The sequence below is a fragment of the Schistocerca cancellata genome, chromosome 6 (assembly GCF_023864275.1).
Source record: "Schistocerca cancellata isolate TAMUIC-IGC-003103 chromosome 6, iqSchCanc2.1, whole genome shotgun sequence".
NCBI classification, from domain to species: Eukaryota; Metazoa; Arthropoda; class Insecta; order Orthoptera; family Acrididae; genus Schistocerca; species Schistocerca cancellata.
In genome coordinates, this window is record NC_064631.1 from 302752400 (window position 1) to 302896578 (window position 144179).

The window sequence follows — 144179 nt, forward strand, 5'->3', positions numbered from 1 at the left end:
ATACACTGCTAGCCCCAGTACCTCGCATAAAATGTCGTGTAAGACATTCATTACGCGGTAGATTGCAATGTGTGCAGCAAATGATGGGAACCTCTTTGAACATTTATTGTCATGAAATATCAGGACACACTCTTTTCAATTCTGTAACTGAAAACAAAAACCAAATTTGTAAGTTTAACTACTTTCTCATGTTAATGAACATTTTCTTCTAACAGATCAGTGCCGTACAGTATTCTTCAGAGAAAAAGAGTAATAAAAATGTTAGCATGTGGACGTAAAGTGCTGTTCATGTCTCTTGTGTACCTACGTTACATCACTGTTCTTTTTTTTTCTTTGGGTCATCAGTCTTCTGACTGGTTTTATGCGGCCCACCATGAATTCCTCTCCGGTGCCAACCTCTTCATCTCAGAGTAGCACTTGCAACCTACATCCTCTATTATTTGCCGAATGAATTCCAATCTCTATCTTCCTCTTCCCTTAATCGGGCAGGTAGGTTAGAAAATTTAAAAAGGGAAATGGATAGGTTAAAGTTAGATATAGTGGGAATTAGTGAAGTTCGGTGGCAGGAGGAACAAGACTTTTGGTCAGGTGATTACAGGGTTATAAATACAAAATCAAATAGGGGTAATGCAGGAGTAGGTTTAATAATGAATAAAAAAATAGGAGTGCGGGTTAGCTACTACAAACAGCATAGTGAACGCATTATTGTGGCCAAGATAGACACAAAGCCCATGCCTACTACAGTAGTACAAGTTTATATGCCAACTACCTCTGCAGATGATGAAGAAATAGATGAAATGTATGACGAGATAAAAGAAATTATTCAGGTAGTGAAAGGAGACGAAAATTTAATAGTCATGGGTGACTGGAATTCGTCAGTAGGAAAAGGGAGAGAAGGAAACATAGTAGGTGAATATGGATTGGGGGGAAGGAATGAAAGAGGAAGCCGCCTTGTAGAATTTTGCACAGAGCATAACTTAATCATAGCCAACACTTGGTTCAAGAATCATAAAAGAAGGTTGTATACCTGGAAGAATCCTGGAGATACTAGTAGGTATCAGATAGATTATATAATGGTAAGACAGAGATTTAGGAACCAGGTTTTAAATTGTAAGACATTTCCTGGGGCAGATGTGGATTCTGACCACAATCTATTGGTTATGAACTGCAGATTGAAACTGAAGAAACTGCAAAAAGGTGGGAATTTAAGGAGATGGGACCTGGATAAATTGAAAGAACCAGAGGTTGTAGAGAGTTTCAGGGAGAGCATAAGGGAACAATTGACAGGAATGGGGGAAATAAATACAGTAGAAGAAGAATGGGTAGCTCTGAGGGATGAAGTAGTGAAGGCAGCAGAGGATCAAGTAGGTAAAAAGACGAGGGCTAATAGAAATCCTTGGGTAACAGAAGAAATATTGAATTTAATTGATGAAAGGAGAAAATACAAAAATGCAGTAAATGAAGCAGGCAAAAAGGAATACAGACGTCTCAAAAATGATATCGACAGGAAGTGCAAAATGGCTAAGCAGGGATGGCTAGAGGACAAATGTAAGGATGTAGAGGCTTATCTCACTAGGGGTAAGATAGATACTGCCTACAGGAAAATTAAAGAGACCTTTGGAGAGAAGAGAACCACTAGTATGAATATCAAGAGCTCAGATGGCAACCCAGTTCTAAGCAAAGAAGGGAAGGCAGAAAGGTGGAAGGAGTATATAGAGGGTTTATACAAGGGCGATGTACTGGAGGACAATATTATGGAAATGGAAGAGGATGTAGATGAAGACGAAATGGGAGATAAGATACTGCGTGAAGAGTTTGACAGAGCACTGAAAGACCTGAGTCGAAACAAGGCCCCGGGAGTAGACAACATTCCATTTGAACTACTGATGGCCTCGGGAGAGCCAGTCATGACAAAACTCTACCATCTGGTGAGCACGATGTATGAGACAGGCGAAATACCCTCAGACTTCAAGAAGAATATAATAATTCCAATCCCAAAGAAAGCAGGTGTTGACAGATGTGAAAATTACCGAACTATCATTTTAATAAGCCACAGCTGCAAAATACTAACGCGAATTCTTTACAGACGAATGGAGAAACTGGTAGAAGCCGACCTCGGGGAAGATCAGTTTGGATTCCGTAGAAATGTTGGAACACGTGAGGCAATACTGACCTTACGACTTATCTTAGAAGAAAGAATAACAAAAGGCAAACCTACATTTCTAGCATTTGTAGACTTAGAGAAAGCTTTTGACAATGTTAACTGGAATACTCTCTTTCAAATTCTGAAGGTGGCAGGGGTAAAATACAGGGAGCGAAAGGCTATTTACAATTTGTACAGAAACCAGATGGCAGTTATAAGAGTCGAGGGGCATGAAAGGGAAGCAGTGGTTGGGAAAGGAGTAAGACAGGGTTGTAGCCTCTCCCCGATGTTATTCAATCTGTATATTGAGCAAGCAGTAAAGGAAACAAAAGAAAAATTAGGAGTAGGTATTAAAATTCATGGAGAAGAAGTAAAAACTTTGAGGTTCGCCGATGACATTGTAATTCTGTCAGAGACAGCAAAGGACTTGGAAGAGCAGTTGAACGGAATGGACAGTGTCTTGAAGGGAGGATATAAGATGAACATCAACAAAAGCAAAACGAGGATAATGGAATGTAGTCAAATTAAGTCGGGTGATGCTGAGGGAATTAGATTAGGAAATGAGACACTTAAAGTAGTAAAGGAGTTTTGCTATTTAGGGAGTAAAATAACCGATGATGGTCGAAGTAGAGAGGATATAAAATGTAGACTGGCAATGGCAAGGAAAGCGTTTCTCAAGAAGAGGAATTTGTTAACATCGAGTATAGATTTAAGTGTCAGGAAGTCGTTTCTGAAAGTATTTGTATGGAGTGTAGCCATGTATGGAAGTGAAACATGGACGATAACTAGTTTGGACAAGAAGAGAATAGAAGCTTTCGAAATGTGGTGCTACAGAAGAATGCTGAAGATAAGGTGGGTAGATCACGTAACTAATGAGGAGGTACTGAATAGGATTGGGGAGAAGAGAAGTTTGTGGCACAACTTGACTAGAAGAAGGGATCGGTTGGTAGGACATGTTTTGAGGCATCAAGGGATCACAAATTTAGCATTGGAGGGCAGTGTGGAGGGTAAAAATCGTAGAGGGAGACCAAGAGATGAATACACTAAGCAGATTCAGAAGGATGTAGGTTGCAGTAGATACTGGGAGATGAAGAAGCTTGCACAGGATAGAGTAGCATGGAGAGCTGCATCAAACCAGTCTCAGGACTGAAGACCACAACAACAACAACAACAACATCTTCCTCTACAGTTTTTGTCCCTACACTTCCCTCTAGTACCATGGAGGTCATTCACTCACGTCGTATCAGATGTCCTATCATCCTGTCCCTTCTCCTTAACAGTGTTTTCCATGTATTCCTTTCCTCTCCGATTCTGCACAGAGCCTTCTCATTCCTTACCTTATCAGTCCACCAACTTTCAGCATTCATCCGCAGCACCACATCTGAAATGCTTCGATTCTCTTCTGTTTCGGTTTTGCCACAGTCCATGTATCACTACCATACAATGCTGTACTCCAGATGTACGTTCTCACAAATTTCTTCCTCAAATTGAGGCCTTTGTTTGATTCTAGTAGACTTCTCTTGGACAGGAATGCCCTTTTTGCCATTGCTAGTCTGCTTTTGATGCCCACCTTGCTTCGTCCATTGGTTATTTTACTGCCTAGGAAACTGAATTCCTTAGCTTCATTTAGTTCGTGACCATCAATCCTGATGTTAAGTTTCTCGCTGTTCTCATTATGCTACTTCTCATTACTTGTCTTTCTTCGATTTACTCTCAATCCATATTCTGTACTCATTAGATTGTTCATTCTGTTGAACATATAATGTAATTCTTCTTTACTTTCACTCCCTGATTAGTTCGGTTGTCTCTGGTTCACAAGATTGAACTGCTGAGGAGTCACTCGAGTGTCAACTTTACGTTACAAATTACTCTGGATATACTTAAAATTTTGCAATGTAACAAACGGCATTGATTAAGTATTTGTTTCTATTTTCTGTTGTGCTAAAAATAATAACAGATTTCCATTTTGAAAGAAAAAAAACAACATAAGTATGTACTGAAAATCATACTTCCGTGCATTTCTCAGTGGTTTATATTAACCAGTTACACCAGCCCCTCTCCTCACTTTCGGTCTGCGGAATTAGCTATTCAGCGTTTGTTGTGGTTTGGGAGGTGTTTCCAGTGGTAATGTTAGGTGACTCGCTCTGTATTTTTTATAATTTTAACAAAACCTTTTGGTACTCTCTTGTTCATTAAGTTTTGAATTATAATCTTTTTTCGAATCGCGTAAAAGGCTTTGACAAGTAAACGAAACGCTGATACGATGCGGTATTAAACTCTATGGATATCTTCACAACCTGTCTTAAAACGAAAGTAGCGTCTATTGCGCTCCTGTTATTCGAGAATCCTTGCTGTTTTGCTATCGCTATGTAATTCTGCATTCTGTCTCTAGCTACGGATTTTACCGGTTTTAATGTGGTATCAAGCAAGGTAATTCCCGGTAATTATCGAATACTTGCTTATCTTGGGAATCTTCTCGGGTTTGCTGCCGGGTACTAAAATCAACTTGATTCAATATTTCGACGATCCAACTGTCCGCCATCTTCAGGAGAACGCTGCTTCTTTTGCTGAGTCTCACTGAGAACTGATACCAAGGCAGCCAATCGACGTCCTAAATAGGCATAATGGCGAACGCGCCGCCCATCACAGTTGCTGCCCTCCAAGACTGGGCAGGTGTCGCCGCCCATAGCAGAACACCGGCGGCAACGGCGTATCGCACTCAGAGACGATTTTCGGACACTTGGACCGACCGTACCGTAGAACGCTCTGTTTTGATGCGGGATAGTAAAGGGTTCCACGTCCTGTTAAGAGGAGACCCGTTGTCTCTGTTAATTAAATTCTCTGCCAACCTAATTTCAATTGCCTTCTTTTCTGTATAATGGAATTGTAATAATTTCTTTCCAATAGCGATAGCCATCGTCGCTATTGAATACCGCGTGAGGTAACACCGTGCTGCTCTCGCCGGAAATAAAGGGATAAGAAGTGTCAGGTGCATACATGTTGCGTTATGACGGTGGCGGTGTGCGGACATTTACCACGCCGGCCATTTGCCACGATTTGACCTGCTCCGAAGGGTTGGGTCCCTCATCTCCCCCCCCCCCCCCACTCCCTCCTCCTCCTCATCCTCCTCATCCGCCGCCTGACCCCTGGAATTTCCGTGGACTGTGTCCAGTCACCGAACTTATACATTAGAGACTTTTTGAAAAGATATTTGATCATTTCCTCTGTCACTGACAGTTCAGGCACCTCTGCAACATGAGTCATTTGATAGTGTAATTTGAGTTGCTTTGCAACACCAGGGGTATATACTTCTATATTATGTTTGCAGCTGTTCTCATTTCCAATTCTGGAATATTTACTTCGTCCTCTTTGGTGAAGGAATTTCGGAAAACTGCATTTAGTAACTCCACCTTATGGCACTGTCACCAGTAACATTTCCGTCCCGCTGGTTTACTTAACATAGGACCAGAATCTCTTTGGATTTTCCGCCACATTTCCAGAGAGAGTTTCGTTGTGGAAACTATTAAATACATCTCGCATTAAAATCCGCACCAAATTTCGAGCCTCAGTAAACCTTCGCCAGTCTTGGAGATTTTGCGTTCGTCTAAATTATTCGTGCCTTTTTCGGTGCTCCCGCAGCAGCTTTCTGTCGTGTTTTGTGTACCATAGGGGATCAGTTCCGTCTCTTATTAATATGTTTGGTATGAATCTCTCGAGTGCTGTTGATACTATTTCTTTGAACTTAAGCCACATATGATCTTCACTTACACAGTTTGGAAGGATTGGAGACTGTCTCTTAGAAAGCTGTCAACCGAATGTTTAGCTGCTGTTATAAACAGATATATTTCGCATTTAGTTTTGGTGAATTTCTTTGTTACGGAATTGAGCCCCGTTACGACTGTGTGTTCACTAATCCCTGTATACGTCGTGATGTTCAGGATTATTTGTGGTTAAGAGGTCAAGTGTGTTTTCGTAACCATTTACAATTTGAATGACCTCATGAACTAATCGTTCAAAATAATTTTTAAAAAATCATTTAGAACAATTACGGTAATTGTTTTCTATCTTCAATAGGGTCTGAAAATGTTTTTTTGTCAACATACGGAAGGTATGTCATTGCCAACTATAATTGTAAGAGTAGGGTACCTATTTGTGATGAGACTCAAGTTTTCTTTGAACTGTTCGGCAACTGTTTCATCTGAGACCGGGGGTCGGTAAAAGGAGCCAGTGATTAATTTATTCCTGTTGTCGAATATAAGCTCTGCCCATACTAAGTCACAGGAACTATCTGCTTCAATGTCGCTTGTGAGATGGAACACACATTACATTATTTTCTGTTGTAGTGCAGACCGTTAAAATTACGGCTTTTCCCGCCAAAACCTAGGACGCTTTCTCTGTGACACTGTAAATAGCACAGCTAAACAATGTAGAACAACAACATACGTTAAAATGGTTCAAATGGCTCTGAGCACTATGGGACTCAACTGCTGTGGTCATCAGTCTCCTAGAACTTAGAACTACTTAAACCTAACTAACCTAAGGACATCACATACACCCATGCCCGAGGCAGGATTCGAACCTGCGACCGTAGCAACAGCGCGGCTCCGGACTGGAGCGCCTAGAACCGCATGGCCAACGAGGCCGGCAACAACATACGTTACAAGCGTAGCATTCTGTATTACTTCATTTCTTTATTTCTAACATTTTAAAATTGTAGTCGACTTTAGATGACATGTCAATAATAAACTAATGTTTCGCTGCAAGGGATATCGGATTTTAGAGAGTACATTAATATGGAGTATGTCGTTCATCTTTTCAAACATTCACAAACGCATTTCTTCTTTCCTTATTGTCTTTTGGGCATGCAGTTGTAGTAATTAAAAAAGGCACAAATGCCATGATCAAAAAGAAGTGGTTAGCGTACATTCGCATTCTCTTTACATCGTTCCTTTCTTGTTGCTCCCATGACGATGGACTGTTTCTATCGCAATCAGTAAGCGTGAAAGGTTGGTTGGTTGGTTGTTTTGGGGAAGGAGACCAGACAGCGAAGTCATCGGTCTCATCGGATTAGGGAAGGACGGGGAAGGAATTCGGCCGTGCCCTTTGAAAGGAACCATCCCGGCATTTGCCTGGAGCAATTTAGGGAAAGCGTGAAAGGAAGCTACCGCACAGACAGAGGGATCTATATTTATACTTGGCGGAACTAATTACATACTGACATAATCGTCGGTATTGCTTTCGTTTCCCAAAAGTTATGAATATTTCGATTTCGGTAAAGAAGCTCTGTATTTCGCAAAGATGTCGAAGAAGAAGATCCCTTACGTACTGGTTGTATCGAGTAAGATGTGGAGACGGCGGTTTGAGAGCGGACAGAAGAAGTACGAGGAAGGGCGTCCCTTACCTGAGGGATCGTACTCAAGCTACACTACTGGCCATTAAAATTGCTACACCAAGAAGAAATGCAAATGATAAACGGGTATCCACTGGAAAATATATTACACTAGAACAGACATGTGATTACATTTGCACGCAATTTGGGTGCATAGATCCTGACAAATCAGTACGCAGAACAACCACCGCTGGCCGTAATAACGGCCTTGATACGCCTGGGCATTGAGTCAATTGGAGCTTGCATGGCATGTACAGGTACAGCTGCACATGCAACTTTAACACGATACCACAGTTCATCAAGAGTAGTGACTGGCGTATTGTGACAAGGCAGTTGCTCGGACACCAGTGGCCACACGTTTTCAATTGGTGAGAGATCTGGAGAATGAGCTGACCAGGGTAGCAGTCGAACATTTTCTGTATCCAGAGAAGTCTGTACAGGACCTGCAACATGCGGTCGTACATTATCCTGCTGAAATGAAGGGTTTCGCAGGGATCGAATGAAGGGTAGAGCCACGGGTCGTAACACATCTGTAATGTAACTTCCACTGTTCAAAGTGTCGTCAGTGCGAACAAGAGGTGACCGAGACGTGTAACCAATGACACCCCATACCATCACGCTTGGTGATACGCCAGTATGGCGATGACGAATACACGCTTCCAATGTGCGTTCACCGCGATGTCGTCAAACGCGGATGCGACCATCATGATGCTGTAAACAGAACCTGGATTCATCCGAAAAAACGACGTTTTGCCATTCGTGCACCCAGGTTCGTCGTTGAGTACACCATCGCAGGCGCTCCTGTCTGTGATGCAGCGCAAGGGTAACCGCAGCCATGGTCTCCGAGCTGATAGTCCATGCTGCTGCAAACGTCGTCGATCTGTTCGTGCAGATGGTTGTCTTGCAGACGTCCCCATCTGTTAACTCAGGGATCGAGACGTGGCTGCACGATCCGTTACAGCCATGCGGATAAGATGCCTGTCATCTCGACTGCTAGTGAGACGAGGCCGTTGGGATCCAGCACGGCGTTCCGTATTGCCCTCCTGAACCCACCGATCCCATATTCTGCTAAACCAACCAACGCGAGCAGCAATGTCGCGATACGATAAACCGCAATCGCGATAGGCTACAATCCGACCTTTATCAAAGTCGCAAACGTGATGGTACGCATTTCTCCTCCTTACACGAGGCATCACAACAACGTTTCACCAGACAACGCCGGTCAACTGCTTTTTGTGTATGAGAAATCGGTTGTAAACTTTCTACATGTCAGCACGTTGTAGGTGTCGCCACCGGCGCCAACTTTGTGTGCATGCTCTGAAAAGCTAATCATTTGCATATCACAGTATCTTCTTCCTGTCGGTTAAATTTCGCGTCTGTAGCACGTCATCTTCGCGGTGTAGCAATTTTAATGGCTAGTAGTGTACCTGACGAAGGGGCAAGTGTGGCAAATGTCCGGCGGGGCAAATATCCGGCATTCGACGGTCGCAGGAACATAGAATAATTCAAAAATTGCCTGAGAAGCCTTTTTTTTGCGGGAGAGGTGTCATGACCTGGAGCTGACGTCGGCCGCTCGTGCGCGGACTGCAGCACGTGCGAGACACCTGTCACGACGAGTGTGAGCGGGCAGCCAGTCGGCCCAAGGCAGAGTCGCAGCGCGTGGACGGGAGCGGTTTTTGCAGGTGTAGTGTCGCGACGGGCCACCTGCCCCTGTGGCGCTGCTCGCGCCCTGGCTGATTACATCTGGCCCAGGGGCCGTGGGCGGCGCCGCCCTTAATTACAGCTGCTGCTGTTGATCCGGCGAGCCGAGCCGTCCCGTCGCGTGCCGGAGCGGGTGCCGTCGCCCCCGGCTGCCTGGCCATCGACTGCCGCTGCCTACCACACGCGCGCGCCGGCACGTCTGCCGACCAACGGTACCCACCACATGTCTGCCTCTACTTAAGACTCTCACTGCTTTATTTTCTCCTCAGAGCGGGAGCAGTAATCCGTCAGGCAAGTTAGAGCAGTCCACGCAGCATCCGATTAACTGGCGTAATCACGTTTGATGTCATGACTGACCGATAAACTGTACAATTACAGGAGCCAACAGCACAGATCAGGCAGGCAGTTCGCCTGCGTGGCAATCCTTCCCGACGGTGATCGCGCGCTTCACATAGTCTTGTCGTCGCCACTCAGATGAATCTCAACTGTTACCGTAATGTGAGAATGCTGCGTTCCACGACGGAAACGGTGAATAAAGTACTCCCAGGCTTCCAGCCCCGTCTTGTGGTTAAAATGCCTCGAGCTTTCGATCACGTACTCCCTACGATTATCAGTGAATGACAATGCACGGGTTTCTGGGACACCCTTATGCAGTCCAGCTGCCGGCTCTGACGTCTCTGGTGCCCCTGTATTTTTTTTCTCCGCCTGGAAAGAGATAGAAACATGCGCATTGTTTTAAAATGAGGCCACGTTCATTGTCAATACGTCCCAGAGATGGCAGCACCGTACGGAAGATGGAATTTTACCGCCAGCGGCGAGAATGAGAACTGTTTTAAATACTTAAAATGGCGACGTTTTCCTAACTTAAACAGCGTGCAATCATCCGTTTTCTGAATTTGCGTGGTTTGAAACCAATTGAAATTCATCGACAGTTGAAGGAGACATGTGGTGATGGAGTTATGGATGTGTTGAAAGTGCGTTCGTGGGTGTGACAGTTTAATGAAGGCAGAACATCGCGTGACAACAAACCGAAACAACCTCGGGCTCGCACCAACTGGTCTGACGACATGATCGAGAAAGTGGAGAGAATTGTTTTCGGGGATCGCCGAATGACTGTTGAACAGATCGCCTCCAGAGTTGGCATTTCTGTGGGTTCTGTGCACGCAATCCTGCATGACGACCTGAAAATATGAAAAGTGTCATCCAGGTGGGTGCGACGAATGCTGACGGACGACCACATGGCTGCCCGTGTGGCTCCCTACTCATGTTGACGCGCAACGACAGCATGAATGGGACTTTCTCTTCGTCGGTTGTGACAATGGATGAGACGTGGATGCCATTTTTCAATCCAGAAACAAAGCGCCAGTCAGCTCAATGGAAACACACAGATTCACCGCCACCAAAAAAAATTCGGGTAACCGCCAGCCCTGAAAAAATGATGGTGTCTATGTTCTGGGACAGCGAGGGCGTAATCCTTACCCATTGCGTTCCAAAGGGCACTACGGTAACAGGTGCATCCTACTAAAATGTTTTGAAGAACAAATTCCTTCCTGCAATGCAACAAAAACGTCCGGGAAGGGCTGCACGTGTGCTGTTTCACCAAGACAACTCACCCGCACATCGAGCTAACGTTACACAACAGTTTCTTCGTGGTAACAACTTTGAAGTGATTCCTCATGCTCCCTACTCACCTGACCTGGTTCCTAGTGACTTTTGGCTTTTTCCAACAATGAAAGACACTCTCCGTGGCCGCACATTCATCAGCCGTGCTGCTATTGCCTCAGCGATTTTCCAGTGGTCAAAACAGACTCATAAGAAGCCTTCGCCGCTGCCATGGAATCATGGCGTCAGCGTTGTGAAAAATGTGTACGTCTGCAGGGCGATTACGTCGAGAAGTAACGCCAGTTTCATCGATTTCGGGTGAGTAGTTAATTAGAAAAAAAATTGGAGGCCTTAGAACTTGAATGCACCTCGTAGTGCAGGGATTGATACCCCATTCTATACCGACAGCGGTGGTACCACAGACGCCAGTGGCGTCACATCCGGCACAAAAATGGTTCAAATGTCTCTGAGCACTATGGGACTTAACTGCTGTGTTCATCAGTCCCCTAGAACTTAGAACTACTTAAACCTAACTAACCTAAGGACACCACACACATTCATGCCCGAGGCAGGATTCGAACCTGCGACCGTAGCAGTTGCGCGGTTCCAGACTGTAGTGCCTAGAACCACTCGGCCACTCTGTCTGGCGCCACGTAGATGTAGATGTAAACACCTTAAACAGAGACAGTGGCCTGCAGGTCAGCACGGCCTTGGATCCAGCAATCGCGCGGTTGCAGAGGGCGTATCGAACGCCCAGTCAGCAAACACATGCCTGTAGATGGCGATGTCGCAGGCATCAGTGACGTCACAGACGGCAGCAAGTGTATATAAGGGGCTTACCAGCAGCGCACTGGCAGTGACAATGGCCAAGGAGTACTTGCCCGATATCTCGTGTAATTTTAATTATTGACGTGGTTGCATACCCGAGAACTTTTTATTCGTCTGCTTCTAGTCTCTGACCAATGGTGCGTGGTGACACAAAAAGTTGCAGGCAATCTATTACTTATTCTGTGGTGGGAAGCGCAGATGTGGAGAGGCTATGGTGTGTGTGGTGCACGGTACGGTTAGGCTTCCCTGTAGTTGTCGTTGACTGGAACCTTAGAGGTCATCACATTACCACACAGTCCAACACCAGGTCAGTGTCACATCCGAATGCCCCAGAAATCTGGATATTGGATGATTCAACCAGCCAGCCATTCTGAGACCCTACGAGGTTCCTTTCAAATTCTGTCAAATCTGATAACACTGTCTTATGTGGCATCTCCGTGTTCTTCACAGTAATCATTCAACATCTGACGTTGTTCCCGCCCCTTATATATCCTACAGCTCTCGTGTCAGCACTAAACACGAACAACACAAATACATTCTGGTGGCCGATCTATCACAGAAAATTGCGATTCTATATCATTTACATATCTACCGACGGTGTGTACGTGTACAGTGCCACACAGACATCCGACCATTTCTTCTCAGTGCTTCACTTTTTTTTGTCATATGAGTCTTCCAGCGGATAACTTCAAAAGAAATGGATAGGCTAAACACGGTTGGCAGTGGCGTGTTTGTTGCTGTCAGAAGTAGTTTAACTTGTCGCGAAATTGAAGTAGATACTTCCTGTGAGTTAGTATGGGCAGAGGTCATTGTTGGCAACCGGAATAAAATAATAATTGGATCTTTTTACTGACCTCCCAATTCAGATGATACAGTTGCTGAAAGGTTCAAAGAAAACTTGAGTTTGATTTCATACACGTACCCGACTCACACGATAATAGTTGGTGGTGACTTTAATTTACCCTCGATATGTTGGCGTAAATACGTGTTTAAATCCGGAGGTACGCATAAAATATCATCCGAAATTGTGCTAAACGCATTCTCTGAAAATTATTTCGAGCAGTTAGTTCATGAGTCCACGCGAATGGTTGTGGAAACACACCTCACCTCTAAGGAACAAAGAATCCAGAGTTAATAACGAGCATCGAAACCGATTCAGGGATTAGTGAACACAAGGTTGTCGTAGCGAGATTGAATACTGTAATCCCCAAATCCTCTAAAAATAAGCGAAAAATATACCTGTTCAAAAAAGCACATAAAAATTCACTTAACGCCTTCCCGAGAGACAATCTCCACTCATTCCAAATTAATAATATAAGTGTAGACCAGATGTCGCTTAGATTCAAAGAAATCGGCAGCAATTGAGAGATTTATACCAAAAAAATTAACAAACGACGGTGCTGATCCTCCTTAGTACACAAAACGGGCTAGAACACTGTTACAGAAACAACGAAATTTAAACAGACGTAAAATCCCCAAGATTGGCGATCTTATACACAAGCTCGAAATTTAGCGCGGACTTCAATACGAGATGCTTACAACAGTTTCCACAACGAAACATTGTCTCGAAACCTGGCAGAAAATCCAAAGAGATTCTGGTCGTATGTGAAGTATGTCAGCGGCAAGAAACAATCAATGCCTTCTCTGCGCGATTGCAATGGAGATACTATCGAAGACAGTGCTGCCAAAGCACAGTTACTGAACACAGCCCTCCGAAATGCCTTCACAAAAGAAGACGAAGTAAATATTCCATAATTCGAATCGAGAACAGCTGCCAACATGAGTATACCAATTAGGTTCTTTCGGAGTATGCTGATGCATTAGCTCCATACTTAACAATCATATACAACCGTTCGCTTGACGAAAGATCCGTACCCAAAGACTGGAAAGTTGCACAGGTCACACCAATATTCAAGAAAGGTTGTAGGAGTAATCCACTAAATTAATGGACCATACCGTTAACGTCGATATGCAGCAGGACTTTGGGACACATATTGTGTTCGAACATTATGAATTAACTCGAAGAAAACGGTCTATTGACATACAGTCAACTTGGGTTTAGAAAACATCGTTCCTGTGAAACACAACTGGCTCTTTCAAAAAATGGGTCAAATGGCTCTGAGCACTATGGGACTTAACAGCTATGGTCATCAGTCCCCTAGAACTTAGAACTACTTAAACCTAACTAACCTAAGGACAGCACACAACACCCAGTCATCACGAGGCAGAGAAAATCCCTGACCCCGCCGGGAATCGAACCCGGAAACCCGGGCGTGGGAAGCGAGAACGCTACCGCACGACCACGAGCTGCGGACCAACTGGCTCTTTATTCACATGAAGTGTTGAGTGCTATTGACAAGGGATTTCAGATCGATTCTGTATTTCTGGATTTCCGGAAGGCTTTTGACACTATACCACACAAGCGGCTCGTAGTGAAATTGCGTGCTTATGGAATATCGTCTCAGTTATGTGACTGGATTTATGATTTCCTGTCAGAGAGGTCACAGTTCGTAGTAACTGACGGAAAGTCATCGAGTAAAACAGAAGTGATTTCTGGCGTTTCCCAAGGTAGTGATATAGGCCCTTTGCTGTTCCTTATCTATATAAACTATTTGGGAGACAATCTGAGCAGCCGTCTTCGGTTGTTTGCAGATGACGCTGTCGTTTATCGATTAATAAAGTCATCAGAAGAACAAAACAAACTGCAAAACGATTTAGAGAAGATATCTGTATGGTGCGAAAAGTAGCAGTTGACCCTAAATAATGAAGAGTGTAAGGTCATCCACACGAGTGCTAAAAGTAACTCGTTAAGCTTCGGTTACACGATAAATCAGTCTAATCTAAAAGCCGAAAATTAAACTAAATGCCTAGGTATTACAATCACGAAGAACTTAAATTGGAAGAAACACATAGTAAATGATGTGGGGAAGGCTAACCAAAGACTGCGTTTTATTGGCAGGACACTTTGGTAATGTAACAGACCTACTAAAGAGACTGCCTACGCTACGCTTGTCCGCCCTCTTTTAGAATACTGTTGCGCGGTGTGGGATCCTTACCAGATAGAACTGACGGAGTGCATCGCAAAGGTTCAAAGAAAGGCAGCTCCTTTTGTATTATCACGAAATATGGGGGAGAGTTTGACAGAAATGATACAGGATTTGGGCTGGACATCATTAAAAGAAAGGCGTTTTTCGTTGCGACGGAATCTTCTCACGAAATTCCAATCACCAACTTTCTCCTTCGAATGCGAAAATATTTTGTTGTCACCCACTTACATAGGGAGGAACGATCACCAAGATAAAATAAGGGAAATCAGAGCTCGTACGGAAAGATACAGGTGTTCATTCTTTCCGCGCACTATACGAGATTGGAATAATGGAGAATTGTGAAGGTGGTTCGAAAAAAAAATGGTTCAAATGGCTCTGAGCACTATGGGACTTAACATCTATGGTCATCAGTCCCCTAGAACTTAGAACTACTTAAACCTAACTATTCTAGGGACAACACACAACATCCAGTCATCACGAGGCAGAGAAAATCCCTGACCCCGCCGGGAATCGAACCCGGGAAACCGGGGGTGGGAAGCGAGAACGCTACCGCACGACCACGAGCTGCGGACGAAGGTGGTTTGATGAACCCTCTGCCAGGCACTTAATTGTGATTTGCAGAGTATCCATGTAGATGTAGATGTAGATGAAAAGCTCTGTGGAGATGTTCTCAAACTATGCTGTGTAACACTCCACCCATCACTTATCTGGTTTTGGTGTGTGTTCACCCCAGGTAATTGACTAACAGATCAACAGAGAGTGCAAAACTGCTGCAATATCGGATAACACAAAGAAAGTAATAAGGCCCTGTGACTCCTGATTGAACTGTGGTGGCAGTGTTGACATTAATTGATTCAGAATTGATCCCTTTTAATTAAAAAGGGGTGCACATTGATATTTTATTCAGCTATTGAACACCAGATGCAAATGTGGAACATAAAATTAATTAAGAAAGTGACTTGGGATTTAAACTAATTGATTGAAAAGAGATGCAGCCGATTAACACAGATTTATTTTAACTTACGACCTTCAATCATCACATTACATGTCTCTCCTAACAGGCAGTGGTAATAAATTGCGTTTGCGTGGAGTAAAGCGAGATAAATCAAAAGTACTTCCTATCGACTGACCCAGGCGTAAAGCAAAGTGCGAGAAGAATTCTACAATACACAGCCCATGAAACCCTCGTGGAAACTTTGCCGACGTGATCCAACAAATTCATCAATGGCTGGAACGGTCGCAATATCACCGAATTCAGTGTGGCGGGGCGGCGTCGTTATGCAGACGTCGGTCGACCTCGTGGTGCTGCAAGGCTGCGCTCGTCTATTCTCTTCTAGCTATCTTGCTCAGTACATAGCTGAACGAAAACTTTCTATCTCCAAGTTCAATCGTTCTGTTTGCTAAGTCCTAAATTGCAGAGATGCTCACTCTCTCTCGGGCAAGCTGAGTAAAGAACACCACCTCCGCACTCTATGCAAACTGGGAATGGAAGACCACTATGGAGACTTTTCCCAGTCCGCTCTTCGCCTCGGTTTCCCCTCCAGCAAAAACACTTACGCCAATTGCAGTACAAGTCGCGTAAATTATGCGTCGCTTCCCAGCGCCGATCAATGCCTGCTCTGGGAAGTGAACGAATTCCCACAAAATTTCCCATCCTCTCAACTGCTGCTATTTAGCTCCTCCCAGGCCGTCCATCAAGGTTAGCATCTGCACAAAACACCAATTTTTCCGGAATTCTGATTCCCAGGAGAGTACTTCAGATTCCTTGGTTCTACATTCCCATCAGAGGCCGGCATATTTCATTCTGTCGCTCTTCAGCTGATTTACTTCAGACTCTGTGGACCGTGAATTCAGCATGAAGTTACTATAGTCACGAACACGCATATTTTGGCCTCTGTTGACCGCTCCACCATAGCTTTGCATGGCTTTCTCGCATGTTTCACTGAAAACGGGATGACGCACATTTATAAACAGGCGTACAAGTTCTCCGTCTGCTTCCTGGTATACCAGCATGGGTTCAACCACTCACTCACTGTCACTCATCTTAAGGCAGCTGGAGGCCGCGCCCCATTACCGATTTCTCAGAGCTTGAGCCGCCCTAAGCTGCCTATTGTCGCTTCCCTTCGCCGCTCCCCAGCCGGCCACAGTCACTCGAAGACTTCCATGGGATAAACTAGCCTCCAGTGAATCGACGCGTTTCCACAAAGTTTTCATGTCATGTGAATTACTTTAAAACCATCACCCAACATTAATTATTCCAATATGTCCATACTATACCCTCTACAAGATGCATTGTGCCTTGTCAGTCATTTTTGTTCAGCCCTACTGTTCGCTCTATGTGAGTTAGGTGATCTTTAATGACTTCATGGAAGGGGCATAGTTCTTGCTATCTTACAGCTGTTGGCTAATGGAAGGTAGCAAAGCCAGAATACCTGCTGAGATCGAAGCTGTTGATCCTAAACATAAAGAAATGTAACGTTTTGTGAAGAAACCCATTACTATTCGATTAAACTACCGGCGACTTTTGTACATGCTTGTTTGCTTTCTGTGTACCAACGTGCACTGCCTTTATTATTACAAATTAAACAACAAGAAAACGTCACAAATCACAAAACTGAACGAGTTGGGTCGGCGTGAGCGAGTAAATTTGATGGTGGAAGAATGATAACCGAAAGGCCTTAAGTTCTTGCGAAGTTGTTATCAGCACAACAATAAGTAGTCCGTATACCAGTTTGTAGTACAATCCAGTAACAGCCAGCCAGGTTCCAGTAGCGGGTCACGTGGATGATGTGTACAGTTTTCACTGGACTAACGACATGACTGCGAACTTCCCGCCAGCTGCTTATAAATGAATTCTTTCCTCTAGGGGCTGGGGTATGCGCCGCTTGTACTGAGTTGCTGGGTCCTGCAACCTCTTTGACTCGATGAAGTCGATACTTTGGTGGTGGTATGGACGTCACGTGGCTGAGATGCTAGAGCGACAGGTCATTGGTAACGTAACTATCTTAAAACCCATAGACGTAACCATCAGGCGCGATCTGCGGTGGAATGACCACATAAAACTAAGTGTAGGAAAAGTAGATGTCAGCCCGAGATTCATTCGAAGAGTCATAAAAGAATGCTGTTCATCTATGGAAGAAGAGCTTTATAAAATACTTGTTCTGTCTATCCTTGAGTACTGCTTCTCAGTCTGGATCCGTTAGCAGGTTGGATTAGCAGAAGAGATAGAGAAGATAGAATGAAAGCGGGCGGTGCGTTTCTTCATGGCATCGTTTAATAGGTTCGAGAATGTTACGGCGTCACTTAACAATCTCCACTGGCAGAGGTTACAAGAGAAGCGTTATACATCATGGGGAGGTTTACTGTCAAAAATTCCAAGAAACATATTACTTCCTCCCACATACTTATTGCGAAACGACTGCGAAAAGAAAGTTGGAAATCATAAGGAGGCTTCTTCCCATGCATCATTCACGAACGGAAGGGAGCGAATGATACCGACGCCAAAATACCCTCTGCCACAAAAACATAAATTGGCTATCAGAACACAGATGAAATGATCATATGGCAATCAATATTGGCCGAGAAATCCTGTGTGGGGTCGTTCGTCCCCTGGTGCAAGCCTTTCCATTTGGCTCCACTTTAGTGATTTGTGCGTCGATGAAGATGAGACGAAATGATTAGGAAAATACAAACAACCAAGCCCCTGGGCGAAGAAAATCTCCGATGCGGCCGGGAATCGGACCCGGGACGCAGCGGTCCAGATCCAGCGGCACTAACCACCAGACCACGAACACCGGACATAATACAGATGCAGTTGGCCTACATGGAAGGTACCGAGGGAACGAACAAGTCGGTTCACAACTGTGACACCGACAACAGTATTTTGTAAGAGTATCGTTGATATGTTGCGCTCGGCAGGTACCACATGATTCGGTTGATTTCAGCCTCTTGGAGAAGGTACTCACATGGTTGGCGCGGTGCCCTCCTGCGTTGTTATCATGAAATACGTTTTCTTTTCGTCCAGATTGCTCAAAAATAGATTTACATCTCACACGTAAATGCTGATGTGGACATCGATTCAAGGAGAGAGGGATATGGATCCGTCTGGCTAATATTCGATACCGTGTTGTTCCACGCCCATGTATTATGAAATACTTGAATCCTTCTTGGCAGGCTGTCAGCAGGATGATAGAGACTTTTCTGCTGAACCATAGTCTGCATAATCGTGAGAGATTCAGCAACTGCATAGATATTAGAAATAATTCTCATTTATTGTATCGTTACAGTTACACATTTTTTAGGACCGATGACCATGCAGTTTGGTCCCTTCCCCCCTCCCCTTAAAGCAACCAACCAACACATTTTTTAATTAAATTGCATGTTTATATCACTCTGGATCATCTTCAGATCTAAGTAGTTGCGTCAACAACCCGTCTTGTCCATTCAGAACCACATATCAGAGAACTGTCTACTTCAGCGGTTCCCAACTTTTTTTGGGCTATTGTCCTGAGTGCAACCAGACGTTACCAGACATTAGTACCCTCACATCCCCTCCTGTTGTCTGTTGCCCTCCCCACTTTATCACCAGCTTTAGCACCTAACTAAACTATAGAATGAAAGACTTTTCTTTGAAAACTTTTATTTTTAAAATGATGAGAGATGAATGATATTTAGTTTGTGTGTGTGTGTGTGTGTGTGTGTGTGTGTGTGTGTGTGTGTGTGTTACAAAGAATGAGGAAGGCATTCGTGATGCATCGCAAGTGCTACCCACTACTCCCTCTCAGATAAGAAAGCTGACTATCCACTGTGAGGGTGGACATTAGTTACAAAGCATACTTCCCTGCGTTCTCCTGTCCATTGCGGTGCTTGCATGAGCTGCACACTAAACCCTGTTTAAACTCAACCAATCTAAAATGTGTGCACTATATTCACTGATCGTAGGTCACTTGAGTGTTCCACTCCTTACTTCTGAACTGGCAGTAATTGTAAGACTTCAGGCTGTCATGTCTACTGCTTCATGTCTGACCACAGGCATTAATAATAACAGTAATAATAATAACAACAATAATAATAATACTATGCACGGCTCTATAGTAGGCTATAGTTACTGATATGTCATACTGTCAATTAATTCATTTATCTGTTTTGTAGCGAGTAATGAAGTAATTTCTGAACTACTGGAGGTACTATCTACAACTTTGAGAAGACATTTTCCTGAAATATTTAGTATTTGTTACGTATATGTCTCACTGTTATCGTCAGCGACGTACTGAACAAAACACAACATATGTGTGTAGTAGGTGGACTATGTGACGAACCTGTAAACTGTGGCCGAGTGGTTCTAGGCGTTTCAGTCCGGAACCGCGCTGCTCCTACGGTCGCAGGTTCGAATCCTGCCTCGGGAATGGATGTGTGTGATGTCCTTAGGTTAGTTAGGTTTAAGTAGTTCTAAGTCTAGGGGACTGATGACCTCAGATGTTAAGTCCCATAGTGCTTAGAGTCATTTGAATTTGATCCTGTAACCTCCACCGCGTTAATGCCACCGAGAAAAAGTAATTATTGGTAGCTTATATAATCAGTATTAGAGTCTACAAAATTATGATAACAGTAATGTTATTTTCAAAATAATTTAATTTCGTGACTGAACCCTCTGGTTGGGAACCACTGGTCTATTTAGACTGTTTCTAAGGTAGCCTGGCTCTCACTTCGAAAGCGTTCGTCATGTGCTCATCCGGTATCTGACGAGGGTTCCTGCGGAGATGCACTCTATGTTTCAAATTGTCCCACGTATGCTCAGTCGGTTTATTAATTTTGGGATTTCCGGTCGACTTGCCGACTTCTTGTCTTCTGTTTACAGAATATATCGAGAAATTCTCTAGTTCGTCACGTTCGCTGTTTGAACTACACACAAACTGTGAATGGGTCACAAGTGCTGTTGACCTAGGACGCTGCACATTTAAGCACAGTGTATGGTCACAACGGACATCGTGTACGTTTTTTTTTCTTTTTCTTTTTTGTTTTCGGCCTTTAGTCCTCTTACTGGGCAGATGTGGCCAGACATGAATTCCTCTCCTATGCTAACCTCTTCATCTCAGAGTAACACTTCCACCCAGCTTCCTTAGTTAATGGTTGCATGTATTCCTCTGCAGCTTCCTCTACTACCTTGGAAATTATCCCCTGCTGTCTTAACACACGTCCTACGATCCTGTTCCTTCTTATTGTCAATGCTTTCCTCATGTTTCTCTCCTCACCGATTCGGTGGAGAATCTCCTTAGTTCTTATCAGTCCACCTAATTTTCAACATCTTTTTGTAGCGCAACGACTTAAACCACTGATTCTCTTTTTTCTGGTTTTCCAACACTCCACGATTCACTTACATGCAATGCAGTGCTCCAAACAAACTTTCTCAGAAATTTCTTCCTCAAACTGACACCTATTTTTGATATCAGCTACCTCATTTTGCTATGAAATGCCTCGTTATCTGTTCTAGTCTGCTACTTGTGTCCTTCTTTCTTCGTCCATGATGTATTATTTTACTTCCGAGGTAGCAGAATCCCTTCACCTCGATACTACACGGTGCTCAGTTGTGATGTTAAGTGTATCGCTAATTTCCTTTCTGCTACTCCTCTTTCTTTCATCGGTTTACTCTCAGTCCGTAGTGTGTGCTCATTAGAGTGTTCATTCCATTACAAACGTCTTGCAGTTCTTCCTCACTTTCGCTAAGAACACCGCCATCAGGAAATCTTATCAGTGATATCATTTCAAGCTGAATTTTTATCCCTCTTCTGGAACTTTCTTTTACTTCCATCATCGCTTCTTCGACGTACACGTTAACAGCAAATGCAAAAAAACTGCAACCGTGTCTTACGCCCCTTTTAGTCCGAGCTCTTTATACACTCCTGGAAATTGAAATAAGAACACCGTGAATTCATTGTCCCAGGAAGGGGAAACTTTATTGACACATTCCTGGGGTCAGATACATCACATGATCACACTGACAGAACCACAGGCACATAGACACAGGCAACAGAGCATGCACAATGTCGGCACTAGTACAGTGTATATCCACCTTTCGCAGCAATGCAGGCTGCTATTCTCCCATGGAGACGATCGTAGAGATGCTGGATGTAGTCCTGTGGAACGGCTTGCCATGCCATTTCCACCTGGCGCCTCAGTTGGACCAGCGTTCGTGCTGGACGTTCAGACCGCGTGAGACGACGCTTCATCCAGTCCCAAACATGCTCAATGGGGGACAGATCCGGAGATCTTGCTGGCCAGGGTAGTTGACTTACACCTTCTAGAGCACGTTGGGTGGCACGGGATACATGCGGACGTGCATTGTCCTGTTGGAACAGCAAGTTCCCTTGCCGGTCTAGGAATGGTAGAACGATGGGTTCGATGACGGTTTGGATGTACCGTGCACTATTCAGTGTCCCCTCGACGATCACCAGTGGTGTACGGCCAGTGTAGGAGATCGCTCCCCACACCATGATGCCGTGTGTTGGCCCTGTGTGCCTCGGTCGTATGCAGTCCTGATTGTGGCGCTCACCTGCACGGCGCCAAACACGCATACGACCATCATTGGCACCAAGGCATAAGCGACTCTCATCGTTGAAGACGACACGTCTCCATTCGTCCCTCCATTCACGCCTGTCGCGACACCACTGGAGGCGGGCTGCACGATGTTGGGACGTGAGCGGAAGACGGCCTAACGGTGTGCGGGACCGTAGCCCAGCTTCACGGAGACGGTTGCGAATGGTCCTCGCCGATACCCCAGGAGCAACAGTGTCCCTAATTTGCTGGGAAGTGGCGGTGCGGTCCCCTACGGCACTGCGTAGGATCCTACGGTCTTGGCGTGCATCCGTGCGTCGCTGCGGTCCGGTCCCAGGTCGACGGGCACGTGCACCTTCCGCCGACCACTGGCGACAACATCGATGTACTGTGGAGACCTCACGCCCCACGTGTTGAGCAATTCGGCGGTACGTCCACCCGGCCTCCCGCATGCCCACTATACGCCCTCGCTCAAAGTCCGTCAACTGCACATACGGTTCACGTCCACGCTGTCGCGGCATGCTACCAGTGTTAAAGACTGCGATGGAGCTCCGTATGCCACGGCAAACTGGCTGACACTGACGGCGGCGGTGCACAAATGCTGCGCAGCTAGCGCCATTCGACGGCCAACACCGCGGTTCCTGGTGTGTCCGCTGTGCCGTGCGTGTGATCATTGCTTGTACAGCCCTCTCGCAGTGTCCGGAGCAAGTATGGTGGGTCTGACACACCGGTGTCAATGTGTTCTTTTTTCCATTTCCAGGAGTGTACTTGGCCTTCCACTCTTATTTTATCATGTTGGTTCTTGTCGATATTGTACATTACCCTCTTTCTCTAAAAGCTTACACCTATTTTCCTGGGAAATTAGAACACCTTCCACCACTATACAATGTAAAACACGTTTTTCTAAATCGACAAATCGTATTGACGTGTCTTGCTTCTTCTTACGCCTCGTTTCCATTATCAAGCTAATGGAAGTAAACGAAGACAACTTAGTATGAAAAATTTTAACGTTTTTTACGTACTTATTTATGCTTTTATCCGTTAATGTCGCTATTCAAATGGTTCAAATGGCTCTGAGCAGTATGGGGAATAACATCTGAGGTCATCAGTCTCCTAGAACTTAGAACTACTTAAACCTAACTAACCTAAGGACATCACACACATCCATGCCCGAGGCAGGATTCGAACCTGCGACCGTAGCGGTCGCACGGTTCCAGACTGAAGCGCCTAGAACCGCTCGGCCACACCGGCCGGCCAATGTCGCTATTCTTGTGATGGTATATATATCTGCGGATGGACACTTTTGCTTCCGAAACGTCTCCGTTTAATGTGATCATTAATGATTAATTATTCTCTTAAATTTTCTTAAACTGCAGAAAGAAAATATGCCATGTCGGATAAGGAGGAAACAAAATGTTGCAGGATACTATACCTTAGTAGAAGGAGCAGAGATAGAGTCCAAACTTGCATTTATTGGATATGAAATCATAACTAGTTTGATGTTAAAATCAGAAAAACTCTTACCTAGTTGTCGGAATTCCACATGTGAAAAACCGTTGAATTCTTGTCTCTCGGATTAACATCATGCGAAGAAGCTAAATTTAGATTGATAATAGTTCAGCGGTGTATCAATGCTACATCTGTGAATATTATGCGTAATAACTATCCTGAAAACTAACCCTCTGTCATTTATAATGATTTCGGCGTGTAAATTCAAGAGTTAAGGTTATTACTGTACAGATTTCAGATAAACTCAATCTGATCTTTCAACTGTGACATAACGTAGACTCTTTTCCCGAGTGTCAGAGACTAGCAGAATCCTGTGCGCACTTGGCACTTGGGTTGAAAGACAGTCACATCGTCATCCATCAACCGGTATACCAGAGAATGTAGCGCATTGATATTGACATCTGTTGTTAAAGATAAGAGCAACTGTGAATTCCTGACTTTATCGTGGAATTGACTGCGGGACAGTGCTTACGTGGTTGAGTACTTTCACTGTCTTTTTTTATGTTTCTGCCATTTGAGGCCTGTATCATTTCCGCTAAAAGCCATAAATTACCTAGTTAAGTCGCAATTTTCGTTCAGTATTCTTTCCGTTGCTGATGTAGTTTCGCCGCACATACTTAGCGAGAATGGCTTATCATCTGCAAACCAAATGGAGCTGCTGCCTCGCCTGCAGGCTTCTTGTTGGGCATCGTAAAGTTCTCGGCTCGAGCCATGGCTTGCTTCTAAATGACGCTTAATGTGTCCAACACCTCGGGCAGAGCTTGCTTTGCCTACGAGAAAAACACCTGGCCCCTCTGCGGTTCCTACTGCGCGACTTGTGCGGCCTGGCTCCGACACAGAAACAATGCCCCGTTTATTATAAATATAACGGGCCATCAGAGGTCAAACCATTTATTGGACTCAGAAGGCATTGTGTCTTTGTATACGTGGCTGTGATGCGTTATAGAAAAAACATACAGTATTATTTTACTATTTTTATTGGCATTCGCTTTCATTGTCATACAGTCAACCAAATTATTATAGTAACATGTCAGTTCTGACTATTATCGACGTGCAACATTTAAATCCGTTTCTACTAAAGGAAGTATAACTTTTATAAAATTGGTATTTATACACTACGGTTATTTTCAGTGCCTGACAAAAAAAGTTAAGCACACAGAAGACATGGTCAGATGTCAATATATCTTCACACGTGTACACATCATTGGTGCGTGAGTAAACGATTAGAGTGGCAATACTCTGTGACAGGTAGAACAGCCACCAGAGTGCATTAGTGTTGTTCGTGTTTAGTGTTGTTAGCAACGTGCCAGGGTACATACGGACAGTAAACTGCGACAGATGCTGAGTGAGCTATGTGAAGGAAAAAGGGATGCCACGTACTCGTTTGAGACTGCGTTATTAGTAGGTGATAAAACTTGAAAGGTGCCCCACTTTGGGTCTCCATTTGGGCGAATGGCGAAACAAGCGCTGTATCATTTGAGAGGTACAGAGGCGAGCGGGTGTGTTGAAGACTTAACCCAGTTCATCATAATGCGTCTGTGCGTAGCATAAAAAGTATTGCGCCATAATCTAACAATGAAATTAAAAATTAAAGCAGCTTTTTCAAACTTTCTTAATAGATGCTTCAGTATATTAATGTTAAAACGGTTAAATCTCAGACTGACCGGATGAATATGTTTTACTAAATACATTGTTTTAAGAAAAAAATAAGTGGTGCTAAATAATAAAGCTAGAAAACCAAACATTGTTCTGAATGTGGAAATGTATGTCACAATAAACTGTTACAAGTCTCCTCTTAACCGGAGCAATATTTTGCTCAAAATCGGCATTTTTACGAAAAATTGAAGGCACTATATATTAGACTCAGAAAGATGAAAATTCGTATGCAGCTTCAGTCAAAAACAGTAACTATGTAACTCCATTAAGTTACCTCTAATAGTTTTGAAGTAATTTATAAAAAACTAAATTTGTAACAAAAATGTCCTTATTCGCAATAAATTATCATATGTTACCATAGGGGTCGCCACTGAATTGCTCATAGTGATTTTTATGATAGGGACATTACTATTATTATTATTATCATAATTATTATCAGGAACATTACTATGTGTGTGTGTGTGTGAGTGTGTGTGAACTTTTACTGAATTATAGAAAGTTCTAATTATGGCACTTGATTACAACCATTAAATCTACTACTAAACCAAGTTCCAAGACTTTAATGTAAATAACAACCGATACAAGGACTCTTAAACAAGTAGTTCAGAGGCAATGTTCTGCTATCGGTTCCGTTCTAGAAATTCTAGTTGGCAAAGTTTAAATGCAGTCAAGCTGAAACTTTTTCAGTAACTAAGCCCTACTTAACTCCATTCACATAAAAATTACGAAGATTGTACGTTCATACATAACAGAGTTATTAAATAAAATAGTCCAAGTAAGCGGCCACTTAGATGCTACTACATGGGCATTGAGCGGTTGGCAGTGGATGTTCCGTTCGACCGTCCGCTGCGCCCGTGTATAAATACGACCAGAGAAGCGGTTGAGGGACACGCTTCACACCGAGCTATCGATCTGTCCACGTCCGTCAAACGCTGGCATTCGCTGTGTCTCGGATGACGTCACTGCCAGGCTGCTACTAAATGTATGTTGTCGGGAAAAGTAGGAAGTGAACTAGCGAGCACTGTACACCGTCCTGGATCGATTAGATTTCATAGAAGTAACTGTTTTTGTGCCGCCTGTAATGTTGACAAAACCGCGTGCAAGTGGTGAGATTATTTTCCACTTTTGTGCCAAGCAACTAAGTTTGATAGTTAGAAGTCAGGGTGAAAGACCTTTTTAATGGGAACCTGCCGTAAATGTCGCCTCTGAACTGCTCATAGTGCTGTTTATGCTAGTGACATTATTATTATTATTATAATTATCATTATTATCAGGAACATTACTGTGTGTGTGTGTGTGTGTGTGTGTGTGTGTGTGTGTGTGAACTTTTACTGAATATATGAATCAGTCAAAACTCAAAACTTTTATTTATAGACATAGTTCATGTTCCCACTGAGTAAATAGGAAGTAGAAACATCTCTTTCAGTGAGCACAAGAAGGTGAACTTGCATACTGGAAATTATGGTCAGTATGTTCTCCAGCTCCGCGTGGGGCAGCCGCGCGCTCTAGGGCGTCTTGTCACGGTCCGCGTGGCTTCCCCTGTCGGAAGTTCGAGTCCTCCCTCGGACAAGGGTGTGTGTGTCGTCCTTAGCGTAAGATAGTTTAAATTAGATTAAGTAGTGTGTAAGCTTAGGGACTGATTACCTCAGCAGTTTGGTCCCGTAAGACCTTACCACAACCTTCCAACTATATTCTCTAGCACTTTCTGGGTGACCGTAACAATAGTTTCCAGGCTCTTGTAAAAGACGGCGACGAATATATATATATATATATATATATATATATATATATATATAGAGTCATATTATTATCCACCCACCGCCCCACGAATGTCCAGATTTTTGGGGCATTTGGATGTGACAACGAATCATGCTGGGCTGCATTGGAACGTGAGGGCAGACATACTTCCCGGGAAGATTTCAGTTGACTACATCTAACAGCCACAAGAGATGATCGCTGCATTGTACACCAAGTGCACTGTAACCCCTTCACACCTGAGCCTGCCATCTGAGATCAAGTAATGGACTCCCTGCAATGTTCTGTGTTATCTCGCAACATTGGTCGAAGACTAGCTGCTACCGGACTAAGGAATACCGTCCCATGTGTAGACTGCCGTTAACACGACAACACCGGGAATCATGGGCTGCAGGTGAATGGCGTCGAAATTGTGGTCAGAAATGACCTATGGTTCTTCATTTCTCGAGATGAACATCACAGGCGAGCATAGCGGCGACCTGGAGAAGCCTGGCCTCATGGTGTGGTAAACCATGGATTATGACTTCAGGTCATGGTTGGTAGTGATTGAAGAATTTGAGAGAGCTACAACAATACATCATCCTGACTTATTGTGTCACTTCTCCACGCAACAGTATCATGACGCAATTTTTAAACAGGACAATGCTCATTCATGTATGACATGTGGCATGCGTCACTCCGAACTGATTGGGTGATATTGAAATATTGCCATGGTCAGCTAGATTCCCCGATCTGTACCCGATAGAATATGTGTGGGACTAGCTTGGCCGTCAACTCCATCCCAACTCCACTGTCCTAGACATTAAGAACCATTTACAACAGCTGTGGGCCAGCTTCCCTCAGGAGATGGTACAATCGTAAATGATCTTCGTAGATCCATATTGAAATTGGATGATGGTGGGACCTCAGCTGGTACAATTTTTATTGAAAATGAAACTCCTCCAGCTGTACTTAAGATTTCATATTTATTTGGCTACTAGTTTCGACGTTCCGTCAACGCCATTTTCTGGCCCGTACACTTTGATGATATCACTAGTGTGTGGCTGAGTACTGGAAGTCCTCGGTGTGACCAATACGTGGTCCACATTGGCAGGTCTTCGGACACACTGTTGATCACATCTTACAGGCACCGTTTCTCTCTGTATTCTGTCCGCTAGGTTTGGATTTTTTGTTTTTTACGAGTTGTAAAATTTACTGTTGGGTGTGCGTGTTAATGTGAAACGTGTTTGCCGGTCAGTATGGCCGTGCGGTTCTAGGCGCGTCAGTCTGGAGCCGCGTGACCGCTACGGTCGCAGGTTTGAATCCTGCCTCGGGCATGGATGTGTGTGATGTCCTTAGGTTAGTTAGGTTTAAGTAGTTCTAAGTTCTAGGGGACTGATGACCACAGATGTTTAGTTCCATAGTGCTCAGAGCCATTTGAACCATTCCTAGTGTGCTAAGCCGATCGCACACCGTAGTGACACGACACAAAGATATTACAAAATTTAGGACTCGCTTGGAAACGAAGTTTTTAGATTTAAAAAAGTAAACATTACTTGATCTGGAAGGTTTTAGGAAACGAACTTTGTTTGCTCTTTTGTATTTTACAACATGGGAAGGCAGGAGGTTATGCAGTAACAAAGACAACTGTTAAAAAATAATTGGCGAGACAAATAATCCTAAATGGCCATTCAGACTTAAGGACACGCTCAGAGCGAAGTCTGTTACTCGAACAGACACAGTTTGCTGCTATGCTTCATGTGAGGAATAGCATCAAGTTGCACAAAAATCTGGCACTGTTGCTAGTGCCAGAGATTAAGTTCAGTCCGGGCCACAAATACATGACAATCATCATTCGAATACGCCTACCGACTTGCGTTGTTGCTCCACAGCAACATATCGTCTGTGCATTACCAGGTGATAGAATGCACCATGGTACGCTCGTTCATGTTCACTGCCAATGTTTTCTTCTTCTTAAAGCAAGAAATATCATCTATGAAAATGACCCTGAGGTAATTTGTAAAATAATGAGCCTATTAATGTTTTCTTTTTCATCTTAGCGTATGTTGAATAAATTTTAATTATTTATGAACGCTTCTTAAATCTAGCCATAACCGAAACAGATAAATTTTTTGGAAATGTAAGGGATTATAAATACTTTAATTACATACGCAAAACTTTTTCACCTACTCCTTTTGATACTGATTGTTATTTCTGTACGAAAATGCACATTTTCGTACTTAAAAATAAGAATGTGGCGGATGACTGTAATTTATCCAGTTTCATCCAATTTGCACGAAATATTCGCAAATTATGTACACAAACAATTTTCGTGAATCTGTTTGTCAGTGGAAATCGTATCTAAATCCCTATAGCAGAAAAATTAATAATAATATGTTACGATTAGCTACTCAAGCTGGAATACATTACCACATAAATTAACTTTCAGAGAAAGCCTACCAGAAGTAAAGCTACAAAAAACCGTTTCTCGACAGGGGCCTAATAACAAAATTTAATATTTCAAACTTTTAATGACTGATAGCTGATTACTTGTTGTATTTACGTCTCAGTCTTCTACTAGATAAGAGAAAGAATAAAGTCTATTCATAAATAAATTATTGGATTCGTAAATCTAAAGGGCAGTCGTATGAAAGCGAGACAGACGGAAAAAGTAAGTAAACGGCATATTATTTCCAAAGTAATCGCCAAACCGTTGACACATTTACCCCACTGTGAGACAAGTAGTTCAATGTCTTCATTGAAAAAAATGTTTACCTACGAATCCAAGACTGTACCCAGGCGTTACCTCTTCGGCCAAAGCAAATCCATTGCCACGAATGTGTTTCTTCAGAGCTCCCAAAATATGAAAATCGCGTGGGGAGAGATTGCGACCTATGGAGGACGTGTAAGGGCTTGCCAGCGAGACTTCTGCAGCATGGTTTAAACAACTTTGCCAAAAGGTGGGCGGGCCCACATTTTTCCATGGAGGTATTGACTGTCTTGTCTCACAGTGGGATAAATGTTTTAACAGAAATGACGTTTACTTTTGAAATAATAAACAGGTACATACTTTTTTCCATCTGTCTCGTTTTCATTTGACTGTCCCTTATAATGTGTCACTGATCCAGTTTCCCAAATTCTGGTGGTGAGACTGTTTCCTTCTACAGCTGTTCTTCATGGTTCAAAAATGGTTTAAATGGCTCTGAGCACTATGGGACTTAACATCTGAGGTCATCAGTCCCCTAGAACTCAGAACTACTTAAACCAAACTAACCTAAGGACATCACACACATCCATGCCCTAGGCAGGATTCGAACCTGCGAGCGTAGCGGTCGCGCGGTTCCAGACTGAAGCGCCTAGAACCGCTCGGCCACATCGGCCAGCTTGTTCTTCATGGCTCCTGTCCCAAAAGATACCACTTTCGGTGACCTCTTTCTTAACTACGTCGATCCATCTTCGACTTGGCCGTCCAACATGGCTTTTGTCATTTACAGTTATTTCAAGGAATTTCTCACCTGTCCTGGTTTCTTCCACCCGTTTCACATGATGATACCATATTAATCTAGAATGGCGGAGTTTTTCCAGTACTCTTTTCACTTGCAACCATTCTGTTCCTATAGTTCTTTATCTTATCCTTTTATTTCGCTTCAGCATAGTTTTTACAAAACTCATTCTGACAGCTAGGATTTGGTTGCTAGTCAGTAGGTCAAAATAAGAAGTCATGACTAACAATTTAATGTAAGTGACTTGCAGTCCATCAAACCGTGAAATAATTTCAAATCGTCCTAAAAGAGCCACGTAAACCACAGTGCATGCGTACTGCGCGATTTTTTCAGTATCCTCTCGGCTTCCTACGATACCAGCTTAGTCGACCACATCATTAACATTGTTGGTTTATCCTTTCCCGTGACAGTAACGAAAGAAGGACTTGTAAACCTTACAAATTACGTTACAACTCAATCTAGACTTAACCCTTATAACCATAGTTGTTTCAAAAATGGTTCAAATGAGTCTAAGCACTATGGGACTTAACATCTGAGGTCATCAAAATCATCAGTCCCCTAGACTTAAAACTACTTAAACCTAACTAACCTAAGGACATTACACACATCCATGCCCGAGGCAGGATTCGAACCTGCGACCGCAGCAGCTACGCGGTTTCGGACTGAAGCGCCTAGAACCGCTCGGCCACAGTTGTTTCTTAGTAACAAGACCTAATAACCAAACAATTCCAGTGTTAATTTTAGGCTGTTAAAATTTACAATATTTTAATGTAAAATTTAAAAAATGTCAATTTTACATTTAGCAAGTGCAAGAACAAGGGGTTTTTAATATTCAGTGACGATTGTAGCCAGCATCTCGCATGGTGCGAATTCGCTGTAATTTAAATGAGTTTTTTGGGTCAGTTTGAAGCTGTTTCACAGCTTGATAGACCACAAGAGTCCTATATCAATGCACGGTTTTACCTACACCACTGTGTACGTGTTTTCTCCTGTACTCCCCATCTTGTTTTCCGTCTCCATTCCTCTCGTTCGCCAGGTATCCTCTTCGTTTCAGCATAACCTCGGTATCCCTCATCAACCGGCGTTGATTTATGAACTCATTTACAGGCTTGTCCCTCGATTATTACCATTTTCGTTTATTGTTTTCAGCAACGTAGTTCGTAACGTGATGCTTTTTGGATTTTGTCCCGGGTCTCCGGCCGACGTTAGTTTAATAACTATTCTTACGTTTCGCCAGCGCAAGTGGCTGTCAAACGTTTCACCCTGCACTATCTGTGGTGGACTGGAGTCGAGCCCGTGGTCGGAAGTAATGTGTACCTGACGCGCCAACGTCTTAGGGCCTTTCCCTTGTCATTACCGCTGTCGATCTCCCCTCGTTCCTTCCAAAGGTCCTTCACTACAGCACAGGAATCCAGAATCTGTTTGGTACGCATTATTGGCGTAAGGCTGTCTGGCAGTGGAAGGATCGGGCAAAATAAGGACTGTGCATAATTTGTATCAAGATTTTTATTAACATTCCTCTGGAAAACTAACATTACGAATCAGATCCGTAGGATCTTGACATATTAAGATGAAATCAACCAATTAGATAACATAATTTAAGAACTGTTACTGATAATCGATAAAACAATTTCACAAGTTCTTTTTCTTTGTTAAAAGGATAAAAGATTACTTACAAAAGTCAAGCATGCGCCAGATAAGTGTCTTATAACAAGTGTAACATAACAGGGAAGCAGTCCTCGAAACAGACAAGCAATAAACATCTTTCGAATTTGACTAAAATACAAATAGTTCATTAAAAGGAAACCAAAACTATTAAAGCTGCTTGATATGAAACCACCACACATCAGGCAATGTGCTCCCTGAAATATTATTACTTAGGGCAGGTCCGATACAGTGCTCACCACACTCTTCTAAGGAACCAGTGTGAACACGCCTCAAGCTACAAGACACAATGCCGGCCGGAGTGACCGAGCTGTTCTAGGCGCTACAGTCTAGAACCGCGCGACCGCTGCTGTCGCAGGTTCGAATCCTGCCTCGGGCATGGATGTGTGTGATGTCCCTAGGTTAGTTAGGTTTAAGTAGTTCTAAATCCTAGGGGACTGATGACCTCAGAAGTTAAGTCCCATAGTGCTCAGAGCCCAACAAGACACAATGACGGCCTGATGAACGGAGAAGTAAGTTTTAAGCAAAACGAGTAAAAACTTAAGTCATCAGATTACACGGTGGCAGCGTAGACAAAACAGTTGTGATAACCACCTGGTAGTAAAGAAGTTCAGCGGCCAGCCGAGATTTAGCTTCAAATCATGCCATGAGGCGGAAACGATAAATACTTAACCGTCATGAGGGATGCGAAACATGTGTGGAAGGGAGACGCGAACTGTTGGCTGGGAAACTCACCTACATTGAGCACAAGCTTGACTTGGAAGTACATGCAAGAAGATTTGCGCCTGTAACCATCGCTGGCCACTACTTTCTCCCATCTTTCTGGCAGTGCACGAATCCTGCGTCGAAAAAATTGTTCATCTTTTGAAGCGATCCACGAACCGATCCAATTTGTGACTTCTTCATGAGATCGGAAGTGTTGGTCAGCCAGGCCATGCGCCATTGATCTAAACAGGTGAAAGTCAGAGGGAGGGATGTCTGGAGAATACGGCGGGTGGGGTAGGACTCCATATTTTAACGTTTCCAAGTACGTTTTGATCTGTTTTACAACGTGGGGTCGAGCGGTGTCGTGCTGCAAAATCACTTTATCGTGCCTCTCGCTGTATTGGGGCCGTTTGTCCTTTAATGCTCTGTTCAAACGCATTAATTGCGTTCGATAACGAGCACCTGTGAATCTTTCACTTGGTTTTAACACCTCATAGCACACGACGCCGAGCTGGTCCCACCAAATGCAAAGCATGATCTTGGAGCCGTGAATATTCGGTTTGGCCGTCGTCCTGGAATCATGGCCGGGATATCCCCATGATTTTTGGCGTTTAGGGTTATCGTAATTAACCCATTTTTCCTCCCCGGTCACAAAGAGATACAGAAATCTCCTCCGTTTATGCCTCCGAAGCAACTGTTCACAAACACACAAACGCCGTTCAACGTCTCTTGGTTTGAGCTCACACAGGACCCAAGTTCCTTCTTTCTGAATCATGCCCATAGCCTTGAGACGTTTTGAAATGGCTTGCTGTGTCAATTCGTGTCAATTCTTCTTGAGTTTGACGCGAGTCTTCACTCAGCAATGTCTCCAATTCTGCAAACAAACATTTTCTCTTACACCACTATGCCGGTCTACGACGTTAAAATCACCGTTTTTGAAGCGTTGAAACCACTCCCGACCCGTTATTTCACTAATAGCGTCTTTACCATCCGTACTTGAGAACATTCGATGAGACTCAGAGACTGTTCTCTTCATATTGAAACATAACAGTAACACCTCCCGCAAATTACAAGAATTAGGCTCGTAAACTGACATTTTCAATCAAGGACATCTTTATGCTGCAGACACAAATCGACTAATGTTTGAATGAGGTTATGTTGAACGAGGTCCAAGCTAACTGCCTGACGTCTGCGATCTGTTTCTTTCGACCGCTACTTGCCGTTGTCGCCACATATCAGCAAACGGCGGAAGCAAAGTTATATATATATATATAAGAATGTCGCGAATAATGATGCATTGAATATAAAAAAATTACATAATCCCAAACGCTCCAAAACCCCAAAAATTTAAAGCACACAGCTCTACGACAATTATAAAATTGAAGCTATTATGTTTTCATTCGAGAGACACGCTTCCCAAATTGCCTGGCCAGACACAGGAACAGGGAACAACAACGACAAGAGGCTGAACCGGGTGCGGTATAGAAGCAGCAAGACACAAACACGAGCAGGAACCGAACCAGTCAAAATTATCGTGCTCGCACCGGGAAGCAAGATCAATCGTCACGAATGCCGCGTGGTCTCGGCGCCTAAGCAACGGACTAAAAATAGCTCACCGAGCATCCAAAACCGCTGTGTCGTGACACAGTGGAAAAACTTGAAGTGGCCACAAGATGTGTGCATAGCGACGACCCACCGCTCACCTCCAAATCTGGTCGGCCAATGTAATAATGTGCCCACTCCTCTTTCCGGTGCACGTTCCTCGTGTCCGGAAGATGCTCAGCCAGACGAACTTGAAAGTCACACAAGTGGCGGAACACACAGCCAGCCCGTTGCAACGCAGACCTTCTCTGTCCGTGCTGCTTCGCTCATTTGTCTCTCCCTCATCGCTACTCGCGCCAAACGTGCCACGTCCCTTCACGCCAAAGATCGTGTTCCAGCAGACGTGGCGCGACGGTTCACTGTTTACCTCGAAGCTTTCTTCTTTCCTGTTAAAACCGTTTGTATGTTAATGAATTTGCATGGCTTCCCTGAAAAGACGGGCCTGTAGCACTCAGAACCTGTGTCTCAGCGTATTTTATTACATAAGTCATAAAGCAGATGAATGAGTATGTTGAGCAGTTGTGACTGACTGTAACTGAAGAGGATTGTGACGATAGCTGCAGACTGAATGTCGTACTCACGAACCACGTCGGTACCAAAACACCGTGAATGGAGTTGCATTATCAGGGAACTGCAAGGTGAAGTGGAATTCAAAATCACTCAAGAGTGATGCAAATACCCGTAGGAGGAAAACGTGAGCCGAAGGTATAAGACCTGGATTATGGAGCTATGGAAAAATGTCATTTCGTAAGACGAGTCTTGTTCCTACTATTTCCAACTTCTGTCCGAGTTTACATCACAATAGTGAAAAATCATGGTGGTTCTGTGATGATCTGAGCAGCCACATGGTGTATGAGGACAAGGAATGAGAGAGGAGTTAGACTAATTGAGTTCTATAATAAATTTCAGCTAGTAATAGCGGATACGCTGTTCAAGAATACGTGGAAAGGGCCGGGTGATATGGGACGATTTCCGTTAGATAACATCATGGCCAGACAGATACAGAAATCTGAAACTGGATTCTAAGGCGCACCCAGGAGCAGATATAGACTTAGTTTGCAATGTAGTAGTGATGAAGAGTAGGCTGAAGTTCAAGAGATTAGAATCACTACGCAAAGAAGTGGGATACCGCAATGCTAAGAAATGACGAGATACTCTTGAAATTTTCTAAGGCTATAGATACAACATTAAGGAATAGCTCAGTAGGCAGTACAGTTGAAGAGGAGAGGACATCTGTAAAAACGGCAATCACAGAAGTTGGAAAGAAAAATATAGGTACAAAGAAGGTAACTGCGAAGCAAGCATGAGTAACAGAAGAATTGCTTTAGTTGATCGATGAATGAGTGAAGTACAAAAATGATCAGGAGAATTCAGGAATACAGAAATAAAAGTCACTGAGGAATGACATAAACTGGAAGTGCAGGGAACGAAAGACGACATGAATGCATGAAAAAGTGAAGAAATGATTGCCGGAAGGACTGTCTCAACATGTAGGAAAGTCAAAATAACCCTCGGTGAAATTAAAATCAGGGTTGGCAACGTTAAGAGCGTAACGGGAATTCCACTGTTAAATGCAGGGGAGAGAGAGGATGGGTGGAAAGAGTGCATTGAAGGCCTCTACGACGGGGAAATTTGCCCGACGTTATAGAAGAAACAGGAGTCGATTTAGAAGAGATAGGGGAACCTGGTATTAGAATCAGAATTTAAGAGAGCTTCGGAGGACTTAAGATCAAATAAGGCAAACGGTATGGATAGCATTCCATCAGAATTTCTAAAATCATTGGAAGAAGTGGGAACAAAACGACTATTCAGGTGGGTATTTAGAATGTACGAGTCCGTGCGACATACCATCTGAATTTCGGAAAAAAAAAACCATCCACACAATTCAGAAGACTGCAAGACCTGACAAGCGCGAGAATTAATGTACAGTTAGCTTAACAGGTCATTAATTCATGTTGCTGACAATAATAATATACAGAAGAATGGAAAACAATTTGAGGATGTGTTAGATGGCGATCAGTTTGGCTTCTGGAAAGCTAAAGGCACCAGAGGCAATTCTGACGTTGGGGTTAATAATGGAAGCGAGACTAAGGATTTATCGACCTGGAAAAAGTGTTCGACAGTGTAAAATGGTGCAAGGTGTTCGAAATTCTGAGAAAAATAGACGGGTAATATATAATTTACAGGGTGGTCCAGTGATAGAGACCGGGCCAAATATCTCACGAAATAAGAATCAAACGAAAAACCTACAAAGAACGAAACTCGTCTAGCTTGAAGGGGGAAATCAGATGGCGATATGGTTGGCCCGCTAGATGGCGCTGCCATAGGTCAAACGGATATCAACTGCGTTTTTTTTTTTTTTAAAGGAACCCCCATTTTTATTACATATTCGTGCAGTACGTAAAGAAATATGAATGTTTTAGTTGGACCACTTTTTTCGCTTTGTGATAGGTGCCGCTGTAATAGTCACAAACGTATAAGTACTTGGTATCACGTAACATTCCGCCAGTGCGGACGGTATTTGCTTCGTCATACATTACCCGTGTTAAAATGGACCGTTTACCAATTGCGGAAAAGGTCGATATTGTGTTGACGTATGGCTATTGTGATCAAAATGCCCAACGAGCGTGTGCTACGTATGCTGCTCGGTATCCTGGACGACATCATCCAAGTATCCGGACCGTTCGCCGGATAATTACGTTATTTAAGGAAACAGGAAGTGTTCAGCCACATGTGAAACGTCAACCAAGACCTGCAACAAATGATGGTGCCCAGGTAGGTGTTTTAGCTGTTGTCGCGGCTTATCCGCACATCAGCAGCAGACAAATTGCGCGAGAATCGGGAATCTCAGAAACGTCGGTGTTGAGAATGCTACATCAACATCGATTGCACCCGTTCCACATTTCTATGCACCAGGAATTGCATGGCGACGACTTTGAACGTCGTATACAGTTCTGCCACTGGGCACAAGAGAAATTACGGGACGATGACAGATTTTTTGCATGCGTTCTATTCAGCCACGAAGCGTCATTCACCAACAGCGGTAACGTAAACCGGCATAATATGCACTATTGGGCAACGGAAAATCCACGATGGCTGCGACAAGTGGAACATCACCGACCTTGTCGGGTTAATGTATGGTACGGAATTATGGGAGGAAAGATAATTGGCCCCCATTTTATCGATGGAAATGTAAATGGTGCAATGTATGCTGATTTCCTACGTAATTGTCTACCGATGTTACTACAAAATGTTTCACTGCATGAGAGAATGGCGATGTACTTCCAACATGATGGATGTCCGGCACATAGCTCGCGTGCGGTTGAAGCGGTATTGAATAGCATATTTCATGACAGGTGGATTGGTCATTGAAGCACCGTACCATGGCCAGCACTTTCACCGGATCTGACGTCCCCGGATTTCTTTCTGTGGGGAAAGTTGAAGGATATTTGCTATCGTGATCCACAGACAACGCCTGACAACATGCGTCAGCTCATTGTCAATGCATTTGCGAACATTACGCAAGGTGAACTACTCGCTGTTGAGAGGAATGTCGTTACACGTATTGCCAAATACATTGAGGTTGACGGACATCATTTTGAGCATTTATTGCTTTAATGTGGTATTTACAGGTAATCACGCTGCAACAGCATGCGTTCTCCGAAATGATAAGTTCACAAAGGTACATGTATCACACTGGAACAACTGAAATAAAATGTTCAAACGTACCTACGTTTTGTATTTTAATTTTAAAAACCTAACTCTTATCAACTGTTCGCCTAAAATTGTGAGCCACATGTTTGTGACTATCACAGCGCCATCTATCACAAAGCGAAAAATGTGGTCCAACTTAAACATTCATGTTTCTTTGCGTACTACACGAATTTGTAATAAAAATGGGGGTTCCTATTTAAAAAAACGCATTTGATATCCATTTGACCTATGGCAGCGCCATGTAGTGGGCCAACCATAGCGCCATCTGGTTTCCCCCTTCAAGCTAGACAAGTTTCGTTCTTTGTAGTTTTTTCGTTTGACGCTTATTTCGTGAGATATTTGGCCCGGTCACGATCAGTGGGCCACCCTGTATACAAGAGCCAAGAGAGAATAATTGGAGCGGACGACCAAGAACGAAGAGCTCGGATGTAGTCTTTTGCCCCTACTGTCCAACCTGTACATCGGAGAAGCAGTGCTGGAGATAAAAGAAAGCTTCAGGAGTGGAATTAAAATTCAAGGTGAAAGGATATCAATGATACTATTCGCTGATGACAGTGATATCCTGAGTGAAAGTGAAGAAGAATTACATGAAGTGCTGAATGCAATGGACAATCTAATGAGTACAGAATACGGTTTGAGAAGGCGAAAGTAATGAGAAGTAGCAGAAATGAGAACAGCGAGTAACTTAACATCAGGGATGATGATCGCGATGTAGATGAATTTAAGGAATTCTGCTACCTAGGCAGCAAAACAACCAATGACGGTCGGAGCAAGGAGGACATCAAAAGCGGACCAACACAAGCAAAAATGGCATTCCTGGCGAAGAGAAGCCTACTAGTATCAAACATTGACCGTACTGTGAGGAAGAAATTTCTTGGAATATACGTTTGGAGCACAGCATTGTACGGAAGTGAAACATGGACTGTGGGAAAACAGGAAGCGGAGGGAATCGAAACATTTGAGAAGTGGAGCTACAGACAATTGTTGAATAATAAATGAAAAGCACCAGTTTGCTTTTGTTCTACAATATTATTTTTGTTGCTAACCGGCTTTCGGCTTACAAGGCCATCTTCAGGCATTTAATGCCTGAGGATGGCCTTGTAAGCCGAAATCCGGTTAGCAATAAAAATAATATTGTAGAACAAAAGCAAACTGGTGCTTTTCATTTATTATTATAATGTTGTTCTACCAAGAACCGACGGGAGATTCTGTTAATACAATTGTTGAATATTAGGTAGACTGATAATGCGAGGAATGAGGAGGTTCTGCAAAGAATCGGAGAGGAAAGGAATCTGGAAAACACTGACAAGGATAAGGGACAAGATGATAGAACATCTGTTAAGACATCAGGGGACGACTTCCATATTACAAGAGGATTCTGTAGAGAGCAAAAACTGTAGAGATTGGAATACATCCAGCAAATAATTGGGAAATGGGTTGCAGTGCTGCTCTGAGATGAAGAGGTTGGTGCAGGAGAGGAATTCGTGTCGGTCTGCATCTAACCAGTCAGAAGAATGATGACTCAAAAAAATGGCGGTATTCCATGGGCCCAAGGTTACACCGCGATGTGGCATTACTGCCAAGGCTTCTATGGACATTTCGGCTTATTAGGTACCTCTCGGTAGAATATTTATTCCCCAATAGCTATGCTATGTGCCAAGCCGAAAGATCCAGTATAAATAAATCTCGCATCGTCTGGGCCTGGTGAGCATGAAGATGCATTGTCGTATCTCCCCTGTCCGCCACAGTCATCAGAACTCAGTATTATCAAGCCTTTGTGGTCTACTTTGTGGAGAAAAGTACATGATATCCATGTACCCCCTTTATCGTTACCTGAACGTACCACTAGTTTGCAGGAAGAAACCGGTAAAGCACCTGTTTTTATACACTCCAACACGACTGGAAGCTGTTTCTACCAACATGTTTCGTACAGCGTATTAGTCGTGGTAATGTGTTGTGTTTTTGGTGTCACTTCGCCAGGTGCTATGTTTCGTGACACTTACTATGAAACTGGTGGAGAATCCGATGCTCACATTTTCATCTTTCGCCGCTTTACGAGCCTATTTATTGTGTCTTTTTTCTGCCCTGGGTGACGATTTGAAAGTTTGTGCAGCTACCATTTGTATGTCGGTTTCCTATACACACTGTGCCTCAACTTTTCACAGATCGGCGCAAAAAGCACATCTAGAAATGGTAGCCATTAATCGTTTTATACCTGCATGGTAACATTAGTGCTAGCAAGGAGACTGTTCAGATGTCTTAGGAAGTCACCATGATGTCCCTCATTATGGTTTCACGCGACAAAGTCCCGTTGGCATCGACTACATGTAATATTGTACCCTGCCCGCGACGTAATAACATACTACACTCCTGGAAATTGAAATAAGAACACCGTGAATTCATTGTCCCAGGAAGGGGAAACTTTATTGACACATTCCTGGGGTCAGATACATCACATGATCACACTGACAGAACCACAGGCACATAGACACAGGCAACAGAGCATGCACAATGTCGGCACTAGTACAGTGTATATCCACCTTTCGCAGCAATGCAGGCTGCTATTCTCCCATGGAGACGATCGTAGAGATGCTGGATGTAGTCCTGTGGAACGGCTTGCCATGCCATTTCCACCTGGCGCCTCAGTTGGACCAGCGTTCGTGCTGGACGTGCAGACCGCGTGAGACGACGCTTCATCCAGTCCCAAACATGCTCAATGGGGGACAGATCCGGAGATCTTGCTGGCCAGGGTAGTTGACTTACACCTTCTAGAGCACGTTGGGTGGCACGGGATACATGCGGACGTGCATTGTCCTGTTGGAACAGCAAGTTCCCTTGCCGGTCTAGGAATGGTAGAACGATGGGTTCGATGACGGTTTGGATGTACCGTGCACTATTCAGTGTCCCCTCGACGATCACCAGTGGTATACGGCCAGTGTAGGAGATCGCTCCCCACACCATGATGCCGGGTGTTGGCCCTGTGTGCCTCGGTCGTATGCAGTCCTGATTGTGGCGCTCACCTGCACGGCGCCAAACACGCATACGACCATCATTGGCACCAAGGCAGAAGCGACTCTCATCGCTGAAGACGACACGTCTCCATTCGTCCCTCCATTCACGCCTGTCGCGACACCACTGGAGGCGGGCTGCACGATGTTGGGGCGTGAGCGGAAGACGGCCTAACGGTGTGCGGGACCGTAGCCCAGCTTCATGGAGACGGTTGCGAATGGTCCTCGCCGATACCCCAGGAGCAACAGTGTCCCTAATTTGCTGGGAAGTGGCGGTGCGGTCCCCTACGGCACTGCGTAGGATCCTACGGTCTTGGCGTGCATCCGTGCGTCGCTGCGGTCCGGTCCCAGGTCGACGGGCACGTGCACCTTCCGCCGACCACTGGCGACAACATCGATGTACTGTGGAGACCTCACGCCCCACGTGTTGAGCAATTCGGCGGTACGTCCACCCGGCCTCCCGCATGCCCACTATACGCCCTCGCTCAAAGTCCGTCAACTGCACATACGGTTCACGTCCACGCTGTCGCGGCATGCTACCAGTGTTAAAGACTGCGATGGAGCTCCGTATGCCACGGCAAACTGGCTGACACTGACGGCGGCGGTGCACAAATGCTGCGCAGCTAGCGCCATTCGACGGCCAACACCGCGGTTCCTGGTGTGTCCGCTGTGCCGTGCGTGTGATCATTGCTTGTACTGCCCTCTCGCAGTGTCCGGAGCAAGTATGGTGGGTCTGACACACCGGTGTCAATGTGTTCTTTTTTCCATTTCCATGAGTGTATTTTCCTTTCCTATCGAAATATCAAGAGTTAAAGATATAATTTAACCACTGAGTCAATGAACTGCGCTGCATGTCAGAAAATATGTACGCCCAGAATGATGAGAGCGGTGTAGCATTATCACCTGTATTTTGTTCTATATAAGAACGCGCAATCGTTTTTTCTTTCTCTTCTTTAGTTGCGCGCCTTTCCGACAGTATATTGCGCTATCAGACTCTTATTTTCTTCCATTTTGTTCAAATTAGCTGAAATTGTACTCCTGTTAGGAATTTGTTTAATTGTGCCACTATTATCGCCAACTGCGATTACTGATATGACTTTAATGTGAATACTTTTTTCTTTCGCTCCAGAGTCGGGCTAAGTTTATTGTAATTTCTACGTATTTCGCCGGAATACGGCAATAATTCTTTGTTATGTTCAAAACTGTGAGATTAATGCAGAATATGTCAGATGCCTGTATAAAAAACTTCTTTCGTTAAATAATAATTGTTTAATTTTGCATTTCTGCTTTCATAGTAACGATCATCTATCCCCTATTTATAAATGTTACAGATTTTGCTTTACTACATTTTTTCTTCCGTTGCTAACGCGATACCCACGAAATTAAATTAAATTACTCTGAATTTTCTCGCGTGGCGAGAAGACAGTAATTTCCCTGAGATTATAGAAACCCAAATTAAACGTTTTTCAGCACGCCACGAGTATACCGACCTTCACTTCAAACAATAAAAGAGGTAAAAAGAAGAGTAGAATTAACTAAGAAGTGAAGTGATTTTTTTACGTAGTCGATAATATCATATGCATCTTCGGACAAAAAATAATATTCATTATAGAGTTTAAGAAAGTGGTGTGTGTGTGCGTGTGAAATATTTAGGGTTTTTCACTTTTCATTTAGTGGATTTTCTTTTAATTAATTATTTATTTAATTATTATCGATTATTATTATTATGTACAGTCCGCCACTGGCAATAGAGGGTGAGTCTTTGCCAATGCCAGCCACTCGTGCTTATTCCATTAGTCCATTTGATCTTTAACAGATTCTTATAAAGCGACATTTCAAAGATTTCTCACTGTTTTATTACGGCTTTCCACATCATCTACGTTAGGCTCCGATGCAGAACTGTTATCCGAACATAGATTTTCACGAAGCATGTTCTGTGTCTTACATTTTATATTTTTGGCTATTAGTAGCCGTTCGGCCAGCCGGAGTGGCCGAGTGGTTCTAGGCACTACAGTCTGGAGCCGTGCGACCGCTACGTTCGCAGGTTCGAAACCTGCCTCGGGCATGGATGTGTGTGATGTCCTTAGGTTAGTTAGATTTAAGTAGTTCTAAGTTCTTGGGGACTGATGACCTCAGAAGTTAAGTCCTCAGAGCCATTTGAACCATTAATAGCCGTTCCCTTTTGTAACAAGCCCTTTACGTTATTTAGTTCCTACTCCCGATTCTTTCTTGCGTCTTTTTAGTTATTACCGAGCGAGATGGCGCAGTGGTTAGCACACTGGAGTCGCATTCGGGAGGACGACGGTTCAACCACTCGTCCGGCCCTCCTTATTTAGGTTTTCCGTGATTTCCTTAAATCGCTTCAGGCAAATGCCGGGATGGTTCCTTCGAAAGGGCACGGCCGATATCCTTCCTTACTCCGAGCTTGTCCTCCGTCTCTAATGATCTCGTTGTCGATGGGACGTTAAACACCAATCTCTCCTCTCCTCCTCTATTTATTTTACTTTCGAGTAAGTGAAATTCGTCCACTTCCTCAAGAGACTACTTTACTGGTTTAACATTTTGCCATTCAACACGTCCACTTGCTACTGCGCACACCACCACCTTAGTTTCCTGTTTTTAATGGGCATTTTACTGCCATCATGTAGCACATTTTCCATTTCATTAAGCAATCAAAGTTGTTTCTACATACTTTCTGTTACTACTGCTACGTTATTAGCGAACAGTACCATGATGATCTTCTGCCCATGACAAACAACTTCCATATCGAGGTAGTCCTTTGCTTTTCTCATCGCCTCTTCACTACATAAACTACACCGGGTAACTTTCCTAAGAGTCGTCAGACGCATTTTCTCAGGTGTTTCGTCATATATTTTCAGTCTAATTTTTACGTTGTGTAGCTAGAGTCAGCCCAAACAATTACTGTTCATCACGTCCCTCGTGCGAGGCCCAGCGTCAACAGAAAGCATCGGTTTGTTTCCCATAATAAGCAAAATTATTTTTAAATCGTAATTTTACTTGTGAATTTGATAGAGCTCTCCCTAGTCAATCTGGTCCGATATTCGTTCTATCGATACGTATGTTAACAGGGACAATAAAACACAAAGAATAAACAGCAATCCGGCAGTAGCTCAGTAGGGCTGCGTGCAGTCAGCACAGGCCAGGGAGGCGCTGTGGCCGCTGGAGTACTGGTTATTCTTCGTGTTTTGCTGTCGCTGTTAACACATATCAGTAAAACGAATATCACATTAGACTAATCTGGTAGCACTGTATCGAGTGGCACGTAAAATTCCGCTTTAAAAATCATTTTGCTTGTAATGGTAAACAAACCAATGTTTTCCGTTGACACCGGCCATCGCATGAAAAACCGCTACAGTCGCAGGTTCGAATCCTGCCTCGGGTATGGATGTATGTGATGTCCTTAGGTTAGTTAGGTTTAAGTACTTCTTAAGTTCTAGGGGACTGATGGCCTCAGAAGTTAAATCTCATAGTGCTCAGAGCCATTTGAACCATTTGAACCAGCACTGTGTGTTCAGGTTGACCCCAGCTACACAACGCAAAAACGAGATTGCAGATATCTACCAAAACAGCAAAGAAAATGACTGACGACTCTTACAAGGGAAACTCCCCCCTCGCCCCCCACCCCCCGCCACCCTCAGTTCTAGTGGTAAGATGGCCCAGTTGACAGCTCGTCAAAAACTGAACACAGATTAAGCATGAAAGCAGGGAGAAGATGTACTGGACTCTGAGGAAACAAGCCAAATAGAGACACCGAACGGTCGACGTCAAGATGTGCAACATCGAGCGAACCGGAAGAACGGCGTCGTCGTGATTTTGTGGTCTCGGCGTTGGACTGCAAAACGGGCGGTCAGTGTTCAAAACATCCTCCGGCGCCATTACTTTTTTCACAAAATTATGAACTTTCCATCCGGTCATTGCCGTGTATGTTCTTCTTCTGCAGTCTTGGCAATGATACTATGTATTGGATATAGAAAATGAGTCCTTTGATAAGAATATGCCGCGCGGTAAGGACGCTCGGTTTGAGGCGTCATGTAACGGAGTGCGCGGCCCCTCCCACCGGAGGTTCGAGTCCTCCCTCGGGCATGGGGGTGTGTGTTGTTCTTAGAATAAGTTACTTTAAGTTAATTTAAGTAGTGTGTAAGTCCAGGGACCGATGACCTAAGCAGTTTGGTCCCTTAGGAATTCACACATATTTGAACATTTCTGATAAGAAGATATTACCGTCGCAAGACAATGTGATGAATAGTAAGAGTAGGCGAGATGCCGCGTAGGCCTCTCACAGAAACGAAACCAATAAATTAAAGGGGTGTGAACTAAGTTACGACAAAGGAGCTCAAGAGTCAAAATTTCGAAAACAAAGTGCAAGAGTCATAACATGTGGTATTTGAGTACAATTAATAGGAGGTCTCTTCCTTACATCTCGCTGTTGCAAGCGGGCGTTACACCATAACACAGATACAGATTTGAATACAGTGAACAGACACGTCAATGCTCGGAAAGACAGATCATAATGATGCGAGGAAAAAAAAAAGGGGGAACAAGGGAGATTCGGACCGCTTCGCACTCCAACACCGTGACCACAAAACCACGACGACGCGGCTCGTAATGTTCGCTCGATGTTGCGCAACTTAAGCTTGGACCGTTCACTGTTTCTATTTTGCTATTTTTTTCACAGCTCAGCACACCTTCTTTCTATTTTCATGCTTGATCTGTGTTCAGTTTTTGATGGGCTTTCCGCTGGGCCTTCTTACCACTACATCTGGGTGCGGTGGGGATTATCCATTGTTACGAGGGACACCCCACATATCAGTGACGACAATGAGACATCCTGTTTTTCACCTTTTCTAATTTCGGCGTCTTTACTAATTCTGTCAATACTGACTACTTTTACACTACTGTCCATTAAAATTGCTGCACCACGAAGATGACGTGCTACAGACGCGAAATTTAACCGACAGGAAGAAGATACTGTGATAAGCAAATGATTAGCTTTTCGGAGCATTCAGACAAAGTTGGCGCCGGTGGCGACACCTACAACGTGCTGACATGACAAAAGTTTCCAACCGATTACTCACTCACAAACAGCAGTTGACCGGCGTTGCCTGGTTAAACGTTGTTGTGATGCCTCGTGTAAAGAGGAGAAAAGCGTACCGTCACTTTTCCGACTTTCATAAAGATCGGATTGTAGCCTATCGCTATTGTGGTTTATCGTATCGCGACATTGCTGCTCCCGTTGGTCGAGATCAATGACTGTTAGCAGAATATGGAATCGGTGGGTTCAGGAAGGTAATACGGAACGCCGTGCTGGATCCCAACGGCCTCGTATCACTAGCAGTCGAGATGACAGGCCTCTTATCCGAATGGCTGTAACGGATCGTGCAGCCACGTCACAATTCCTGAGTCAACAGATGTGGACGTTTGCAAGACAACAACCATCTGCACGAACAGTTCGACGACGTTTGCAGCAGCATGGACTATCAGCTCGGAGACCATGGCTGCGGTTACCCTTGACGCTGCATCACAGACAGGAGCACCTGAGATGGTGTACTCAACGACAATCCTGGGTGCACGAATGGTAAAACGTCATTTTTTCGGATGAATCCAGGTTCTGTTTACAGCATCATGATGGTCGCATCCGTGTTTGGCGACATCGCGGTGAACGCACAACTGGGGTGATGGTATGGGGTGCCATTGGTTACACGTCTCGGTCACCTCTTGTTCGCACTGACGGCACTTTGAACAGTGGACGTTACATTTAAGACGTGTTACGACCCGTGGCTCTACCCTTCATTCGATCCCTGCGAAACCCTACATTTCAGCAGGATAATGCCCGACCGCATGTTGCAGGTCCTGTACGGGCCTTTCTGGATACAGAAAATTTTCGACTGCTGCCCTAGCCAGCACATTCTCCAGATCTCTCACCAATTGAAAACGTCTGGTCAATGGTGGCCGAACAACTGGCTCGTCACAATACGCAAGTCACTACGCTTGATGAACTGTCGTATCGTGTTAAAGCTGCATGGGCAGCTGTACCTGTACACGCCATCCAAGCTCTGTTTGACTCAATGCCCTTGCGTATCAAGGCCGTTATTACGGCCAGAAGTGGTTGTTCTGGGTACTGATTTCTCAGGATCTTTGCACCTAAATTGCGTGAAAATGTAATCACATGGCAGTTCTAGTATAATATACAGGGTTATTACAAATGATTGAAGCGTTTTCACAGCTCTACAATAACTTTATTATTTGAGATATTTTCACAATGCTTTGCACAAACATACAAAAACTCAAAAAGTTTTTAAGGCATTCACAAATGTTCGATATGTGCCCCTTTAGTGATTCGGCAGACATCAAGCCGATAATCAAGTTCCTCCCACACTCGGCGCAGCATGTCCCCATCAATGAGTTCGAAAGCATCGTTGATGCGAGCTCGCAGTTCTGACACGTTTCTTGGTAAAGGAGGTTTAAACACTGAATCTTTCACATAACCCCACAGAAAGAAATCGCATGGGGTTAAGTCGATAGAACGTGGAGTCCATGACATGAATTGCTGATCATGATCTCCACCACGACCGATCCATCTGTTTTCCAATCTCCTGTTTAAGAAATGCCGAACATCATGATGGAAGTGCGGTGGAGCACCATCCTGTTGAAAGATGAAGTCGGCGCTGTCGGTCTCCAGTTGTGGCATGAGCCAATTTTCCAGCATGTCCAGATACACGTGTCCTGTAACGTTTTTTTCACAGAAGAAAAAGGGGCCGTAAACTTTAAACCGTGAGATTGCACAAAACACGTTAACTTTTGGTGAATTGCGAATTTGCTGCACGAATGCGTGAGGATTCTCTACCGCCCATATTCGCACATTGTGTCTGTTCACTTCACCATTAAGAAAAAATGTTGCTTCATCACTGAAAACAAGTTTCGCACTGAACGCATCCTCTTCCATGAGCTGTTGCAACCGCGCCGAAAATTCAAAGCGTTTGACTTTGTCATCGGATATCAGGGCTTGTAGCAATTGTAAACGGTAAGGCTTCTGCTTTAGCCTTTTCCGTAAGATTTTTCAAACCGTCAGCTGTGGTACGTTTAGCTCCCTGCTTGCTTTATTCGTCGACTTCTGCGGGCTACGCGTGAAATTTGCCCGCACTCGTTCAACCGTTTCTTCGCTCACTGTAGGCCGACCCGTTGATTTCCCCTTACAGAGGCATCCAGAAGCTTTAAACTGCGCATACCATCACCGAATGGAGTTAGCAGTTGGTGGATCTTTGTTGAACTTCGTCCTGAAGTGTCGTTGCACTGTTATGACTGACTGATGTGAGTGCATTTCAAGCACGACATACGCTTTCTCGGCTCTTGTCGCCATTTTGTCTCACTGCGCTCTCGACCGCTCTGGCGACAGAAACCTGAAGAGCGGCTTCAGCCGAACAAAACTTTATGAGTTTTTCTACGTATCTGTAGTGTGTCGTGACCATATGTCAATGAATGGAGCTACAGTGAATTTATGAAATCGCTTCAATCATTTGTAATAGCCCTGTATTTTTCCAATGAATACCCGTTTATCATCTGCATTTCTTCTTGGAGTAGCAATTTTAATGGCCAGTAGTGTGTTTATTTATTTATCCAGTTCTGTGGGACCATACAAGCGAAAGCTGCTTCACCAAGGATCGGTTCAGTACATAGTTTGTAGGAATCTAATTAGAAAATGTGTACGTGAAAGATATAAAGAATAAAATAAACATGAAAAAATTGTGAGAGAGTATACACGTAAACAATCTTCTGTCTATTTGCCAAAGGGTTCGAGGCAACAATGGAAGTGCGCAGATAGTGGTAATAAAAAATAAATGTTTTAAATGGCCTTGAGCACTATGGGACTCAACATCTGAGGTCATCAATCCCCTAGAACTTAGAACTACTTACACCTAACTAACCTAAGGACATCACACACATCCATGCCCGAGGCAGGATTCGAACCTGCGACCGTAGCAGTCGCGCGGTTCCAGACTAAAGCGCCTAGAACCGCTCGGCCCCCCGGCCGGCCTTAGTGGTAATAACTTTTTGTTTATTAACTAAGAGACTAAACTCAATACGATTTCCGGGGACGAGGGTCCACGCTACTTGATTATAGAAGGTGTCCATAATGAGGAAGTCCATGAAAGCCGTGGTGGGCGGCGCGCAGGAGGGTGCCGTTGATGATTAGTGATAGGGCTCCTCTACGCTGAGTGCTCTGGGCGGTTGAGAGGCAGGTTCAGCGAAGCGTTGCACTCGGAAAAGGCTGACTGGCGTCCAGCGAGGGTAGAACGGCCGGTGTTCGCGCCGAGAGCAACAAGACTCGGTCTAATGGGCACCCGAAGCGGCCTTTGTTCAGTGGGGTTCAGTGGGCACCTTGTATTGGCCGCCTAGTGGGCGAGCGTCGATCTAAATACCTGTCAGCGGACGAATGTTGGTGCGGCGTTACGGGGACGCGTGATCTCGTGGAAACGAATCGGTGCCTGCGACTGCGTAGCTGTTTACTACACAGGCGCACCGCACGTGGAGCGCCATGCGTCCCTTGATGTTGTGACGGCCACGTGACGCCAGGAGGAAAACAGACCGGCGAGTTGTCTACTGCTTCCATGCGATCTCTCGGAGTAGATTTACTAGAAGCGAGGCCGGTCCTCGCCCGTGCTACGTGGCTGCAAGTGTGGCACCTGCGTCGGAGGGGCACAGCCCAGCTTATATCCCAAATAACACAATGCCGAGAAAAGTTCACAACTAATGCATAGGAGTGTGACACAAGCAAACGTCTCAACTTTGCGGGCTTTCAAATCATATGACGAAATGATGGTGTGACGTGGCCATCAACTACATTCCCTCAGACTCTGAGTTGAAATATTAAAAGTTTTTGCTGGTTTTGTTGTCTAGGGGCAGGGATACGTAGTTCCGCATTACAGGCCGAATACTGCTGAGTCGACAGTATACAATATGCATACACACATGTATCGAATTGTGGAATGTTCCTATCACTCGGCAACTGCGAATGTAACGTAGAAATTTATGAATGAAAGATTGCAATCAAATAAAAATCTGCTGGTACCATCTTAACGACTATAAATGATGTGTACGAGAGTAAAAGTACTTTTGAGAATGTGGTATATTTCTTCAAAACACTTATAGGTGTTGATGGTCCATCAATTAAATAAAATTTAAGTTGAATAACAGGGAAAAAATAGATTCCACTGCAGGTAATTAGCCGGCCGGAGTGGCCAAGCGGTTCTAGGCGCTAAGGTCTGGAACCGCGCGACCGCTTCGGTCGCAGGTTCGAATCCTGCCTCGGGCATGGATGTGTGTGTTGTCCTTAGGTTAGTTAGGTTTAAGTAGTTCTAAGTTCTAGGGGACTGATGACCTCCGAAGTTAAGTCCCATAGTGCTCAAAGCCATTTCTTGCAGGTAATTAGTTATGAACGACAACATAGCTCGCGACATATTCACTTCTAAATGCATACTACGTCTTCACTGTAGAAACCTCGGGTATCTCACAAGTTCACAAGTCATCACTCCAAAGTATTTCCATCACCCGCGACCATGCGCAAACCACTCCACACTCTCGACATCTCTCTCGCGACCGTGTGTCCGCTGTGCCGTACCGTGCTGGACTCCCGTGTCCTGACCCACTGTCCCTCGCGCCACACTGTTCCGAACTCTCTCACGCTTTCATGCTTTCATCCAGTCTCCCCATTCACGAGCACTGTGATTGGCTAGAGCGCTTACGCCATGTTTTCAAGCCAACGCACCCACACGAATCTAATGAAACACATACAAAATACTGCATTTACATTTATATAACTTGAAATTAAATAAATACTCCTACGGCTGGACCATAAACACGCTCTAACATACATTATTAAATACATAAACAATTAAATAAACATATCTCAGAAGAATAGAACAGAAGTAAGTCAGTCGCCTAATGTCTCTGTGCTTTCTAAAACACAGTAAATAATTGACCAATATCTTCATGAATAGCATATATCAGATATAAACAAAGACATGATGAATAAATATATTTATAAGCATGCTGCTACCGTTTTTTCGTGTAACTGTGGAGTACGTATGGCCTGACACGATCGATAGTAGCCGGCCGGCGTGGCCGTGCGGTTCCAGGCGCTACAGTCTGGAACCGCGCGACAGCTACGGTCGCAGGTTCGAATCCTGCCTCGGGCATGGATGTGTGTGATGTCCTTAGTATAGTTAGGTTTGAGTAGTTCTAAGTTCTAGAGGACTGATGACCTCAGATGTTAATTCCCATAGTGCTCAGAGCCATTTGAATATTTTTTTTTTCTAGCGTAATGCTGGGTGACAACAAGATGGAACACGCTTTAATGTATCGCCATGGCTATTGTTTATTTGTCGATGTGGATGTAGATTTAGTTTTTTACTTACAGTATGGTCGGCTTTTTTCGGATAGTGTCCATCTGTCTGCTTCCATTTTGATGGCCAGGTGGTACATCACTTGATACGCTTTTACACAATCTATATTTATTTTACACTCTGGCAGCGAAAACTTTACCAGCATCCAGTATGTGCTGTACAGCTGTTGCTTGTAACAAAGATCTTGACACCCCCCTCACTAAATGAAAGCAAGATTAAAAGACATGATAGTTAGCACAAAAATTGCATGCACAGCAGCTAAACTGAAATACAATGAACAAAATGTTATAGCCCATAAGGCAAACAATATCATTATGAGAAATATTCACCAGAACAAAAGTTACAGTAAGATGAATAATGAACATACGACATTATGTGACATAAACAAGAAACTTTCAACCGAGAACGCTCTCTTTGTCAGAGCAGACAAAGGCAGCACTGCTTTTGTCATATATGAATCAGAGTACAGTCGTGGACAAAACGAGCGAGACCCCTCGCCTTTTAGTTATGCTGATCCGCACAGCTTTAAAGTCTGCTACACAGCATAATAAGTAAGACGACGAAGTGCTACCAACGTACTATGCACAGGCGTGAAATTGACAAACTATCCGAACTTTGTCAGACTGTTTTCAGTCATGTGTAAGACTACATTAATGCTGATTAGTGTGTTAAACACAACATGTAAATATAAGAAATAAATGAAAGAAGAAATGCTAATTAGTATCAACTGTGCCAATAAAAATGAATTTCAGCTTATCGAGATAACATAACTGTTTTAGTAAGACAAAGTACCCCAGATCGTTACGAATTAGCAAAACATTATGCGCATTCGGCCGCGAAACGGTCTGTGTCAACGTTCAGACCAGTTACACTGGATTACCGTTGCTGACCTACCATGAAAGTGTGCAAATTTAGCAATGCGGGAAGATTCATAATGAAATTCAGTTAAAAATCATTCAGTGCCACACTTAAGGCAATTCAGTTATTGACAGAAGCGGAAAAAGTAGGCAGTAACAAGTATGAAATTCTACAAGTGTTACATATTGACATTCACAGGGCGCCGGTACAGGATAAAGATAGCAAGAAAACGTATTGAGGGCGCGAGGATTTCTTAAAGTTGCTTTACTGATAGTCTATGTGTCTCCATCGAGATTAGAACCGAAAACAAACCAGAACTCCCTTGCAGTAGCAAACACCTTGAAAGGTCTCTGTTGGATTCCTTTCATGTTTAATTTCTTAAATCTGTTGCCATTTATGGAATAAATTCCTCTTCTAAATGTACTGTGGCGTTTCTGACTATCTGGGAGGAGACTGAGCAGTGGAACGTGTTACTTTTACACATAAACAAGAACGATCTGTCACACTACTACACTTTAAAGCACAGTTTATATGTAATTCTTATATGTAATTCATGTCACACAGTCTCATACGGAACCTACATCCGCTTTCTTTTATATACTGTATATGATAAGATACTGTCATCCCCCTTCCCTTTTGTGTGAGAGGATGAATGAGCATATGTATTTCTAGTTGCATGCTTGAGGGTAGCAGACAAGGCTGTCTGCTAGAGAACAGTAGGACCAACGTCGGAACAGGTAGCTACGCTTCCTAAAAGCAAAGAGGTTTCTATCCTTAGTATGGTCCTGTCCGTCCGTTGTCATGTTGGTATAGGAAGCTGCCCCTCTGGCCACTTCCGTTGGTCTTTGGGAGCCACCCTAAGGAAGCACGCTCGGCAGTAGGGCAGATGCAGTGTGGCCGTGGCGAGCGTCTGAAGTGGTAAGATCTCCGGCTAAGCGCGTGTCTGTTAAGTCCGCAGGACAATGGATTTCTTAAGTTCAGCCTAACTGAAAATTTAATCACCTTTATTTCGGGTTTAGGTCTAAAATATCCGATGTTATCTTAAATTGCAGCGCAGTGTAATTATCGTGTGAAGTTCAGATTATTTTCCGGTAGTTGCTTTGTTACTACTTTGTGAGTAAAGTGGAACCACGTGTTGATCAGTAACTCTAACTAAGTTCATCAATCTTAAATCCGAATGTGCGTGAGATTATAACGTCTCGTCTTGAGAATATTTTTTTAATATAGCAACTTTTCTTTATGCTTTTCTTTATGTTCAACCCACGTGGGGTGTACTTTGTGAGACCAGTACCACGTGCTTATATAACTGTTTGACCCATCAGGTTAATAGTAAGACGTTAGTAACCAGTTCAAGGTTTTTCTTTTGTCAATTGCTTTTCGATCTAATGTATTTTAATTATCAAAATTATTGTGGAGTTGTACGCTTTGTGTAAACCAAGTTGACCACGTGGAGCATGTGGTGTAATCATCAAAGTAGCCCTCAGCTATTCTTTTTGCGAAGACTTCACAAAGAGTTAATATGAATTTAGTATACCAGTGTGTGGTAATTACATGACGGACAGGATTGTGGTATGAACGTAATTTCTTTGGGTAAAAACTGAATCTGTTGGTTGTGGTTAATTTCTTCTTGCTTATGTTTCAATGTTCTTCGTGTGTTATTTTATGAATGGAGTGTTGTATGCAGTTTTCCAAATCTTGGCTCCATATTTTATGTGCTCCATAAGATTACAATCTCACATTCTTTTCAATCGTAAATAAGGCACCAGCTCAGTTATAACTCACGTATAATATGCTGAAATTTCAATGAACAATCTTAAAATAAATTTCCAAATATAAACTGATTTCTTTCTTTTTATTTAAATTCTCCTTTATATATATATATATATATATTACCGGTTTTGTATGACTATTAAAAGATTATCATTAATGTTAGTCTGCTTGGTAAACCTAGACTAAATATCTGATGAAACAGTTGTCCAGTAATCCACGTTTAACGTCCCCAGACAGATCACGGCTTTTAACCCACTTTCATTGTCTATTAGCACCAATTTCAGCATACAAAATTAAAGTTACAACATTACACATGGCGACCCTGTTCTGTGATTCCGCTAGACTCTGGAATCTCTGAAATGTTAGATTGCGAGCGTGTTATAATCTTAATTTTTTTTCCCTACAGCGCTCAAACAACTTCTGCGTTGTTTCCGAGCAGACTTTCAAAAGATTCACGGCGTTGTTGATCGGCGTTGCGTTGTTCGTCTTGTTTTGTTTTTTATATTTGTGTGTTTTATATGTCTGTGTGTTTTTTATTCTCGCTTGTAAATTCCACTGTTTCGATCTAAGATAAAAATTTGTTTTGCGTGTGAAAAAGTGCGTACTAGGTTGGGTATCTTTCGTGTGACTGTCGTAATTTTTGTGGGACACATTTATTTTGATTAGTGTGTCGCATACTGGTTATAAATTGCACTAATGCAGACACGTAACCAAACTAAAAGTAAGCGGTCCGACAACCTAACCAACATGGACCAAGGGGATAATTTAATTTCGAATGTTAACGCGTCGGGCGGTTCCGAAAATGCAATGGGGAATACTTCAGACGAAATGCAAGACAGGACGAACGGGCTCACATCAGAGCCACAAATTAATTTGCCTCCAACTAACCAAATTGATTTGGTAGAACTCATGAAAGCCTTATTGCAACAAAATAAAGAATCATTTGAAAAATCGTTCCGAGAACAAAAAGAATCATCAGAAAAATCGTTCCGAGAACAAAAAGAATCATCCGAAAAATCGATCCGCGAGCTAGGCGAACAAATGACGCATAAATCTGAAAAATCGATCCGAGAGCTAGGGGAACAAATGACGCAGAAATCTGAAAAATCGATCTGGGAGCTAGGCGAACAAATAGACGAAAAACTAATCCAGCAGACAAATAAAGTCGACAAGTCGATGCAGAGAGTGTCCGATGATATCTCACAAAGAATAAACAATCTGGCAAGTGAGATAAAAAGTGATATTATGAAAGAATTAGGCCGTACATTTGAACAAATCGATGATCGTCTGCAAGCTTTAGAACAGAGCAAGCGGAGGGGCGATGCCGAATCTAAAGAAAGCGAAGAACGGCTACTTAGGAATTTCCAAGAGCTGAGGGAAGAATGCCAAAGGGAGCACCAGCAGGTACTCTCGAGTGTCCAAGAGGCGGAAACGCATTGTCCCACGTCCGTTAGCAACACAATAGCGGACAACAGTTTAGCGATCCACGCATTGGAACAGCAAGTAGAACAATTGAAGCAGACTGGGGCGGAGGACAAGAGACAAATTGATGATAAGATTGCGGCATTAGCGGACATTGTAGGCACGATGAAGCTGACGGAAAGCGAGAACAATACTACACCGGTAGCAGCCGCAGAGACCGCAGAAGTGCGTTCGCTTCTGAGATTTCAGAAGGGACAGTTCGAAGTGAACAGGCAAAACAGAGCTGTAACAGGCGAATTACAAGAACGCGTGGCGCATCTGGAAAACCGCATGGCGTGTGATTCCGAACTCGTCAATAGCATTAAAAATAGCCGAATGAACAGTGCAGAGAGGGACTCCGGCCATGAGGGAGATTTTGACGACAGGGAAGAATGTAATTTGAGGGGCAGACATGAAAATAATAGAAACATTCAAGGGCCTCGCCAGGAGGAAATGCGGGGATTTGATTTCAAACATTTCCTTACGGTGAGAAAGTTTGAGATATTCCGAAATTCGCAAAAAGGAATACATCCACGAGCATGGCTCGAGCAATTTGAGTTCTGTCTTCCTCCCGACTGGGCAAGTTCACATAAGATAGAATATATGTGTGGCTATTTGGAAGGCGAACCGGCGATTCGCATGAGGTCGGCAGCGCGTCACTGCAACTCCACTCGGGAGTTTCGACAAGCCTTTCTGTCCGCCTATTGGTCGGAAGCGGCACAAGATAGGGTCAACATGGCATAATTATGCTGCCAAATTTGAACCAGTCTGGTTTCGGCAGCCCTGCACGCCTATTCGACCACATGCTGCAGGCAAATCAATTCCTATACGACCCATACGGGCCTGCGGAACTAATTAGGATATGCATCACCAAATTGCCGATGCACTTGCGGCACGTCATTCTTGCGGGACGATGCAAAGAGGACGTGGAAACGTTTAAGACGCTTCTCCAAGAGTTGGAATACAATACAGGAGAATGCCCGCCTAATCAGGCACAAAGTTATTACGGGGCACAGCAGCGCGACCGCAATCGTGGCCGTATTACTAATCAACGGCGTGACTGGTCGTCGCGACGCGAACGGAACAATAATCGGGACCGGCCGTATAGAAACTGGGGTGACAGTCGCGAACACAGGTGGAACAACAGAAATGATCGAGGACGTAGACAGGATCGTGAACGCTACAGGTACGGCAACCAGAATCGACACTATGATGAATACGGTGGGAATAGGACTGTAGGCGGAGCACCTCATGATGTTGAAATTCCGCCGGCTAACCCTAGACATAATCCAGCAAATGGAAATGAACGAAACCGGCAATGACAAACGATCAGCGCAGAAGGCGCCCAATCGGAACAAATGAGCGACATGGCAAATGAGTAGAAAGGACAGTGAGAAGTAGAGAGGACGGTGAGGAGAAATAATTGATTAGTTTAGATTTGTGACGTATGCATTTTGAATAATATGTTAGTAAAAATAATGATAAAGCTGTTTCTATGTGATTGATTGAAGTGACGTTTTTAGTTATTTTTCTTTCCTTGTGCAATTAGGATTTAGTTTGATTCAAATGTGAAGATAAAAGGTTTCTTTGTGAACGAGTAAAATGCTGTTTATGTTTTTTTTTCGTGTGTAAATTGAAAATAGTCGCTCCTGAGGAAAGCAAGATCGTTGCTGAATTAGTGCATAAACTCAGGGGAATATCCGATCTGTGGGTATTATGGGTCTGGCAAACCCAGGTCCCCAGCTGTTAGTAGCCTTGTTTCCGATTTTCTGCTTTCAGTGCTACTATCTATCTATTACTATTCTATATCTGTCAGTATAAATGAGGATCTCTTACTATAGTATGCGTGCTGTATGAATATTTTAAGATAGGAGAACTCTGAGAAAGGAATGAGTAAGTTTGGAATCTTGAAAACAGGATGCGATAATACGATTGTTGAACCATTGGCTTCCAATATGCGATGATATGTTAATATTGATGATATATGTCTTTTTTTTGTGCTTTATAGCTGAGTACATAAAGTGCTGTCTGTGGATTTCGTAAGTATATTGATTCCCTTCAAGGTGAAAGAAGAATTGTGGTTTGTGTAATTTACGTGGCTCTGAAATATTATTGTGGTAGTCAAATACGAGCAGCTTTTCAGCAAATGGAGAATGGAACGGAAATATGGATCCTTTTTGTAGTCTAGATTGATGTTGAGCCAAAGCCTAAAAAAAAATTATTCTGCGTTAATACTTGTCCTAGAAAAGCGACGTTTATGTGTTTTGCTGATGCTGTGAGCATTACAGCTTACTGTTTTCGCTGGTGCGGGATGCACTGCAGCCTATATGATTTGTACTGAGGAAATTTCCCTCTTGAAGGTAGAGGATGATTAAATAATTTTGATTATGGGAACGAAGGAAAGCTTGGTTTAAGGTAATAAGGATAAAGCAAAACATTTGTCATTTAAACTACAGGAGGATTCGGATCTTTTGTGTCTGTTGTAAGTTCAATATGTTAAGATGATACTGTTTTACAGAATAGAGGTGACCACAATTTTGCCATTCATGAGAAATGAATCCAGAATAACCACCACTGGCGAAATAACTGATTTGGAAGCGAAAGGTAACGTAAAGAAGGAACGAAATCGCAGCAAAATGGGTAAGAAAATGTAATATAACCTGTATAATGCAAATATTTTTAACCTCTCAGAGTCATCTGCGTGATTAATTGTTGTGATAACGTAATTTTAGGTGAAATTTTCTTACTGTTTTATGTGTGAATATATGAGTATGATAAATGTATAATTGCGAGTCTCTTTTCAGGTGTGCGAACTGGTATAAATGTTGTGGCGTGTAAATAACCATTGTTCTTTTTAATGTGTATGTTTAAGGAAAGTTCTCCATATTTATCATGTGACAATGTATGCCGCGAGCGTCAAGAAGAGGACGAATTAGAACAATGTTGTAGTGGTATATACACGGTGTTGAAATAGCATTGAAGTAGCTTATGGGCTTAACTAGTAGTGGATAGAAGTAGAATATTGAGTAATGCATGTTTATGGGTAGTTAGTTTGTAGAATAGACAACAGGTGTGCATGTATGTGTGTGTAAATAACATGTGAACCCTATGCTGTCCTGACCTATACTTGCACAAGGCATAATCCTATTCATTTTAGTGAATTAATAAATAGCATTTGATTTATTAAAACGTAAGTGAACCACATTAGTGATGTGGATTTAAATATTATATTGTCAGTTCATTTAAATTTTTATTTTTATACTGTCAAGTCATTTCACTTTTATTTTTTTACATTGTCAAGTCATTTAAATTTTATTTTATACTGCCGATTCATCTAATTTTGTTATTTAAAAAAAATATTAAGTCTCACTTTGTTCTTAAAAATTGTGAAAGACAATACTAAGTGGTATTATGTATGACATTGTGTAATCACATAAGGATGATGAAAAATTTCTGTGAATGCAGTTGAGAACGTGAAAGCGAACCGGCAAAACTCTTAAGAGACAGCGGGAGCAGCCGGACTAGTTGTAAACTGGCGGGTTTCCCAGCAGGACACGCTGTCAGCCAGGCCACTTTGGGAGCGCGGCTGACAACAAAAGAAGGTACGCGGCAAACACTTTCCCTTGTACCTGGAGCTAATGGGCGGCCGCCCCGGGCGACCCTTCCTCGAGGCGATGACCTGAGATGGGCGAGCGGTCCACCGCGCGGAAATCCATCTGCTGGCAACGCACCACACGCACGCGACCGTGATGAGACGGCCGCGGTGAAACAACACAAGCGGCGTGGAGCCTTTTGACAGGTACTGCCCAGAGAAACTTGCAGACGTCAACGACGCCTATCGACATTTCCTGATGGATGCCTACTGTCAAGCGACAGTAAATCATGTTCTCTGGTCGCTAAGGGTGGCACAAAAGAAGAGCCATTAAGTGTCATTTTTGCCCAGGAATATCAAACCGGCGAGCCAATTGAGGATAACCCAAGAATGTAACAACACAAAGGGCGTGGAGCCTTTTGACACATACTGTCCAGAGTAACTGGCAGACTTCAATGACGCCTATCAACATCTCCTGACGGATGCCCACTGTCAAGCGACAGTAAATCATGGTTCGATGTTCTCTGGTCGCTAAGGGTGGCACAAAAGAAGAGCCATTAAGTGTCATCCTTGCCCAGGAATATCAACCTGGCGTGTCAAACGAGGATACCGCACGAATTTGACAACACAAACATGGAACCAAATCGAGATGACGTGACACGGGAGAAACTTCATGAGAGGGCAGAGACGGCGGGATCGCACGCAACAGATGGACAAAAAAATCCCTACTGACAGCTGCGGCGACGAACCCCCCCTCTTTCCCCTATATTGTGCCTCGGAACAGTGGAAGTATTGAGTGTGTCAGTGAACAGTGATTATACGGTTCTTAGTCCAGCGCATATACGTGTGTTTCTGTCAGAGAAACTCTGACTCATGTGTTTTGCAGGAGTTCGATTTATTGGTGTTTATTAGACTGACTCTTTTATTTTGCAGGTGTTCTATTTATCTTTTTTAGACTTTGACTCTTGTATTTTGCAGGTGTTTTATTTATAGTTTTTTTTGTTTTAGATGTTGACTATTGTACTGTTTTATTTATCAATGTTTGTTTTTGTGTGATGTATTAGATTTGTGATTTTTGTTTCGTAAATTCATTGCTGTGGCCTTGCTTCGTTTATCAGTCAGATAGCTTTTTATTCTCATTGAACTGTGATCGATTAGCCTTTGCATGGGGCATATTTACTGTGAGGAACCCCTTAAGGGTAACAATCACATAATTATTGTAGTTTCAGTATAATGACACAGTGCTCATTGTTTGCTAGCTAATTGAAATATAGTAGAGTGATTAAATGAGTGCCACATAGTTATTTTAATTCTACAAATTATTAGTTTTATACGATATAGAATTTTTTTGCGATAACCACTTTGTAAAACATGTTTTTTCTCTTATCATATTGTTGCTTTTGCATATTGTGCATTGTAATGTTCTGCTTTTTAATACCGATGTTATTTGATGTTCTTTTTTTAATTGCTGTGGCACCTTTGCTATTTTCATAAATTTTGCTTGTTAATAAACAGTCATAAATTTTCCTGTGATCAGTTGGCTCTTGCAGTGAGCAAATACTGGTGAACTCCATAAGGGTAACAACCAGAAATTGTTTTCATATTAATGACACAGGAACCATTGTTTTTACTTGCTGACCGAATTAGGTCTACACTACCTTTTAAATAGGTGTCACAGATTGTGTTCTTTTTTTTCTGTTTGAAATTGGTAGATTCTAAAGATGTGTTGAAATTATTGTGTTTTAGCAAGTAGCTGGTGTCCTTTTGCCTTTTCTTTTACACTTTTGGTTTAAGTAGGGTGTGAGAAGCCTGCTTGGGAATGTCCTAGCATGGCCAGAAAATTCCCTGCACAGTCTTTTCCCGGAGCGTTGGGGTTATGAAAGGTCTCTGTTGGATTCCTTTCATGTTTAATTTCTTAAATCTGTTGCCATTTATGGAATAAATTCCTCTTCTAAATGTACTGTGGCGTTTCTGACTATCTGGGAGGAGACTGAGCAGTGGAACGTGTTACTTTTACACATAAACAAGAACGATCTGTCACACTACTACACTTTAAAGCACAGTTTATATGTAATTCTTATATGTAATTCATGTCACACAGTCTCATACGGAACCTACATCCGCTTTCTTTTATATACGGTATATGATAAGATACTGTCATCCCCCTTCCCTTTTGTGTGAGAGGATGAATGAGCATATGTATTTCTAGTTGCATACTTGAGGGTAGCAGACAAGGCTGTCTGCTAGTGAACATTAGGACTAACGTCGGAACAGGTAGCTACGCTTCCTAAAAGCAAAGAGGTTTCTATCCTTAGTATGGTCCTGTCCGTCCGTTGTCATGTTGGTATAGGAAGCTGCCCCTCTGGCCACTTCCGTTGGTCTTTGGGAGCCACCCTAAGGAAGCACGCTCGGCAGTAGGGCAGTTGCAGTGTGGTCGTGGCGAGCGTCTGAAGTGGTAAGATCTCCGGCTAAGCGCGTGTCTGTTAAGTCCGCAGGACAATGGATTTCTTAAGTTCAGCCTAACTGAAAATTTAATCACCTTTATTTCGGGTTTAGGTCTAAAATATCCGATGTTATCTTAAATTGCAGCGCAGTGTAATTATCGTGTGAAGTTCAGATTATTTTCCGGTAGTTGCTTTGTTACTACTTTGTGAGTAAAGTGGAACCACGTGTTGATCAGTAACTCTAACTAAGTTCATCAATCTTAAATCCGAATGTGCGTGAGATTATAACGTCTCGTCTTGAGAATATTTTTTTAATATAGCAACTTTTCTTTATGCTTTTCTTTATGTTCAACCCACGTGGGGTGTACTTTGTGAGACCAGTACCACGTGCTTATATAACTGTTTGACCCATCAGGTTAATAGTAAGACGTTAGTAACCAGTTCAAGGTTTTTCTTTTGTCAATTGCTTTTCGATCTAATGTATTTTAATTATCAAAATTATTGTGGAGTTGTACGCTTTGTGTAAACCAAGTTGACCACGTGGAGCATGTGGTGTAATCATCAAAGTAGCCCTCAGCTATTCTTTTTGCGAAGACTTCACAAAGAGTTAATATGAATTTAGTATACCAGTGTGTGGTAATTACATGACGGACAGGATTGTGGTATGAACGTAATTTCTTTGGGTAAAAACTGAATCTGTTGGTTGTGGTTAATTTCTTCTTGCTTATGTTTCAATGTTCTTCGTGTGTTATTTTATGAATGGAGTGTTGTATGCAGTTTTCCAAATCTTGGCTCCATATTTTATGTGCTCCATAAGATTACAATCTCACATTCTTTTCAATCGTAAATAAGGCACCAGCTCAGTTATAACTCACGTATAATATGCTGAAATTTCAATGAACAATCTTAAAATAAATTTCCAAATATAAACTGATTTCTTTCTTTTTATTTAAATTCTCCTTTATATATATATATATATATATATATATATATATATATATATATATATATATTACCGGTTTTGTATGACTATTAAAAGATTATCATTAATGTTAGTCTGCTTGGTAAACCTAGACTAAATATCTGATGAAACAGTTGTCCAGTAATCCACGTTTAACGTCCCCAGACAGATCACGGCTTTTAACCCACTTTCATTGTCTATTAGCACCAATTTCAGCATACAAAATTAAAGTTACAACATTACAACCTCTCACTACGCTAGCAGACAACACAGGCAAAAAGTCCTCTATTATTACACCAGACGTGAATAAGCCGGCAGTTTCGCAATGAAAATGGAAAAATGATCTGCAGTTTCTGTTGCATAGAGCTTTCTAGACTAAAAAAAACATGAATTTTCTACCTTTATGTCACCGCTTATGTGACAATTCATTCAGGATGTTTATCGAAATAAGAAAATACTATTATTAGCGATTAAATTTAGTAGGATAATTCTGCATTACCCCAGGAAATAAACGGCTACACTGCTGCCAAATGTATTCTACAATGTTTCGAAGTCTCCATTAGACTCGCCACAGCCAGAAAATTTTCATTATCCGAAGTGCTTCTTAAGCTAGCTAGCAATGGGAATGCTCGCACTTCTGAAATGCGGTGGCATTAATGCTGGGATGTGAATTACTACGTGTTTCTTCTTTCATTTATATCTTATATTTACGTGTTGCGTTTGACACACTAATCAGCATTAATATAGTCTTACACATGACTGAAAACAGTCTGACAAAGTTCTGATAGTTTGTCAATTTCACGCCTGTGCATAGTACGTTGGTAGCACTTCGTCGCCTTGCCTGTTATGCTGTGTTGCAGACTTTAAAGCTGTGCGGATCAGCATAACGACAAGGCGAGGGGTCTCGCTCGTTTTGTCCTCGACTGTACATTAACAAAACTTGTGAATTCTTCAGAAACAATAACATAAAAGAAATAACATAAGACCCAACTCCCAAATTTCAAGGTAAAATTAGAAAGTTGCTTAAAAACTACAACTTCTTGTTGACACCAGCAGAAGCAAAGCAGTGTGTAGTGATGAACGCATCAGCACCAAAATTGAGATCACAGCCTAAGATCCATAAACCAGAATGTCCAATACGCCCCATTGTGAACTCCATCAATAGTCCAAGCTATAAAATCACCAGAAAACTTAATGATATCATCTGCAAGGCATATGAATTCGAAAATAACTTCTCCATCAAAATCAGTTATGATCTCTTCAATAGCATAAAAGATATCCCTATCCCAGCCACAGCTAAATTTGCATCTCTTGACATTGTTAATCTTTATACAAACATCCCTGTCACGGAAACAATCAATATAATAAGAAATAACTTACTCAAACATGGAACAATGGGTAGAGCTGAATTCTATGGACTCATAGAGATCCTGGAGCTTATATTATCACACAGCTACTTCGTGTTCAACAAGTTTTACATTCAGGAAGATGGACTGGCAATGGGTAGTAGTCTTGCATGCTTGCTAGTAGACATATGCATTAATAATCTTGAAAACAACTTTTTTAGATCCCAAGCCCAACTAAAAAATAAGCTGCTTTACTACAAACGCTATGTGACACTCTCATTCTGTTCAGTGGAACAACAGAAGAAATAGAAAATCTAGCCAAAGACCTTAATAAATTACACAACAAAATTCAATCCACAGTAGAACATGAAACACCAGAAGGCATTAACTATCTTGATTTAACAGTCACAAATAAAAATCAAAAGCATAAATTTCAAGTTTTCAGAAAGCCAACAACTACAAGTATTACCATACACAAATCCTCTTCCCATCCAGACCAACATAAAAAAGCTTTCTTTAGAACAATGGTTAATCGCATGTCTAAAATCCCAATGGACACAAGTGAAAGACAAAAAACAAAACAGAAATTATTAAATCAGTTGCCTCCAGCAATGGATACAACCCTGCAATAATAAATAAAGTACTCCATACAGCAAAATTGAATCAACCAACTGCTGAACAACCACCGACAAACAAGAAGACCACATTTATAAGCCTGCCTTTCCTAGGGAAGATTTCTCAGCAAACTGCCAACCTCTTCAACACATAGAACATAAAAATATAAATAAAAACAAAACCTACCTGTCCGATTAAGGGACCTGATATTACTTTCTCCTGATAACGACGTCCTCCTGAGTAGTCCCCGCCCGGAGATCCGAATGGGGAGCTATTTTACCTCCGGAAATATTTTACCCAAGAGGACGCTACCATCATTTATATATACAGCAAAGCTGCATGCCCTCTGGAAAAATTACGACTGTAGTTTCTCCTTGTTTTCAGCTATTCGCAGTCACAAGGCCAGATAAGTCAATCATCCAGACCGTTGCCCCTGCAACTATTCAGGAACCATATATTTGTCTGGCCCCTCAACAGATACCCCTCCGTTATGGTAGCACACGTGGTACAGCTATCTGTATCGCTGATGCATGCATGCCTCCCATCCAACGGCAAGGTCCATGAGATTTCTTGTCTTATAGTGTATAATGTCATATGGTATGCTACGGGGAAATGAGAAAAGTTAACTACCCTCTACGTGTCGGGGTCAGAAATCATTCTTATAGTGAAGTCGGCATTAGTCAATTTCTCTACACGATCTTGGAGGTGGTTCATCCAAGAACGCCTTTCATGTACCCTCAGTCCTAAATATTTGAAATGGTCGATTTTCCTGTCTGTTTGACCACCTTTGGATAGTAAATTGTTGCATTTAAAAGAGCACACTGCCGGAAAATGTAAAAATTTCTTTTGGTTACGGTTAAGCATTACTATTTCTTTGAAAACGACGTGCTGATACTAGTGACTACATTATTAGCTACATCGCTTATAGTACGGTCCACGTCTTCTACGTGTACGGATGTGTCAGTCACCTGCCGAGTTAAGAGGCAGATCATTGACATTTATCAAGAAAATCATTGGGTTGCACAGGTACTGCACCTTCCACACAACAAATGCTTTTGTCAAAACAAAGAAAATGCCTATATTCGTCGTTAGTCTTGCAGATGCCTGACACACAAAGAATACTTTAGTACTTTATCCATCCTCAGCAATCGTAGTTGCGTGTAACAAAATAATAATCAAAGAGTTGCATAAAAGAAATTCAGTTTCTTTACCGGTTTCGGGCAGTTAGTGTCCTTATTCAGGAAGATATTAAAGTTCTTTAATACAACTGGTTGCTTATTATACAAAAGAATAAACTGCATTTTCTTTGGCTGTTCCCTTCCTGAAGCCAAACAGCAAGGGTGACAACAAATTGTGTTTACTTTCCTAAACACTGCGGACTGCACTCTGCATCGCATTCCTATGGTTGAGGCCACACTGCGTAAGAATTCCACCAAAAGCCATCTCCGAATCTCCCAGTCAATATATGTTTCCTTATTTTTCCTGTATGTGCCTTCTATAATCAACTGCAGTGCCAAAATTGATTCTTGAATACTCCCGCTGAAAACCCAACTCGTCATTTCCTACTCTACTTTCAGTTTTACCTTCCACTTTTCGATAAAATGATCCTGTCAGTATGTTGGATGCTAATGATACAAGACACGCGAAAATTTTAAAGTATATCCGCTGTTGTCCTTTTTGAAAAACAATAATTGATTCTTTCCAAAATATGACTGAACTTCCCAAGGTGCATAAATTTCATTCATGAGCATTTTATCGCTCTCCGCCCCATAGCCTGAAGGCCAAAGCTATTCATCTGTACCTGACCACTTTTTTCATCTGAGCTCACGAAAATTTTTTTTTAAACTTAGGAAGAAGTAAGCTTCTTGCCCTCATCCTGAATTGGCCTAATTTCTCATGGGCAACTTTAAACTTACCCAAAATGCTATTTCCATCTTCCAAGAAATCCCCTTCCCTTAAACTGATTTTACGTGGTCCCCTTAAACTGATTTTACGTGGTCTTCCCATATCATATCGCCTCTGATATTACCCCTATTACTTAAGCGAAATGAAGTGCTTAAGAAGTTCACCCCAGATCTTGTAAATGGCAGTTTTTTTTTGCATTAAGTTGCGAGCATCCGACAATGATAACTTTTTGTAGATTACTTAACTGTCTGCAAGCAATCAAGTAGTTCTGCTGATTTTATCTGATTTCATTGGCATTTGATTATTCTAACATTCGACCGGCCGGAGTGGCCGAGCGGTTAAAGGCGCTACAGTCTGGAACCGCACGACCGCTACGGTCGCAGGTTCGAATCCTGCCTCGGGCATGGATGTGTGTGATGTCCTTAGGTTAGTTAGGTTTAAGTAGTTCTAAGTTCTAGGGGACTTATGACCACAGTAGTTGAGTCCCATAGTGCTCAGAGCCATTTGAACCATTTTGAACCATTCTAACATTCCTGTTTGATGAAGCTGATGAAACACACACACACACACATATTATCACAGCTTATAAAGGAGAGGACGCTTAAGTGAATTCCATCGTTAGTTAGTAAAGAGATGCGATTAACTTAGAGATACCGAATGTGGAACTAAATTCAAATGTCTCTGAGCACTATGGGACTTCTGAGGTCATCAGTCCCCTAGAACTTAGAACTACTTAAACCTAACTAACCTAAGGTCAACACACACATCCATACGCGAGGCAGGATTCGAACCTGCGACCGTAGCGGTCGCGCGGTTCCAGACTGAAGCGCCTAGAACCGCTCGGCGACTCAGGCCGGCAATGTGAACGACAGTGAAAATTCAACGCGGGATTAGTGCCATATTGTAGAGAGATTATAGAAATCAAGAAAAGTCTTGCAGAGTTCCTCGAACCCACTGCTAAATAATAAAATGCACTCATACTTTAGATGTCGCTACACCGGTCTCATAACCATTGAGTAAACTTTTATGTTGACGCAAGTTAATTAAGTAATAAAAGTTGTGAAGAAAAACGCTTACTTTATTTGCATTGTGTGTGTAGTATTATTTTAACGATTCATGCATAATTTAATAAAGCTGACGGAATTTTATGCCCATAAAATACATAATCATACCTTTTTTACATAAATTTCATGCCCTCCACTTGCTGGACGCATAAATTCTTGAGTAATGGAAAATATTATGCAAGGCTCTTGCCAGTGACGGGAATAGCTACATCCGAGCACTGCGTCTTACAAAGTCCGCCCCGGAAATTTGACTCGCAGTGTTATACTTTTACTGCGTTATCAGAATTATGGACGACCATGATTAATTCGCAGTTGCACCGGTATTCTCCAGTCGTACAACCGCCTTTAGTCTTAGTAACAATGCTTAAAACTCGTGAACAGGGATTCCGGGTCTTTTGTGACGGAAAGGAACCGAGCTCTGCGATAGGCTAGATGTCCAATAGGAAATGAAGTGTGATAAATGTATTTAATACACTGTTATGTAGTGAAACAAGTAAATGGAAATACGAGCCTGCACTGTTACCTACCAGTAGATGCAGTTGTATGGTTGATTGTGAGACATGAAGATGCCTTAGAAGGTAAATCTGAATCCACACCAGAAACAATTTGTTTCAGCATTGGATCCAGACGTGTTATTGCACAACAGAAACTGAAATCAGCCCTTAGCAGATATAGCATTAAATATATTTTTCAACATAAATTTGATACTGCAAATATATTAAACCACTGTATTGTCGGGTATATAACAATACCGGTACTGTGCACTTTTTAAAAAAATCTCACTTTATCTGCATATTGTCAGTGCTTTTATGATCTACTATTTTGTCGACTGTTCTATCTCATCCGGCACTGTGATTTTCTCTGAGCGCTCTTGGGGTGCTGGGAAATGTTGCATCGAGTTTTGATGGGCCGATCCCACGTAATGCGTTTTTTGTTATTGGGAAGGTCTACTGATCGATGTGTTCTATGCGTTGTAAGCAAACCGAAGTTTGATATACAACGATTCACATGTAAATATACAACTTCTAACGAACCATGCAACGCTTCGCGATTTCAAAATATGTATAGGAATTGGATATACGTCCTAATTGTGTCATGACGCCAATTCCGGTTCCTCGTTGCGACTTTGTCCACTTTGGGGGTATGTAACTTGAAATTGTATTAAATCGCATAGAATATTAATGAAAAAACTAATGGAAAAATATTAATGAAAATATCAATGAAATGAAAAAGACTGCTTTGCTTTCGTTTTTGATTTTTGTTTTTTTAATTTAATAAAATTCAGAATATGGAACATTTTTCATATTTTGGATGTGTAGTAAGAGTATGAAAGTGTTTTCTGAACCAACAGTGAGTGAAAGAGCAATAAACAGCTGACCATGAGAAAATTTTTTCTAATTCTTTAAATACCCTGCTATCGTAGTTAACTCCGACTGCGAGGAAGCAAACGAAACCGCACATTTTCAGAGCACAACACAGAATTTTCTTTCTCGCAGTTTCAACAGAAAACCTGTACATTATTGTTTAAAAAAGGATATAGACTGTATCCATCTAAATGCTTATTAGAGGATCGTGTAAAAATTTGAAGTACATCGCTCAATAAGTTTTGAGATTTTTGGAAACATTTTTTTCCTCTTGATATATTACTATGAATTTGTGGGTGCAGCTAATTAAGCACTGATTGTGAGTCCCACATACAACGCAGTAAAATCAAAGGGAGTAAAACGTACAGGCATAAAGCAGTGTAATGTGCTTCATTTACCTTGAGTTGACAACAGCAGACACGAACTAGTAGTTTTCGTTTCTATGGATCAATCAGCTATAGTCGGAATCACAAACGATGGCAGTCGCGCTTAAGTTGAGGCTTTTCTGCACATTTACGTCAAGCATTCTCCGACAGCCAATGAGCGTTCAGTAGCGTCCTGAGCACTATGCTGTAAATATCGTAGTCAAAGCGAGCAATAAACGTGACCATAGCGAGTAATTCAGTGAATTTTTATTCCATTTGCTGCCAGTTGTCATCGCTGCTGGTGGTGGTTAAGTGACAAATTCTACCTAAGCAAACCGGCGACATAATTTGAAGGAAACACGCTTCTTTCTTCAACCGGACAGCAGGTGTATGCGCATACCGCAACAGTCGCTTGGAACCGGCGGCACTGCAATCCCCAAATGTGCCACGATCTGAGCAAAGCACCGTCGTTTGAGAGTCGGACTACGGTATCCTCGCAAACCAACGGCTGTCTCAGTTAAGTGGCTAACATTTCTGAATTCTTTGCTCCGCTTGAATAAAAACTGAATTCGGGCGACTGATGTAGTAACTTTTTCTACTGTATGTTTGTATGCAAGTCGAGTCACACTAATGTGACCGTCTGTCCAAACTCCGAATAACCACCTTCTGCAGCGTGGACCACGGTGAGCCGTGCAGGAAGACAGTCAATAAGGTTGTGGAATGGTTGGGTTGTTTTTGGGGGAAGAGACCAAACTGCGAGGTCATCGGTCTCATAGGAGTAGATAAGAAGGGGGAAGGAAGTCGGCAGTGCCGTTTCAAAGGAATCATCCCGGCATGTACCTGGAGCGACTTAGGGAAACCACGGAAAACCTAAATCAGGATGGCCGGACGCGGGGTTGAACCGTCGTCCTCCCGATTGCGAGTCCAGTGTGCTAGCCACCGCGACACATCGCTCGGTGTTGTGGAATGTACCGATACGTATGTGGAGCAATGCTGACTCCGGTGTTGTGGAGAATTTCTCCAATGGCTTTAAATTATGGGAGTTTGGTGGCCAGGAGGGAACGGTAAACCCAATCTGGTGCTCTCGGAACCTTCACGTAAACGTTGTCCTGCTGGTAGATGCCATCGTGCCGAGGAAAAAACTAATTGCATGTAGGGGTGGATATGGTCCCCAAGAATGGATGCACACTTGTGTCGATGCACTGTGCCTTCCACAATGACGAGATCACCAACGGAATGCCCTCAGACCTGAATCCTTCCGAAGATTGTTGAAGGGTGTTTGCTTTCAGATGTTTCACGCCATACCCGCCAGCGGCCATCTTTCCTATAGAGCGGAAAACATGATTCATCTGAAAAGGCCACCATCACCACTCTGTGGAAGTCCGGCATGCACATTCCAGCCTTAGTCGCATTGAGCATGGGTGGACAAACCAGGCGTCTGTTGCAGATGCCCGTGCGCAGCGACGTTCACTGAACGGTCGCTGAGGAGACGCTGTTGGTAGCCCCCTTGGTTTATATAGGCGATCAGTTGCTCAACAATTGCCCGTACACACCTCCGTAGCTATCTATGGCCCGTGTTGCTACAAAGTTGCCTCGGCTCTTGTTTTGGATAGCGCCATTTCGCCCTGGACAGTGTACTTTAACAACGGCGGCAAGTGAGCAATTTCGAAACTTCACTGTTTCGAAAAGGCTTCCACCGTTAGCCCGAAAGCCAGTCATTATATCCTTTTGGACTTAAGATAAATCGTTCCGTTTCCGCATTACGACAACGACTGCACTGTTTTCCGAGTCCCTCCGACACAGTGCTAGGGCTGCCACCTGCCGTCAAAAAAAAAAAAAAAAAAGGCTATGAGCACTATGGGACTTAAGGGGCTCCGAAAAGGCTCAAAATCATGAAAAGTTCAATTTTTACTTTTTTGCGTTTTCTGAATCTGCAGACTATTACCTTTTAATAGATATATAATTTATTCAATTCCGAAGACTACAACTATTTTTAAATTTTTTTTGAAATGTGTTCTACATGGGCGTGACCCACTGTGGCGCTGTTAAACTGCTGTCAAATGGTGTTAATATTAACGTCCGTGTTCATCAGGTACATTTTAGTGATGTGAGATAAAGTATGTGTTGTGGCTAACCTATTTTCAGAGACTTAGCAGCACCTGAACTGTTGAAAAAGTGTATTCACGGAAAAACTCAAAACCCCAATGAAAGTGTAAATAGTGTTATATGGTCGAGAATCCCCAAGACTGTATTTATTGGAATAGAAACACTTCACTTTGGTGTGTATGATGCTGTTGCGACTTTCAATGATGGCAACATTGTAAGGTGCAAGATATTTAGAAATATGGGAATGAAGATAGGCTCTAACATGGTACGAGCGATGCTTGCTTTAGACAAGGAACGCCTTCGGGCTGCAGACAGGGCTGTAAAGAGTCTAGAAATACAAGCAAGAGTAAACAGGAGGAGGAACAAGAGGAAGCTGGAGGAGGAGTTTGCAGAGGATGAAGATAATCCATCCTATGGACCTGGAATGCACTAAAAAGTTAATCCAATCTTTGTCGCTCGATTCCCAAAACTTTTATTTTCTCATACTAATTACATGTTTTCTAAGGATCTTCCAAACATATTTGTTTCAAACTTTCAGTAAATGTTACACAGTACCTTCTGCATAATTTAACACAGCCTTTTTCCAAAACACTGTATAGTTTTGAATATACAAATAAAAAATTGCAAAAAAATGTTGTGAATTTTCATTACAATTGAAAAAAATCATATTTAATAACTGAACTAAATTTTTGTAAAATCCCTGTGTTAAGTTGTAGCACATATTCCAATAAATAATCTGTAAAAAGTTCAACTTCCTACCTCAAATACTTTGTGAGGAAAGATGTAATTTATAAGCGTTATTTTAACATTGCAAGTATAGGGCGTTCCGGAGCCCCTTAATAGCTGAGCTCATCAGTCCCCTAGAACTTAGAACTACTTAAACCTAACTAACCTAAGGACATCACACACATCCATGCCCGACGCAGGATTCGAACCTGCGACCGTAGCAGTCACGCGGTTCCGGACTGAAGCGCCTAGAACCACTCGGCCACAGTGGCCCGCCACCTTCCGTCTATGATTGGTTTATTGCATGTTGACGTCGAACAGAGGCGGTGGGTCACATTAATGTCTCGGGGTTGTCTATATTCTCCTTGAACAAACATGGATTGACTGAACGCGAATTTTCTCAAGGACTGTTAGTATGTTTAACTGTAAATAAGTCAAACATTTTCGAAATCTTAGAAGCCGAGGCAAAGTGATATTATTAGTCCGCCCCCGGTAGCTGAGTGGTGCCGGCACGGTAGCTCAACGTGTTCGGTCAGACGGCTGCTTGCCCTCTGTAATAAAAAAAATCTGAGTAAAGGAAACAACGATCAGCTTGAACGGATGTCTGGTGGCATCCGGGCGTCCGCCCAGACCAAATGCAACGAATAATATCGAAAAAAAAAGTGGTCAGCGCGACAGAATGTCAATCCTAAGGGCCCGGGTTCGATTTCCGGCTGGATCGGAGATTTTCTCCGCTCAGGGACTAGGTGTTGTGTACTATCATCCCCCATCGACGAGCAAGTCACCGAAGTGGCGTCAAATCGAAAGACTTGCACCCGGTGAACGGTCTACCCGACGGGAGGCCCTAGTCACACGACATTTACATTATATCCACTCCCACATCCAGTTTGATTAACTCTCATTTTTTTTATGAGGGGTTGGTAATAATATTCATGAGTAGCTTGTACGTCACAGAGATAAGGCTGATAGGTCTATAGCTTTTATGACTTGTCTTACTTTTAGATGCCCAACATTTATGAACTCGACTGCTAAGTCCTGCGCTAATGCAGCGTCTCATTGGAGCATAAGTAAAAAAAGAGCGATGTCTTCATCCTTCTATTACGTATGGTACCCGTTAGGCAAATGGCGTGGATATAGCTGCAAGCTAAAGCCAATTAAGAATGTAATGAAAATTTTCATGCGGTGGGTATTGTCTGCTAGTAATTGAATCCTGCTGAGGAACAAATATAAACGTCATAAAGGGCCGTAACGAAGAACTTACAAGGAGTACCTTTGCATAGTTCAGCGGTAGGAGCTTAATTAACGGGCTGATTCATGTGCAGGCAGGCAACGCAGCAGCGCAAATAAGGTTTTCCGTTAAGGCAGAGGACATCACCAGCTTTTACAGTAGCAATAAATGCGCGAGTCGCGTCGTTTCGTCTCCTTTGATTGCCGCGCGTAATTAATGGAGGGATACGTATCCAGCGCGAGGCGTGCTGCGGCCGATCGGGCGGGCTGGATGTCAGATAGGCCCCTCTCTGCCCACTTAGAGTATCGTACATCTGTAATTGTCGGCCGAGCTGAAATATTACGGCTATCGGCGGCGCCTGCCTGCGTCTTATCCGGCGGCGTGTGCTCCGGGAATATTAATTCGGGAGCCACAGAAACGGGATCCTGCCGGCAGGTGGCGTTCGCCCCTGTCAATACTGATTTACGCGCCTTAACAGGGGCCATTGCCTTCTTCATCACACAGTAGTACATCTCTGGTATTCGTTTATTTTTATCACGAGTGCTATCAATTTCTTCCCCACATTTCCACGGATAAATGTGGTCCATTCATAAGTCGCACAGAGTAATTCAAAATCATATCTAGAAACTACACGGTACAAAATCCAATCTATGTACAGTTCAATCTCCAGACATTTACACTTGTGATAAACTATGTCCGTTACACTGGGTCCTTTCTGTCCATCCACTCATCCTACCTAACCATAAACAACGCTAATTCCCGCACCTTGCTTACCACTCATAATGAATCAGCCTCCTCTAACATTACCTTTTTTTATGGATACTATGTATATTATCGATTCTTGCACAGGTTAAAATCTCAGCTGTTTCACTAAAAGAATTCATATGATTTTGTATGCGATGTATTATATTTCGGACTAAAATGTATAAAAAGAAATTAATGTATTACAATCGATATGCACTAACAGTTAAAATTACTCTTCTTTTTTTAAAGAATAATTGAAATCACACAATTTCTGTTATACTTAAAATTCGTGTTATTAATCGCTCAATCAAACGCTAATTATTAAATTTATTTTTGAATTTATTTATGAAATAATGATATAATTTGGTAAATATTCTTATCCCGTCGAGAAATTTTGTAAACTTTTTTGCTTTGTAAACTCTTTGGAATTGTGTGAGTACCGCAGAAAGTGAAGAGTGGAGGGCATGCCTCTGATGGAAGTAGAGGTTGTCTAAGTTTGTCACCAACAATGTAATTATTGTTTTTTTTAAATGTGGAAATTTTTAAAAAGGTGTGATGTTGAAATATGTGACAAAGAATAACATGCAAGAATAATACAGACAAATCTTCATCTGTTATTTAGTCATCAAGAATCTAATAAATCGAAATTTACAGCTGCAAGAATGTAGTTCTAGACAAGACTTACAGTCATCGACAACAACAAGACAGATAAGATAAGTAAAAAGTTGTTTTTTATAATCTTACTGCTCTCGAAGTTGTAAAAAATTTGTGCAGGCAATGAGAACCTTAATGGTGATGTGTGAGAGGATAAAATTACACGCTGCAGTGGGCCACAAGGCTCTTCCTTTCTCTACTCTCGTATCTTATCTACACTGGCGATATGTCTGTTCACCTTGCTCATGTCGATAAGTTCTTACCTGTGTCCTCTCGAATCCCACGTCCTTAGCCAACACTCCCACTAAGTATAACGACGAACCCCCACAATCATCACCTCAGTAGAACATTCAGTGGTTGCCAGTCATACTTTGTTCACCAAGATACAAATGCTACACAACGAAGTCAGGGTCGTACTGGACTACTTACGCACAAAGGTAAGTCTTCAATTGTCCAAACAGACATGCGACGGCAAAAGGTCGTAGCTGCATGGAGATAGAGGCGCCACTGTCAACCGCAGTCATTCAACTGCGTTTATGGATCCTTTTATTGTGGTTAGAAGTATCGACATTGTACCATGACTGAATGAATGAGTGGTTGAATAATTGAATGATGGATAAATGTTTTCGGATTATCGTCTGCCAAAACATGCTACAGACCATGGCATGCCTAGTGGTATATCCATACGCTTTCCTTTGGAGGAATAGTTGACCGAGAAATCAAGTGCTGGCGTGCAAGAGTTTACAGAAAGCAATGAATTCTGCATTCGGCTTTCCGCTTCTGCTGCTGTTCTGGGTTGTCTTGTTTCCGGAGTTAAGACTTCATGCACCGCTCTACTCATAGGGCGATTTGTATGATGTTTCATTTCGATGGCCATTTCTATGTTGCAACATACGGAAACTTATGTGAGACCGTTGCTAGCAGTTGCGGCTTGGCGTAATATTTCGTTGCAAAATTTTCAGTTTCATAGGTGCATCACCTTAGTATCCAAGATTAAGATCCTTTGTTCAGAGACAGACAGCATGTTCCGTGTTCAAGGATAAATGTCAGTTTTTAATTTATTAATCCGTTTGTGTGGGCTAATGCATAAGTCACCTTCCCACTTATTTAATATTATTACTGGAATTTTACATTAGATTTTTTTCAGATTCTAATGTTTTCGGAATTGTATTCCAATTGGTCTCTGGAGGAAGAACGTAAACCTGATACTGCAATTTCTTGCTGGATTATTGTGTAATGACGTGAAGTTGTCTGTGCCTACATGCTGTCCACATAGCCAGCAATTCATGTGAACAAAGAAATGAAAATCAGAGGGTGCCAGGTGTAGGCTGTACGGTGAGTGATAAAACACTGCAACATCATTCCAGTATTGGTTTTTGCAAAATATTCACGGAAAGGCGACGAAATGTTAGCAGATGCGTTATCGTGGTGCAAAGGACATGAACTGTTACGCCAAGAATCTAGATTTTCTTTTGGGATTGCTTCTCGCAAACGGTGTTCAACCAAACGGTGTTGAACTTGTATATTGTTTTCCTTGTTGATCGCTCCACCTTGTGGTATGAACTCGCTGTGCATTATACCGTTAATATCGAAGAACACAGTGAGCATAACCTTCACGTTTCTACCTCACGTGTCAAGCTTTTGTCAGTCTTGGTGATCTAGAATGGTACCACTGTGACGATTGAGCCTCGGTTTCGACAGCATATACGTAAAGCCATCATCATCTGTTACGGCATGTTTCGTTAATTCTGTATCGTTCACTATATCTATCGTCTCCTAGGCAATTTTTATCTGTCGCTGTTGGCCAAAATTATTGGAGGAAATTTTGCTGTCACACGTTTCATACCCACAACCTCTGAAAAGTTCATGACAACAACAACATCATCAGCGACTTCTCGATTGACTTTTAGCGATCGTTCATAATAATTTCTTTCACCTTCTCCACGATTTCGTCTTGTGGTTTCCAGGCCACTCATTATCTTCAACGCCTTCACGACCTTCTTTGAAACTGTTACTGCACTCGTAAACCCTTGTTTTACCCATGGATAACTCACTACGAGAAATATTTAACATTTTTAAAACTTTGCTGCACTGTATTCCATTTTTATAGCAAATCTAGTACAGATTCTCCTATCCATATTACACAAAATAATCTCCGATACTAACAAAAACCTTTTTCATAGCCGACAACAAACTAAATATCCGATATTGCAAACACTGTACATATACTTCTGAGACATACTCAGCAACACAATGAACAAATCGCGCTAGTTGGACTATTAGAACATCCTAAATTACAAAGTTCATGTTAATATATGAACACACCTTTTATCATTTGTTTTGTTTCCACTTAGAAGCTACATAATGTTCTAAATTAACTCTAACACATCACGAAGGAAGCATCCAAATGGAACGGAAATCTATAGAATCGGTGTACAAATGGCTGTGAGCACTACGGGACTTAACTCCTGAGGTCATCAGTCCCCTAGAACTTAGAACTACTTAAACCTAACTTACCTAAGGACATCACACCCATCCATGCCCGACGCAGGATTCGAACCTGCGACCGTAGCGGTCGCACGGTTCCAGATTGTAGCGCCTAGAACCGCTCGGCCACCCCGGCCAGCGAATCGGTGTACATCTACAGACAAACAAATGATTACAATTTTAGGAAAAGTTTGTGATTTATTCAGAAGAAAGAGCTTCACAAAGAGGGCAAGTCGAAAACGCATTGGTCCACCTCTGGCCCATACGCAAACAGTTATTCGGCCTGTCACTGATTGATAGAATTACTGGATGTGTTACTGAGGGGTATTGTGATAAATTCTGTCAAATTGGCGCTTTAGATCGTTGTAATGCCGAGCTGATTGGAGAGCCCGGCCCATAATGTTCCAAACGTTCAGTTGGGGAGATCCAACGGCGTTGCAGGTCAAAGTAAGGTTTGGCAACGATGAAGACATGCAGTAGAAACTCTCACCATGTACAGGCGGGGCTTACCTTACTGAGATGTAAGACCGGGATGGCTTGTCTTGAAGAGCAACAAAACTAGGTGTAGAATACTGTGCTGTAAGGGTACCACGGATGACGACCAAAGGGGTCCTGCTATGAAATGAAATAGCAATCCAGACCATCATTCCTGGTTGTCGAATCGTATGGCGAACGACAATCAGGTTGGTATCCCACTGCTGTCCACGGCGTCTCCAGACATGTCTTCGATGGTCATCGGGTCCTGGAATCTCGTTGACTGTAGTAGAATTGTCTTCAGTGAAGTGGCCCGCTTCGAACAGAGTCCTGATGACCAATGAGAAAGTGCCTGGAGACGGTCCTGGAAAGCGGTCGCCTTTGTTTCCCCAGGTCGATAATTTGGGCAGCATTTCGGTTGCATACGACTGGACAACGAGGAGTGATGGTTAGGGGTGCCATTTTATTTCCACGGCACCCTTACAGTATAGTGGTACGTCGATGATATTCTACGTCCCGTTTTACTGCTTTTCATGGTAAGCCATACCTGGCTTATGTTTCAGTCCGCACACGGCAAGAGTTGCTACTGCTTGGCCCGCATGATCGTCGGATCTCTCCTCAACTGATAGGGTTTGGAACATTATGGACAGGGCCCTCCAAACAACCCGGGTTTTTGACGATGCAGCGCACCAGATGGACAGTATTTGGCACGATATCCGCCAGGAGGACATCCAACAGCACTGTCAATCAATGCCACGCAGAATAACTGATTGTGGTCCAACGCGACACTCACTTGCTAAATTTAGAAAACCAAGTAGGCTATTGGTTGGTCTGACTGTGCCTTTATAAGGTTCTTTTAAGCAACGTGATTGCAAAATTAGCTAGATGGAATGATGACACGCTTGTCTTTTAATAATTGGGCATAGTTCTTGGCTTCTAAGATGGGAGAGGGCTCTGCAGCTACGATAGTGGCTTCATCCTGGCCATTGAAACTGTAACACCGTGAAGACGACACGCAATAACAGACTGGCCTCAAGATACTACACGACTGAATATGTAATTGATAAGCATTTCAGCGCAACACCGCAAGATATGTAAGAGGAAAGCCATCTACATTTTGTTTCTATGGAAAGATTACGCAGTGTCTTTCTAATTCAGAAATCGGATTTGTCTGTTGGTTGTATCTGAGCAGATCGTGTTATGCCTCGTAAAAGAACCTACACAGGTAAACGAATTCGACAGCAACAGGGCAGTGGCGTGTCTAGAATGCAGTTTATCGTTCCGATAGGTTGTTCAAGCTTCCAGTCTGTCATGCAAATATGGAATCGCTGGGGTTAGGAGACCACAGTCAACACTACGCACGAGCTCAGCGGCCCCACGCGACTAGAGTCTGAGAGGATAGACATTGTACCCTCGGCCGTGCAAGAACGTACAGCCCCGTCAAATACTTTGAATCAGGACATGGGCTTGTTTGCGTCTAAACAACTATCCACATGGAAAATACTACAACCTCTGGAACACCACGGACTGTCGACAGGACGATCTCTGCTTGGCTTCTCTGTTCGCGGCAGCAGAGAGACGCGCCAAACATTGACGCTTCCAACGATAAAATTGGAGATATGAGTGGCCCAAGATCGTCATGTCACACGAGATCTGGCTCTGCGTGCAGCGTCACGATGGACACGTCGTGTCCGGGGCCTTTAACTCTGTCATACAGTCTAAAAACCTTGGGTGAGTACCGTGTGCCTCAGGGTACAAAACAAGGGCGCCTTTGTTTCGCAGAGCCGATAATTTGGGCAGCAACCATTACATTTCTGTTGCATAAGATTGATGACTGTGTCCTATCATCAAGGTCTCCTGAACGTTATCTTTCAGCAGCATAATGCAAGATTGCATTTGCCCCTTGCTCTGATCTGCCTTGATGCAGAGGGTGTTAGAGCCTTAGCCAGCACTTCTCCAGGTATGTCCTTTCCTGAAAAATCTGATCATAGATTTCCGAGAGACCACGTGACAGCCACTGGGATTGATGAACCATGGCGTAGAATTAAAGTAGCATGGAGTGACGTCCCCATACCTGTATCCAACCTCGGTTCGAATCGATGGCTAACTGGGCTAGAACCATTGTTACTGACAGAGGTGATACCTGTGTGTACTAAATTAAGCATCGTATACACCCCAAATTACCTATTGCCGGCCGGAGTGGCCGTGCGGTTCTAGGCGCTACAGTCTGGAGCCGAGCGACGGCTACGGTCGCAGGTTCGAATCCTGCCTCGGGCATGGATGTGTGTGATGTCCTTAGGTTAGTTAGGTTTAATTAGTTCTAAGTTCTAGGCGACTGATGACCTCAGAAGTTAAGTCTCATAGTGCTCAGAGCCATTTGAACCATACCTACATATTTAACCAGAAACTGTCTGCCAAGAAAGTGAAGCACGCAGAAGGCACTGTAGAATGTCAACATAACTTTGCACGGGTTCACAATCTCAGCGGGAGTGTAAATGATTAGAGCTTCACTTCTCTGTGACAGGTGCAAAGTCCACCAGATTGCATTAATACTGTCCGTGTTTCTATTTACAAAGCGTCTTAGGGTATATAAGGCGCTTACACGGCTGAAAACACGGAGATGGCACGTACTCACATGAGAGAGTGTTATCAGCTCCTGACATGGTTTGAAAGGTCCTCATTGAGGAACTCCATTTGACCGCCTGGTGCAATTGTGTAATAACCAGATTTTCAGGGCATTCAGGCCGATGTTGAACAGCCTGGGAATGTGATGGCAGCCACCTCGTAGTTTGGGATGCACCAGACCTCATGCGACCCTCACTAGGAAGGATCGCAGTACTGTGCTCCAAGATAAACTCCTTCACATCTGCGCGTTTCAACCAAGAACAAGTAATGGCCAGGCACCGTGCAACACTGAGCGTCATCCCGCACAGTTGGAGACTAGCAGCAGCTGTACGACGGAATTAGCGACGGTGCGTAGGCTGCCGTTAACGCCACAGCACAAACAGCTGCGTGCGGAGTTGTGTAATCGCCAGCGAGTACGGCGATAAAAGGTGGAGTATTCCAAACTTTCAGTGTTTCGAAAGACAGCGCTATTGTTCTTGGCGTCATGACGTGTAAAGCCTCTGCCTATGAGCGGCATGTCTGCGAATTACCCTCTCCTTCACCCGCACTGGTGGCGCCATCAGGAGTCGTAATGTTTAGTGGACAGGCAGTGGAAGGCGAGTGTTGGACGCCTGTGCGGCAATACAGTGATGTATAGTATGCGGGTAGTACTGACTTAGCAGTGGTTTTGTTGTGGACTACGTCACTGCTTGCTTGGTTTGGTGGCTTAATCTACATGTGGAGATGTCTTACAGTTGTGAATGCAGACGGAGAATGAAGATTATAGAACTTCCTGACAGGAGTAATACGACACTATACTCGTAGCCAGCAAAGTATTGATTCGGTACGTAAACTTGAACGCTCTTACGTTGATAAACCCTCACCCCCTGGTTGCTCCTCTCCTCTCCGATCCCCGCCCCCTGCCACGTCTTCACCGTTGTGTCCCCCCTACCCTCCATCTCTATACCCTACATCTCCTTTCCCAAGGTGGCTTCCATCAACTCCCCCTCCCGGATGATGCCCTCTCTCCCTCTATTTATCCCTCATCTCAACTCTGATCCTCACTCCCCCTCCTTTCCTCTGTCCTTTTCCCGGGCTCCCTCTCCCCCCCCCTTCCATCCTCTTTCTTCCCCACCTCCCCTCTCTTTGCCCCCTTCTCTCCCCCGAGTCCTTTTACATTTCCCTCCTCTACCTCCTCTCATTCCCTCTCGCGTCTGCCCTTCTCCCCCTTTATTAGTCCTCTCCCTCCTTGGTTCCCCCCCTTTTCGTTTTTTCTTCTCCTCCCACCTTGTTTTTCCCCCTTCTCCAAGTCCCCCCCCCCCATCTGCCTTTGGATCAGGAGTGCCATATTTGTGCCGCCATTTTCGTGCAGTGTTTTACGGTGTGTTTTTCCAGTGAGTGTTCCGAGTTGCGTCTTTTGGGAAGTGTAGCGAACAGCCATCATACTGTCGCTGGGTGTGAATTTTTTTATCTCTTGCGAACAGAAACCAGACTGTCGCCCTGTTTTTTTTTTAATTGTGTGTCTACTATGTTACTTGTCTGATTCCTGTGTATTTTATCAACGTTGCCAACCCCTTTTGCTTTCTGTTTTAACTTTCCGCATTTTTACGCCATTTTACACCTTAAATCACTATTTTATCGCCTGTTTTTTTTCTTGTTTCTTTCTTCTTCCTTTTTTACCAAAAAGTCTGTAGGCTGTAGAGCAGCGTAGTAAGCTGCTGCCAGCCCGCCCCCTTCGGGGGGAATTGAAAATCAATAAAGAAAAAAAAAATACGTTGATAAACGTCCGCTACTGGGCGGTTCAAGTTACTGGTCTATTAGAAGTGCACAAATTATGCACTCTATGAATCTTAACACCGATGGGCACGTTAGTATTGAGTAACTGACAATATGTGACTTTGTACTGTGCCTCTATTGTTCTCATCTCGCCATAGTATTTCTGAATCTCACCATATTGGCTACGTTTAACGTCTGATACGTCACGCCTGTGTGTGTGAAAAGACATTGTGAGTTCGAAAAACTTGCACTACTTGTTGGCATAAGAACCTGAGGCGTTTGATTCCATACTACATGCCTCGCATATACGGACATACCTAAAGGTACTAATATTGTGTGATTGCTATGACGAGTGTAATCGAAAATGAGGAAATCCTTGTAATTCTGCCATTGTAATTATGTTGCAACTTGGGACTTGCAGTGGCTATCATGTATAAGACTTTTGCTTTCCAAGTGTTAATTATTGTTATTATCAGATGGTGTACAGTATCATCTGGCTTATGAGGTGTTTGATGGACATTGGAGATGCAGTAAATCTTTGCCTTTGAAACGATCCGATGTCAGTTGGCACCGACTGTTAGCAATACAGAGCTTGCAGCGCACTGGGGTCGCTTGGTTGTGTTGACCGGGCTTCAGTCATAGGAAGCTACCTCACGTGGGGGAGAGGCTTGTATTTCATAATATTTTAAACCACTGTTGTGGCACTTAATTGTATCACAATGTTTGAATATTTACTTGCTTTCAAAGTGCCTAAATGGTCGCTTAAAATTTACTGTTTAATAGCTATGGACGACTAATGGAGTTTGTTTAAATGATTAGCGAATGATTAAAAAAGAGAAATGTATCTTTACCAGAGTGTCATAAAAATTTAAAAATTTCACAAGGAGTTACTTTCGTGTAAATTTGTTCTTGTAAACAAAACGACTATTCACGTAGGCGTGTAGAATGTATGAGTCCAGCGACATACCATCTGACTTTCGGTAAAACATCATTTACACAATTCCGAAGACGGTAAGAGCTGCCAAGTGCGAGAATTATCCCACAATCAGCTTAACAGCTCATGCATCCAAGTTGCTGACAAGAATAATATACAGAAGAAAATGGCTCTGAGCACTATGGGACTTAACATCTGAGGAATATACAGAAGAATGGAAAAGAAAATTGAGGATGCGCTAGATGACGATCAGGAAAAGTAAAGGCACGAGAGAGTCAATTCTGACGTTGCGGTTAATAATGGAAGCAAGACTAACGAAAAATCAAGACACGCTCATAGAATTTGTCGACCTGGAAAAAGTGTTCGACAGTGTAAAATGGTGCAAGATGTTTGAAATTCTGAGAGAAATAGGGGCAAGCTATAGAGAGGGACGGGCCATATACAATATGTACAAAATCCAAGAGGGAATAATAAGAGTGGACAACCAAGAACGAACTGCTTGTATTAAAAAGGGTGTAAGACAGCGATGTAGTCTTTCGCCCGTTCCGTTCAATCTGTACACCGAGGAATCAATGATGGAAATAAAAGAAAGATTCAAGAGTGGTATTAAAATTCAAGGTGAAAGGATATCAATGATACGGTTCACTGATGACATTGCTATCTTGAGCGAAAGTGAAGAAGAATTGTATGATCTACTGAATGGAATGAACAGTCTAATGAGTACAGAGTATGGATTGAGAGTGAATCGAAGGAAGACGAAGGTAATGTGAAGTATTATGAGAATAGCGGGAAACTTAATATCAGGATCGATGGTCACGACGTAGATGAAGCTAAGGAATTTTGTTACCTAGGCAGTAAAATAACGAGCCACGGACGGAGCAAGGAGGACATCAAAAGCAGACTAGCAATGGCAAAAAGAGCATTCCTGGCCAAGAGAAGTCAACTAATATTAAATATCGGCCTTAATTTGAGGAAGAAATTTCTGAGGATGTACGTCTGGAGTACAGAATTGTATGATAGTGAAACATGGACTGTGGGGAAAGCGGAACAGAAGAGAATCGAAGCATTTGAGATGTGGTGCTACAAACGAATGTTGAAAATTAGGTGGACTGATAAGATAAGGAATGAGAAGATTCTGTGCCGAATCGGAGAGGAAATGTATATGTGGGCCGGCCGCTGTGGCCGAACGGTTCTAGGCGCTTTAGTCTGGGACCGCGCGACCGCTACGGTCGCAGGTTCAAATCCTGCCTGGGGCATGGAAGTGTGTGATGTCCTTAGGTTAGTTAGGTTTAAGAAGTTCTAAGTTCTAGGGGACTGGTGACCTAAGATGTTAAATCCCATAGTACTCAGAGCCATTTGAATTTTTGGTGTATGTGGAAAACTCTGATAAGGAGAAGGGACAGGATGATAGCGCATCTGCTGAGACATCAGGGAATGACTTGCACGGTACTAGAGGGAGCTGCAGAAGGCAAAAACCGTAGAGGAAGACAGAGATCGGAATACATCCAGCAAATAATAGAGGTCGTAGGTTGCAAGTGCTATACTTACAAGGGAATGGTCAGACTTGTCATGCCGAAACATGTATTGATTTTTTTAGCACTGTTATTTAACTGTGCAAAAGGTCCGTTTGCAAAATTGTAGCTGCTGACATGAACTGGAAGTCCCTAAAAAAAAATCACGAACATGGCTGTTTTTCCTGCTTGGCGCTTGCAGTGACGGCTGGCCACCCCTGGAAATGGCGAGTCGCGAGAGTTGTGCGCATGGTCGGGAAGAGCGGCCGTCTTACCGCGGCGTTCACTAAAGAGGAATATCGCTGCAAGGTTTTGGTGGAAAGGGGGAACGAATATTCGTTTCTGTGGCATGCACGTCCTTTTAATTTCTGGTACGTATTTCGAAACATACCGTCCTGAAACTGGTTAGAGATATGAAAGATGTTCTGTACATGTTCATCTATACTCCGCAAGCCACTTTACGGTGAACATTCAATATCCCTCACAAGTGATGGCGAACCCTGTAAATGTTTTGCTGCTTGCCATAGAGATATACCACAGGCGCCAAATGAAGCAATCAACAGAAAACACGCGTGAAGACTATGTGTTGTGCGACATGGTTGTTAAACTTCTAGACGAGCATGTAAATGGCGTAGACATGTGGCTAGAAACAACTGGAACACTCGATATTGCCGACTGTGACTATACAGACGGCGAAGACACCGACGAAAGTAGCACTCGTGAAGACTCTTCGAGTGATAGTGCCGCGTACCATCATCAATTATCTCCGAAAGTAACACCAGCAACTACAATTACCTTATCAGATAAAGAAAAAGCGGTGACGTATTGGTTGAACGAAAGTGGTAAGAAACGCCTACGCGTCAGCACTGTTCAAAATAAGTATCGCTTTGTCCGTTCTGAACGTGAATTGTATAGATGGAAAAAGCAAGTCGCTCGACGACGTAATAGTCGACTGGAAATTGCGACGGAGATAACTGCGCGACTTTTTGAGCTATTTACCGATGCCAGACAACAGTCATTTGGTGTGAGCAATACAACTTTGAGTGACTGGGCGTTAGAGATTGCCAACGCGATAGGCGCTAAAGAATTTACATCTTCTCAAAGTTGGATTAGTCGCTTCAAAAGATCACATAAAATTGTGGCAAGAAAAATAACAAAATTTGTATCGAGAAACAGGTCGGAAAATGAAGTGACACAAATCGAAATGATAGAAGCTTTTCTTACGAATGCAAAAAATAAGATCGCTAGTTTTAGTGAATCATACGTGTACAATGCAGATCAGTCAGGTTTACAAAAAGAAATGCGTGCGAAAAGAACACTGTCATTCAAACGGGAAAAACATATTAAGGCGATTGCACAGTCCACGACTGCACTCACCCATTCATACACCATAATGCCCATAATTAGTCTGGATGGTTCATTGCTACCTAAAATTTATGTGTGTCTTCAAGAACCAACTGGACGTTTTGGACCACGTGTCAAAAGAACAATGTTCTACGCAAACAGTCTTGTAGTAGACGCATCGAAGTCTGGAAAAATGGCAAACGAAAATGTTACACTTTTCATACGTCATGCTTTTCTTCCGTTCTGCGGGAACAAATCTCTTCTCCTTCTAGATTCGTGGTCAGGTCATAAAAGGTCTGATTCATTAAAAGCTGTATTTCGAGCCCACCCTGACAAAGAAGTAGAGATGCTTCAGATTCCACCAGGCACGACCAACGTAATTCAACCTGTAGACAGAGAATTTTTCCGCCAGTGGATGGCATTTTACAGAAAACTAACAGAGAAAATTGTTGTGTGCTGATCACTGCAATTTCCTGTCTATCACCGTGACAATATTCTCAAGCTGCAATCAGTAGTACATTATCAATTTTCCTCCCCACGATTTGAGAATTTGATTAAATATGCGTGACACTCCTCGAAATATGCTGATATTAGGCCTGATTCATTCCTAACACCAGCCCAGTTTTGTCTACGGACATCTAACAACGTCTGTGATTCGCAGGGCTGTCATATGTCGTCTTTACTTGTATGTTCTTGGTGCACAAAAAACCTATGTTTTGAACAATGTATCAATATTTCGCATTTTTGCGGTAATTACAAGAAATAAAATTTGGAAGTGTTCTAAACCGTATATTAATTTGTGTCTATTTCATAGCTATTTGGAAAGAATGTCGTAGATAACATATCAGCCATATTTGTCAAGGAATGTTTAATTATCATACGATCGCTTTCACTGGGGGAATCAGCTCTCTCACCGCTGTGGCAAGAGAGCGGCGCGTAGCTAACGCCACCTTGTCCCTAGATGGCGTTGGTATAACGTAGCGAGAGAGGCCAGGGTTGTACAAGAGGCAGTTATAAGCGTGGAAACCATGCGACAATAATGTCTTACTTCATAAAATTTTTTACAGACTTCCAGGTCATGTCAGCAGCTAAAATTCTGCATACAGACTTCTTGCAATGTTAACTCACAGTGGTAAAAGAAGCAACACAGGTTTCGACATGACAAGTCTGACCATTCCCTTGTTAGATTAAGAGGTTAGACCAGGAGAGGAATTCGTGGAGGGCCGAATCAAACCAGTCAGAAGACTGATGACCCAAAAAAGAAATGATTTTTAATTTTATGTTAGACTGGTTCGGAGTAAGAGTTCTTGTGAAAAATATTAGTTTTTTCTTTCTTTTTTTTTTTAAAAAAATTCTTCTCTTGGGCGTAAAAAAATTACAAAAGTCTAAGTAATATTTGGTTTTAATAAATTTTTGAAAGTGTTAGTCTGCTTCTTGAGAACTAGTTCTCGTTCCACTGCCCACTTGGCACAAGTCATGGGGTAAGACTTGAGGTCACTACTGCTAGCGACTGAGGGAACTCTAATGGCAGGACGGTACGTCACGGACATCCTGCATCCTTACGTACTGCCTCTTACGCGAAAGTATTGTAGTGCCATATTTCAAAACGACAGTGCTCGTCCTCACATGGCACGAGTCGCTGTGAACTGTCTACATGATGCTCTCTGCATGACGTTGAGCTCTTGTGGCCCAGATCTCTCTCCGATAGAACAAGTGTGGAACCAGGCAGGGATCAGCTACAACAGCTGCAGGCCGGCTAGCCTCAAGAGGGGACCCAGTGGGTTTATGAAACCCTTCCCAGCCGAATTAGTGCTCGCATCCAGACCAAAGGTGATGCAACGTCAAACTGATAAATAGTCTCATACTGCCAAGTTCATTTGAAATTTGACTAGATTGTAATAACTGAAACATTACGTTCCTTTCAACCCGTGTAGTTTCATTCGTTTCACCCTTCCCTTAATGGTGCTTTAGTTTTATGTGTGTGTGTAAAACTCTTCCTACTACACTCCTGGAAATTGAAATAAGAACACCGTGAATTCATTGTCCCAGGAAGGGGAAACTTTATTGACACATTCCTGGGGTCAGATCCATCACATGATCACACTGACAGAACCACAGGCACATAGACACAGGCAACAGAGCATGCACAATGTCGGCACTAGTACAGTGTATATCCACCTTTCGCAGCAATGCAGGCTGCTATTCTCTCATGGAGACGATCGTAGAGATGCTGGATGTAGTCCTGTGGAACGGCTTGCCATGCCATTTCCACCTGGCGCCTCAGTTGGACCAGCGTTCGTGCTGGACGTGCAGACCGCGTGAGACGACGCTTCATCCAGTCCCAAACATGCTCAATGGGGGACAGATCCGGAGATCTTGCTGGCCAGGGTAGTTGACTTACACCTTCTAGAGCACGTTGGGTGGCACGGGATACATGCGGACGTGTATTGTCCTGTTGGAACAGCAAGTTCCCTTGCCGGTCTAGGAATCGTAGAACGATGGGTTCGATGACGGTTTGGATGTACCGTGCACTATTCAGTGTCCCCTCGACGATCACCAGTGGTGTACGGCCGGTGTAGGAGATCGCTCCCCATACCATGATGCCGGGTGTGGGCCCTGTGTGCCTCGGTCGTATGCAGTCCTGATTGTGGCGCTCACCTGCACGGCGCCAAACACGCATACGACCATCATTGGCACCAAGGCAGAAGCGACTCTCATCGCTGAAGACGACACGTCTCCATTCGTCCCTCCATTCACGCCTGTCGCGACACCACTGGAGGCGGGCTGCACGATGTTGGGACGTGAGCGGAAGACGGCCTAACGGTGTGCGGGACCGTAGCCCAGCTTCATGGAGACGGTTGCGAATGGTCCTCGCCGATACCCCAGAAGCAACAGTGTCCCTAATTTGCTGGGAAGTGGCGGTGCGGTCCCCTACGGCACTGCGTAGGATCCTACGGTCTTGGCGTGCATCCGTGCGTCGCTGCGGTCCGGTCCCAGGTCGACGGGCACGTGCACCTTCCGCCGACCACTGGCGACAACATCGATGTACTGTGGAGACCTCACGCCCCACGTGTTGAGCAATTCGGCGGTACGTCCACCCGGCCTCCCGCATGCCCACTATACGCCCTCGCTCAAAGTCCGTCAACTGCACTTACGGTTCACGTCCACGCTGTCGCGGCATGCTACCAGTGTTAAAGACTGCGATGGAGCTCTGTATGCCACGGCAAACTGGCTGACACTGACGGCGGCGGTGCACAAATGCTGCCCATCTAGCGCCATTCGACGGCCAACACCGCGGTTCCTGGTGTGTCCGCTGTGCCGTGCGTGTGATCATTGCTTGTACAGCCCTCTCGCAGTGTCCGGAGCAAGTATGGTGGGTCTGACACACCGGTGTCAATGTGTTCTTTTTTCCATTTCCAGGAGTGTATTTTGAATATGCACAGTATGTAAAATTTCATTTGCTATCCTCCCTAGTGTTGCAATTTTAACGCCCAGCAGTGAATATTTGGATTGTACCGTCGCATTCTGGACAGCTCTGTAGCCTCAGGGATCAGCTGCGCCTCTGCTTACAGCCTAACCCAACCAGACCGGGAGCGTCCGGCGTGCAAATGGGAACGGTCGGCGCTGCGGGCGTTAACGAGCGTCGGCCCACACGTGGCGCCATAAATGTTGCTCCCCGTATGAACCAATAACGGGCCATCAGATTAGGAACTGGCTCCTGCGGAAGCGGCCCTACGCTGCCTGCTTCCGGCTCCTAAAGCTCTCCAGAAATTTTCGGCCAGCACGCCACAGGACGAGACCCAAAACACGCTCTGCCGGTTCCGTGGCCAGTCTGGGGCAGTCGCATAATGACCTGCCGTCAAATGAGCCAAACACACAAGCCGCGCCGCTCCGGCCTGCGCACCAGCTGCTCTCGACAATTTTTTTACTGCCCCGAATACGGTCTACGGCGCTTCTACTTAGTCATTCAAATCCTGGCTTCCGCCCGTGAAGCCAATATCAGAAGCTACGACGATGATCAGCAAATACTGTTTTATTCATTCATATCACAAATTAGAATATAAAAGTTACACTATGTTCTTATTTTCCGACAATTACGAACACTGTAGAGACTAAGAAATTCTCGCATTACCCACTGTAAATACTAAACTGTTCACCTATAATATCCCATGAACAGTTTAAGATCTAATTCTGTTTTCATCCAAATGAATTGTGAAGGAGTCTTCACTAAAGGACATTAGTCCCTTTTAACAGCTATATTAGTTACAGATGTTCTGATATCAACTTTGATTTTTCAAAGGGAATTGAAATAATTTCTGCTCGTAGTATTGTACCGGATGGTTATAATTAAAGTGCAGCTACTCACAAAGGTCCAGTGTGGCCTGTAATTATTGAATGACAGCGAAATTTGGTAGCCATTCTCTTACGTTAATGCAGAACCGCTTTATGGTTGAAAAAATTAGTTCCAGTTTTGGCCACCAGGTGCCAATCTAGAATACGAGAAAGACGTTTAAAAATATTTTCATATCTAGTAGGTTACGTACGGGACGTGGATAGAAAAGGTAAAACAAGTGAGAAAGGCATAATGTTGATTCTATTATTAAGCACCTCCGTTCAAAAATGGTTGAAATGGCTCTGGTCACTATGGGACTTAACTTCTGAGGTCATCAGTCCCCGTAGAACTTAGAACTACTTCAACCTAACTAACGTAAGGACATCAGACACATCCACGCCCGAGGCAGGATTCGAACCTGCGACCGTAGCGGTCGCGCGGTTCCAGACTGTAGTGCCTAGAACCACTCGGCCACACCGGCCGGCTAACCACCTCCGTAAAACGACACGGTCAACAATTGCTCGTAGCATTTCCGGTGAAATCTAAGCAATGTGTTCCTGTGTACTGACTTTCAGATCAGATAGAGACGGAACAAGTCCATGGCAAATGCATTCTTTTACATATTTCCAGAGCCAAAAGTCGCCTGGATTCAGATCAGGTGATGCTGCAGGCCATGCATCTGGAAGACCTCTGGAGATAGCCCATTCGTGGAAGACTGCATTAAGCACATCTTCCAAAGGGCTAGCGACATGAGGAATTGGCCCACCTTCCATGAAAACAGTGGTTTCCTCAGAATTAAGCAGTTCCAAAGCAGGAATCACATGCTCTGCAAGAAGATTTCGGTAACGTGCAGATTTCATGGTACACTTGACAGGTCCTCCAGGTGTATTCAAAGAAAAGCGGGCCGATTATAAAGATGCTTGCGAGTCCACACCCCACAGTAACATACAGTAAGTGCAATGACTCTTCGTACACAGCACGCGATTTCACAGTACCTCGAATTCGGCAGTTTTGTGTATTCAGTGTATCCTGCAGTGTAAAATGTGCCTCATCAATCCATAGAATATTGCCTGGCTACATGTCATCAACTTCGTACCCATAACCGTATTTTGAGAACATTTCTGTTGACATAATGTTTGGGTTGCTGTGCTGTGTGGATCTTGTTCGCGTACCAGTGAACAATAGACCGCAAAATTTTCCGTACTGTTGACCATGGAATGGATAATTCTCAAGACACTGAATGAGCGCTAGCACTACCCGGGAAACATGCTGCATTGTCATTTAGAACAACAACAACAACCTGGTCGACTACTTCCACCTTGATAGGACGCCTTCCTCTCCCAGGTACAACACCAAGCTCACCTGTGTTTTCGAATTTCATTCTCATCTTCTTTAAAGTAGAGTAGACAACATTCCATTGGAACTACTGATGGCCTTGGGAGAGCCACTCCTGACAAAACTCTACCATCTGGTGAGCAAGATGTATGAAACAGGCGAAATACCCTCAGACTTCAAGAAGAATATAATAATTCCAATCCCAAAGAAAGCAGGTGTTGACAGATGTTAAAATTACCGAACTATCAGTTTAATAAGCCACAGCTGCAAAATACTAACACGAATTCTTTACAGACGAATGGAAAAACTAGTAGACGCCGACCTCGGGGAAGATCAGTTTGGATTCCGTAGAAATACTGGAACACGTGAGGCAATACTGACCTTACGACTTATCTTAGAAGAAAGATTAAGGAAAGGCAAACCTACGTTCCTAGCATTTGTAGACTTAGAGAAAGCTTTTGACAATGTTGACTGGAATACTCTCTTTCAAATTGTAAAGGTGGCAGGGGTAAAATACAGGGAGCGAAAGGCTATTTACAATTTGTATAGAAACCAGATGGCAGTTATAAGAGTCGAGGGGCATGAAAGAGAAGCATTGGTTGGGAAGGGAGTAAGACAGGGTTGTAGCCTCTCCCCGATGCTATTCAATCTGTATATTGAGCAAGCAGTAAAGAAAACAAAAGAAAAATTCGGAGTAGGTATTAAAATCCATGGAGAAGAAATAAAAACGTTGAGGTTCGCCGATGACATTGTAATTCTGTCAGAGACAGCAAAGGACTTGGAAGAGCAGTTGAACGGAATGGATAGTGTCTTGAAGGGAGGATATAAGATGAACATCAACAAAAGCAAAACGAGGATAATGGAATGTAGTCGAATTAAGTCGGGTGATGTTGAGGGTATTAGATTAGGAAATGAGACACTTAAAGTAGTAAAGGAGTTTTGCTATTTGGGGAGCAAAATAACTGATGATGGTCGAAGTAAAGAGGATATAAAATGTAGACTGGCAATGGCAAGGAAAGCGTTTCTGAAGAAGAGAAATTTGTTAACATCGAGTATAGATTTAAGTGTCAGGAAGTCATTTCTGAAAGTATTTGTATGGAGTGTAGCCATGTATGGAAGCGAAACATGGACGGTAAATAGTTTGGACAAGAAGAGAATAGAAGCTTTCGAAATGTGGTGCTACAGAAGAATGCTGAAGATTAGATGGGTAGATCACATAACTAATGAGGAAGTATTGAATAGGATTGGGGAGAAGAGAAGTTTGTGGCACAACTTGACCAGAAGAAGGGATCGGTTGGTAGGACATGTTCTGAGGCATCAAGGGATCACCAATTTAGTATTGGAGGGCAGCGTGGAGGGTAAAAATCGTAGGGGGAGACCAAGAGATGAATACACTAAGCAGATTCAGAAAGATGTAGGTTGCATTAGGTACTGGGAGATGAAGAAGCTTGCACAGGATAGAGTAGCATGGAGAGCTGCATCAAACCAGTCTCAGGACTGAAGACCACAACAACAACAACTTCTTTAAACCATTTAATGACATCAGACTTCTCCCCAGACCTTCCAATCCACGATACTCTGTCAATGCAACACTACAATAAGTTTCACAAAGAACGCATGGTCTCTGTTCTCGGTAGCCATATTGTTCAGTCACTTCATGGCTTTTCGAATGACAGTGTGGATGTCATACTGTCACACAAACAGTATTGTATTGCTTGCGCCTTTGTCCCGCAGTTTTCGCAGGGTTGGCACGATTACAATCGGATTTGGCATGGTTAGTTTGAAGGGGTGGTCGGATGCCCTTCCTGCCGCCACCCTGTACTCCCCAGGACAGAACCAGTGCACCCCAGCTGTCTGTGTCTAGTGTAAATCATGAAATAGTGCGAATGTGTTTCAAATGTCTGCGTGTCGTGTAACTGAGACGGGACGTGGGGACCAGCCCGGTATTCACGTAGTGGGATGTGGAAAACCGCCTAAAAACCACATCCAGGCTGGCCGGCACACTGGCCCTCGTTGGTAATCCGCTGGGCGGATTCGATCCGGCGCCGGCACGCCTACCCGAGTCGAGGAAGCAGCGCATTAGCGCTCTCGGCTAACCTGTCGGGTCGTCACACAAACAGTATGCAGCACCAGATTTGCAGCTGGTGCCCACAACTGGAAGTAATTTTTTTTCAGCGTGAATCGATTCTAGGTTAACGCATCATCATATTTACGAAGTTTCACTGTCATACGATAATTACAGACCACGCTGCACCTCAGTGTGTAGCTGCACTTTAATACGTCCATCAGATACATCTAAAAAGAGATAGATTCAACGACGTTTCACTGTTGAACATATGCCCCAACTGGAAGGCAATTGAAGGAGATTCACCAGTTAGCTACAGTAATACTTCTGTTCTTCTTTATTCCACAGCCTTGAAAGACAGGTGCACTAAAAACATGAATCTATCTGTAAAACAAACAACTGAGTTACAAAGGTTATAAAGTAACTACTAAGCGTCATGAGTTGAAAAATTCATTCTGGAAACATATCCTATGATCTGGCTAACGCATGTTTCCGCAATATCCTTTCTGCCAGGAGTACTAGTCCTGAAAGTTTCGGAGGAGAGCTTCTGTGAAGTTCGGGAAGTAGTAGAAGATGAAGTACTGGTGGAAGTAAAGCTGTAAAGACTGCTCCTGAGTTGTGGACTGGTAGTTCAGCCGGAAGCGCTTGCTCGCGAAAGGCAAAGATCCCTAGTTCGAGTCTCGGTCCAGCATACAATTTTGATCTGCAACGAAGTTTTATGAGTATAATGTCAAGATACACATTTACATTACAAAACTACTTCAGCGGAAGCAACTAAAAGGTAAGCACAGGCGAATGCCGGCACAAACACTTCCTTGAGACACCACTTTTGTTATCAGGTGTCCTAAATGCCTACCATACACTGTATTAGACGTTTACAGCCGCTAATGCAAAAACTTCTAGACGGTCTGAAGAAATTCCTTTGACATAACTCCACATGGTGTAATTTTTTATATCCTCTAGGGTCATTGGAGCTTAAGCATCTTTGAGGTTACCTCAGAGAAAAAATTCCCTGTGTTCTCAAATCAGGCGAACGTGCAGGTCAACTGACAACTCCTTCATGTCCTATCCATGTTCGTTTCTAGACACGTCCTTGGCCTCGAATCTCGTTCGCTGGAGCAGAATTGCCTTCAGTGACCTGTTCCACATAGAACTGATCCCCTATGACTAGGGAAGACGTGTTTGGAGATGAACCAGACAGCGGTGGGATATCAACCTGACTGTCACTCGCCAAAAGGCTCGCTAACCAAGAGTGATGGTCTCGGGTGCACTTTCATTTCATACCAGGATTCGTTTGAAACTTCCTGGCAGATTAAAACTGTGTGCCGGACCTAGACTCGAACTCAGGACCTTTGCCTCTCGAGGGCAAGTGCTGTACCATCTGAGCTACCCAAGCACGACTCACACCCCGTCCTCACAGCTTTACTTCCGCCAGTACTGTGAAGCTGTGAGGACGGGGCGTGAGTTGTGCTTGGGTAGCTCAGATGGTACAGCACTTGCCCTCGAGAGGCAAAGGTCCTGAGTTCGAGTCTAGGTCCGGCACACAGTTTTAATCTGCCAGAAAGTTTCATATCAGCGCACACTCCACTGCAGAGTGAAAATCTCATTCAGGATCCGTTTCGTTGCCATCCGCGGCACCCTAACTTTACAGCGGTACGTCGACGATATTCTACATCAGTCTTTATTGCCTTTCAAGTTGTAAGGAGGACATGTCACTTTGATTTTTGAGCGTTATCGATCTGCACGTCGGAGAGAGCAAGACTGTTACACAATCTTTGGTCTTATGGTGGCACAGTCTTTGCCTCTGCGCAATCTGATACATTCTTAGTTGAAGTGTGGTAGGTGATGGACGTATTCAGTAGTGCTGTGTTTACTTGTGATTGTATCTGTTAAATAAAGAAAGATTTATGGTAAAGGACAGCAAGGACGAATAAGATGTATATATTGAAAGGTGAAAGGTATATAAATGTTGAATAATTATTATTTCCTCTTTTTTTGAAGAGAAGAAGTTTGAGATAAGACTCCAGCACTGCGCACCTAATTAGTTGAAATGATTACTGACAGCGAGTTAACTTTGTTCAGTTGCTCAGAGCTGATTCAAATGGGTCAAATGGCTCTGAGCACTTTGCGACTTAATTTCTGAGGTCATCAGTCGCCTAGAACTTAGAACTAATTAAACCTAACTAACCTAAGGACATCACACACATCCATGCTCGAGGCAGGATTCGAACCTGCGACCGTAGCGGTCGCTCGGCTCCAGACTGTAGCGCCTAGAACCCCACGGCCACTGCGGCCGGCTCAGAGCTGAGAGAAAGACCGCCCCCACTTCGCTGAATTATGCATTAACATTTCAATTGATTAAACTGTTTGCCCGACCCCGGTAGCTGAGTGGTCAGCGCGACAGAATGTCAATCCCAAGGGCCCGGGTTCGATTCTCGGCTGGGTCGGAGATTTTCTGCGCTCAGGGATTGGGTGTTGTGTTGTCCTAATCATCATCGTTTCATCCCCATCGACGCGTAAGTCTCCGAAGTGGCGTCAACTCGAAAGACTAGCCCCGCTCTGCCTTATATGTGGCATGCAGGACACCGACGAATATTCTCTGCAGTGCGGTGAGGCAAAGGATATCTGGCAGCTCACGCAACGCATCATGGCACTCCTCCGACGCACCGTCGAATCCACCATCACGACGGAAGCTTTATTTTTCCCCTCACAAAAAACATCGGCAATCCGCTTTATTGGAGGATACGCATCGCACTACGTGCTCTCGTAGACCTTGATATCGGGCATGGACTATTGGCATTATCTATTAGAACAACATGAAATCATCCGACGCCTCTCTAAATATAAAACGCACTTTGCGAACTTTCTAGGCAGCATGTTTCATGACCCCCCGAAGCGGTGGGGAGTCCCAGGTTTACGTTGTTTCGAGGGATAGGATATTACTCCCAGTGAAGTGACGAGATTGTCACTTCGACACTATATTTCTTTTCTTTCGTTTTCATATATGATTTTTCTTCTGGGACGTTAAAATAAAATAGTAAAATAAAAAAATAATATTGGTAATAATAATAAAAAGAATTAGATACATGTACAATGTTTCCTTCACACTGCTTACCCCATCAGGAGACGGGGACACCGTGGCCAGGCCTCCAAGTACAACCCCTGCCCACTCTGCCCCCTGATCTATTACACCTTTACATAATAAATAAATACATTAATAAAGCGGTTCTAAAAAAAAGGATTGATAGAAAAAATATAAAAAAATTAAAAAAAGCGGTCAGCGGGACAGAATGTCAAGCCTAAGGGCCCGGGTTCGATTCACACCTGGTTAGGAGATTTTCTCCGCTCAGGCACTTGGTTTTGTGCTGTCCTAATCATCATCGTTTCATCCCCATCGACGCGCAAGTCGCCGAAGTGGCGTCAACTCGGAAGTCTTGCACCCTGCGAACGGCTTACCCGACGGGAGGCCCTAGTCGCACGACATTTACATTAAGCTGTTTGAATTTTATTCAAATTCTCTGTTACATTGTACCATTTTCAAATCATTGTTCACTTTGTTAAGCATAATATTGTTCAGAACAATGCTGCATGTGAACAATGCGCGAAATTTTGCTCTGTCTTTTTGAATACATACTTAATTTTAAAATCGTTGTCTTGAAATATCATCTCACAGGAATAGCTACTCTCCAGATCGCACTGCTTATCATTAAGCATTACCACATGGCACCATACGGTATGCAACAGTTTGAGTATAGCTTGGAAATTTCGCTTAGAAATAGAAATCTAGCTGAGTCACTGCCTGTCTGCTGTTGTGCTTTCACAAAAAATCTGCAACAATGTTGTCAAGACAAGAGGTAAGTGGAAATTTCGATTAGGGCAAGGTAGTTGTTTTACTTTAGTTACGCGTTTAATATAAAGGCAAGTTGTATTTAGATCAGTTAGAGTTCAGTTAAACTTAGGTTCTGTTTAGTCAGAGGTTATGGTGCGAGTGTAAGTTGGGTAAGAGTTTGTAGGTTCATAGTTTTGGTAGTACCTAGACCTAGTTCCGCTTGGGATGCGACAGCGACCGGACGTGCCGGTACTTCCGCGTAGTCGTAGCGCCGCAAGCCGTATTTATAGAAATTCTTGGACTGTGCCGTGTGATATTCTCAGTTCTTCTTCACTACTGTCGTACACACGCTTATTAATTAACTCACAGCGGTCTCGGCCGCTCATCTAATGCAGTTATGGCTCCCAGTGTACCCCGTAAGAATACTCTGTGTTTTGCATTTGAGAAATCTTCCAGGAATGTGCAACCGAGTTCTCTGGAAATCCGTGACTGGATAGTAGATATTATTGGCTTCACGTCCGACCAGGTCCACACAGCATATTAGGATATTATCACATGTCGGAATACTGTTTCTTTGTGAGGTTTTTAGATCAGATACAACTGGAGAAAATTTTGGTGAATACTGGTGGGAAAGCAGAGTTCCGACATCGTGATCAGTCGGTGAATAGTTTCAATTACTAACGCTAACATCGAACATAAATAAGTGCGTATGTTCAGTTTGCCACCTGAGATTGAGAATTGTTTTCTTAGAGATGTCCTTGCCAAATATGGTGACATCTGACAGATTAGAAACGAAAAATGGTCGAGCCGTCACAAACTCCAATGTTATAGCGGGATTCGCTCAGTTGACATGGCCATTAAAGTCAATATCCCATCCTGTATAATGGTTTGTGGCTATAAGGCTCATATTAAATGATATGATGGACAAATACGCACTTGTTCTATCTGTAACAAGAGTGGCCATTTACGAGGTAATTGCCCACGGCGCGTTTTCGTACTTCGAAACAAATTGCAACAACGACAGAGATTAACATTGGCTTATGTCCCAACTCAAAATCAGACGCTTTCTGTGACTGACTCCCAACCAAGTGTGTCTGTGTCAGAGGACAACGATCTCGGTAAAGGCACCTCCCCACCCTTACTTCAGAAAACCATGGTCACTCACCGCTTAGCCGCCGGTGTTGCATTAGCTGTCAGTAACAAACGACGCCGTACTAGCGACGGTAGTGGTTCCGGTGACCAGGTGGTAAAAAATCAGACCGATGACGCGGAGACACGGGCCTCCAAACAGGACACGTATATATCGGACGGCTCAGTTACGAACCGCCAAATCCAGATTGAAACTTCCGTCGCAGAAGCTGTCAATACGAGTGCAGTCGAGTGTTTACAGCAATACCATGCGATGCCGCTTCTCGACATACAAGAGGCGGAAGTCAGTCAGCTGATAACCGTAAACACAGAGGAAGATGCACGCGGTGCAGAGCGAAACATAAACAATAAACACCCGCCACCTAGGAACCTCTTCCAAACAACGTGAGGAACCGGAAAGCTGCATACAAACAGCCAGTGCGGCTCCAAACAAACACATTGAGCCTACTGAAGACGCGTCTTCGGACTTGCAGTCACCCGTTCCGAAGCAAGAACTTTCACATACTGCTTACAGCCATGACTCACCAACTCCGCCGTCTTCTATGTCACTTCGGATGACTGTACGACGGCAAAATAAAGTTAAACCAAATGACTCCGTGGCTAGAACTAAGTCAAAAAGTATAGTCAAAGCAAAAACTGGTACAAAACCTGCGGATGTAGGTTCGAGGTCCGACAGTGAGATGGACTGGGCTTCCAACGTTTCCCAACACCCACACGTCTCTGACGATCATGAGTCAAGCTTATAAGTTTTTGTCCCTGGGCGTTAATAGAGTTAGGACGGATTTAAAATTAGCAATGCTACGGCAGTTTATCTACGATTCCGAAACTGATATAGTTCTGTTGCAGAAAGTGTCTATCTTAAGTTTTCATTTATCAGGATTTGCAACAATCGTAAACCCCGCTGCGGAAGAGCGTACAGGTACTGCCATTCTATCAGGAGACGGAACCCCAGTGGGCAGTATCGAAATTTTGGACCCTGGTAGAGGCATAGCTTGACAAATTTTCGACGTCACCGTCGTCAATATCTATGCTCCATCTGGAGCGACTCTAAAATCAGAAATAGCAAACTTCTTTAAACAACACATCGTTACGCCACAATCCTACCCAGTTGATAATTAGTGGTGATTTTAACTGTGTGATCCACAGGAAAGATCAGTCGCCAAACCAAGAAAGATCAATCGCCAAACTTTAATTACTATAAGGAACTACATGATCTGGTGCGTCATCTGCAGCTCAAGGATGCGTGTGAACTAACATTTCCTACCCTAGTAAAGTACACGTAGCTGACCTCCACCGCATGTATCCGTCTAGACCGTTTGTTCATCACTGAGAACATTTGCCAAAATGTTCTGGACGCCGATGTATTCCGGCTAGTTTCTTCAACCACTGCGCGCTCTGTGACACGATAAATCTGGCCAGACAGCATACTAAATGGCGTAGGATTCCGTGGAGCCTAAATGTTTCTATTCTGGCCGATGCCGCGCTACGAGATGTCATCTCCACAACATGAGCGGATTGTCTCAAGCAATGCTGCAGATATACGAGGAAGATAGCCTGATGGAATGTTGTGGTCAAACGGAAAATGCGATTATCATTAAAAAACTACAGTTGGCACCGGGCGCAATATGTCAAACGCACGATTGATTTTTACCAGACAGTGCTGCGAGAGTTGTATGCGACTATGTCACCAACCAACACGCAGCTGGCGACCATCAAACAAATAAAGGCGAAGCTTATAGGCATAAAGGGAACGCAGCTTGAAGGACTGAAGATCAGATCTAAAGCAAAATGGCTTCAGGAGGACGAAATTGCATCGCTGTATCACCTCATAAAACATCGTGCCAATCCCAAGCGAGCTTTCACCGAGGAGCTGGACACAGATGATAGACTCCCTTTGACCCGACAGAATGATATTCTTACTGCAGTTTACCGGTACTTCACGGATCTGTACTCGCAGTACGATAAATATGGTGATGACGGCGGCGAGATAGTGCGTGCTCTGCCCACCGTAGTCACGTCTGCGGAGAACTCGGCGGTCGTACACGATTTTGCTCCAGACGAAGTCCTTGAGCTGATTTCTCGCTCGCCATCGAATAAATCCCCTGTCCCTGGTTGCTTATCTCACCTAACCTTACGTTAGAGTTACCCCCTCAGGGCGACCCTTGGAACACTTCTGAGCACCATTGCTGTGTTGTTTTTAGATTGTGATTTTTGTCTCAAGTACGGTGCGAGGCCTTCAGCCGCCTATTAATTTAGTTTGTTTTAATTTTTAAACAAGGCCTTCAGCCGTCTTAAGTTAAAACTTTGATGATTCTTGTTTGAACTAAATTCTTTTAAAAGAAAAAAAGGGGAATTTTGCTCTATTGTAAATCCTTGTTATCCAGGTCTTAAGCCGTGAGTTGTTCTGTGTTCAGTATGTGACCTTCAGCCGATCTTTTATGTCAAATATTTTTAAGATAAGGCCTTCAGCCGTCTTAAATTAAAATTTGAAACTTGTTTAAAACCTTTTCAAATTTTCCTCTCTATTGGAAATTCTTGTTATCCAGGCCTTAAGCCTCAGTTCTTCTGTGTCTAGTTTGTGGCATTCAGCCGAGTATTTACGTAAGATTTTCTTTTTTAAGCAAGGCCTTCAGCCGCGAGTATTCCTTAAAGCAATTGTAATAACTTGTGTTCAGGGTTTCAGCAGTATTGTTTTGAACCCTTTTAATGGCATGTGTGATTGTTTTTAGGAAAATAAAGTTTGTCCGTTTTGTGCAACTGACAGTAACTGATTTTGGCCCCTTTCCACAACCATAACATGATCCGCTCTGTCCTGAGAAACCAGATTTCATACATACCCTCACATGGTTAGAGATGGGAATACCTAATGCACGTAGGAGCATTGTCGAATATTATCGTTTTGATGGTCCAGTTGGTACAGTGTGTGGAGGTATAATTTTGCATGGGCTTACTGACCTCCAACAAATGCCGCGACGGTTCCTTAGAAAGGGCACGGCCGACTTCCTTCCCGTTTCTCTAATCAAATAGGCCGGTGACAGCGTCGGTAGATCCCCTACCCCAAACCAACTAACCAACCAACTGACAGACCTCCCAATCTTCCAGCAAGATACACGTACTGGTCAACGTTAACGTGACAATGCGTGTTCCCCATCTGCATACTGCTCTGACTTCATATTTATGGATGACCATGCGCGACCGCATCGATTGGCGCAGGTGGAGGGGCTCTCGGAACGAGTGGACATTCTGCGAATGGACTGGACTGCCGGTTCCTGTGACTTGAATCCCACAGAGCACATGTTGGATGCGTTGGGGAGACATATTGTAGCACGTTCATATGCACCAACGACCGTCCAGCAGTTGTCACATGCCAGCACACTGGCGGGGATAGCGAGGAAGCTTTTGAAGATTTTAAAGTAGTGCTAGATTCAAGTAGAGAAATCTAAGGAATCAGCAAATGAAAAATCCAGTAAGAAAGAGATAATAATTATAAGTAATTGATTGTAGTAATGCACACTTCGGATGTTCAGAATAATATCAACTGAATGAAGTTCACGAGAGGCAAGATGGGACGATTAATGGCGCAACCAATGACGTGCCACTTCAGAAGACGAAGCCACTTGTTCTTCGGGACAAGGGACAACGCATTTAGGAGGAGATGGTGGCGTGTAGCAGACGCATAGTGTGGAGACTGCGAACGTAGAGGTGTGTGGAGCAGCGAAGTTTTTCCAGTGTCAGAATGTTAGTGGCTAGTCGACTAAATGATAAATTTAGTTATGTGCCTGTTACATTGGCCAGAACAGAGCGAGTTGTCTCGCCGTGGAAACACAAGTGAAACGGTATTTTGTACCGTTACAATGCGTGTACGTAAGCAGTGCAGGCAATAATGTGATCTTGACCCTAAAATCCGGCTTACGGATAGTATTTACCGCGCTAAAAACTTGGCTGATGTCGAAAGTTGCTGCTGAATCCAAAAATTAGGTCCGAAGATACGCAACATGGACGCTGATGTACTCGGTATAAAAACGGTAGAATAACAACCGAACGAAAAGTTGTTCCTGCTTAAGTGGTGAAATCTTGTTATCAAATGAGTTGCAACCTCTTGAATCGCAATCAGTAGTTAATGACATTTTGAAAATCGTTAGAGAACTTTGTAAATGGGTCAATATACTCCTTTATCTCCGGATATTTTGTTTTTTTTTCTGCCAGCTCAGTTCCTACTCATTAGGATTTGCCATGTTTGTCTACCTCCTTCAGTGGATGTACCAATTGCTATCCCATCACTTAGGTGGTCCTTCAGGTACTCGTTTCCCTTGCAGTCGTCCATGTTTACTAATTTTGGTCAGCCTTGCGGGGCCATACTTTCCACATGATCCATCCAATTTCTTATCTTTGTCTTCATCCATTTATTTGTATCTTCACTGTTCCCTTATCAATACATTCGTTCTTTTGTCTCACATCCTTACTTCTTGTATCTGTCTTAGTACCCTCATTTCCACTGCCATTAGCTTCTGTTCTATGTTTTGCGTTTCTGCTCAAATTTCTGCTGCATATGTCATAACAGGAAGCACTTTTTTTATATATTTTTATTTTCCCTTCAGTTGTCATAAATTTGTTTTTCCATATAGCATTTTGCAAGCGTCCGATTATACTTATTGTCTTTGTCATTTTGTTTTGCACTTCCATGGTTAAGTCTTTATAGCTAGTGACAACAGGCCCTACATAATTAATTCTTCAATTCACAGGCCATCTACTTCTAATTCCATCTTACTGGTGTTTTTTAAATGACCAAACTCTTAGCTCTTTTAGATGAAATTTTCATGTTATATAGTTTAGCTCTTTTATGAAACTGGTGGAGTAACCTTTGTAAATTATCCTCATTATCATCAGCACAACATATAATATTTATCATTTTCTTGTCTTTTTTCTAACCTTTCATTCAAACCCAAGTACTCTCAAGAATGACAAGTTTTAAAACTGGAAGAGTTGGGAATTTCCAATGCTGCTGAAGATATCAAGAGAGCGGAGCACCTCCTTAGCTTACGGCAGAAGAAAGAGCACTCTCACATCATAAGTGCTCAGTGAGTTAATAATTTCTGTTCTGAATTTGTGTAAAGAATTATTTTGCTAGAGGTACATTTTTGCTACCTTAACACGAGTACCTTGACAAGTATTTTTACTATTTGATTTCGGTAATCAGTTTAAATAACATTTTGCAGTTAATATAGGCGTAATTGTGGGATTAAAATCGTTGACCATGTTAACTGCTACCGAAATGCTAACCCGGCACAATCACTGGCATTCTCTCAATTTCAGTTGAGTAGAAAAGTCTTTTGTAGAATTCTGCTAACCTTTAGTATGTAATTTTATGACAGGCGATATTTTCTGAAGCTTGGCCATCGCTTTCTAGCGTTGTCACTCACTGTTTGGGTGCACTGGAGAAGGTGACGCTTTTGCATTTCCTAAATTTCATTTAAACACATCAGCACTAAAAATGAAAACAATTTGTTGCCACCGAGAGCAGTGCAAAGATCGTAGCGAGCTTAGAAAGCGATATGCCTGGGGAGAAAAGTCCTGTTGACCGACACGTTTTAGAACTCCTCGAAGGTCATAAATTACAGCCTAAAGGCCCTTTTGCGGCCTGGGACAGCTGTGGAAGAAGGAAGGAAGGAAGCTTATGTCTCATCAACAATGAGGTCATTAGGGACGGAGCACAAGCTACACGGTCCATTCACATTAATCAGACCACCGCCTATGGTCGATGTCAACGTGCGATAACAAGTGGCAGGTAGTAGCATTAGCAATGGCGGGTACATAAAGCTTTTTTTGGGGGGCGTGGGGGGATGCGGAAATCAGCTCAGTTATTGTCATAATGCAGTTTATCTGACATGAAAAAGTTTATGATTATTGGCTTTATGGGCCAAGTGTCCAAGGATTTCTGAAAGAGCTAGGTTCGAGAAGAGCACCTGTGGTCTAAGGGTAGCATCTTTCATTAGTAACCAAAACGTCCTTGGTCCCAGGATCGAATTATGAATAAAAATAATCAGCATTGTCGGCCGAAAACTTCCTCATTCTGCAAAAGGCCTTCTCAAAGAGAGAGGTGGCGCAGACAGAGGTTCATGGCACTCTCTTCCTTTGCAGTGGGAAATTGCCCCTAAAGGTGGAAGAATCAGCAATTGTCAACGGCTTGAGCATGCAGAAGGCAATGGAAACCATGGCAATAAAAACACATAATGTTTATACACAGAATGTGTGGTGTGTAACCGAAAAAGTGTCATGATTATCTCTCCATTGGCAAAATATTCCGGAATAGCCCCTTTCGGATCTCCAGGAGGAAACTGCCAAGTGTGAGGTGATCATGAAAGGAAAAATTGAATAACCAACAAATCGATAGCGTTCTAAGAGTTGGGGTGTGAAATGTCAGAAGCTTGAACATGTAGGGGAGCTAGAAAATCTGAACATGGAACTGAAAAGGCTCAATCTAGATATAGCTGGGGTGAATTGAAATGGAAAGAAGGCAAGGATTTCTGGTCAGATAAGTATAAGATAATGTCAACAACAGCAGAAAATGGTATAATGGGAGTGGGATTCTTTACAAATAGGAATATAGGGCAGAGAGTGTGTAACTGTGAACAATTCAGTGATAGGGTTGTTCTCATCAGATTCAACCACAAACCAAGACCAACATGAGTAGTGGGATAAAGCCAGTTCCGGTGCAATTCTGATATCAAATTGAATAAAATTAATTATGCAAGTTAATTATTTGATCAATTAATTACCACCACCCCTGATAATGTCATAGGTTTTACCCAGCTGGTATGTGGGTCCCCTTCAGGGAACTCCCAGCCTCCTCCCCTCCCCTCCTGTGATGTAATCCCAGAGGGCTGCCTGGGGAAAGATGGTGGGAAATTCAAATTTATTGGTGGGAATATCAAATTGCGTTTGTTCTCCTTGAGGTCTGGAGACCAACTGACCTAGTTCACAACACCACCACCACCACCACCACCACCACCACCACCACCACCAAAGAGTGCTGTTGGCGCTCCCTCGCTCCCCTCCCCTCCCCTCTCACCTCACCCATCTGGAAATTGGCAGAAAAGGGACTCAGTCTGTCAGGCTGTTGGATAGCGTGAACGTAAGTCGTTATTACTTTGTATACAGTGTGGTATATTGTTTATTTAAGAAATTTAGGTTGCCATTAATCAATCACCAGACAATAGCTCCATGCAGTTTCGTCAATAACTATAAGATGAGCGGATATTTTTGCTATTAGTCTAGCACTGGAGACTTGCTCATGTCAGTCTATCCAGGGGATATGGGAAGGATGGATGATGGCAACAACAGGACAGCAAGCTATCACTGAAGTAGAGAGGAGTAACCTTCTGTCAATCTACAAGTGAATAGCTGCAGTTGGGAGGAACATAAGATTAGCTACTAATAATATTAGAACAATAACCCACTGTCCCACTGCACTTTATTAATTTTTTGACGCACTGTAAATTGAAGAGAAAATCCAGACTTCATAGAGGAAAATAAGTAGGCGATTGGGTTCACTTTATTATGAATAAAATTTTGGGGTCAACTTCTTAGGCCTGTATATCGCTCCGTAAGCTACTTCCAGTCGATGGGCTTGGTTAGGATGTCGTAGTACCAAGAAACATACCATATATTAGACTGCGAATGTAGATACACACCGTAGTACATCAGATAGCGTCCTATACCTATGAAATTATGTTATCTGCATATTTTTAGCACTTTGATCATAGCACACAATTAACGATTATAATTGCCCGTCTTTCACTGTGTGAAAGGGAGTCACTGAGCATTCTCACATTCTTAGAATAAAGTTGGAGACTGAAAGATCTCCCCACATTGGCCAACCCTTCCTACAACACTGTAACTGATTTAACTTGCAGCTGACCAGAATCAGGAGGGTACTATACCCTCTACATTCCACGTCTCATGAAGAAACGGAGTGAGTCAAGTCTGCAACTGCTGTTTAGCAAAGTCTGTTCTGCACCAGTTCTACTCACAGCACCCATCCAAGTACACAAGATCTCTCCAGATGCGCACATGTCGAGGACTTTAGGACCCCTTATAGGTGTATAGTAGATATGAGAGTTTTACGATGATATAACAGAAAAAACATATGGTTTATGCCTGATGGAGTTCCACATGGTGAAACGTCCCCTTTGAGCAATTTATACAAGACTGTGCTTAAACTGACACACAAGGTTTTTAGCGCAACGCAATCTGACTATCAAAGATCCCTGCAAAAGAATGACCCTGAGTAACATTAAACTATACCTTTCAGAAATCACTTACCTCACAAAAATCTTCATTACTCGAACTACTGCAATACAGTGAGCGCCACTACTGCCAGCTAAATAAAAGATTCAAACTACGGAAGGCACTAACTACTGATAGGGATAGTTAGCAAATGAAAGATATTAATAGAGAACAAACAATGTATTTACCTTAATAGCATCACAAGTGATAATATATGTAATTTCAAAACTCCGCCATCTCTCTCCTCACATCCACCACTGCTGGCGGCTCACCTCTAACTGCGCAACGCTACGTGCTGTTCACATCCAGCTGCCGCTGCCCAACACTACAATGGCAGACAACAATGCAAACTAGCCACAGACTGCACACAGCACAGCCAGTGATTTTCATACAGAGCGCTACGTAACGTTGCCAATAAGAAAATATAAACAGCCTACTTACAATGGATGGAATTTGAAGTATTTTGTGTAAATCAACTGTGTTATCAGCTCTAAACCATTGTCCAGGATGAGTACCAAGAAGGCATTGGCAAAAGAGAAATGATTGTAGGACATTAACATGTGCACTCCTAAGGCTACACAGTTCTGCACTTAAACATGCTATAATGTTAAAGCAATATAGTTACCGAACTGTCGTTCATGTGGAGTGTGACACTCTTAATACTCTAATTCAGGACATATGTCCAGCATCTGGCATACACCCATCCTGCAAGTTTTCTATCCCACTCGCTATGGTGACAACCTTTAAGATGATAAAACTACTTCCTTCTATACCAAAGAAAAACATAGAGTGTTTGTGATACAGGCACGTTATAGCTTTCTGGAGGTGTATAGTGCCCAATGTTCTGAAGCAGCCATGGTTCAGAAATTATGAGAAGCTTGCATCAGTCCTATAAAATGATCATCAGCAATGGAGAATGCCTCTTACAAGGAAACAAACAAATGCTTAGCAGCGGCGTCTGACATGTGAAATTACATCATCTGCTGCTCTAACTCTTGAAATAGAACACAGTCTCTTCTACGCACAACATTTGACAATCAGACTTATACACAGGGATTGCAGTACTTAGGTGCACCATAGTTGTGAAACTAAAGACTCAATTTATATCCAAGATGCGTCACATAAATCTTCCTTTGTCTAGAGGAGGGTGCCTAAACAGGTTTTCATCGATGGACATGTTTCACAATACATGCTTTGGAAGTCCTCTGCTGACTGTGGTATGGAGAAGTTTGCTGTTAACGATTGCCAAGTAGATAGCGCTGTAAGTCACACACAGATCATGCAGTTTTAAACGTGTTGAACGCAGATTATCCTACACAACTGATACACCCGAAGAGAACAACGGAAAAAATGGTTAAACGCGCGATAAATGACCTGCAGCAATATCTCCCTCTCTCTGTAGTGCTCAGTCTACCATTAAATCACACATCATTACAACCCTATGTAATCTGATCACTTCATACACTTCCTATCGTCCATTAATGCAGATCCAAATTAATTGAGGCAGATGGTTCTCTTTTCCAGGAAAGCATCAAAGACAGCAGTCAACTTGGGGTATTACTATTGCCTCAGTAGACATGCAACAGAATGTTGTTAAAAAACCATACAGCAACTGTTTGTGAGATATTTGATAGCTGACACCACAAGATTGTGATTGGTAGACAGTACAGAGAAACACATTGTAAATACTGTTTTTTAGGGTTTAAAGCAACTAAGCAGCCCTGCACATGGTCAAATATGCGATCCATTCTGTAGTTGTACAAGGCAGTGCCCCACCTGGTAATACAACACTCTTTAGCTAAGGACACTTTATAAAAATCTGTAAGGTTGTTGCCAATAACTTTGGGGTTATTGGGCTTGTGATCTGACATATTTAAATATGTTATTGTATATTTGGCGGTTATCCACATTACACATTCTATTCCAGCTGTCTTATCGCTGTTGACGAAAAATGATTGTTTCCCTGGATCCCAATGCCTCCATGTCAGCCTTTTCTTGTATCTCTCTTGCTGCCACATATTTGTCCTCAATTACAAGAATTTTCCAGCACCAAGCAGAGGACATGCAATTAATCCTCATTCCCCTTAATTTCCCTACATTTTTCACTCAATTTACACAGATTTTCCATTAATATTCCTAATTTTGTCTATTTTATGTCGCTTCTGCCCATGCAATCACGATATCACCTCCAGCTATGTATCCTAAAATTGCTTGTAACTGTAGTACAGGTATCAACATCCATGGCAATTGTGCTATTTTCCCGGTTGGATGGTATAACACAGCACTGCACTTGAATGCATGTAGTCACTTCCAACAACATATTCTACAGTTAATTACATTTGCTCTGTTTTCTACATGTCTATATCTGTGAGTGTGTAGCAGGAAATAGCCCAGTGTGCTACTTTCTGTATTCATGAGCAGTTTCACATTGTTCAAATAGCCCACTTCCCACTCTACGAAATTGATTGACTAATTAATTGAATTGATAGCCTCCAGTTTCCCTTGGTGGATGCTGGAAATATTGTTTGATTGGTAGGAAACAGACTGCAGTGTGTGGAACATTAATTAAACAATTTATAGGATACAAGGCAATGTATGTAATTGCAGTACCTTTTTAATTCTGATAACGTTATTAAACTGTGGCAGATTGCACTAAATTCATCTGGTGATTGCGACTTTTCTACAGCCATCTTGATTTACACTACAGGAGAGGAGACGAGGGGAAGAGAGAGGACAGGAGGGGAGGCGAGAGCAAGGACTGGGAGTTCTCTAAGGGGGACCCACATGCCAGCAAGGAGAAAACCCATGATGTCATCAGGGGGTGGCGGTAATTAACTGATCAGTTAATTAACTTGCATAATTAATGTGATATATTTTGATATCAAATTTGCATCAGAACCGGTTTTATCCCACTACTTACATGTGAACACAACATGCTGAAGATGAATGGATAGTGAATGTATATGACGATATTGAACGTGTGATTCAGTACGTAAAGGGAGATAAAAATCTAATAGTTTGGGTGACTGGATTACAGTTGTAGGCAAAATAGTAGAAGAAAGGGTTATGCGAGAATATGGACTTGGTATTGGGAATGAGAGAGGAGGAAGACTAATGACATTCTGCAGTAAATTTCAATTAGTAATAACGAATGCTCTATTCAAGAATCACAAGAGGAAGAGATGGTATACTTGGGAAAGTCTGGGTGATATGGGAAGATTTCAGTTGAATTGCATCATGGTCAGACAGTGATGCCGAAATGAGATACTGGATTGTAAGGTGTACCAAGGAGCAGATATAGACTCAGATCACAATTTAGTAGTGATGAAGAGTAGGTTGAAGTTGAACTGATCAGTCAGGAAGAATCAATACGCAAAGAAGTGGTATACAGAAGTGCTAAGAAATGAAGATATATGCTTCAAGTGAGGCTATCAGTACTGTGGTAAAGAATAGCATAGTAGGCAGTGCTGTTGAACAGGAATGAACATATCTGAAAAGGACAATCACAGAAGTTAGGATGAAAGAATAGGTACAAAGAAGGTAATGGTGAAGAAACCATGAGAACTAGAAGAAGACTGTGGGAAAACCAGAATGGAAGAGAATCGAAGCAATTGAGATATGGTGCTATGAACGAATGTTGAGAATTAGGTGGACTGATAACGTAGGAATGACGAGGTTCTGTGGAGAATCAGACAGGAAATGAATGTATGGAAAACACTGACAAGAAGAAGGAACAGTATGGTAGGACATCTGCTAAGACATCAGGGTATGAATTCCAGGTACTATAGGGAGTTATGGAACGTAAAAATGGTAGAGGAGGACAGAAGGTGGAGTACATCCAGCAAATAACTGAGGATGTAGGTTGGAAGTGCTACTCTGAGATGAAGAGTTTGGCACATGAGAGGAATTCGTGGCAGGCCACATCAAGTCAGTCAGAAGACAGATGACACGAAAAACAAATGAAGAAAAAGAAATGTTTTAAACTGTTCAGGTGCTGTAATGGTTATAATATACCGAGCATGTAAATTACTAGTAGAGGTACAAGGTACCATCCCCCACACACAGTACTAGGGCCTACAGAGAATCTAAGTAAATATAGGTATAGAAGGCAAAATGGAGCTATCCAAAAGTGGCGCCGAGGCAGCTGTGCTGGTGCAGCATGAGCATAGATGACAGAAGTGAACGACATCTGTGGAGATGTGTATGGGCGAACATACACGCAACTGTTGGGCAACTGACTACACAGATGAACGAAGGGGCTATGAACAGTGCCACCTCGACAACTGTTCAGCGATTGTTGCTGCATGTGGACCTCTGCTGCAGCTTCCTGGCTGATGGAGCCATGCTAACTGCTGTTCATTGGCAACGAAGGTTGGAAGTAGCGCGTTATTACCACAGCCGAAAGTCCACAGAGTGTCAACAGTTGTTCTTTTCAGATGAATCATGTTTTATGCTCCATTGGACAGAAAGCCATTGACATACACCCATGCTCATAAATTAAGGATAATTGAAGAATGTGGTGCCACACAACGTGGCACTACACAAAACTGGCGATAATAGCATAGTCACATAGGGAACAACACGACACAGATCTGTAAGTCCATGGTATTGGTGATAAGTTGAGAAAACTGTCCCAAAACACATGTGCTACAAAACACCACTGTTTCCTGCACATGTACTCCGACATCAATATGGGACATGATCACCATGCACACGTACATAGGCTGTACAACAGGTTGGCATACTCTGGATCAGGTGGTCGAGCAGCTGCTGGGGTATAGCCTCCCATTCTTGCACGAGTGCTTACCAGAGCTCCTGAAGTGTCATAGGGGTTTGAAGACGTGCAGCAATACGTTGACTGAGAGCATCCCAGACGTGCTTGTTGGGGTTTAGGTCTGAAGAACAGGCAGGCCACTCCAATCGCCTGATATCTTCTGTTTCATGGTACTACTCCACGATGGCAGCTCGGTTGGGCTGTGCGGTATCATCCATCAGGAAGAAGGCGGGCCCCACTGCAGCCCTGAAAAGGTGGACATACTGGTGCAAAACGATGTCCTGATACACCTGACCTGTTACGGTTCATCAGTCAAAGAAATGCAGGGGTGTATGTGCACTGATCATAATCCCACCCCACACCATCAAACCACAACCTCCATACAGGTCCCTTTCAAGGACATTAAGGGGTTGGTATCTGGTTCCTGGTTCATGCCAGATGAAAACCCGGTGAGAATCACTGTTTAGACTATACCTGGACTCATCCCTAAACATAGCCTGGGGCTACTGTTCTAAGACCACGTACTGTGTTCTTGACACCAGGCTTTACAGGATCTCCCGTGACCAGGGTCAGTGAAATGCGCCTTGCTGGTCTCCAGGCGAATAAACAATGTCTGTTCAGTCGTCTGTAGACTGTGTGTCTGGAGACAACTGTTCCAGTGGCTGCAGTAAGGTCCCGAGCAAGGCTACCTCAGTACACCATGGCCGCCTTTGGGCACTGTTGGTGAGATATCGGTCTTCTTGTGGTGTTGTACACTGTGAGCGTCCCGTACTGTAGAGTCTGGACACTTTTCCTGTCTGCTGGAATCGTTGCCATAATCGTGAGATCACACTTTGTGGCACACGGAGGGCCCATGCTATGACCTGCTGTGTTTGACTAGCCTCCAGTCGTCCTAGTATTCTACCCCTCATAAAGGCATCAATACGTGTTCTTTGAGCCATTTTCAACACATAATCACCATTAGCACGTCTGAAAACGTTTGCACACTTAATCGCTGCAACGTATTCTGATATGCACCAACACACCTCTGCGTATGTGGACTGCTGCCAGTCCCACCATGTGACGACCACAGGTCAAATGCACCGCATGGTCATACCCCGAGGTAATTTAAACCCGCAAACCACCCACCAGAGCGATGTTTCACCATGTATCAGCATTATCATTAGTTTATGAGCATGAACCATATACAAGATGCATGGACTGTGCCACTGGTCCTGGCAGAGGTTTGAGTCCTCCCTTTGTCATGGGTGTGTGTGTTTGTCCTTAGGATAATTTAGGTTAAGTAGTGTGTAAGCTTAGGGACTGATGACCTTAGCAGTTGAGTCCCATTAGATTTCACACACATTTGAACATATACAATATGGCCTGAAAGGTCTGAAAACATACACCCTACAAGGGTCCAGGCCATACAAGGAAGTGTTATGGTCTAGAGAATGTTTTCGTGACGTTCCGCTAGTGATCTCGTCATTCTGGAAGGGACAATGGATCAACAAAAGTTACTCTCGGGAACCATGTGCACCACTACATGGAATTTGTTTTTTCTCAACAAAATGGCATTTACGAGCAGGACAGTGCAACATGTCACACATTCGCAGTGGATGTGCGTGGCTCGACAAGCACGAGGATGAGTTTAATGTACTCCCCTGGCCATCGAACTCCGCAGGTTGTAAATCCCCAGATTTACAACCAATCGAGAATACGTGGAACCACTTCGATTTAGCTGTTCGCACCATCGATCCTAAACTGAAAAATCCAGCGCAACTACCTACGGCACAAGAGTTCGTACCTTCCTGAACCTTGCTCACTGTCTTCCAGCATGTCTTGCAAAAGGTGGCTATTCAGGCTTTTGACAGGAAGTCGCTTCAATGACGGAATACTGTGAAATGAACACAATAGAGCCATTTGAAAGGAATCATCCCAGCATTTACCTTACGGGATTTAGGGGAATCGTATATCTGGATGGCCAGTAGGTGATTTGAACTGCCGGATGCGAGTTCAGTGTGGTAACTACCGCACTAGACCTGACCGTGCGATAGGTGTGGGTGACCGCTACCGCTGGATTAGCGGCTAAATCAAATGACTCATATTTCACCAAAATAAAAAAAGAAGATGTAAGTTTTATATTCAAACTAAAGAACGAGATCGGATAAAGAAACTGAGAGAGTTTTGACGACACGCTACCAGGATCTTGACACAGTTAGCAGTAGCACATGGTGCAGAGAGTGACAGAATGTTAGATTAACCAACAACAGACTTTAAAACATTGAAGTCTGATAAGCAAGCTGACAAAGAACCTCTTGAGTGTGAGGTCGCAGAAGGCCAATGATGTTTGCGGCATTCGACGCCCCACAAATTGTCTAAAATACAACCACAATATCTGCTGCTAATGGCAACAGGGTGTGAGGCTGGAGGTATCCAATGGTGAGCAAGCATGAGGCTACAGAGCGTAGCTGGACTGCTGAGTTGACGAGTAACTCACAACAATGCTACACTGCTAGAGGTGTTGATACAAAGCAGAGCAATGGAACGATAAACAAAGCAAACATCGCATTATATCTGCAAGAACTGTTGCCTATGTAGCCATTTCGTCAGAAAGCAACCCAAGGAATTTAGCAGAGTGAGAAAGAAGCGGCAGATGAAATATTACCGTTTCCGAATTTGTGGTGTCGTATATGCTCGACTGTGTGGACAATGTACACGAGAAGTGCAATGTCGATGGTACGTGCTTATCAAGGGAAAGTGATATTGAAACAGGTGTCGAGCCGCATAGTTAATCATCCTTTTTGGACGGGGACCCATAAATCCCGTTTCCAGTGAAACGTAGTAAAGGACAATCTTTGTCCAGGGAGCGGGTACTAAACAATTACGTACATGGAAGAGCATCTGAAGTATAGCAAAAAAATTATGAACAAACTTGTAGTAAGTCTGCTGCAATATTACCGTGTAATGCATAAAAAAGTGCGTACATTCAAGGGAGGACAAGACGCACTTGTTACAAAAACTGGTGTTTGCGCATTTCAAGGTTGCTCGATACAGTTCACAGGATTTACATGATAGTGACCCACTACGTTATGCACATCAAATTGCACTTGACATAAATTACAGTAATTTCAAGGGAAGCAGTGGATGGTTGCATAATTTCAAACAGTGCTAAGAACTGGAAGACCTAAGATATCAAAATTTCAAACAAAGTGTCAGCGATGCACAGCAAACTGCGGAATAGAACCGAAAATTTGTAGATGACATAAACAAATGTATCCCACCGTTCAATAATGAATTTGTGTTCAGCTCCGACCAATCTGGATTTGAAGAGGAAATGCATATGAAATGACCCTAGAAATTAGAGGAACAAAGAGAGCTGTATCAAGATTAACGAACAGCAATGCATTAACGCATTCGTATACAATTATGCCAACTGTTAATCTGAATGGTAAACTGGGTGAAAAGTTGTTTATTGTGGTGCGAAAAGTTGAAAGTGCTTTCCCCCTGCGATTATTTCTCGTGTGTGTGATCTTACAATGGCAGTGCGGAATATTTACGTCACAACAAGCAAGAGTGGAATTCTGGCGTAAGGGAACTGTAACTATGGTATGAGCACTGCCTTTGGTCAATAGCTGGAAAAAAGAACTTGCATTTGCTTGATTCCTTGTCTGTGTATAAAAATCATCTCCCCATAGAGCAAACTATCCCTCCTGATCAGTGTGTGACATTGCAATTCCTGTCATCTGGAATCATTGAACAAATTGTGCCTCTCGATTTTTTTTCGTGCCTATAAAACGTGTTATCGCACTATCTGCAGCTATGTCTTAAAGGATAGCCGGTTTTACGATAACAGACTGTTTTGTATTCGGTTGCATGCTATCATATTCTATCAGTTCTCTTCACCTCGTTACACCAACATGATTGTATATGCATTCTTTGAGCGTAGACTCCTACTTGAACGTGCTACGTGGTTTGTTACTCCCAAGGAGTTCGCCTTCGGTCTTGCTGGTGCGAACGGTTGTGGTCACTGTGGCATGCCATTTTTCGCTCGGTTTTCGTGGTGCAAGTTAATGGTTTGTTTTGAACATTTCTTGAATGTCGACGATGTCCGTTTTATGAAAGGTAATAGTTACACTGAGAGGTGAATGCCTTTGCATACCTTTTCTCGTCTGTACCCTCTCATTTTTATCATTATTACATCCCTGTGGGACAAGGCCGAATAAGTTGATTTCGGGCAATGCAGTCAGCACTGAGAACTCTGCTCATCCTTGATGTGGGATTCTGTATCTTTTCTTTGCGGTACTGTTAGCCTTTGTTTGGGTGGCTACGGAAGAGCCAGATAATTGCGGGGGTCAGTGAAGATAGAGGCAGGCTGACTCTCGGGCGCCAGCCGGAGTGGCCGAGCGGTTCTAAGCGCTACAGTCTAGAACCTCGCGACCGCTACGGTCGCAGGTTCGAATCCTGTCTCGGGCATGGATGTGTGTGATGTCCTTAGGTTAGTTAGGTTTAAGTAATTTTAAGTTCTAGGGGACTGATGACCTCAGAAGTTAAGTCCCATAGTGCTCAGAGCCATTTTTTTTACTCTCGGGCGGCCTCCCTGAGAATTCTTTCGAGTCCGTGGACAATAGCGGCTGGCCCGTCCCTCTGCATGTGTGGCCAGAGTGGCATTTCTGCCTATTCTACACACTATGATGCGAACAGGATGACGACGACCCGGCGCCCGTGAAATCGCTTTGTGGCAGTCTGGCGTCTCAGCCTAACTTGGCTGACGCCGCCAGCGAGAAGTGTATTTCGACCTTCCCAGAAGCGGATACTAGACGACCCGCTGTGTGCAACTCTCTGGCGCTGGCGTTTCGATGAACGTTTATGTGTGTAGCAGTGGGCGGGGCTATCTTCCCGCGCCAGCTTAGATGTAGGAAATCGATTGGTCAACTCACGATGACTCCCTGTGACATCACAGAGCCTCGTTCTGAAAATGGCGGGACAAGACTGGATAGGTATATGTAGCTCGCCATTTTAGTGGAATTTTCCACTGCAGCTTGAATCTTACGACTGTCGACTGGGAAGTTTCGACAGTGGCGAGAGTGGGAAGTGAAGGCAGTGCGCTTAACGGAGGTCGCTCTGGATCTAGCCCTGGTACCGTCTGGGTGCAAGATTTCGTGTTGGGCGTTCTTCTCTGTGTCTTCTTCCGGAGACACTTTATCACGAGCTAGCAAGTGCATCGTCTTGGTCACCCGGTTAGAAGTAGTTAATGTGCAGAATGAAATTTTCACTGTGCAGCGGAGTGTGCGCTGATATGAAACTTCCTGGCACATTAAAACTGTGTGCCGGACCGAGACTCGAACCCGGGACACAGTTTTAATCTACCAGGAAGTTTCGTAATTTATGTCTTTTTTTTATCGTGGAAAGAGGATATTAGAAGAGTCGGCGGCGCAGATCTGTGTGATTACATCACCTGTTTGTATTTTTGTCGACTTCTTACTGACGAAGACATCTGTGATAAAATTTATTGGCTGCTGCAGCACTGTAGGGACTGTGTAAAACATTTTGCACTGAAACCCTCAGCAGCACGCGTTTTTGGTGTCACCAGTACCACACAGATCTTCTGTTCTTTCTAATTAGAGTTGTCACTACCGATAGCCACACTGTTACATAGTCGGGGTGTAGCATTTAATGTGCTGACTGAAGTGTTGATCAGATCACTCTTCACATTATTTGAGAGTGAGAACTAGTTCAAGTACTTGGCCAACTTCTTATTCAATATTCCAATAGTTGGGCCCTTACTATGAGGATTCATTGTAATGTATAGCATATTTTTAATAATTTTTCTATGTCCTTAGCTCAACAAAACATTTTGTTATACTTAAACTGTTTGCCAGTCAGTAGTCACTTAGCAGCTGCGATTTCCTCCCATATTGATTAATGACTACTAAGGAACTTATTACTTCATAATTTAATAAAATTCTTCTGTGTGTGCAACTCTTTGTAACTATCACTTACAGGGTCACTTCACTGTTTCCGCGTTTATTTATCCTTTCACTTTAATTACGAGATAATCCTGTACCTCACTTTCTGTTGCCCTCCTGGCGCACACGAGGAATCATTAGCAGCTAATATTATTTCTGTCATAATCGTTAACACTACACTTTCAAATGAGCCGTACGAAAGATTGAACTTGTAACCTCGCACTCAAGGATTTCCTTGTCAGTGGATGAGATAATTTGCAAATGTTATCTGCAAAACTCCAGCAATTGAGGGTCAGCAACTTCTCCTAAGCGGTACAACGAGGAACCAGTCGATAGGAAATTTGCTAAGACGGGGATCATAAGCAGATTCTGTATTTCTAGATTTCCAAATGGATTTTGATACCGTTCGTCACAAGTGGCTTTAATCAAACTGCAAGCCTATGGAGTACGGTCTCAATTGTGCGACAGGATTCGTAATTTCCTGCCAAATAGGTCACAGTTCTCAATAACTGACGGAAAATCATTAAGTAAAACAGATGTGATATCTGGCTTTCCCCAAAGAAGTTTTATAGCCCTTCTGCTGTTTCTAATCTACACAAAAGATTTAGGAGACAGTCTGAACAGCGACCTTGGATCGTTTGCAGATAATGCTGTCATTTATCTTCTAGTAAAGTCATGATCAAAAACAGTTGCAAAATTGTTTGGACAAGATACCTGTATGGTGCGAAAATTGACAATTGATCCTCTATAATAAAAAGTGTGAAGTACCCAAGTGAGTATTAAATGGAATCCGTTAAATGTCGGTTACATGATAAATCATAGAAGTCAAAAGGCTGTCAGTTCAACTACATACCTAAGAGGAGCAATAAAGAACAGCTTAAGTTGAAACGATGACATAGATAATGTGGTGATGAGGGAGAACCAAAGAATGCGTTTTATCGATGGAACTTTTAGAAGATGCGACAGATCTAGAAAGAGACTGCCCTTTACAACGCTTGTCAGTCCTCTTGGCGTATTGCTGCGCGGTATGAGATCCTTAGCAGAGACGGTTGACGGAGGACAGCGAAAAAGTTAAAAGTTGGTCAACTAGTTTTGTATTTCCGTGAAATTCGGGAGAGAGGAGTATCATGGTAATGATAGCGAGTTGGGGTGGTAGTCATTAAAACAAAGGCGTTTATCGTTCCGGCAATATATTTTCACGAAATTTCATTCTCCGACTGTCTCCTCCAAATGCGAAAAAAAAAGTTGTTGGCTCCCATCTACATAGGGAGAAATGATCGTTGTAATGAAATAAGAGAAATCAGAGCTCGCACGTAAAGATGTATATATTCATTTTTACACGCGCTGGTCTAGAGTGCAACGGTAGAGAAATGGAGTGAAACTGGTTCGCTTCTGACAGGCACTTAAGTGTGAATTGCAGAGAAGTGATGTATAAGTAAATTAATGACATGAAATTTCATTGTTATTATCCAGACCAAATTCATTCACTGCATTTCAGTGATTTTAATTGTGTTGTCACATCTTATTCCCCCCCCCCCATATTTTCTGGTGAGAAAATACAGACAGGTAGACTGTGAGTGCTATACTAGAGAAGGGTGCCAGATCTCCTGTTTCCCTATGTTTTCATTATTGCATCCATAATAATACAAACGCCGCTCTATACCGCACAAGAATTTCTCAACCATGCAGACGAAACATTTGCATGCGGACTTTAGTAGGTAAGTTACACATTATTATGGCAGATCAGGTAATTGTCATACAGTGCAGCACCACACGTCAAAGTGACACAGATACATGGCATTGGTCTCAAACATAGTCAGCAAGTCTCTGTAAACAACGGTTGGAACGATCTATCAATCGTTCAATAGAAATGAGCTCATCGGTAACGGAGAACAGCTGTGTGTGAACGCGTGCAAAATCTCTCTCCTCCCCCCCCCCCCCCCCCCTCGATGTCCTTTCAGTTTGCCAAAAAGATATGAGAATCGCAAGGAGAAAAATCTGGACAAGTCGATCAGCATCACCCATGTCTATGCGAGATTGGTTAAACTGTTGGCACCATTTCAATGCGGCTGGAAGCGACACTATTTGGCCCATACATCGCCAGTACTCCACGGTGAATATGTGTGTGATTTAGACGTTTTGTCCACAAGAAACGTGCTGTTTCAGTTACTTGAACTTTAGAGTACATTTCCAGTTGTAGCTCCATTTCAGTCCCACGTTCTGATGTACTTATTATCCGTACCACAGCAGAATCGTGTCTGCAGGAAACGGGGAATACGTTCTCTCTTCAGGCGGTACGCCATTGTTGTTTCGCAGTAGTCTTAATCGTGTGACCACATGTGTAACACACTCTCTGAAGTCCCTATGTACAAGGTTGAATTACTGGGATGAGTAAGAGAAGGGGGCGACTGACTATGCGTTCGCAACTTCTGGCAGGGGTGTAATTTTCTGATACAACTCAGTGCTCGAAAGATAGTCTCAGAAGAATATTCTGTTATAACACTCTTCTTTAATTAACTATAAAGTATCTTAGGTAATGTGTACCCGCCTATAGTGTACAATTTACTGTCTACATATAATTATACACTCTGCACTATGATGTACGTGGCAGCGGGTACTGTCTATTGTACCGATTATTGTAGACTTTTCTTTAGAAAATGAATGTCATGAAACCGACTTCGCCATGCATTTACCGTCGACGGTCTTTGAAAACATGATATATAGTAGAAAAGGTCCCGAGTTCGAGTCTCGGTCGGGCACACAGTTTTAATCTGCCAGGAAGTTTCATATCAGCGCACACTCCGCTGCAGAGTGAAAATCTCATTCTGGAAACATCCCCCAGGCTGTGGCTAAGCCATGTCTCCGCAATATCCTTTCTTTCAGGAGTGCTAGTTCTGCAAGGTTCGCAGGAGAGCTTCTGTAAAGTTTGGAAGGTAGGAGACGAGGTACTGGCAGAAGTAAAGCTGTGAGTACCGGACGTGAGTCGTGCTTCGGTAGCTCAGTTGGTAGAGCACTTGCCCGCGAAAGGCAAAGGTCCCGAGTTCGAGTCTCGGTCGGGCACACAGTTTTAATCTGCCAGGAAGTTTCATATCAGCGCACACTCCGCTGCAGAGTGAAAATCTCATTCTGGAAACATCCCCCAGGCTGTGGCTAAGCCATGTCTCCGCAATATCCTTTCTTTCAGGAGTGCTAGTTCTGCAAGGTTCGCAGGAGAGCTTCTGTAAAGTTTGGAAGGTAGGAGACGAGGTACTGGCAGAAGTAAAGCTGTGAGTACCGAACGTGAGTCGTGCTTCGGTAGCTCAGTTGGTAGAGCACTTGCCCGCGAAAGGCAAAGGTCCCGAGTTCGAGTCTCGGTCGGGCACACAGTTTTAATCTGCCAGGAAGTTTCATATCAGCGCACACTCCGCTGCAGAGTGAAAATCTCATTCTGGAAACATCCCCCAGGCTGTGGCTAAGCCATGTCTCCGCAATATCCTTTCTTTCAGGAGTGCTAGTTCTGCAAGGTTCGCAGGAGAGCTTCTGTAAAGTTTGGAAGGTAGGAGACGAGGTACTGGCAGAAGTAAAGCTGTGAGTACCGGACGTGAGTCGTGCTTCGGTAGCTCAGTTGGTAGAGCACTTGCCCGCGAAAGGCAAAGGTCCCGAGTTCGAGTCTCGGTCGGGCACACAGTTTTAATCTGCCAGGAAGTTTCATATCAGCGCACACTCCGCTGCAGAGTGAAAATCTCATTCTGGAAACATCCCCCAGGCTGTGGCTAAGCCATGTCTCCGCAATATCCTTTCTTTCAGGAGTGCTAGTTCTGCAAGGTTCGCAGGAGAGCTTCTGTAAAGTTTGGAAGGTAGGAGACGAGGTACTGGCAGAAGTAAAGCTGTGAGTACCGGACGTGAGTCGTGCTTCGGTAGCTCAGTTGGTAGAGCACTTGCCCGCGAAAGGCAAAGGTCCCGAGTTCGAGTCTCGGTCGGGCACACAGTTTTAATCTGCCAGGAAGTTTCATATCAGCGCACACTCCGCTGCAGAGTGAAAATCTCATTCTGGAAACATCCCCCAGGCTGTGGCTAAGCCATGTCTCCGCAATATCCTTTCTTTCAGGAGTGCTAGTTCTGCAAGGTTCGCAGGAGAGCTTCTGTAAAGTTTGGAAGGTAGGAGACGAGGTACTGGCAGAAGTAAAGCTGTGAGTACCGGACGTGAGTCGTGCTTCGGTAGCTCAGTTGGTAGAGCACTTGCCCGCGAAAGGCAAAGGTCCCGAGTTCGAGTCTCGGTCGGGCACACAGTTTTAATCTGCCAGGAAGTTTCATATCAGCGCACACTCCGCTGCAGAGTGAAAATCTCATTCTGGAAACATCCCCCAGGCTGTGGCTAAGCCATGTCTCCGCAATATCCTTTCTTTCAGGAGTGCTAGTTCTGCAAGGTTCGCAGGAGAGCTTCTGTAAAGTTTGGAAGGTAGGAGACGAGGTACTGGCAGAAGTAAAGCTGTGAGTACCGGACGTGAGTCGTGCTTCGGTAGCTCAGTTGGTAGAGCACTTGCCCGCGAAAGGCAAAGGTCCCGAGTTCGAGTCTCGGTCGGGCACACAGTTTTAATCTGCCAGGAAGTTTCATATCAGCGCACACTCCGCTGCAGAGTGAAAATCTCATTCTGGAAACATCCCCCAGGCTGTGGCTAAGCCATGTCTCCGCAATATCCTTTCTTTCAGGAGTGCTAGTTCTGCAAGGTTCGCAGGAGAGCTTCTGTAAAGTTTGGAAGGTAGGAGACGAGGTACTGGCAGAAGTAAAGCTGTGAGTACCGGACGTGAGTCGTGCTTCGGTAGCTCAGTTGGTAGAGCACTTGCCCGCGAAAGGCAAAGGTCCCGAGTTCGAGTCTCGGTCGGGCACACAGTTTTAATCTGCCAGGAAGTTTCATATCAGCGCACACTCCGCTGCAGAGTGAAAATCTCATTCTGGAAACATCCCCCAGGCTGTGGCTAAGCCATGTCTCCGCAATATCCTTTCTTTCAGGAGTGCTAGTTCTGCAAGGTTCGCAGGAGAGCTTCTGTAAAGTTTGGAAGGTAGGAGACGAGGTACTGGCAGAAGTAAAGCTGTGAGTACCGGACGTGAGTCGTGCTTCGGTAGCTCAGTTGGTAGAGCACTTGCCCGCGAAAGGCAAAGGTCCCGAGTTCGAGTCTCGGTCGGGCACACAGTTTTAATCTGCCAGGAAGTTTCATGATATATAGTAGTTTACAGCGCATGCAAGCCTCCGAACACCACGTTGCGTGAGGAGCCATGGACGTCCATACATTTAGTGCCTAGTGGTAGTTTCGCGGTCCTTACTTCTTTGCATAGACACTCAAAACAGTAGCACTTGAACATTCGACCAGCTTCGTCGTTTTCGAAATAATCGTTCACAGGCTCTGAGTAATAATAACCTGCCCTTTGTCAAAGTCGCTTATCTCAATGGATTTCCCATTGGCAGCCCATATCTCCGCTAGTGTGATTCCCTGTCCGTGCCTGCTCCGCTGATATACGTTTGCTAACGCGTCACATGACCGCAACACCACCAGGTGGCATTTAACACGTTGGTGGACAGTGGTCGTAATGTTTGGCTTATCAGTGCACATTATGAAAGGTTGGTCGCTTTGTGACGAGGTACTTTCAGACATCACGCATCTGGATCTACAACTACGTGATTACTCTGCTACTCAGTATTAAGTGCCTGGCACAGCGCTCAATGAACCACCTTCAAGCTTTCCCTCTACCGTGTCATTCTCGAAGACGTGCGGGAAAAATGAGCACTTACATATTACTGTGCGAGCCCTGATTTCTCTTATATTATCGTGGTGATCTCTTTCTCTCTATGTAGGTGGGTGGCAACAGAATGTTTTCGCCATCTGAGGAGAAAACTGGTTCAAAAAATGTTCAAATGTGTGTGAAATCTTATGGGACTTAGCTGCTACGGTCATCAGTCCCTAAGCTTACTCACTACTTAACCTAAATTATCCTAAGGACAAACACACACACCCATGCCCGAAGGAGGACTCGAACCTCCGCAGGGGCCAGCCGCACAGTCCATGACTGCAGCGCCTGAAACCGCTCGGCTAATCCCGCGCGGCGAGAAAACTGGTGATGGAAATTTCATGAGAAGATTCCATTGCAACGAAAAAGCCTTTGTGTTAATGATTGCCACTCCAATTCACGCATCATGTCTGTGGCACTATCTCCCGTATTTCGCGATAAAACAAAACGAGCCACCCTTCTTTGAACTTTTTCGATGTCATCCGTCAGTGCCATCTGATGCGGATCCTACATCGCACAGAAATACTCCAGAACAGGGCGGACAAGTGTAGTGTAAATAGTCACTAGTAAATCTGTTGCACCTTCTAAGTGTTCTGTCAATGATTCGCAGTCTTTGATTTGCTCTACCCATAACATTATCTATGTAATCGTTCCAATTTAGATTATTTGTAATTGTAATCCCTAAGTATTTAGTTGAATTTACAGCCTTCGCATTTGTGTGACTTGTCACGTAATCGAAATTTAGCGGATTTCTTTTAGTATTCATGTGAATAATTTCAAACTTTTTTTTATTCGCACCACACAGATATCGTATCTAAATCATTTCGAAATTCCTTTTGGTCATCTGATGACTTTACAGGACATTAAATGACAGCATCATCTGCAAACAATCTAAGACGGCTACTCAGATATCGTTAATATAGATCAGGAACAATAGAGGGCCTATATCACTTCCTTGGGGAACGCCGGATATTACTTCTGTTTTACTTGGAGATTTCCGTCTATTACTACAAGCTGTTACCTTTCTGACAGGATATCACAACTCTAGATGCACAACTGAGGCGATATTCCATAGGCACACAGCTTGGTTAGAAGACGCTTGTGAGGAACGGTGTCGAAAGCCTTCTGGAAATCTAAAAATATGGAATCAAGTATGCTAAATGTATTACACTTGTCCAGTCACACACAATCAGTCAGGAGTCGTCACTGTCTGCGAGAGCGACGCATCTTTACCAAGAAATGTAAAGTATGGATTTCTTACTGCAGGACTAAAGCTTCGAGCGGAACCGGCCTGTCACAGAGCTGGCGCGCATCGTTCGGTTGGTTCCAGCTTGCTTCTGGAATACAAAGGCGCTCTCGTCCTTCGCCATGGCCAGAACGCTGTAGAAGCAGCATTCAGACATTTTTCTTGTGCTTCATATGCACGTATTGGACAAGTAGGCTTCAGTGTAATGGTGAACTGCACCAAGGAACAATCATTCCAGTAGCATTCGCATGTCTGGGAACCGTGAGAAAGGTGAAGTTAGGTAAAATCGCGTATTTTCGTATGCGGACATGCGTGCGCAATGCTGGGGCTTTGTACTCGTTTTCAGTTACTTCAGAACACGTGATGATCGGAATCAGTCTTTGTACAAAGCATCTGTAATTTCAAGTGACTTACAGTCTATCTCGCTTGCGAATATGTTTCTAAACCGCGTGTAAATTTTTTTTAATAATTTTATGATATGATATTCAAAAAGGATATTAGATGTTCAGACTCGATGTTATGTTCTTAACTATAATGGTTAACTTGTTTGCGTGATTTGATTGCGTATTATATAGAGTTTCTCATACATTTTAGTTCTCGAATCCATTATCTTTCACCTTTTCCTTGATACACCAATTCTACCATGTATATTGTGCCTCCACGTTTGAATCATTGATCTTGGTTGCATTCGAAATGTTGAAAGGGGACAAAGAGGCTTCGTGAGGTGATCACCTTAGTTGTGAAAACGATATGTGATTCGTCAAGAATGCAAACATTTTAGCTAATAAGTTTTGTTGTTATTTATGATCCACTGCAGCCACTGGACATGTTCACTTCACGGTGTACGGCCACAGGACAAAGAAGGTTGCCGGCAACATCACATTCTCGTTTCGCCGATTTTTGAGAAATAAAAAATGAAACAATGAACTGTAAATTTGCTTTGTATAGAATCACTCAATGAGCCTGTATCACGATCTGGAACTGTACAGTCGGATTACATGTATGCTGTACTCGTACGATATAGGATATTATGTTGTAGTTACTAAACAATGATTTGTACAAGAAGAAGAAAATAAAATGGTGTGAGGTGTTTTAAAATTTATCTGAAGATTGCTTGTTGTGTTTACTGGAAGTGTGTGTATTGAATACCTACCTGAATTTTGCGAAAGGGTTTAATTAATTCAAGCTTGGATATGTGAATGAAAAGTTAAGTGTAATTTCAAGCAGTTAGTAAAAAAAAATTATCTGAAGTTTAATTTCACCCAAGTTGCCAACGCAAGACCTCTCTAGTTTGATAAAACTATCATAAGGGAGACTGATTTTGTGTGAATTATTTTGGACCAGTAAGAAGTGGCTAAACTTTAAAAACTTTGGTAAACTGCGTTTCAATCGTGCAAGTACTTAAATATCTTGACGTGAAGAATTAAATTTTGCAGCAGATTTTAATATACTACCTGATGTCCAACACTGCGAGTCAGAGACGTAAGCGCACTAATTTACCCATCAACTGTAGTATCTCTGGTGATTTCTTGTTACGTGAACTTACTGCTAAGCTGAGATTAAAATATTGCATGTAGATCCAAAGTAACATTAGTACCTACAAAGTAAAGGAAAGAGTGAGTTATTTCTTTGGTTGCATCTAGAGGCAATTTGAAACTGACTCCAGATACGAAAAGGTATTCAGTTTTGTCGCGAATGCGGCATATTAAAATATGGAAGTTAAAAGTGATCGCTGGTAGTGATGGAAAGAAGGGTAAGCAATATTACTACGACAGCCAACTGAACTGAATTTGAAAATCTTTCTGGTCCTAATATGCTGTTGACTGTCGACAATTAAACTGGGAAGCACCAAGAACCTGTTTACATTGACGAGTATCTCCGGATGCAAGTGGCTTATGATCTCTGTAGGTGTATCGAGCGCAGGTTACGAGAGGTAGTCACGCTACTTGAATCCGTACAATGAAATCTGCAGCAATTTGCGTTTCCGTTGCATTTCTGTCACGATTTTCTTCAGTCGTCGTTGATCCCGTTCTTGCAGGAACTTTTTCCGGCGGCAGCGATGTCGGAGATTTGATGTTTTACCGCATTCCTGATATTCACGATACACTCGTGAGATGGCCGTAAGGAAAAATTCCAACTTCATCGCTACCTCTGAGACGCTGTGTCCCATCGATCGTGTGCCGACTGTAACACCACGTTCAAACTCACTTAAATCTTGGTAACCTACCATTGTAGCACCAGTAACCGATCTAACAACTGTGCCAGACGCTTGTTTTATATAGGCGTTGCCGACCGCAGCGCCGTATTCTGCCTGTTTACATATCTCTGTACTTGATTACTCTTCCCTATACCATTTTCTTTGGGTCTTCGGTGTACATTATCACTTAATTTTTCGTGTCTTAATACTACACTCGTGTTTTTATTTTATGTATTTATTTCAGCTGTTGAGTAAGTAGCCTTGACTATGGAGAGGCAGCCGTTGCAGTACGGAGTTGCAGTCGAAATTGTTGCACAAGATTTTGGGGTCTAAACTTCTAAACCAATTATAATTTTTGTAGGGAATTCAGATTACGAGAGCATACTGAAAAGTAGTGCCTCCGAACTTCTCATTGAAAGCTCTTTTAAGCTTTTTAAATAAAACAAAATAAAAAATGTTGTTAACATTGTACATCTTTATTCTTCACATCTTTATTTTGCAGTCCTCTGGCGCAAGAGGCTCCGAATCGTAGCGTGTAACATGCCGGTGTATGTTCAAGAGCGATTACAGCGTGCTGTAATCGAGTTTCGAATTCGAACAGTTCGTCCACACGCGGAACACCCAATGCTTCAGCATGGCGATGTCAGAGCACACAGGAGCGCTGCGACAGGTACTACAGTTCGATGCCTTTGTTCCACGGTTATCGACCATCCTCCATACAGTTCCGACTTGGCCCCATCCGATTTTCAGCTGTTTCCGAATCTTGAAGAAAACCTTCGAGGAACTTCACTTTGATAATGAAGAAACCATGCAAGCAGAGGTGAGTTTCTGGATCTGTCAAAAACGTCAAACATTGTACAATGACTGTATCAACAAATTGGTATCTCGTTGGGAGAAATATGTTTATCGCCAGGGTGACTGAGTTGAGAACTGAATATATAGTCATGAAGAATGAAGGTGTAGAATGTTTATAGCGTTTTTATTATTTTAAAAAAGTTTTAAGAATTTACAGCACTCCCTTACGAGCCTGGGGCTAACCCGCAGTAATCATTATTTTCTTACCGTAATGAAAGGGATTTCTGTAAAATAATTCATTTTTGTGGAACGAGTATTTGATATCGTGATCAAGACTAGATGAAAATGGTTACTTATATTTGAAAGGGTAAAATTTTCTAAGAAAATTTTATATTGAACCAGAGATAGTCAACTTTATTATCGATAGTCTAGTAGCGTCGCAGCTCAACAGCGATCGCTGGTTCAAGGTGTTACGGGTAATGTGTTAGAGTAACTTTAGTTAGAAAGATGTAGAGAGTAACTTCAGATAGAGAGATTTATAGAGGACTCTCAAGTGCAAAGACATGTTAGTTTATAGAGAGAGAAGATGTATGGAGAGCTCTGAAGGGTAAAAACGTGTTGTATCTGATGTGTGCAGTTGTAAGTAGGCTGTTTATGTTTTCTTATTGGCAACGTTACGTAGCGCTCTGTATGAAAATCACTGGCTGTGCTGTGTGCAGTCTGTGGCTAGTTTGCATTGTTGTCTGCCATTGTAGTGTTGGGCAGCGGCAGCTGGATGTGAACAGCGCATAGCGTTGCGCAGTTGGAGGAGAGCCGCCAGCAGTGGTGGATGTGGGGAGAGAGATGGCGGAGTTCTGAAATTTGTAATACTGGATGGCATGAACTGCTATATATATTATGATTATTAAGGTAAATACATTGTTTGTTCTCTATTAAAATCTTTCATTTGCTAACTATGCCTATCAGTAGTTAGTGCCTTCAGTAGTTTGAATCTTTTATTTAGCTGGCAGTAGTGGCGCTCGCTGTATTGCAGTAGTTCGAGTAACGAAGATTTTTGTGAGGTAAGTGATTTGTGAAAGGTATAGGTTAATGTTAGTCAGGGCCATTCTTTTGTAGGGATTTCTGAAAGTCAGATTGCGTTGCGCTAAAAATATTGTGTGTCAGTTTAAGCACAGTCTTGTATAATTTTTCAAAGGGGACGTTTCACAGTATATATGCATACTCGCTACGGGTAGTAATAATTTTTATTTGAAGATACCATACTGGAAATAATTAAGGTAAAGAAAGTTGTTTTGTTATCAATGCAATGCTCGTATTCATAAGTGACGATTGACACAATGTATAGCACTCACATCCAATAATTTTGTAAAGCTAATTGTTAGTGTATAACCAGTTTATTGTGTGTTAATCACTGGAATCTTCTGATTTTTTTCTTGTAGTTTGTGTAATTAGTGTAGCTATTGTTTATTGCTAGCACGTAATTGTAGAGAGAGTCTCCTTTGTAGTTGCTGTCTTTCATTGTTGTACAGTAAAACAGTTGTGGCATGTATGTAGATTTGCACCAAGTATTTCGCAGCTGCGCTTGCAATTAACGAGATATTATTTTCAGTGCTATGTTAATGTGTTCTCTTATTGTTGCTCTTCAAATTGTGTTTTTCTGTGTTATCGTGTGAAATATTGTGACAATAATGGCGTGTTAAAAACGTAATACTAGGCTCCAAAGTAAACTGAGAAATGACAGTGCAGACGAAAGCAGTGTGTTAGCGCCACCGAGTAATGAATTAACTACTGTTCAAAGTAGTAATTTGGTAATTGTACATAGGGAAATGGAGCGGGCTGCAAACAATGGTGTAGACACTGAAACAATTAGTGAACAGAGAAGCATTATCGATCGATCGGTCGGCAACAGCTTGCCTCAGGAATCCGAAATGACAGGACACAATCTTGCAAATACTGTAGATTCTGGTTTTGCGTTCTCACCCATTTCTCAAATAAGTCAAGACACATTTTCTGCTTTTCAAACTACGAATATTGCCGGTTCAAATGCATTGCCAAATAGCACTGAGGAACATGTTTCAGACACCAGTGCATTGTTATTACAATTAATGCAACAAATGGGACAAAAGCTTCAAAAGTTAGGCACAATGGAACAAAATCAGAGACAAACACAGCAAAAGCTTCAAAAGTTAGACACAATGGAACAAAATCTTCAAAATTTAGACACAATGGAACAAAATCTTCAAAAGTTAGACACAATGGAACAACACCAGAGACAAACACAGCAACAGTTGCACACAATGGAACAAAATCAGAGACAAACACAGCAAAAGCTTCAAAAGTTAGACTCATTGGAACAAACTCTCGAACAAACACGTGAAGATTTAATTGCTGAGTTACATAACATTGAATCGAAAGTCAAAAAGTCTGTAATGATGTAAAAACACAAATTTGTGAGCATTTCCAACCTATTTTTTCGCGTCATGAAAATGCATTACAGAATCACGAAGCAGCCATAAAAGAACTGCAAACTATTGTTCATGAAAATCATGAGACCTTGCAAGCTAAAATGGACTCAGTTGCATCTACCGATTCGGTTACGCAACTTGCAAAAACTCAGGAAAACTTAAAGGACACAGTAGAAAGACACATGGAAGAAATTAGTTCATTATCAGAGAAAGTAGTTGAACTTTCGGATCAGCTAAATAATTTATCTACGAAGGTAGATGATACTCTGAATGACACAAAACCGGTAGTCTTTAATGACACAGAAGAGTGCGAACAAATTAGGAAACTGAAACAAAATCTGAATCAAATTAATACGCAACACCAAAGAGAAATCCGGGAAGTACAAGATCAGCTGACACAGGTAATACAAGAATAACGTATTTCAGAGGACACTCGCCCTCCAATACGGGAAGAGGGACATAGAAATACGGAACAGCCACAAAATAATAACACAGGACACTTCGGAAATTATGAAAGAAATTGGCAAGGTACACCGAATTTTGAGATGGAACCGCCGAAACGACGTAACAATGACCGACATGCGACTCGCCGACATGATGATTTTGACTATAAGCTGTTCATTATTACACGTAAATTCAAAACGTTTAAGAATTCTGCCAACGACATTCATCCACAAGCGCGGCTCCATCAATTTTCTCATTGTTTTCCTCCCAACTGGTCATTAGAACACAGATTAGAATTTATGTGTGGCTACTTAGAGAATGAACCAGCTGTAAGAATGCGATCTGTCATTCACGATTGCCACAGTGAAGGAGAATTTTACCATGACTTCCTCTCAGCATATTGGTCTCAAGCCACACAAGACCGAGTAAAAAATGGCATCATAATGATGAAACATTTCGAACAATCTGAATTTTCCAGTCTTGTGAAATATTTTGAAGACATGTTGCACAAGAATCAGTACCTGTCAAACCCATACAGCCCCTCAGAACTCATCCGCATTTGCTTAATCAAATTACCTGAACATTTACGGCATATTATTTTCGCAGGACGTTGTAAAGACGACATTGAAGCTTTTCAGGGGCTCTTACAAGAACTGGAAATTGACTCTGACAATCGCGGAACGCGAAAACAGGATCGCAACAATTACAGGTTAAATCCGTCACAATTCCGTGATGACAGAAATAATAACTGGACGCGACAAGGCTATTCTCACAACACAAATCGTGACCAAAACAGACACCACCCGTATGACAACCGTTGGCAGAGTAATAATAATTACAGGGAAAGATAACCTCTCCGCGGTAATGACTATCACAGAGACAATCAGAGAAACAGACAATATGGGAACCAAAACAATTATTATTACGGGAGACAGAATAACTTTAGACGCAACGGTCCAGCGCGCAGTTACGATTCAGGGAGAAATTGTCCACCACTTAACCGACAAGAAAGAAACTACCGACATGACGACAGACGATGTGATCGTAACGACAGACCTGAATTGCATCAGAACTGGCGGGATTTAAACAGGGGAGGGCCCTCTCGGCAAGGTGAATTTGTAGAAGTTAGGTCTCCAAACCCCAATAATGACACGCGCCAACAAAGAGACAATAGGCAATGACTCATACCGCTGGCAGCCACAAAACGTACGTATGACACTAATGACGCAGCTGCCGTAGCTAGTAATTACGTAAAAATGGAAGACATTAGGGACATCTTACTCCAGGAACACGACGTAAAACATAACAACATTGCATATCCTGTGATTCATATTACTGTAAATGACGTAAAATTTACTGCAGTACTTGACTCTGGCAGTCCCATTTCAGTAATTAGTGAAACAGCCTTTAGCAAATGCAACAAATCGAACAATTGTCCCACACTTCCGTTACGTAAGATTAAATTACAAGGTGCAATCTTTGGAAAAAGTGTAGATGTACGCCAACAAACCAATTTAGAATTCTTTTGTCAAAGCCACAGCTTCTCTATGAACTTTCTTATAGTTCCATTATTGTCGACGGAAATTATACTGGGAGTAGACTTTTTGAATGAATACAAAGCAATCTTAAGCTTTCACGATGCTGAAATAAGTTTAGAGAAAGAAGGTAAGTCAGTAGCTTTGAAATTTGAAGATTGGCTCTCAAACCATGACGAGGAAATTAACCGGCTTTACCTTCTGCTAGACAACAGTTCGGAATTTTCGCCGAAACTTGACACTAATAATCACTCTGCAAGTAATGACAGGGATGATATCGACGGCGTATTTGATACTGATGAGTTAATTCATAATAAAATTCAAACAATTGAGAACTGTAATGAAATTGATAGGCAGGACCTTTTTGAGATTTTACAAGCACATTCCACAGTTTTTACTCATAAAACAGGAACAATCAAGGGATTTCAATACCAATTTCGTGTTCGTGAGCATACTAAATTTTGTGTTAGACCATACGTAATTCCAGCACATTATAGGGACCATGTTAGAACAGAAATACAATCTATGCTTGACGAGGGCATTATTGAGCCTGCAGTAAGCTCATACAACAATCCATTACATGTTGTTGAGAAGAAAAATGGATCGATCAGGTTTGTCTTAGATTCGAGACAAATCAATACTATCATCATTCCTGAAACAGACAGGCCGCAAACGATGGAAGAACTTCTTCAAAATTTTAATGGCGTAAAAGTGTTGTCTTCTATTGATCTCAGATCCAGCTTATATCAGATCGAACTTCATCCAGAATGTAGAAAATACACAGCTTTCCTTTGTTTCGGCGTTTGTTATCAGTTTCGGAAACTTCCTTTTGGTTTGAACATTCCTTCGGCAGCATTCATTCGTGGGCTAAATTCCATATTACCTGAGTTCTTAAAACGTCACATCACCTTATATGTGGACGATATTCTGATAGCAGAAGCCTCATGGGAACAACACAATCGCATCCTCAACAGTTTGTTACGTATTTTTGCAGAATCTGGAATTACAGTTAACTTGGAAAAGTCTGAATTCGGTAGGTCAAAGGTGAGGTTCTTGGGACATATTGTTTCTTCTGAAGGCATTCAGCCGTATCCTGAAAAGTTAGAAGCAATCAGAGCCATTCCAGTTCCATCAACAAAAAGACAAGTCCGCAGTTTTCTAGGTCTTGTAAATTTTTACCGTCGTTTTCTGAATATGCAAATTCTAGTTACATCAAAACTTTGTTCTCTCACCGAAAAAAATACTATTTGGAACTGGGACGAACAAGCACAGTTGGAATTCAATTCTTTGAAAGAAGCGTTACTTCACGCGCCAATACTAACTCATCCAGATCTGTCACAAGATTTCTGCCTTAGCACGGATTCTTGTAAAGTCGGTCTTGGTGCCCATTTATTTCAAGAAGCCATAGAAAATGACATTACTGTTCAGAAAACCATTGCTTTTGCTAGCTGAGTGCTAACAAAATACGAAAAAAATTATTCCGTTACTGAATTAGAAGCTTTAGCTATCGTTTGGGCATTTAACAAATTCCGTTTCTTTCTTTCTGGTAAGCACGTAAAAGTATACAGTGATCGTCGTGCATTTCAATTTCTTATGTCTTCAAAATTAAATCATGACAGGTTAAAACGTTTGGCATTGTTTCTGCAAGAATTCCACTTCACAATAGTCTACATTCCCGGCAAGGAGAACATTGTTGCGGACGCACTGTCACGCGCACCGGCTGGGCTTGAGAAAGGCAACCTCCAGAAAAATTTCAGTATTCTTTACATTCATAAAGTCGCCTTTGAAAACTTCATCACCACATCTTTAAAGGACATTGCTCATGAACAAGATAAAGATCTGATTTGGAAAGACATCAAAAGTAAATGGCAAGAAAAGACACACACTCAGATTCGGCATTATTACCTGGTTAGAAACAACATACTCTTCAAACGCTGCACTGTTGATGACAAGCTATGGGTACTTTGCATTCCAGACGATTTTGTTAATAAGCTCATTTGGTACATTCATTTCAGCTACGCACATTTTGGTCCACGAAAATGTTATCATATTCTTCGAACGACTTGTTATTTTAACAATATGGAAAAGAGAATTCGAAGAGTCTTGTCTATTTGTAAACTTTGTCAAAAGGCGAAACCATCTACTGTCTCACATCGTGCTCCGTTGTTTCCTATTATTCCTTCTAAATTAAAAGAATTTGCTGCTGTTGATCTCTTGGGACCCCTTGTCAGAACATCGAATGGATTTTCGTACGTTCTAGTCGCTGTTGAACTTACTTCAAAATTTGTTTCTTTCACTCCGTTACGTAAAGCCACTGGACGGTCTGTATCCAACGCCTTTGTTAAAAATTTCTTACGTGAAGTTGGCCACGTTGCTAAAGTCATTTCAGATAACGGACCGCAATTCAGATCTGCTGTTTGGTCACGCATGCTTCGGAATCATAAAATCAAACCTGTTTTTATTTCATTGTACTCACCACATTGGAACCCGTCTGAACAGATTATGAAAGAAATCAATAAGCTTTGCAGACTTTATTGTCACAGAAAGCATCAGCATTGGGACAGATATTTACACTTATTTCAAAATGTGCTGAATGAAATGCCTCATGATTCCACTGCTTTACCACCTACTCTTGTACTAAAGAATGAAGAACCACCGAACAGAATCAGAGAGCTTGTACCTTTCCCGAATACACGTAAACTTCGACACAAAGACATAATTGATTTGGCTCTTAAAAATATAAAATCTGCAGCAAACAAAAGGAGAAAACTACACGGTAAAGCAAATGCAAAGAAATTATATATTGGTCAGAAAGTTCTCATTAAAGCTCATTCATTGTCACATAAGAAGAAACACTTGAGTCACAAATTCTTTCTAGTTTACAATGGACCTTACAGAATCCGACGTATACCACATGATAATTGCGTTGAAGTTGAAACTCTGCGTACTAGGAAGAGTAAAGGTTTACACCACATTTCACATGTAAAACCATTTATTGAAAGATAATCTGCTTTTTGACTTTGTCTTTGCCATAAAACGTTTCACTTCACATTTCTAGTATGCATTGTCACACTTAGAAACTGTTACATGCAACAATGTTTGAAGTTAAATATCCAGTCAAGAACCAAGAGAACTTATTTAAACAGAAATTACGAATGCATTGTTATTGCGAACAGACGACACAGTGTAATTGTGTGTGTACATTCTTGCTTGTTAGTTGCACGATTACGTAATGACTATAAGGCTCACATACTTAGAACATTTACCAGATTTTAATGCAACATTTTGGTTTACTTGAAAATACATTTGGGATTTAAAGTACTTTCTGTGAGATTAAAGATGACTTAGTATTTGGTTTCTTTGACAGCTACATGATTATATCACGACACTACTAATGTGTGACACAATTTACATTGTTGCTTTTTGGAGTATCTGTTTTATATCTGCACGGTTTTTCTGAATTCTTCTGGAAAGCAAAACATGTTTTAGTAGTAACTTTTGTGGTATAGCTACAAAGAGACAGCCTTTTCTGTAGCACAACAATACGTTACAGCACAGTACTTTCTTCATCACGGCAATAAGCGTAATAAGTAAGATATCTATACGCAAAGCATTTCACTTTTGTTTATCATGAGGTAAGTACATTGACTTCTGCAGAACTTAGCTTTCGGAGGACGATAACTACAACACTTCCACAGAGATTATCTTACAACAAGACGCACAGTTTGACGCTACAGTACACGTATTTGAGTGATTAATTTTATACTTAAAACATTTATTTTTAAACATTTTTGAATTACTATGATACAAAGGTTTTCCGTGATACATTTCATTCCATTGCTGTAATCTGTAACACCTGAGGGTATAATTCATTAATCCTCAGGGGGGTACACGCTTACTTTGTGTACCATGTGTGTGGCAAGCACAAGGAGCCCTAGCTAATATGGTATTTGCTTATACAACTTTACACATCGGTACCATATTTCTGTAACACATAAATTACACAGCTATCTGATCATTTAACTGAGAGATAAACATTTTTTTTATTACATCAGTGACAAATGTTTACGTAACTACACAGTTGGATAACTTCACACTTAAGAAATTGTATTTTGTCTGTACTTTGTGAACTGTTCATATTTTTTCGGACATTGTGATATTATGAGAGCTTTAAATGATATATTTGGTATGGGATCACGATTTTTAAAGTACGTTTGAGGTAGATGACACTATTGAAATGAGCAGAGAATTTTCTTTAGGTTTTGAAATTATTACAGAAAGCTACGACGTTTTTGAGATTTGACTGAGGTGTTATGATGTTATTATTACGACGACGATGTGTACTATGCTGCTGAGGTATGTTTATGATTAATAAGCTGATGCTATATGAGTTATTTGATTATGCTACATATCTGTTATGATGAAATATTGAAGAAGTGTCGACGAATATGTATATATGTAATAAGGTAAGGAATAATGAGTAGTGGTTAGGGACTCTGGTTTGTGAATAAGGTTGTTGGAAACCAAGAATCGAACTTTAAGAGTTATGAAATGAATGTAAATGTGTGAATGTATTACAATGCCGACGAAAATTTTTTGGACACTGTTATATCAATAGCATTTTGTTTCTACAGATTTGTAACGCAAATTCTTGACCTGTGAAATATTTTTATATGAGACTGTCACTGTAGTGGAAACTGCTGTCGTAAATATTTCCATAAGAAAGTTGAGTGACCACCTACACGTAATGCGTTGTGGGCACCCAGCTGTGTCAGACACCTGGAGAAAAAGCCATTAGTGTGTGCGTTTTTAGACGCACAGGTAGAAAAAAAAGGGAGGCCCTTATCCTCGCTATTGACATTCCTTTGTAGAAAGCATACCAAATACGACACGCTCAAACTTGAAAACATATGATTACACTGTGGAGCTCTTAATTTATGATTTACTGAAATGCCTAATGAAATGACGAGAAATATTTTATGTCTATACACCTGATTATGACTACTGTCTTTATAGTTGAGAGATTTTTTACTACTTTATGAAATGCCATATGGCTAATGAATGATGTTTCATGCCTTCCTTTGTACATATTTTCATTTTTTAATATCTAGTTTCTAGCTGCACTGCAGCATTGGTTAAAATAGAATTTTATAGATGTACTAATATAAATATTTTCTGTCTACAGATCCAGTAAATACTAATTTTGTAATACATTTCCCAAAAATGGGGGAGCACAAAGACATTTCCCTTCACAGGAATTGCATATGGAATTTTCTTTTCAACTACTTGGTAATTTTTTTTTGTAGAATAACTTCTTGTGGTGCACCACTTTAATTACATAGACATTAAGATGTGAATATACATTTCCCTTGTCCACATTGTTGTCTTTAGTGTAATGTTTTTTTCTGCTTGAGCTATGTCATGTTTAGATATAAGTTCTTTCATTTGCTGCTGCTGTTTGCCAGGCATAGTGTTACTGAATATGACTTTGTGTTACTCTGTTAAGCTAGTTTTACTACTGATTTATTTTTCTTGTTGCTGCACATTGGCTCATATTAGTTGTAATGTTGCATTGCTTAGTAATTTAGATTTACTGCTGCTTGCATTGCTGTTTGCGTTAATTGTTTTGTGCTGCTGCATTGCCTCGTCCCTTGGCATATATATCTGAGCTCAGTAGATTTAAGTTAGCTTAAGAGGGGTAGACTATATAAGAAACTAACTATGATGAATTTATAAGAAATGCATTGAGAAGCTATCAGAAAATGGTTTGGCAAAATAAAAAGGATACTGTACAGTGGAGAAAAACTATTTTTGACAGAGGATGTGAACAGAATACAGAAAGCAGGCTTAGATAGGACTTTTGGGAATAATGATGAATGAAGGGAGATCTCCATGCAAAATACTGCAGTAAAACAAACCCTGTCCTTTCCTTTTGTGTCATCCCTCTATATGTTTGTGTACCCTTGTGTATTTGTGTTTTTCCTGTCTTTATGTGTTTAGCTGATGAGAGCTATGTTGTAGATTTTTTCTAATACTCTGTTATTTACTTTGTAAAGATGTTGAGACATTATTTATTCTGTTTTGTTGCTCACATGTGAAGGTGATGTTTCAAACGTTCTTCTGATCTTTATGTATGTACTTATGTCATAATTCCTGTAACACTGATGTATATGTATATTTCTGTTCTTTTGTAAAGCCTGTATTACTACAAATGTTATCTGTATTGTTATGTTCTTTAATGGTGTATTTTGTACCTTTGTTATTGTATTTTTATGTTATAAAATTGTAATTGACACCAGTTCATCAAATTAAGTAACTTGTAAGTTACATTTCACTGCACACGTTTCTGTTGGTCATAGTATATGGACAATATGTGAGAAGTAGGGACTGTTAGTGTTTGCACGTGTGTTAATAATTAAGGAAAGGACTGGATAACAGCATTGCTGGTTCCAAGGACAATTCCAGAAACTTTGTGAGTGCACAAGTGGTGGTTTATGGACTTGCTATATTCTCCGCAAGACTCTTCGATGGTGAATGTGCACCTGCATAGTCGCAACAGATGGCTGCTGGCCATCTCTACATGGACTACAGTGGGTCTGCATCTTTGATGGCCCACCAATACCATTATTTCTACAAGAACTACAGTGGGTCTACACCTTTGCTGACTCACCAATACCATTATTTCTACAAGGACTACAGTGGGTCTACATCTTTGTTGACTCACCAGTACCATTATTTCTACAAGGACTGCAGTGGGTCTGCACCTCTGGTGGCCCACCAATACCGTAATCTCTACCAGGACTACAGTGGTCTGCTCTGTGATGACCTACCTACCAATATTCTTCAAAACTTCGAATGACTCTGCTGTGGATTTACTCTGTTGTGGCCCATTACCTGTCTGCATGTCAAGAGTCAGCACTGTCTTTCCGTTGGAAGGACATCACTACTTCTTCAAGACTGCATGGAAATCCACTACTTCCGTGTGCATTGTCTTTTACTGCTCAGACTTTGAGATAAGAAACGGCAGTTTTACTGTGAAGAATGATCAGGACTGTCTTCATGGACTGTGAGAAAATTTTAGCTTTTGACCAACATTGTATTAATAAGTGTGTGCATTTTATCTCTTTATTACTGTAATTATGAAAAAAATTTTCAAATCTGTATTGGCCAGTGCCCAAAACAATTTGTAAAATTTTTTGTGGGGAGCATGGGGGCTACGTAAGTAGACTGTTTATGTTTTCTTATTGGCAACGTTACGTAGCGCTCTGTATGAAAATCACTGGCTGTGCTGTGTGCAGTCTGTGGCTAGTTTGCATTGTTGTCTGCCATTGTAGTGTTGGGCAGCGGCAGCTGGATGTGAACAGCGCATAGCGTTGCGCAGTTGGAGGAGAGCCGCCAGCAGTGGTGGATGTGGGGAGAGAGATGGCGGAGTTCTGAAATTTGTAATACTGGATGGCATGAACTGCTATATATATTATGATTATTAAGGTAAATGCATTGTTTGTTCTCTATTAAAATCTTCCATTTGCTAACTATGCCTATCAGTAGTTAGTGCCTTCAGTAGTTTGAATCTTTTATTTAGCTGGCAGTAGTGGCGCTCGCTGTATTGCAGTAGTTCGAGTAACGAAGATTTTTGTGAGGTAAGTGATTTGTGAAAGGTATAGGTTAATGTTAGTCAGGGCCATTCTTTTGTAGGGATTTCTGAAAGTCAGATTGCGTTGCGCTAAAAATATTGTGTGTCAGTTTAAGCACAGTCTTGTATAATTTTTCAAAGGGGACGTTTCACAGTATATATGCATACTCGCTACGGGCAGTAATAATTTTTATTTGAAGATACCATACTGGAAATAATTAAGGTAAAGAAAGTTGTTTTGTTATCAATGCAATGCTCGTATTCATAAGTGACGATTGACACAATGTATAGCACTCACATCCAATAATTTTGTAAAGCTAATTGTTAGTGTATAACCAGTTTATTGTGTGTTAATTGTGAGCATTATTAATTTTCAAACAGTCAAAATACATGTTTTGAAGTTAGTGCCATATTAGAAAGAAGGTCATCGTTGGCCGTAATATTGATGGTTTATTGACAGCAAAATCGATTTTCAATCACATAGTAATCATCTTCAGTGCTGTGGTGTACAAATTAAACTCATAGGCACTGGTGTCAAGTTATTATCAGTATCCAAAGCTATGAAAGTCAATTATTGTGATCGTTTTAGAACTGAAGATGATGACTATGTGATTGAAAATCGATTTTGGTGTTAATAAACTATCAATATTATGTTCAATGCTGACCTTCCTTCTAATTTCACGTATATGGTCGTTGTGCACACAGCACTCTAATTAGTCGCCAATCAATAGTGCCATATTGTTATTTACCACAAAGAAGGCTGTTGTGGTCGAGCTGTTCTAGGCGCTTCAGTCTAGAACCGCGCTGTTGCTACGGTAGCAGGTTCGAATCCTGTCTCGGGCATGGATGTGTGTGGTGTCCTTAGATTAGTAAGTTTTAGGTAGTTCTAAGTCTAGGGGACTGATGACCTCAGATGTTAAGTCCCATAGTGCTTAGGGCCATTTGAACCATTTGAACTTACCGCAAGTCAATACCAGTTCCCAGATCCACATCGTTTTTGGTTAACTATCTTATTCAAGAAGTTATTGTCTCAGTCATATTCGATTTAATTAAAATGCGTGCTAAGCAATAGCCATGCACAATAGCTGTATGCTGACTATACAATTTAAAGTACTAAGAGAGAGCAGTGCGAAGAACGATGCTATTGCGCAGATAAAGGTAAGAAATTTTATTATTTCAGGAATTGCATCTATTAAGCACAGGGACCATTATTTTGAAATTCATCAAGTTTTGTTTTATTACCAGGGCCAATTTCAAATCAGTAGTGTTGCATCAGATTCAGTTTCTGTGTTACGTAAATTCATGCAGTTTTGATTTGGTTTAAAGTTATTGACAGTTTGCATTCTCGCAGTCAGAAAAGTTCAGCACAGAGCAAAGCGCATAAGCGGCGAGATAAAATACATGTTCGTATGCCTTTCCCATTCTAACAGATGGCTACTGTCACTTACGTTACTCGAAACGTACATGTTCCACATTCAACAAATCTAACGATATAGCTATAAAATTGTTTGCCACTAACTCTTTTGTCCGAACAATGGTGATGACGTGTTCGTGTGCCAGAAGGATGGAAGCTACCTATAACGATGAGTATCGATGTCAGATACTGAAGTGTTTAGTATATAAAGTTAATCAGGCGTTTTAGTAGGGCCTATCGGTTGTTGAATAACTGTAGAGGACTGCATTTTTTAAAACGATGAACTTGGATTTTTTGTGTAATTAATCTTAGTTTTGGTACTTTGTATTTTCATCAACCTAAGGTTGTCAGGTGTATCTTTCTGACGTGTACTATTAAATCTCCATCAACGACATGTAACATGACTTTTACGAGCGCTGGAAGCTCTCTGTACGGAGCTACGTTACCTGTTCTATCTTGTGCATCAACGAACGAAACTGTGGGCGCAGAGCGGAGTTACACGAGATTAATAGGTGTATCGCCGTGCTTCTCCCCTCATTAACGTCCGGCGGAAGATATCTCGTGCCGCGCTGGGCTTCATCATCTCCGACAGTAGCGCTGACCGCCATCGGAGGGAAATTAGGCGGGATTAATGTAGCGAGCGACAGAAGCGGCCGCCTTCCGCGTCCCGTCTCCCTGCGAGAGGGGACGCTGTGTGATGCGGTCCCTGGCGGGAGCCGACGCAGCTCCGTCGCTGAGTGGTGCTCCGGTATGCGGCCGCACGTCCGCGGCGGCGAGATCTAAATCACTTTACCGTCGTTGGGTTCATGATGATAACTTCCTCACAGCAGCTACGACTGAGGGCGGCAGTGGGAGACCACCCAGAGCGTAATTGCCGGCGCGCGGGCGCAGATAAAAAGCGACCAACGTAACGGGCTTACTGTACCAGGTGAGCCACCGCGCACAGCGCGTTTGGGTCCCTGTCACGCTACAATAGGCTAGGAATATCTACAGGGTGTTACAAAAAGGTACGGCCAAACTTTCAGGAAACATTCCTCACACACAAATAAAGAAAAGATGTTATGTGGACATGTGTCCGGAAACGCTTAATTTCCGTGTTAGAGCTCATTTTACTTTCGTCAGTATGTACTGTACTTCCTCGATTCACCGCCAGTTGGGCCAATTCAAGGAAGGTAATGTTGACTTCGGTGCTTGTGTTGACATGCGACTCATTGCTCCACAGTACTAGCATCAAGCAGATCAGTACGTAGCATCAACAGGTTAGTGTTCATCACGAATCTGGTTTTGCAGTCAGTGCAATGTTTACAAATGCGGAGTTGGCAGATGCCCATTTGATGTATGGATTAGCACGGGGCAATAGCCGTGGCGCGGTACGTTTGTATCGAGACAGATTTCCAGAACGAAGGTGTCCCGACAGGAAGACGTTCGAAGCAATTGATCGGCGTCTTAGGGAGCACGGAACATTCCAGCCTATGACTCGCGACTTGGGAAGACATAGGACGACGAGGACACCTGCAATGGACGAGGCAATTCTTCGTGCAGTTGACGATAACCCTAATGTCAGCGTCAGAGAAGTTGCTGCTGTACAAGGTAACGTTGACCACGTCACTGTATGGAGAGTGCTACGGGAGAACCAGTTGTTTCCGTACCATGTACAGCGTGTGCAGGAACTATCAGCAGCTGATTGGCCTCCACGGGTACACTTCTGCGAATGGTTCATCCAACAATGTGTCAATCCTCATTTCAGTGCAAATGTTCTATTTACGGATGAGGCTTCATTCCAACGTGATCAAATTGTAAATTTTCACACTCAACATGTGTGGGATGACGAGAATCCGCACGCAATTGTGCAATCACGTCATCAACACAGATTTTCTGTGAACGTTTTGGCAGGCATTGTTGGTGATGTCTTGATTTGGCCCCATGTTCTTCCACCTACGCTCAATGGAGCACGTTATCATGATTTCATACGGGATACTCTACCTGTGCTGCTGGAACATGTGCCTTTACAAGTACGACACAACATGTGGTTCATACACGATGGTGCTCCTGCACATTTCAGTCGAAGTGTTCGTACGCTTCTCAACAACAGATTCGGTGACCGATGGATTGGTAGAGGCGGACCAATTCCATGGCCTCCACGCTCTCCTGACCTCAACCCTCCTGACTTTCATTTATGGGGGCATTTGAAAGCTCTTGTCTACGCAACCCCGGTACCAAATGTAGAGACTCTTCGTGCTTGTATTGTGGACGGCTGTGATACAATACGCCATTCTCCAGGGCTGCATCAGCGCATCAGGGATTCCATGCGATGGAGGGTGGATGCATGTATCCTCGCTAAGGGAGGAAATTTTGACCATTTCCTGTAACAAAGTGTTTGAAGTCACGCTGGTACGTTCTGTTGCTGTATGTTTGCATTCCATGATTAATGTGATTTGGAGAGAAGTAATAAAATGAGCTCTAACATGGAAAGTAATCGTTTCCGGACTCATGTCCACATAACATATTTTCTTTCTTTGTGTTTGAGGAATGTTTCCTGAAAGTTTGGCCGTATCTTTTTGTAGCACCCTGTATAGATATCTATGGAGTGAGCGTAGCCGAAATCAAACCGGAATAGTCTCGTCATTGCGGCAGAACGCTGTTTATTTACATTTTGCGCTAACACCGAAACTTCAGTAGGGTACAGCGGGGCTATTCCGGTCACGGAGCTAATCTGCCTGCAATAAGAAATGTTGCAACTGTGCGCTGATTCCTCACAGAGTCAAGATCGTTTTATCTTCAATGTGTGCCAGTTTCTCTCTAGTAAGGGTGTTTGTTGTTCCATTATTGACAGGACAGAAGAACGAGATCTAGACG